We start from the raw sequence: 144,179 nt of genomic DNA on the forward strand, positions 1-144,179 counted from the left end.
ATCTTTGTGACTTTGTGTGCGTGTGTGTCTGTCTGGGTTGGGGGTTGCGAGTGTGAGAGAGAGTATATATGTGTGTGTAGTGAGTGTAGAGTGTCTTAAGTCTGTGAGGGGGTGCATGTGTAAGTGGGGGAGTGTGTGCGCGTGTCTGGGATGGGGGGGTTGTGAGAGTCTGTGAGAGAGAGTGTATATGTGTGTACATGAGTGTAGAGTGGTCTAAGTCTCTGAGAGGATGTGTGTGTGTGTGTGTGTGTGTGTGTGTGTGTAGTGCAATGGTGATCACCTGTAATGTGACATGAACCCAAGGTCCCGGTTGAGACCCTCCCTATGGGTACCGAACTTAGCTATCAGCCTCTGCTCGGCCACTTTTCACTGCTGCCTGTCCCGAAGTCCGCCCTGAACGATGGTCACCCGAAGGTCCAAGATCGAATGTCCTGGACCACTGAAGTGTTCTCCAACTGGGAGGGAACCCTCCTGTCTGTTGATTGTTGTGCGGTGCCCATTCACCCGTTGTCGTAGCCTTTGCTCGGTTTCCCCAATGTACCATCCCTCAGGGCATCCTTGTCTGCAACGTATAAGATAGACAACGTTGGCTGAGTCACATGAGTACCTGCCACGTACATGGTGGGAGGTGTCCCCACTCGTAATGGTGGTATCTATGTCCACACTCTGACACGTCTTGCAGCACCTACCATGACAGCGTTGTATACAGTTGGGCAGCTTGCTACGAACAATGACTTGTTTAAAATTTGGCAGTTTTTTTAAAGGTGAACAGTGGAGGTGTGGGGAAGGTCTTGGTGAGGTGTTCATCCTCATTGATAATGGGTTGCAGGTCACAAAGAACATGGCGTAGTTTTTCAGCTCCTGGGAAGTACTGAACAATGAAGGGTACCCTGTCGGTTGCAGCATGTCTGTCTCCTGAGGAGGTCATTACGGTTCCTTGCTGTGACACATCAGAACTGACGGTCGATGAGTCGGGCATCATACCCCATTCTTGTGAGGGCATCCCTGAGTGCTTCCAGGTGCCCGTCACGTTCCTCCTCATCTGAGCAGATCCGGTGTATGCGTAGGGCTTGTCCATAGGGGATTGCTGTTTTAATATGTTTTGAGATCACTCTACACTCATGCACACACATATACACTCTCTCTCACAGACACTCACAACCCCCCACCCCAGACACGCACACACACTCCCACACTCACACATGCACCCCCTCACAGACATAAGACACTCTACACTCACTGCGCACTCACACATACACTCTCTCTCTCACACTCACAAACCCCAACCCAGACAGACACACACATAGACAAAGACCCACATGCACTCATATATTTTGTGTGGTGAATTTGCACTTGGAGGATTACATTGTACTTTGCTCAAAAACTGTGTGAATTCATGTAAAAGTCTGACCTCAAAAACTGCATGTTATCTCACTTTTCAGATTAGAATCAATCTAAACATCATGGCATGGACAGTGAACACAGGGGGCCAACACCTTCAACATATTGTCTAGCTATCACCCATTGTTACAGCTAACCTGAGAATGCAACTTTTAAAAAAAGGATTTTGTGATTTACCCATGAAAGAAGTGAAACTATTGTGGTATTCGAACAGATGAAAGACTCAACAATAATCTAGGTATTTCTGAATGTATAATTACAGTGACATCTCACTGTAAATTTTTGATATAAATTCTGTGTCTTAGAATTGTGTCCTCCAATTGAGCTGCTGCGCTTTTCCAGCAACACATTTTCAGCTCTGATTTCCAGCATCTGCAGTCCTCACTTGCTCATCCAATAACATGATGAAGGAGCGACGCTCCGAAAGCTAGTGTGCTTTCAATTAAACCTGTTGGACTATAAATTGGTGTTGTGTGATTTTTAACTTCGTACACCCCAGTCCAACACCGGCATCTCCAAATCATCACAGAGGCCCCACTGCAGGCCTGAGCACAGATGGCCCACTCCCAGACTGAGAACCGAGGGCCCATCCCAGACTGAGAACCGAGGCCCCACTCCCAGACTGAGAACAGAGGCCCCATTCCCTGCCTGAGTACACTGGCCCCACTCCCAGACTGAGAACAGAGGCCCCACTCCCTGCCTGAGTACACTGGCCCCACTCCCAGACTGAGAACAGAGGGCCCACTCCCGGCCTGTGAACACTGGCCCCACTCCCAGACTGCGAATAGAGGGCACACTCCCGGCCTGTGCAAAGCAGGCCCACTCCCAGCATGTGTAAAGCGGCCCCACTCCCAGCCTGAGTACAGAGGTCCTACTCGCAGCCTGAGCCAGAGGCCCCACTCGCAGACTCAGTCAGAGGTCCCACTTCCAGACTGAGAACAGAAGGCACACTCCTTGCCTGAGTACACTGGCCCCAATCCCAGACTGAGAACAGAGAGCACACTCCCAGACTGATTCAGAGGCCCCACTCCTGGCCTGAGCACAGAGGCCCCACTCCCAAACTGAGAACAGAGGCCAAACTCCCAAACTGAGAACAGAGGCCTCACTCCCAAACTGAGAACAGAGAGCACACTCCCAGACTGAGAACAGAGAGCACACTCCCAGACTGAGAACAGAGAGCACACTCACGGCCTGAGTATAGAGGCCCCACTCCCGGCCTGAGTGCAGAGGCTCCACTCCTGGCCTAAGTACAGAGGTCCCACTCCAGGCCTGAGCACAGAGGCCCAAATCCCAGAGTATGGACAGAGGTCCCACTCCCGGCCTGAGAACAGAGGCCCCACTCCCGGCCTGAGAACAGAGGCCCCACTCCCAGACTGAGAACAGAGGCCCCTTTCCCAGACTGAGAACAGAGGCCCCACTCCCGCCTGAGTATAGAGACCCAACTCCCGGCCTGAGAGCAGAGTCCCCACTCCCGGCCTGAGAGCAGAGGCCCAACCCTCAGACTGAGTCAGACAGCTCACTCCCCGCCTGAGTACACAGGCCCCACTCCCGGCCTGAGCACAGAGGCCGCACTCCCGGCCTGAGCACAGTGGTCGCACTCCCAGACTGAGAACAGAGGCCCCCATTCCCAGACTGAGAACAGAGGCTCCTTTCCCAGACTGAGAACAGAGGCCCCGCTCCAGGCCTGAGTACAGAGGCCCCGTTCCCGGCCTGAGTACAGAGGGCCCGCTCCCAGACTGAGAACAGAGACCCCACTCCCCGACTGAGAACAGAGGGCCCACTCCCAGACTGAGAACAGAGACCCCACTCGCTGGCTGAGAACAGAGGCCCCACTCCCGGCCTGAGTACAGAGGCCCCGCACCCGGCCTGAGTACAGAGGGCCCGCTCCCGGCCTGAGAACAGAGGGCCCACTCCCAGACTGAGAACAGACACCCCACTCCCCGACTGAGAACAGAGGGCCCACTCCCAGACTGAGAACAGAGACCCCTCTCGCTGGCTGAGAACAGAGGCCCCGCTCCTGGCCTGAGTACAGGGGCCCCGCTCCCAGCCTGAGCACAGAGGCCGCACTCCCGGCCTGAGCACAGTTTCGCACTCCCAGACTGAGAACAGAGGCCCCCATTCCCAGACTGAGAACAGAGGCCCCCATTCCCAGACTGAGAACAGAGGCCCCTTTCCCAGACTGAGAACAGAGGCCCCACTCCCAGACTGAGAACAGAGGCCCCACTCCCTGCCTGAGTACGGAGGGCCCGCTCCAGGCCTGAGCACAGAGGGCCCGCTCAAAGAATAAGAACAGAGGTCCGACTCCCGGCCTAAGTACAGACGTCCCACTCCAGGCCTGAGCACAGAGACCCAAATCCCAGAGTCTGGACAGAGGTCCCACTCCTGGCCTGAGTACAGAGGGCCCGCTCCCAGACTGAGAACAGAGGGCCCACTCGCTGGCTGAGAACAGAGGCCCCGCTCCTGGCCTGAATACAGAGGCCCCGCTCCCGGCCTGAGTACACAGGGCCCGCTACCGGCCTGAGAACAGAGGGCCCGCTCCCAGACTGAGAACAGACACCCCACTCCCCGACTGAGAACAGAGGGCCCACTCCCAGACTGAGAACAGAGACCCCACTCGCTGGCTGAGAACAGAGGCCCCGCTCCCGGCCTGAGTACAGAGGCCCCGCACCCGGCCTGAGTACAGAGGGCCCGCTCCCGGCCTGAGAACAGAGGGCTCGCTCCCAGACTGAGAACAGACACCCCACTCCCCGACTGAGAACAGAGGGCCCACTCCCAGACTGAGAACAGAGACCCCACTCGCTGACTGAGAACAGAGGCCCCGCTCCTGGCCTGAGTACAGAGGCCCCGCTCCAGGCCTGAGTACAGGGGCCCCGCTCCTGGCCTGAGTACAGAGGGCCTGCCCACAGAATAAGAACAGAGGTCCAACTCTCGACCTGAGTACAGAGGTCCCACTTCAGGCCTGAGCACAGAGGCCCAAATCCCAGACTCTGGACAGAGGTCCCACTCCCGGCCTGAGTACAGAGGCCCCACTCACGGCCTGAGTACAGAGGCCCCACTCCCGGCCTGAGTACAGAGAGCACACTCCCGGCTGGAGTACAGAGAACCCATTCCCGGCTGGAGTACAGAGAGACCACTCCCGGCCTGAGTAAAGAGGCCTCACTCCCAGACTGAGAACAGAGAGCACACTCCCGGCCTGAGTATAGAGGCCCCACTCCAGGACTGAGTGCAGAGGCCCCACTCCCGGCCTGAGTATAGAGGACCCACTCCTGGCCTGAGTATAGAGACCCGACTCCCGGCCTGAGTACAGAGGCCCCACTCCCGGCCTGAGTACAGAGGGCCCGCTCCCGGCCTGAGAACAGAGGGCTCGCTCCCAGACTGAGAACAGACACCCCACTCCCCGACTGAGAACAGAGGCCTCACTCCCAGACTGAGAACAGAGAGCACACTCCCGGCCTGAGTATAGAGGCCCCACTCCAGGACTGAGTGCAGAGGCCCCACTCCCGGCCTGAGTATAGAGGACCCACTCCTGGCCTGAGTATAGAGACCCGACTCCCGGCCTGAGAGCAGAGGCCCCACTCCCGGCCTGAGAGCAGAGGCCCCACTCCCAGACTGAGAGCAGAGGCCCCACCTCCAGACTGAGAGCAGAGGCCCCACTCCCAGACTGAGAGCAGAGGCTCCACTCTCGACCTGAGTACAGAGGTCCCACTTCAGGCCTGAGCACAGAGGCCCAAATCCCAGACTCTGGACAGAGGTCCCACTCCCGGCCTGAGTACAGAGGCCCCACTCACGGCCTGAGTACAGAGGCCCCACTCCCGGCCTGAGTACAGAGAGCACACTCCCGGCTGGAGTACAGAGAACCCATTCCCGGCTGGAGTACAGAGAGACCACTCCCGGCCTGAGTAAAGAGGCCTCACTCCCAGACTGAGAACAGAGAGCACACTCCCGGCCTGAGTATAGAGGCCCCACTCCAGGACTGAGTGCAGAGGCCCCACTCCCGGCCTGAGTATAGAGGACCCACTCCTGGCCTGAGTATAGAGACCCGACTCCCGGCCTGAGTACAGAGGCCCCACTCCCGGCCTGAGTACAGAGGGCCCGCTCCCGGCCTGAGAACAGAGGGCTCGCTCCCAGACTGAGAACAGACACCCCACTCCCCGACTGAGAACAGAGGCCTCACTCCCAGACTGAGAACAGAGAGCACACTCCCGGCCTGAGTATAGAGGCCCCACTCCAGGACTGAGTGCAGAGGCCCCACTCCCGGCCTGAGTATAGAGGACCCACTCCTGGCCTGAGTATAGAGACCCGACTCCCGGCCTGAGAGCAGAGGCCCCACTCCCGGCCTGAGAGCAGAGGCCCCACTCCCAGACTGAGAGCAGAGGCCCCACCTCCAGACTGAGAGCAGAGGCCCCACTCCCAGACTGAGAGCAGAGGCTCCACTCCCGGCCTGAGTACAGAGGCCCCACTCACGGCCTGATTAAAGAGGCCCCACTACGGGCCTGAGTAAAGAAGCTTCACTCCCAGACTGAGTAAAGTGGCAACACTCCCAGCCCAAGTAAAGAGGCAACACTCCTGGCCCGAGTGCAGAGGCCCCACTCACAAACTGAGAACAGAGGCCCCACTCCCAGATTGAGTCAGAGGGTCGAATCCAGGCCTGAGCACAGCGGCCCTACCCACAGACTGAGTCAGACGGCTCACTCCCCGCCTGAGTACAGAGGCCCCACTCCCAGCCTGAGTACAGAGGCTGCACTCCCAGACTGAGAACAGAGGACCCTCTCCCGGCCTGAGTACAGAGGCCCCACTCCCAGCCTGAGTACAGAGAACCAACTCCCGGACTGAGTAAAGAGGCCCCACTCACAGACTGAGTAAGAGGGCCCACTTCCAGATTGAGTCAAAGGGTCCACTCCAGGCCTGAGCACAGAAGCCCTACCCCCAGACTGAGTCAGACGCTCCACTCGCAGACTAAGTACTGAGGGACCCACTCCCGGCCCAAGTAGAGAGGCCCCACTCCCGACCTGAGAACAGAGGACCCACTCCCCGACTGAGAACAGAGGGCCCACCCACAGCCAGAGTACAGAGGCCCCACTCCCTGCCTGAGCAGAGAGGCCCCACTCACGGCCTGAGTACAGAGGTCCCACTCCAGACCTGAGTACAGAGACCCTGCTTCCGGCCCGAGTAGAGTGGCCCCACTGCCGGTCCGAGAACAGAGGACCCACTCCCTGACTGAGAACAGAGGGCCCACTCCCGGCCTGAGTACAGGGGCCCCGCTCCCGGCCTGAGCACAGAGGGCCCACTCCCGGCCTGAGAACAGAGGGCCCACCCCCAGAATAAGAACAGAGGTCCAACTCCCGGCCTGAGTACAGAGGTGCCACTCCAAGCCAGAGCACAGAGGCCCAAATCCCAGAGTCTGGACAGAGGTCCCATTCCCGGCCTGCGTACAGAGGCCCCGCTCCAGGCCTGAGAACAGAGGGACCACTCCCAGACTGAGAACAGAGGGCCCACTCCCAGACTGAGTACAGAGGCCCCACTCCCGGCCTGAGCACAGAGGCCGCACGCCCGGCCTCAGCACCGTGGCCGCACTCCCAGACTGAGAACAGAGGCCCACTCCTAGACTGAGTACAGAGTCCCCACTCCTGGCCTGAGTACAGAGGCCCCACTCCCGGCCTGAGTACAGAGAGCACGCTTCCGGCTGGAGTATAGAGAGCCCACTCCCAGCCTGAGTAAAGAGGCCTCACTCCCAGACTGAGTCAAAGGGTCTACTCCAGGCCTGAGCACAGAGGCCCTACCCCCCAGACTGAGTCAGAGGCCCCAATCCCAGACTGAGAACAGAGGCCCCACTCCCGGCCTGAGCACAGAGGCCGCACGCCCGGCCTCAGCACCGTGGCCGCACTCCCAGACTGAGAACAGAGGCCCACTCCTAGACTGAGTACAGAGTCCCCACTCCTGGCCTGAGTACAGAGGCCCCACTCCCGGCCTGAGTACAGAGAGCACGCTTCCGGCTGGAGTATAGAGAGCCCACTCCCAGCCTGAGTAAAGAGGCCTCACTCCCAGACTGAGTCAAAGGGTCTACTCCAGGCCTGAGCACAGAGGCCCTACCCCCCAGACTGAGTCAGAGGCCCCAATCCCAGACTGAGAACAGAGGCCCCACTCCCAGCTTGAGTACAGAGGCCCCCCTTCCGGACTGAGTACAAAGGCCCCGCTCCTGGCCTGAGTACAGAGGCCCCTTCCAGGACTGAGAACAGAGGGCCCGCTCCCGGCCTTAGAACAGAGGACCTGCTCCCAGACTAAGTACAGAGGTCCCACTCCAGGCCTGAGCACAGAGGCCCAAATCCCAGACTCTGGACAGAGGTCCTACTCCTGGCCTGAGTACAGAGGCCCCACTCCCGGCCTGAGTACAGAGAACCCACTCCCGGCTGGAGTACAGAGAGCCCACTCATGGCCTGAGTAAAGAGGCCACACTCCCAGACTGAGTAAGAGGGCCCACTCGCAGATTGAGTCAAAGGGTCCACTCCAGGCCTGAGCACAGAGGCCCTACCCCCAGACTGAGTCAGAGGCCCCACTCGCAGACTGAGTACAGAGGGCCCCACTCCCTGCCTGAGTACAGAGGCCCCATTTCCTGCCTGAGGACAGAGGCCCCACTCCCTGCTTGAGAACAGAGGCCCTACTCCCTGCCTGAGGACAGAGGCACCACTCCCGGCTGGAGTACAGAGGCCCCGGTCCAGGCCTGAGAACAGAGAGCACACTCCCAGACTGAAAACAGACAGCACACTCATGGCCTGAGTGCAGAGGCCCCACTCATGGCCTGACAGCAGAGGCCCCACTCCCAGACTGAGAGCAGAGGCCCCACTCCCGGACTGACAGCAGAGGCCCCACTCCTGACCTGAGTACTTTGGCCCCACTCCCGGCCTGAGTACAGAGAGCACACTCCCGGCCTGAGTACAGAGGCCCCATTCCCAAACTGAGAACAGAGGCCCCACTCCCGGCCTGAGTACAGAGGCCCAACCCCCGGCCTGAGTACAGAGAGCCCACTCCCGGCCTGAGTAAAGAGGCCCTACTCCCAGGCTGAGTACAGAGTGCCCCACTCCCAGCCCATGTAGAGAGGCCCCACTCCCGGCCTGAGTAGAGGCCCCACTCCCGGCCGAGTAGAGTGGCCCCACTCCCCGACTGAGATCAGAGGGCCCACTCACAGCCAGAGTACAGAGGCCCCACTCCCTGCCTGAGCACAGAGACCCCACTCCCTGCCTGAGCACAGAGGCCCCACTCGCGGCCTGAGCACAGAGGCCACACTCCTGGCCTGAGCACAGAGACCCACTCCCGGCCTGAGCACAGAGGCTCCACTCCTGGCCTGAGTACAGAGGCCCTGCTCCCAGATTGAGTCAAAGGGTCCACTCCAGGCCTGAGCACAGAGGCCCTACCCCCAGACTGAGTCAGAGGCCCCACTCGCAGACTGAGTACAGAGGGCCCCACTCCCGGCCCGAGTAGAGAGGCCCCACTCCCCGAATGAGAATGGAGGGCCCACTCTCAGCCAGAGTACAGAGGCCCTACTCCCTGCCTGAGTACAGAGGCCCCACTCCCTGCCTGAGAACAGAAGCCCCACTTCCTGCCGGAGTACAGAGGACCCAGTCCCGGCCAGAGTACAGAGGTCCCGGTCCAGGCCTGAGAACAGAGGGCCCACTCCCAGACTGAGCACAGAGGCCCCACTCCCGGCCTGAGCACAGAGGCCCGACTCCCGGCCTGAGCACAGAGGCCCCATTCCCAGACTGAGAACAGATGCCCCACTCTCAGACTGAGTACAGAGGCCCCACTCCCAGCCTGAGTACAGAGGCCCCACTCCTGGCCTGAGTACAGAGGCCCCGCTCCCGGCCTGAGTACAGAGGCCCCGCTCCGGCCTGAGTACAGAGGCCCCGCTCACGGCCTGAGAACAGAGGGCCTGCTCCCGGCCTGAGAACAGAGGGCTCGCTTACAGTCTAAGAACAGAGGTCCAACTCCCGGCCTGAGTACAGAGGTCCCACTTCATGCCTGAGCACAGAGGCCCTACCCCCAGACTGAGTAAGAAGCCCCATTCGCAGACTGAGTACAGAGAGACCCACTCCCGGCCCAAGTAGAGAGGCCACACTCCCAGCCCGAGTAAAGAGGTCCCACTCCCGGCCTGAGAAAAGAGGACCCACACCCTGACTGAGAACAGAGGGTCCACTCACAGCCAGAGTACAGAGGCCCCGCTCCCGGCCTGAGCACCGAGGCTCCACTCCTGGCCTGAGAACAGAGGCCCAACTCCTGGCCTGAGAGCAGAGGCCCCACTCCCGGCATGAGTACAGAGGTCCCACTCCAGGCCTGAGCACAGAGGCCCAAATCCCAGAGTATGGACAGAGGTCCCACTCCTGGCCTGAGTACAGAGGCCCCGTTCCAGGCCTGAGAACAGAGGGCCCGCTCCCTGACGGAGAACAGAGACCCCACTCGCTGACTGAGAATAGAGACCCCACTCCCAGACTGAGTACAGAGGCCCCACTCCCAGATTCTGCACAAAGGGCCCGCTCCCGGCCTGAGCACAGAGGCTGTGCTCCCGGCGTGGGCACCGAGGCCCCACTACTGGCGTGGGCACTGAGGCCGCGTTCCCGGCGCGGGCACTGAGGCCGCGCTGCCGGTGTGAGCACAGAGGCCCCACTCCCAGACTAAGAACAGAGGTCCAACTCCCGGCCTGAGTACAGAGGTGCCACTCCAGCCGGAGCACAGAGGCCCAAATCCCAGACTCTGGACAGAGGTCCCACTCCGGGCCTGAGTACAGAGGCTGCGCTCCCGGCCTGAGTCCAGAGGCCGCTCTCCCGGACTGAGTCCAGAGGCCGCGCTCCCGGCCTGAGCACAGAGAGCACACTCCCGGCCTGAGCGCAGAGGCCGCACTCCCAGACTGAGAACAGAGGGCCCACTCTCAAACTGAGAACAGAGGGCCCATTCTCAGACTGAGGACAGAGGGCCCACTCCCAGACTGTGTACTGTGGGCCCATTCCCAGACTGAGAACAGAGGGACCGCTCCCAGACTGAGAACAGAGGGCCCACTCCCAGACCGAGAACAGAGGGCCCACTCCCAGACTGAGAACAGAGGGCCCACTCCCAGACCGAGAACAGAGGGCCCACTCCCAGACTGAGAACAGAGGGCCCACTCCCAGACTGAGAACAGAGGGCCCACTCCCAGATTGTATACAGAGGGCCCAGCCCTGACCAGAGTATGATGAGGTCCCTAAAGCCAGGTCCTTGGTCATTGGCTGTGGCTTTATTTCCTTGTTCCTGGCCCCTGGGCATGAGACAATCCACTGTCTCTCCTGAGTGAGGTGATCAAATATGAGGATGGAAAAGAAACTGTGATTCAGAGCCAATGAGTGAGAAATCCTCAGTCAGTGTGTGAGAGGAGATCCCGTTAATGTGTGAGTGATCTAATCTGTTTGAGGAGATCCAGTGACCTTGGGCAAATGGGGACCAGTGCTAGCGACAGAAGTTGATGCAGTCAACGGGGAGGGAGCACTAGCTTTTGGGTAAAGGAAGGTCTATCCATGTGGTGAGAGGGTGTCCAGCAACAGTGAATGGGAGGAGATCTACTCAGAGAGTGGGACGTAACCTCTGAGGTGAGCCTTGACCTAGTGGCCTGTCATTCCTTATTCATGGGGAGTGGCAGGTGAAGCAGATCTGGCTGTATAAACTGACAGTGCTGTATCTGCACAGTAGCTCAGGCAGAGTCAGTGGAAACATTGATCAACCTTCAACACATGAAAAATCATGGATCCAGACATCAGCTCTATTTCTTTCTCCACATTAGATTCATTAGATTTAGCAACTTGGAGATGGTGGGGATGTAGATGTTGGAAAGTCAGAGTCATTAAAGAGAGGAGCTGGAAAAAGCACAGCAGGACAAGCAGCATCAGAGGAGGAGGGGAACCTTTCTGTTCTGACCTGAAACATTGACTCCCCTATGGTTCTTGACCTGCTGTGCTTTTTCCAGCTCCACACTTTGTTGACTCATCAGATTTAGCAGTGCATTAGACTCTGATTTAATGAGGTTAACTAATTTAATTGGGATCAATAACATACTGAGGCTGGGTTCACTATTAAATGTTGGAGCAGCACATTCCAGAATATAAAGCAGGAGATTGTGACATTAGCTTGAATTTTAGTTGTGGTCTGGTACTATTAGTTGGCATGATTACATTCCGAGGAATTCCAGTATTCTCATGATTTCCATTACCATGACACATCTTGACCAGTCAGTGTTGCCGGGAAGTTCATGGAATCATTACAGCCCAGAAGGTGACAATTTGGCCTGTTGTTTCTGTACTGGCTTTTTCCACAGTAGGGCCTGTTTCCACACTGTAAATCTAATTTAATCTAATCTTTTTGAAATCTCTGTGAAATTTGTTCCATTCTTTGTACTTCGTTCCCCAAAAGATTTATTTTCAAGCATTTATTCAATTCTCACTGAGAAGTTACGAGGGAATTGGCTCGCCCTGCTCTTACAGCCAATGCACTTCCAATCTTAACAACTCACTATTTAACAATGTATTCTACTCATCTCCTTCCTGGATCTTGTGAGAAGGATATAATAATAGCTATGAAGTAGGTTAAGTGAGCCCACAAAAACATTGGCAGACACAGTATAATTTGGGAGAAAGTGAGGCTTTCAACTTGGGCAGGATGAATAGAAAAACATGCGATTGCTTGAATGCTGCAGAGCAGATGGATCTGGGTGTCCTCGAATATGAATCACAAAATGTCAGCCTCCAGGTAAAGCAAGTAATTCTGAAGGCACACAAATATTGGCCTTTATTGTGAAGAGACTGGAGGATAATAGTAAGGAAGTCTTGGTACAATTGTACAGGGCATTAGTGCAACCGTACCTGGAGCACTATGCACAGTTTTGGTCACCTTACTAAGAGAGATATGATATTAACATTGAAACAATCCAGAGAAGGTTCATGAGGTGATTCCTGGGATGAAAGGACAGTCCATTGAGGAAAGGCTGAGATAGTTAGGCATTTAAAAAGATGAAGAAGCGATCGTATTGAAAACGGAGCTCGACAGAGTGCATACAAAGAGGATACTTTCTGTCATGGGGGAGTTTCAAACTGAGCACAGAGTTAAAAAATTGGGCAAGTCCGATTTATAAGGAGGAAACAAAGTAGTTATAAATCTGCTAATGTTTTTTATGGGCTCACTTAACCCATTTCATAAATGTTTTGATATTCTCCTCTCATGATCCAGGGAGATGAGGAGAATACATTGTTATGTCATGAGTTGATAAGATTGGGAATGCATCAGTTGTAAGAGCAGGGTAAGCTAATTCGCTCGTAACATTTCAGTGAGAATTTAATAAATAGTTGAAAATAAATCTTTTGGGAAAAAAGGAACACAGAATGGAACAAATTTCACAAAGATTTAAAAAAAAAGCACAGAAACAACAGACTGGACAGCCTTCTTCTGGGTTAAAGTTCACTTGAGAATTTTTTTAAAAAAGTTTGCAATTTACATATGAAAGAACTGAAACTAACATGGTCATTCTAACAGATGAGAGACTTAACAAACAATCCAGGTCTTTTTCAATATATAATTTCAGTTACATCACACTGTAAACTTTTGCTATAAACTCTGTGTCATATGATCTCATTCTCCACAACTACCCGATGAAGGAGCAGCACTCTGAAAGCTAGTGCTTCCTAATGAACCTGTTGGACTATAACTCGTGATTTTTAACTTTGTACACCCCAGTCCAACACTGGCATCTCCAAATCATTCTTCTGGGTTGTAATGATTCCATGAACCTACCGGCAACACTGACTGTTAAAGATGTGTCACAGGTATTGGAATGGAAACCAGGAGGAATTTCTTCACATGTAAGCCTTTTAAGTCTTTGGATCACTCTTCCTCAGAGCAAAGTGGAGCCAGGATCATATATTCAAGGTTGAAACAAAGAGATTTTTGATTGATAATTAAAGGAAACAAGGGGCAGGAGAGGCAGGAGAGAGGAGTTGAGGTTACAATCAGAGCGGCCAGGTTCTTGCAGAATGGCAGAACAGGCTCAAGGGGCTGAATGGCCTCCTACTGCTCCTAATTGGCACCTCTTACGGTTTAGATTAGATTAGATTAGATTTACAGTGTGGAAACAGGCCCTTCGGCCCAACAAGTCCACACCGACCCGCCGAAGCGAAACCCACCCATACCCCTACATTTACCCCTTACCTAACACTACGGGCAATTTAGCATGGCCAATTTACCTGACCTGCACATCTTTGGACTGTGGGAGGAAACCGGAGCACCCGGAGGAAACCCACGCAGACACGGGGAGAACGTGCAAACTCCACACAGTCAGTCGCCTGAGTTGGGAATTGAACCCGGGTCTCCAGCGCTGTGAGGCAGCAGTGCTAACCACTGTGCCACCATGCCGCCCACGCCCATTGGTTCTTTTGCCAATCCCCAGAGATTTGTTTCCGTTCCTTCCCTGGTGTTCCAGACCTATTCATTGTGAAAAGGATCTTTGTTCTGTATCTACCCAGAGCCAATGAGGATATTAGGAGGAACTCCGGCCTTAATCTTTGTGAATTCTATTTCCCTTAACTTGGAAAGGAAGAACAGCCAATGAGGAACAATAACAGGCTACCCTCTAGTGGCACCGCACAGCCATTACATTAGAGGGTCTTGGATTCAGGTTGTGGATTAGTCTAAAGTGAACACAGGAAGAGAATCTCTCAGTGCTGGAATTGTCAGCAGATGGCCCTCCTGGGGCTCTCTAATGTACCTTTTCCAGTACAATGCCTTGGTCTATTCACAAAAGACCTGAGGTTTCACAAACCAGACCCATTCCGCTACCCTATTACACTATATTTCCCCTAACTAATGCACCTAACCTACACATCCCTGGACACTATGGCCAATTTAGAATGGCCAATCCACCTGACCTCCACATCTTTGGATTGTGGGAGGAAACTGGAGCACCTAGAGGAAACCCACGCAGACACGGGGAGAATGTGCAAACTACACACAAACAGTCACCCGAGGCTGGAATCAAATCCAGGTCCCTGGCGCTGTGAGGCAGCAGTGCTCAGTACTGAGTCACTATGCCGCCCTGAATATTCCTCCCAGTTTTTGTAATGTTGAAGTCTGCTGTTTTGGAATTGGGTAATACAGCTAAATAAAGATATGTTACCAAATAATTCCGCTGATGGGCTTAAACACAATTATAACACAAATGGATGAGATCTCTCTTGGTCTGTAAATACTTAGGGGTCGATAGGGTATCTTCCACATCACCTTGCTGTGCACAAAATGGCTGCCACTTTTCCTTGTATGATAACCATCATTAAACCTCAAATGAAGTATGGGAAGGTGTTATGGGAACGTAAGCTACCCTTTTACCTTTGCCTTCAAAGTGGTCTACATTCCATTGAATAAATTTGGTTGATATTGGGATTTGGGCTCGAGCAGTGTTGCTGACTTTCTGTCTGGTCTGTTGAATTCCATTCCAGATATGAATCTGTTGCTGGAACACTAAGTCCCTTGCTCCAGTAAGCCCTCACTGTGAGGTTCTTGGCAAGAAACAGTAAGATTCCGGGTGAAGCATTGGGAATTATAACAGCAGTCATGTTGTCAAAACATGGGTTCTTTATTCCTTTTCCAGATTTGGTCTGTCAGGATGTGGGTATGATGGCCTTGAGTGGACAAAACACACAATACAATTTTCAATGCACTGCACTCACCAAAAATAAAAATGTCTGTGAAGTGAATGCAGAAAATAGGCTAGTTTTTATTACAGATTTCATTCAGGTATTTGGCTAATATTTAACTTCCATGAGGTTTCGAGAAGAACCAAGTGTAAAAACTTGTTATACATTATAAAATTTAGTGTTATATTATTTGTTTGGTCAGTTTTTAAGTGCAACACATGGGTCCCTTCATTTTGCCTCTAATCGTTTGCAGAATCCTTTTCGTGATTTGATGGACAATAAATTTTCAAACTTGAGGTGCTGGGATATTAGCCCCGCTTAGTGGTCAGAGTGTGGTACTACAGGGTATTGCAGCTGTCTTTCAGTGTGCTGAGATGTACCCCTAGGAGATCCAGGTACCTGTGAAAAACTCCTCTGATAACTCAGCAGGTTAAAGCACTGCCCAGTCTTACACTCAGTAATTGATCTCACCACCATCAAAACTGCAGTTGTATTCTTCTTTCTGGAATTGGTCTGCAAAACAGGAACACAACAATAACCAGATAATCTGTGACTGATGGGGGATAAACCCTGGCCAGAACACCAGGGAAAACCTCACTGCACTTCTTCAAAATAGGGCTATCAAACCTTCTACATCCCACTAAGCAAATAGCCAGGGGTCTCAGTTTAACATCTGACGTGAAAGACAGTGCCTCCAAAAGAGCCGCACTTCCTCAGTATTGTGCTGCAGAGTCCATCTTGATTTTTATTCTCAAATCCAGGAGTGGGACTTGCAGCCAGAGACAGGGGTATGATGGACTGAACCACTCCAGAGTCATAGAATCACTCCAGCGTGGGAGCAGGCCATTCGGCCCATCGAGTCCACATCAATCCTCTGGAGAAAACATCCCGAGCAGACCCATCCCCCTACCCTATCTCTGTAACCCCACATTTTCCATAGCTAATCCACTTGGCCTGTACACCCCTGGACATTAAGGATGATTTAACCTGGCCAATCCACCTAAACTTCACATCTTTGGATTGTGGGAAGAAACCCACACGGACACGGGGGGAATATGTAAACGCCACAGTCAGACACTGCTTGAGGCTGAAATCCAACCCATGTCCATGTCACTGTGAGAGAACAGTGCTAACCACTGAGCCAACATCTTTTATGTGACTGCAACTGAGACTGTGGTATCTGCTTATCTGCATTCACCTCATTGCAGTCTTAGGTATGATCAATCAAATATTCTGGTAGAATCCATCCAGCAGGCCCATTAGAATCCATCTACCAGGCCCGCTGTCAAGGAAAGGCCGCCAGCATTCTCAAAGATCCATCCCACCCTGGCAATGTTTTTCTACAACCTCTACCATCGGGTAGAAGGTACAGAAGCCTGAACACATCACCAGCCAGTTTCAAAACAGTTTCTACCCTACTGTCGTTAGAGTACTGAATGGACTCACAAACTCTTAACATTTGCCTGTACCTGTGTTTTTGTTTTTGCCACTGTTTATCTATTATTTACTTATCTATGCTCCTTATTCATGTGATCTGCCTGTATTGCTCGCAAGACAAAGCTTTTCATTGGCCTTGGTACACATGACAATAAATTCAATTCAATTCAATTCTTGGTCCACTACCTTTTTGTGATTGATATCTATGATGCTGCCACTAACATAGGCCTGTATTCACTAGAGTTTGGAAGGAGAAGAAGAGAGCTGACTGAAACATATAAAATTCTATCAGGGCTGGACAGACTCGATGCAGGGCAGATATTTCCTCTGACTGGGGAGTCTGGAACCAGTGGTCAAAGTCTCAGGATGTGGGGTACACCATTCAGAACTGAGATGAGGAAACATTTCTTCACTCAAAGGGTGGTGAGTTTGTGGAATTCTCAACCGTAGAAGGTTGTGGAGGCCAAGTCACTGAATATAATCAAAGTTAAAAAATCACACAACACCAGGTTGTAGTCCAACAGGTTTAATTGGAAGCACACTAGCTTTTGGAGCGTCGCTCCTTCATCAGGTGATAGGAGCGGTGAAGGAGCGACACTCCGAAAGCTAGTGTGCTTCCAATTAAATCTGTTGGACTATAACCTGGTGTTGTGTGATTTTAACTTTGTACACCCCAGTCCAACACCGGCATCTCCAAATCATGAATATAATCAAGAAAGTGATAGATAATTACTTTAGATTTTAAAGACATCAACGGGGCCTCGGAGAATGTGGAAATATAGCATTGAGGATCAGTTGTGATCATTTGGAATGGTTGAGCAGGCTGGAAGGGCTAGATGGCCAATTCCTGCTCCTGATCTCTAATGTTTTGATGGTTCACACCTGTGTATCCCAATTTAGCCAGCACTTCTCTGGCAAAATGCTCATCAGAGCCCTAAACCTCCAGCCTCAGAACATTCTACATTCTCAGATAAATGATCAGTTAGTGTGAGGAGAGCTTGATAACTGGAAGATCTACACCCTCACCATGGGTTCTGCTGTTGCTGTTTTTAAAACAAATTTGGAAGATCCTGTAAGCTTAGAACAGCACAAACAGCAGTGAGAATGCATCTGGAACTGACTCTGAGATCAAGGCATTAAACTTCAGCTTGAGAACGCTGATGCATTATGAGAACACTTACAGAGCTGTAGAGTAAGCCAGAGAAGGATCAGCATATTTAACAAAAAATGGTCCAGGCTGACAATAGCTGATGGATTTTCCATTGCAACACCTCCACTAATCAGAGTCCACTTACTAATTGCTGTCTGCTCAAACAGTGTCAATCTTAGACTTTCTTTCAAGTGGTATTCTTGCAAATTGCCCTGATGGATATGAAATGAAAAGTTTTGACAAAATGTATTGGATAGTGAAATTAAATCTTATATAGGGAGTCCATAGAGAAAACCTGATTGTCTCCTCACTTGAGATGCTGAGGGTTATTCAAAGGGTATGCTGGGATCTCAGAGAACCAGGAAGGAGAGGAGATAATTCCAACACAGTGGCTCTGTTGGGCTGCACAGTATTGCAGTTGAGAATATCAGTGCTAACTCAAGCAACTATGTATCTACATTAATAGGTACCAAGGATTTAATATAATAAGGAAACATACTTTATTTTTCCAACCAGCAGTTATATCGTCCCCTAATCTTTTGGAGGCTTTGACGCTTGGCTGGTGATCTATTTGAAGGAACTGGAGCAATCTCTATTTCCTTGCTCCTGTGAATTTTATTCACATTAATAATTATTGCTGGGCATCACAATCAAAACTCTCTGACACAGAAATATGGAAACACACAAACATGCACAAACATGCACATATAAACACACACATAAGCGGGGAAACATACACAAAAAATATATACACAAATACATAAGAAACAGAAGGTATATTTTTGTTTTACTCAGACATGAGACGCTGGCGTTGCTGGCTGGGCCAGTGTTTATTGCCCACCACCAGAAGGTGGTGGTGAGTTGCCTTCTTGAACCGCTGCAGTCCACCTGCTGTAGATTGATCCACAATGCCTTTAGGCGAGAGCATTCCAGGACATTGACCCAGCGACTCTGAAGGAATGGCGACAAATTTCCAGGTCAGGATGGTGAGTGGTTTGGAGTGGCTTGCAGGGGGTGGTGTTTCCATGTATTCTCCTGCCCTTGTCCTTCTAAATGGAAATGGTCATAGGTTTGGAAGGTGCTGGCTGAGGATGTTTGGTGAATTTCTGCAGTGCATCCTTTAGATTGTACACACTGCTGCTATATTGCATATAAGCACATAAAATGATACATGTATAACATACACTTTCATTTTCATTATATTATAAATTTTCAGCCAATATGTTTTGAACACAAACAGACTGTTAAAATGGCAGCTTTGATGTTAGTATTTTAAGCAGCTTCAGTCTTGATACTCAAGTAAGTACCTAATTAAATCTAGATGTTCACAGCAGGTTGCAAATTCACACCATCACCTTGTCTAAGGATGGACTATCATCAAAAGTATTACAACATTCCAGCTAGCTTCTATCTCTGCTTCGTCATGGAAACATCAAGAGAAACATTAAAACTCGGTGTGTTAGAACAGTGTAAGTGGATCCTATTGACCTTTCATTGTATTACAATCATTTCTCTTATCCAAACTAGGCTGGATGGATCTCAAGGTGTCGAATGACAACACAGGATGTCTAATAAATGCACTGCCCATTTCGAGAATTTGAGCCTGCACGTCACATGATATGGATGGCATTTTTAAAATCTGCTTTGAAAATAACAGCAAGAAACCATTCAGCGGAATTCCATCTGTAGTTGTCTAAATAGCTCAGGTAATAAACAGTGGGAGGAGGATTTCTCACTGTCCCCACTCCAATACGTTTAGATTTTGAGTTTAGTTGACAACCAATCTCCTAGAAATCTGACCATAAGAAGTCACACAGTTTATTAATTATCTTCTAATTTACAGGATTTTTACTTTAACTAAAGTTTTAACTCTTCTAGGAGAAAGTGAGGACTGCAGATGCTGGAGATCAGAGCTGAAAATGTGTTGCTGGAAAGGCGCAGCAGGTCAGGCAGCATCCAAGGAGCAGGAGATGTTCTCCTGCTCCTTGGATGCTGCCTGACCTGCTGCGCTTTTCCAGCCACACATTTTCAGCTAAAGTTTTAACTCGTCTAAGAAGCTACAGACCTGCTATGAAAGAGACTGAAATAATCCTATATTGTAATTGTATTGTTTTACCTTCATCTGTATTTAATCTTTGTGTTTATGTGTGACAGACAGGTGAATGAGACATCACATTTTAAGTATCCAGGGTAACTGTGTGATAATAAATAATCTTCTTTATTTTTAAAACTCTTTTAAAAAACGTTGTTGAAGTCATTTAAATTGGAACATTCATTTCAAGGTTCAGAATTCACAGATAGCTTGCTAACAAACATATCGACCATGGCAGCAAAAAGAAGCACAGATTTTGTTTGTGATAACACAAAACACACACCCAAATACCTATGTATATCAACATATACACAAACACGCAACATTATTCACACATTGACATACACACACACACACACACGCTCAAAAATGGAAACAAACAAACAAACATACATAGACACACTAACATACAGCCATATATACAAGGATACAAACATATGCAAAAACGTACATACAAAACAGAATAAGTACATAAAATCATTTATGCAGTCACAAAAATATACACATATGTACAGAAATATATTCATACAGAATGTGCATATACAAAGATATATGCATTAACTTTCATACACATGCAGACACACATTGATACATACAGATACACATATGCAGTTACATTAAAACACATATAACGCAAGTCTCAATCTACATCAACGTGTAAATGAAATACGTATACATCCATACACAATCAAACAAGCAAACACACACAAAAGTGAATACACTATAAGACATAGGAGTGGAAGTAAGGCCATTCGGCCTGTGTGCTTGTGTTGGCAATCATAAATGCACATCCAAACGCAATCACGTGTGTAAGACTGAAACAGTCTGGATACCGAACTGGGATCAATACCTGATGAGCATATCCCTGATACTCAGTGCCATTGGCAGAACCCAGAAAGAATTAACATGGCATGAACTAAAGATGAGATACTGCCAGCAATTTCCTCACAGACCAACCTGCACAGTAATCTTCTCATCTCAGCTGCACAGCAAAAGATAATGACAACTTTTTTTGAAGTAAATTGAGTCTAAATTCTGCAAGATTAGAAATCCCTTGACAGCGAGCTCCTACCTGCTGGGTTCTAACTAATACAGATTGCTTGATCTTTGCTGAGACAAGATGTCATTTGTCATTTATCCATAAGTGCTGATCAATGTTACTTAACACCTAGGCCCTCCCACTCTCTCTCACATATAATCTTCGATTCTGCCTACTGAGGTCATTAAAAAGTATGAATATCAGAAGCCCCGGACTGACCGCATGGAAACTCAATCATCTAACCTTGTTTAATTAGCTCTCAGCATCCAAATATTTCTTTCAACCCCAATAAGATGATTCCTTGCATGTTTCAAATTCATTGGAATACTGGCACATTGCAGGGATTAACCTTGCAACACCGAAGGGCCTGTTTCCACACTGCAAATAAGTAAGTAAGGTCTTGCAAACCCTCTGTGCTCAGAAAAACAAGAAACTTTCAGTAGACAGGAGACTGTTCCTGTTGCATTTGTCTTAGAACATTTACTTAGCCTCGTCTGTTAATGTATCTGTTTCGTTTTATTGTCCTTGAGCTTTTGAGGGCATTGTTCTCTGATGATACTGTGATCATGTTATTGTTCCACATGCCCCTGGGTGTTACAGTTAGTTGGCCCCTCATGAGGTGTGGATCTGTGAGGTTAGCGAGTGATAGTTATCTAGTTAATCGACTGTGATGACCATTGGTTCCAAACTGAACCTTGGCTCTCATTCCGTATTCTCCCACTTTTACTTGCCGTTGCGAACCCTTCCTAATTATCCTGGGTGTCCAGAAATTAAAGATTAATTCAGGGATATCTGAATAGTTTTTCCACGTTTTCATCAATGTGCTTCTGCACTTTTTATAAACACCTCCATTGCTTGTATCACATTCCCTAATGAAGAGAAAGAATTATTTAATCGGGGAGGGGGGGAGGGGAGGGATCAATTAGATTTGTAAAGTCCTGTGACGAAACCTTCAGGGTGGGGCTTCTCAAACTGTAAACTGAAGCCTCCAGTGTGGTCACGAAACAAGCAATTGATCTTGTGAGCTCATGTCAGCAATGATCTATGTAAAATGGTGACTCAAGTTTGATCATCCCATTATTATTTACTTTGAGGCCCATTTAAATGTGGCAGTTTTTGTTTTGCATCTGGGGCCTAGCCTAATCCAATGAGCTCTGTGGGCTGATTGCTGGCAGAACAGAGCCAGCAAAACGTTAAGTACCTTCAGGTTTCTTTGCATCTGTATTCCTGCTCAACCTGGGTATATATGTGCACAGATCATTCTGCACAGATTGTTAAAGGTGAGAGAGCAGGTGAAGAGAGCAAGTAATAAACCATACAGTACTCTCTGCATTATTATTAGAGTACAGGAACATGGACGTGAGTACAAATGTGAGGAGGTGATGTTGAACTTGTATAAGACACTTGTTAGGCCTCAGAATAAGTATTGTCTACAATTCTAGGCACCACATTGTGGGAAAGTTATGAATGCATTGGAAAGAGAGTTCCAAAGCGATTTGCTGGAATGGTTCCAAATATGAAAAACTTCAGTGAGAGGAATGACTGAAGAAGCTGGGCTGTTCTTGGAAGAAAAACACTGAGTGGAGATCTGATTGAGATTTTCTGAATCACTCAACATATGTATATCTCTTGTAGATTCTTTATGACCTTATCATGACATTGCCACCGGCAAGTTCCCCTCCAAGCCACTCGCTTGGAAATATATCACAGTTCCTTCACTGTCACTGGGTCAAAATCCTGGAATTCCCTTCCTAACGGCATTGTGGGTCTACTTACAGCATATGGACTGCAGGAGTTCAATAAGGCAGCTCACCATAAACGTCTCAAGAACAACTAGGGACAAGCAATAAATCCTGGCCCAGCCAGTGATGCCCATGTCCACGAGTCAATTGAAGAAGAGAAAAGAAGAATTAAAAAGCATTAACAACACCAGCAGCTTTCTCCCCAGCCACCCCACACAGCAAAGGGCATGGGCACAGACTGTGTATTTTTGAGGTATGGAGGTAGATAGATTCATGACAAAAAGAATGATGAACGTGTGGGGCTAGGTATGAAAGTGGAGTTGAGGCCACATTTACAGAATGTCTTATTCCTCAGGATCTTTATCAGGATCTGAGTGACATGGCTAATGGTGAAATTTGTGATTGAATCGAATGTGAAGTTTGACAATGCTGAGCTCAACATTGGAAGCCTCCCACTCTTTCTTTTATGCTTTTGATAAATGGTGAGGTGGTTTCTCACTAGGTAACAGTGAGTTGCTAATTAAGGGCAATTATTGCTTGTTAAATGCCTTAATAACGATCCAACTTACCTCATTAATATTCAGATTTCTATCTTACCAAGCAGACCAAACAAACTAAATGTTGAGAAAATTTAGTGGCGATCAGACCTGACAGATTCAGCTTGTCACTTGGTCCAGAGGACTTCCATGTTACATAGGGACATCTCTTTCAGCAGCACAACCCACTCATCCCTTGTCCACAAACATTGACATCCAGCATTTGAGAACCCTTCATGAACAGCAGCTCTGAGATACACTGGCAAGGGTCTCTAAAAGCTTAGGAGATTCGACGTTTCGGGCATAAGCCCTTCTTCAGATTCCTGAAGAAGGGCTTATGCCCGAAACGTCGAATCTCCTGTTCCTTGGATGCTGCCTGACCTGCTGCGCTTTTCCAGCAACACATTTTCAGCTCTGATCTCCAGCGTCTGCAGACCTCACTTTCTCCTCTAAAAGCTCAGATGTACATTGCAATGTGCACAAGTAACTAGAGTCATTGAGTCATACAGCAGAAAACAAATCCTTCAGTCCAACTCATCCATGCTGACCAGATTTCTCAAACTAAACTAATCCCATTTGCCTGCATTTGGCCCATGTCCCTCCAAACTTTTCCTATTCATGTACCTGTCCAAATCTCTTTTAAATGTGGTAACTGTACCTGCATCTACCACCTCCTCTGACAGTTCATTTCACATTCGCATCATCCTCTGTGTGAAAAATCCTACCCCCCAGGTCTCTTATAATATACCTCCTCCTTAAAAGTATATACCCCCGGTTTTGAAACCACCTCCCTCCCCAACCCCTAAGCCCTCCCCCCACAACACACACTAGAGAAAAAACACCCTCATGATTTCATAAATCCCTATAAGATCACCTTTCACACGCCAGTGAAAAAGTCCCAGCCTATTCAACCTATCCCTATAACTCAAACCCTCCAGCCTCTGATAAATCTTTCTGAACCCTTCAATTTAATAATATCCTTCTGATAGCAGGGTAACCAGAACTGTAAAAGAACTGTAAAACCACTCCAAATGTGGCCTCACCACCATCCTGTACAACCTCAACCTGATGTCCCAACGCCTATACTCAATGTCTGAGCAATAAAGGCAAGCATGTTCAATGCCTTCTTATGTAACTTTTAAAGAACTATGTACCAGAACCCCTAGGTCTTTCTCAGCAGGTCTGGCAGCATCTGTAAGGAGAGAAAAGAGCTGACGTTTCGAGACTAAGTGACCCTTTGTCAAAGCAGCTTTGACAAAGGGGTCAGTTAGACTCGAAACGTCAGCTCTTTTCTCTCCTTACAGATGCTGCCAGACCTGCTGATATTTTCCAGTATTTTCTCTTTTGGTTTCAGATTCCAGCATCCGCAGTAATTTGCTTTTACCCTAGGTCTTTCTGTTCTACAACACTGCCCAGGGCCCTACCATTAACTATATAAGTCATGCCTTTGTTCATTTTACTAAAATGCAATATTGCATTTATCCAAATTAAACTCCATCTGCCACTCCTCAGCCTCAGGTTAAGATCCCTTTATAATCTTAGATGATCTTCCTTACTGTCCACTACACCACCAATGATGTCCTCCACAAAATTACTTACCATGTCTCCTAAACTCACATCCGAGGCGGTTATATAAATGACAAACAAAAATGGACCCAGCGCTGATCCCTGTGGGACACCACTGGTCACACGCCTCCAATGCGAAAATCAACCCTCCACCACCATGCTCTGTCTCCTAACATCAAGCCAATTTTTCATCCAGTTGGAAAACTCTCCCTTAATCCCATGTGATCTAACCTTTACTAACCAGTCTGCCATGCCGAACCTTGATGTGGAGGTGCTGGTGTAGGACTGGGTCGGATTGCCGAATCTTGTCAAAGCTTTTACCTAAGTCCTTGGAGAGAACATCTACTGCTCTGCCCTGTCATGGGCCAGGAGAAAGCAAGGTCTGCAGATGCTGGAGATCAGAGTTGAGAGGGTGGTGCTGGAAAAGCACAGCAGGTCAGACAGTATCAGAGGAGCAGAGAATCAACGTTTCAGACAGAAGCCCTTCATCAGGAATGAGAAGCCCTTGGGATACGACTAAGGTAGGAGTGTCGCTCAACCAGTCAATCTGGGTACTTCTCACCCAGGACTGTCTGGTTAGTTGCTCCAGGGATGACCCATGGTCAGTCATTGAGTCAGTCCAGAGAAAGTAAGGGGAAAGGGAGTTAATGGGACAAGTGGGAAGTAGACTTGATAAGTTATTCTTCAGGACCGGGGGTATGGGAGAATGACAATGATGGAATGGGGATTGGGGGGACGGTGGGGGGAGGCATCAGTATCTGCAAGGGACATATGGTCAGGAACACATTGACTTCAAAGGAGAATCAATGCATGGGCACAACTGGCATGGTCACCTCGTCTGCCAGGGGCAGGGTCAGAAATGTCAGCCAAGTCCAGGCTCATGTCGATGGAAAAGATGGGGACCTGGGGCAGGGTGAATCCTGTGGGGTTGATGAAAAGAGCTGTTGGGAAGGAGATCTGGATGTTTGGGATCTCATTGATGTCGTGGGGCAGAAGCTTGAAGCCGCCTGCTGAAGTGTGCTCACCATCACCTTCCGTCATGCCAGTGCTCAATGGAGAAGAAAATGGCTGCATTGGTTTGGGAAGGTGGGGGGTATGTAACCTGACTTGTGAGGGAGGGAGACCGCATCAAATGATGTCAGAGCTTATAAAAGGAAAGAGCATTGCACACAGACCCATGCACTGTAGAGGCCACAGGCCTGTGAGGGCACTCATCCTTGACCATCCTAATACACTGCTTCCTGACCTTGCCCCAGTCATAACGTTATCGCATTCCCTTCTAGGCAGAGGCAAGGAATGAACAGGGATGTTGTAGGATGAGGACCAGAAGAGCCAAAGGCTTGTACACCTTGTTCCTCTTGATCCAGATGAAGCTACATGTTCTCACACGGACATCTATCCACAGAACATTGTGCCTGGATATAAAGTGACATCTGATGCTGGAACATTGACATTACCAAAAGACGCAAGCAACTGGATGTAAAGTAAAAGCAGTGACAGGCAACACGGTGGATCAGTGGTTCACACTGCTGTCTCACTGCGCCAGGGAACCTGGGTTTGATTCCAGCCTTGGGTGACTGTATGGGTCTCCAATGGGTGCTCCAGTTTTCTCCCATAGTGCCAAGATGTGCAGGTTAAGTGGATTTGCCATGGGAAGCGTGGAGTTGCTGGGATGGTCTTCAGAGGGTTGATGTGGACTTGAAAGGCATGAATGGAACGCTTCCATATTGTAGAGATTCTGTGTTTTTTTATATAAATGTTTGATTTATAATAAAAAAAAGTCACTGGATCATGGAGCTGACGCTGACCCAAGCAGCAACCTCAGACCATGCTGCTAGGGTTTGGTGCCGTGTCCTCCTGCTCTGGCCCTCCTGGAAGAGGATTCCTCTCCCTCAACTCGAGTCTCCAGGTCCCTGTCAGAGAATCGCAGTGCTGTCTTCATCATCCCCAACAAGTTCCAGAAACAACCTTGACTGAGCAGGGCAGCTTTGGACCGCCAGCACTCATCTGGGTGCAAAGTGACCTTTTAAATTTGACATAGCTGCGAGGAATGCTGGTCTGTTTGCAGCTCTCTGCTGTGTGGCAAGTCGTCCTGGGAACAGTGCCTTGTGAGATGAGGTCAGTATTGGATGTTGGGGGGATGCCATGAGATGGACTGGGTAGTTAAGGAGATGAGCTATGTAAGATACAGCGAGTTTTATCTGCCATATTTCTTCATGTACTTTTTTCATTGCTCCTTCATACTTACCCCATCCTATCTTAAAACAGTGAATGTTGTTCTGTTTATGGTCAAAAGAGGAAAATGACCTCTTTCAAGCACTGACAAGGCAGCATGATGGCTCAGTGGTTAGCACTGCTGCCTCACAGTGGCAGGGACCTGGGTTCGATTCCAGCCTGGGCAACTGTCTGTGTGGAGTTTGCGCATTGTCCCTGTGTCTGTGTGGGTTTCCTCCAGGTGCTCTGGTTTCCTCCTACAATCCAAAGCTGTGCAGGTTAGGTGAATTGGCCATGCTAAATTGCCCATAGTGTTCAGGGATGTGTACGTTAGGTGCATTAGTCTGGGCTAAATACAGGATAATAGTGTAGGGGAATGGGTCTTGGTGGATTACTCTTTGGAGGGTCGGGGTGGACCTGTTGGGCTGAAGGGTTGTTTCCATACTGTGGAGATTCCAATGCTCAAATCATAGAATAGAATCTCTAGAGTTGGAAGCAGGACATTCAGCCCATCAAGTCTATACAGACCCTCTGAAGAGCATCCCACCCAGACTCACCCCCCTTATTTCTGTAACCTTGTATTTTCTATGGTCAATCCACCTAGCCTGCACATCCCTGGAACTATGGGTAATTTAGCACGGCCAATCCACCTAACCTGCACATCTTTGGACTGTAGGAGAAAATTGAGCGCTCAGAGGAAACCTACGCAGACACGGGGAGAACGTGCAACCTCCACACAGACAGTCACCCAAGTATGAAATCAAATCAAGGTCCCTGGCACTGTGAGGCAGCAGTGCTAACCACTGAGCCATCGTGCTGTTCAAAAAGATATAGCTGCATTGGAATCAATTCAGTGAATATTCACTCCACTGATTTCTGGGATGAAAGGGTTACCTTATGAGAAGAGGTTGGACCGAGTTTGCCTGTATTTTAAAGCATGTAAGATCCTGAGAGGATATACCAGTCTGGATACTGTTCCTTGCTGTGGGATAGATGAGAATGACTGATGCAGTTTAGAAAGAAGAGGTCTCCCAGTTAGCATAGAATTTACGAGAGTTTGTGTTTCTCAGCGAGCTTTCAGTCTCTGAAATTCTCTTCTTCAAAAAGGAGTGGAGGCAGGGTCTTTGAATATTTTTACATCGATTCTTGATATGGAGATACTGGTGTTGAACTGGGGTGGACAAGGTCAGACGTCACACTACACCAAGTTTGAGTCCAACAGATTTACTGGGAATCACAAGTTTTTGGCTTTCGGAGCACTGGTCCTTTGTCAGGTGGAGTGAAGAGACGCATGCAGACACATAGTTTATCGGCGGAGAGATCAAACAATCACACAAGTGGTGTGAGTGGAGTGTCAACATTCTGAATAATAAGTCTCTGCAGGTGATCAAAACTGTCAGATGCTGAATAACAATTGAGGCAGAGAAATAATTACAAAAAAAATTTAAAATAAGTTTGTGTCGGAAACAAACCAAATGACTGGACTAACATGATAGGTATAAGAGTCACATACCAAGGCTCTAACCAAAGTAACAAGTAATCCAAAGCTGAACAAACTAATGAAAAAGGATCATAACAAGTTATCAAGGTGATGGTGTCAAAACAGGACAATAAGGATAGTAGTAGCCGTGTCGATGGTCTGGCATGTCTTGCAGGGGTTGCCGTGGTAGGGTTGTGTGGTGTTGTGGTCAATGTTGACATAGTTAAAAATCACACAACACCAGGTTATAGTCCAACAGGTTTAATTGGAAGCACACTGGCTTTCGGAGCAACGCTCCTTCATCAGGTGATTGCCTGATAGATGAAGGAGCGTCGCTCCGAAAGCTAGCATGTTTCCAATTAAACCTGTTGGACTATAACCTGGTGTTGTGTGATTTTTAACTGCGTACACCCCAGTCCAACACCAGCATCTCCAAATCATGATGTTGACATAGATTAAGAAGGGAGTCAAAGGTTGTAAAGTGGTGTTGAGGTCAAAATTTGTTGAATGACAATCTTCATTCTAAACTGTATCCTTTTGTTCTCGTCTATCCCCCAGCACAGAGCAGCCTCCAGACTGTCAGATCCTCTCCTGCTTCTAAATTAGAAAGTGGTGTCGATGAATCTCAGCCTTTTCAAATGGGGGAGCAGGCGGAAGAAGCTGCTTGTGTATAATTGCCACCAGCAGGCTTTTACTGACGTGCAATATTATAGTTAATGATATTGTGGGAGCAGCTTTGCAGCACCAAGATGCATTTTCGATTTCCTCACTCCCATCTCCTGCTGAAGGCACTCATTCACAACGACTTACACTTCTATAAAAGCTGGCTGTGTCTTGTCCCAAGTACTCATTATCCCTGTGAGTGAATGTCTCCACCATGAACACATCTTCACTTCAGTCCCAAAGACACACGCTCTACCATAGTCTTTTGAAAGCCCCCAATCAAATTACTCTGTCAATTATAATGGAGTTCTCTGGCCTATCTCGCTCAAAGTTATATGGCTGCAATCTAAAGGTTAGTTGCTCTAAAAATAGCTCGCAGTGAACATTTTCTGTGAAGATAGAAGGAGCAGGAATGTTTCTCTGACTCAATCTTTGTGCTTGCATGACCACACGCTCCCTAATCCCTGCTACTCGAAACATTCCTCCATTGTGATGTAAATATAGCTTCAAGACACTTTTCCTTCCAATTTGAAGTTTCCAAACTAAGAGTTCTAAACTGGATGAAGGCTAATTTGGATGGTATTAGGCAAGAACTTTTAAAAGCTGATTGGGGGCAGATGTTCACAGGGAAAGGGATGGCTGGAAAATAGGAAGCCTTCAGAAATGCAATAACGGGAGTCTAGAGACAGTATATTCCTGTTAGGATGAATGGCAAGACTGGTAGGTGTAGGGAATGCTGGATGACTAGAGAAATTGAAGGGTTGGTTAAGTAAAAGAAAGAAGCATATGTCAGGTATAGACAGGAGAGATCGAGTGAATCCTGAGAAGAGTATAAGGGCAGAAGGAGTATACTTAAGGAGGAAATCAGGAGGGCAAAAAGGGGACATGAGATAGCTTTGGCAAATAGAGGTAAGGAGATACTAAAGGGTTTTTACAAATGCATTAAAGGCAAAAGAGTAACAAAGGAGAGAATAGGACCCCTCAAAAAGCAGCAAGACAGCCTTTGTGTGGTGCTGCAAGAGGTGGGAGAGATACTAAACAAGGATTTTGCATCAGTATTTACTGTGGAAAAGGGCATGGAAGATATGGAATGTAGGAATATAGATGGTGACATCTTGAAAAATGTCCATATTACAGAGGAGGAAGTGTTGGTGTCTTGAGACACATAAAAGTAATTAAATCCCCAGGACCTGATCAGGTGTACCCTAGAACTCTGTGGGAAGCTAGAGAAGTGATTGCTGGGCCTCTTGCTGAGATATTTGTATCATCAATAGTCACAGGTCAGATGCCGGAAGACAAGAGGTTGGCTAACGTGGTGCCACTACTTAAGAAAGGTGGTAAGGACAAGCCAGGGAACTATAGACTGGTGAGCCTGACATCGGTGGTGGGCAAGTTGTTGGAGGGAATCCTGAGAGATAGGATTTATATGTATTTGGAAAGGAAAAGACTGATTAGGGATAGTCAACATGGCTTCGTGCATGGGAAATTATGTCTCACAAACCTGATTTAATTGCTTGAAGAAGTAATAAAGAAGATTGATGAGGGTAGAGAAGTAGGTGTGATCTATATGGACTTTAGTAAGGCATTCAACAAGGTTCCCCATGGGAGACTGATTAACAAGGTTAGATCTCATGGAATACAGGGATAACTAGGCATTTGGATACAGAACTGGCTTGAAGGTAGAAGACAGAGGGTGGTGGTGGAGGGTTGTTTTTCAGACTAGAGGGCTGTGACCAATAAGGCCTGTGACAAGGATCGGTGCTGGGTCTACTGCTTCTCATCATTTATATAAATGATTTGGATACGAGCTTAAGAGGTACAGTTAGTAAGTTTGCCAATGACACCAAAATTGGAGGTGTAGTGGACAGCCAAGAAGATTACCTCAGATTACAACAGGATCTTGACCAGATGGACTGAGGAGTGGCATATGGAGTTTAATTTAGATAAAATATGAGGTACTGCATTTTGGGAAAGCAAAGCTTAACAGGACTTACACACTTATTGGTAAGGTCTTAGGGAGTGTTGCTGAACAAAGAGACCTTGGAGTGCAGGTTCATAGCTCCTTGAAAATGGAGTTGCAGGTAGATAGGATAGTGAGGAAGATGTTTGCTGTGCTTTCCTTTATTGGTTAGAGTATTGAGTACAGGAGTTGGGAGGTCATCTTGCGGCTATACAGGACATTGGTGAGGCCACTTTTGGGATATTGCATGCAATTTTGGTCTCCTTCCTATTATAAGGATGCTGTGAGACTTGAAAGGGTTCAGAAAAGATTTACAAGGATGTTGCCAGGGTTGGAGGATTTGAACTATTGGGAGAGGCTGAACAGGCTGGGGCTGTTTTCCCTGGAGCGTCGGAGACTGAGGGGGTGACCTTATAGAGGTTTATAAAACCATGAGGGGCATGGATAGGGTAAATAGACTTTGCCTATTCAGCCTCTCCCTATAGCTCAAATCCTTCAACCCTGGCAACATCCCTGTAAATCTTTTCTGTACCCTTTCAAGTTTCACAACATCCTTCCTATAGCAGAGAGACCAGAATTGCATGAGGTATTCCAATAGTCATCTCACCAATGTCCTATACAGTTGCAACATTACCTGTCAACTCCTATACTCAATACACTTATTTCACTTAATATCTCCAGAACCCTCCAAATTCGCTGATTTAAATGGAAACTGTCAGAGGCTTGCAGCTATAGTGGAACTGCCCAGAGAGAATGCAATTTCCCGGGTAATTCATTCAGAGTCCGCTACAACAGAGATTCGACAGGGTCCCCATGAGCAACTCCTATCTAGACAGGAAAAACCACTGTACGGCCATCAAAAGATCTGTCCCAATTCCTACACTCGGATACTTCTCAAGACCTGGCTGACATGGCTCATCTTATCTGGGCAGCAAAATCAGGTCTAACAGTAAAATCCCCCAATTACACTGGCAGGCTATGAGTCTGCTATCTTAATGTGAATGCTGTTGCCTAACTGCAAGTAAATGACAGTTACTATGCCACAGAACAGGGACATAACAGAGACAATGTGTTGTGGGCAGTGCCTGACATTATAAGCATTGACAGCTGCTGTGGATCCTATTCTGGAGTGATAGACCAGTAGAGGCTCCAGTTGCAACTCACAGGAGCATCACAGGACATTAAAAAGAAAACTTTGACCTTGTAACCACTCGGATCATCACAAGTTCATAAAAGAAACACGAGTTTTGAAAGTTAAGCAGGATGGGCAGAGTTAGTGGGAGCTTCTGACCTCCTAATGAGCAGGTCAGCACACTGCGAGGCACAAGTCTACTTGTCAGGCAGCTCATGAGCCACTATCGGGGTCAGAAGGTGTTTCAGCTAGATCTGCCAACCACTCACACTCACTCACCTCTGCCAGGTTAGGGCAGGCCCCTGGGGTTTAACTGCCAATCACTCTTGCCCACTTCATCCTGGTGAAGGTTGATCTCTCAGGGTGGACTAGGCTGGTATGCAGGCCTGTTAGCTTCAGGCAGGCTGAATATTTCCAAGGTGTCACTTAATACTGTGACTGGAGTGGATCAGACTGCAAGCTGCAGCATCCAAATGATACCGGGAGGTAAAGGAGCCTAACCTCTCGCGATGTAAATGTGTTTGTACACTTTAGATGCCAGGCCCCAGTACCTGAGGGTGAAATCGGCTCCTCGCCAGTGGGGTCAGGCACGCACGTGCTTATTTTTTATTTTCCATTGACTTGTAAAATATTTTGATTTGAAATGAAGGAAAAGTGAATGGTAGTGGGAAACTAGTCTTTGAAACAAGCAAAAACTTGGGCAACATCACTGTGTCCCAAGGTGCTGTACAGGCAATGACGTATTTTGAAAATGTAGTCACTGCTCTAACAAAGATGGCTGTCAATCTGGGCACAGTGAGATCCCACAAGCAGAAAGGAGGAACAGATAATGGTGCTGGCTGACACATGATCATATCCAGAATATCAATGCAATTCTTCAGTCCAAAAGAACTGTGTTTTGAATGCTGGCTGAGAAATAAAGCCATTGAGATTGCCTTGTGCAGCACAGCCTAAATCAGCTGTGGATTTTGTCTGGGTAAAAACAATGACTGCAGATGCTGGAAACCAGATTCTGGATCAGTGGTGCTGGAAGAGCACAGCAGTTCAGGCAGCATCCAACAAGCAATGAAATCAACATTTCGGGCAAAAGCCCTTCATCAGGAATAAAGGATGAAGGGCTTTTGCCCGAAACGTTGATTTCACTGCCCGTTGGATGCTGCCTGAACTGCTGTGCTCTTCCAGCACCACTGATCCAGAATCTGGATTTTATCTGTGTACTAACATGCTTGCTGACTGATCAAGCACAATAGGCCTCATCCACATGCTGTTTTTCGCTGCTGTTCACCATGGCATGTTAATGATAATCGTCAAATTACTAATCACTTATCAGGGATTGATTAACTCCATGGATTAGCTTATTTGTATAGGGTAAATAGACAAGGTCTTTTCCCTAGGGTGGGGGAGGCATCTGGATGGGTATATGAATAGGAAGGGTATAGAGGGATATGGGCCGAGTGCTGACAAATGAGACTAGGTCAGATTGGGATATCTGGTCGGCATGGACAAGTTGGACTGAAGGGTCTATTTCTCTGCTGTATATCTCTATGACTCTATCTAAAACATTAAGACACATTTTAAGTTATAGAACAGATATTAGTGTGACTAGTTCATTTCTGTATGTGCGGATCCACAGCAGCTGAATCAGCAGGAAGATTTACAACATGTAAACAGACAGTACCTGAAGGCTTTGAGGTGAAGTCTCTTAAAGGCAAGCTGCACATAAAACAGAAATAATTCTCATTTCTGAACAGAGTGTAGAATATGAAGGGAAACTGGAAAAGGAGGATTGTTTCGGGGTTATCTGCGTTATGTATGTATAGATTTAACACATCATTTCCCTTTAAAAACTTCAGCCTTGCCTTAACATCAATGTAATAGGATGCAGACTATTCCAGAGTTCAATTAAACCCTTACCTCAACCTCCATTCACTTAGTAATTGTGTTAAACTCTGTAGCAGTGCCCAAAACAGAGGGCAGTCAGGTGATCCATTTTCCAGCCTCAATCCTGAGAGTAGCCATGAAAATGTACATGACACTCACCAGAGGACGCTCAGCCCTGCTGCTAAAGTACTTCACTTCTCACCAAGCAATATGTCTAAAGAATGAAGCCAGTGGCTGTGGCGGGATAGACTGTAGGTTTAGTGCATGAGACCATTCTGTGACATAGCAGATATAGAAAATGCTGGAGGAACTCATCATGTCTGGCAACAGCTGTGGGAAGAGAAACAGAGTTAAAATTATGAATCCAATATGGCTTCTCTTCATAACGACTGGGGGCATAAAATGTGATGTTGCCATGGTTTCAGAAAAGGTATTTTCTCTTGGTTTGTTTTGAAGAGAGGTTTTAAGGCAGAGGTACAGAGATGTCTATTGAAAACTCAAAGTAACAGCTTGTGGGGTTTGTGGTATTTTTAAAAGTTGGAACAATAGGAGTAGCCTGAATGGGTGAGGTCAAGCTCCCACGGAACCAGGATTTTTAGTTCTGATTTTAGCAGTTGCTGCTGGGATCTTGAAGGAGTGGATGTTTTCTTTCCTCTCTTGGTTACATCCAAAAGCTCAGGGTTCTCTCCCTGTCTCTCATTCAATTCCAGTACAATGCGTTTCCTAAATTTGTCTTTTGCCAAGGGTGCATTTACAGGGTGCTACTATACAGCAACAGTTTATTAGTAATATTTTAGTAACAATTTTTCTGTCAAGCATTTCATTAGGGTTATAGCTAAGCCAATTATTTTCTTTATTCTTTCTTTTGTTGTGTTTTAACTATAGTGAATGAATAAAGTGTGTTTTGCTTCAAATCTGGTAGTTTGACCAATGAGATTGCACCTAGAACTCAATGCCTTACACTTACCTTGAAAATAAGAAAAGGTTAGGGCCTAGACTATCCTCTGAATATAGTTTGTGGGGGTTTGGGCTGGTCCATAACAAAAGGAATTAAGCTAAGTCCTTTGCTAAGCACAGCTCATTCAGCATCAGAAAGGGGACAGTCAGAGGATGTAGTGAATACATGGCAAGGAATGGGATTAGATAGAGGGACAGAGTCAGAGAGATGGGGAGAGGAGGGGATGGGTGTCAGTACCTTTAACACCTGAAAGAAAGAGTCAAATGAGATAAAGAATGAAATGGAACTAGAAAAGCTTTGAGATAGTGTGAGCTGGTGCTGATGGAGAGAGGTCAGGAGTGTGCATGGGGCTATGTATGGCACTGAGCATGGACATCAGGGTGGGATGGGTACAGCTCTCTGAAGTGCTGGGACATTGCAAATTGGACCTCTGGGTTCCTAACGTCTCCAGCTCACAGATGTCAAAATCTACACCAATAGTCAGTCAGGTAATTGAAGCATTAGATGTGGTGGGGCCTCAATCATATTAACATGTAAATTGGTTTTAGTTCTGGATTTGAAGAAATCAACTTGTAATATTACCATAATATACACAAGAAAGTCACACAATGCTAGCAAGGGGTCTGACAAATACCTATCACGGTAAAGCTTAATCTCCCCTCTATACTGTTAGTTGATTAATCTGGGTCCAAGGCTTGCGTAAAGATTCGTAGCTCGGATGCCAGGTGTCGTGGTTATGGGTGTGTTTGCTGAGTTGGGGGACGTTGATTTGCAGATGTTTTGTCCCCTGCCAAGGTGACATCTTCAGGGCTTTGGAGCCTCCTGTGAAACGCTGTTGTACTGTGTATTCTGGAATTTATTTGGTTTTGTTCCTGCTGGTTCCAGTTGCTGGTTCCAGTTGTTCATTGTAGTAGCCAGTATATTGGGTCTAGGTCAATGTGTATGTTGATGGAGTCAATGGCTGAGTGCCATGCTTCTAGAAATTCTAATCCTGTCTTGTGTTTAGCTTGCCCTCTGATCGTTGGGTTGTCAAATTTGTGGTCCTTGTCATCTATGTGTATAACTAATAGGGACAGCTGGTCATGGTGTTTAGTGGCCAGTTGGTGTTTATGGATGCGGACTGCTAGCTGTCTGCCTGTTTGCCCTATATATATATAATGCGTTGTGCAGTCTTTGCATGGAATCTTGTAAATTATGTTAGTTTGGTAGATGATGGGTATTGGGTCTTTTGTCCTGGTGAGTTGCCATCTGAGCCTAGCTGTCTGTTTATGGGCTGTCATGAACCCAGCGGGCGGAGAAGTCTGGCTGTCCATTCTGAGACTATTTTTATACCTCAAACCGTCCATTCCCAGCAACATCCTGGTAAATCTTTTCTGAACCCTCTCCAATTTAGTAATATCCTTCCTTTAACAGGCTATCCAGAACTGCACGCAACATTCCAGAAGAGGCCTCACCAAGATCCTGTACAGCGTCAACATGACGTCCCAACTCCTATACACAAAAGATCTGAGCAATGAAGGCAAGCATGCTAAACACCTTCTTAACCACCATTCTTCAAATTTCAAAGAATAATCTACCTGAACCCCTAGGTCTCTCTGTTCTACTACACTACCCAGGGCCCTACCATTAATTGTATAAGTCCTGTCTTTGTTTGCAATATCTCACATTTATCCAAATTAAACTCCATTTGTCCTGAATGAGGTGAGTAGGCAGCACAGAGGGCATGCAAGTTTGGTGGTGATGGGGGCGGAGGTGAATAAGATCGAGTGAGGACAGACATTGCAAGTAATATCGTAGAGCCCCAGACTCACTCAGCACAGAAATACGGTCCATGCTGACCAGGTTCCCAAACTAAACTAGTCCCACCTGTCTGTGGGACTTGATCCACATTCTTCCAAACATTTCTTATTCATGGACTTAGGCAGATGTCTTTTAAATGTTGTTAAAGTCCCTACATCCACCACGCTTCTAGAAATTCATTCCATACATGAACCACTCCCTGTGTAAAAAAAATTGCCCCTTTTTTAATGTCATTTTTAAATTTTTCCCATCTCGCTTTAAAAATATGCCTCCTAGTTTTGAACTGCCTCACACCAGTGGAAAGACAGCGGTCATTCACCTTATCTGAAGCCCTCATGATTTTATAAGCCTCTAAAAGGTCACCCCTTAACCTCCCATGCTCCTGCGAAAAAAATCCCAGCCTCTGCTTGTAACACAAATCCTCCAATCTGTATAACAGAGTGACCAGAGCTGGACACAGTGCTCCAGCAGAGGCATCATCAACATCCTATACAACCTCAACTCCTATACAGGGGAACCTCCTTTATCCGAACGTGATGGGCCCTACACCTCCCCCCAACCCCAACTCCAACCCCAACCCCACTCCCAACCCCACCCCACTGCACCAACCCCGTGCAACACCTCTCCCTGCCCCCTATACTGTCCCTGCCCCCATCCCCACCCCCGCCCCAACCCCGGACAACACCTCCCCGCACCCCCAACATCTGCCCCTGTCCACAACACCTCTCCCCGCCCCTACACCTTCCCTGCCCCCATCCCCGCCCCCGTCTCAACCTCGGGCAACACCTCCCCCGCGCCCCCAACATCTCCCCCGTCCACAACACCGCCACCCCACCCCTACACTCCCCGCTCCAACCCCGCCCCCTGCCCCCAACCCTATTCAACACCTCCCCTGCTCCCAACACCGCTCCTGCCCCAAAACCTCTCCCCGCCCCCGACCTCGCGCCCCTGCCCCACAACCCCATGCAACACCTCTCTCTGCCCCCAGCACCACCTCCCACCCACCCTCTCCACCGCCCCCCAACCCCATACACACCCGCCCCCTCTCCGGGGGGGGTGCAGCTCCCTTTGTGGGGTAAGTCTCCAATTAGCGTGCGCGCGCGCACACACACACACACACACACACACACACACACACACACACCTGTTTACTGCAACTTTTTGGCAGATTCCACCTTTACCCTTTACAGGATAACATTGGAGAGATTATCTGGGAAGGGGGCGCTTAGGGTCACCCATGTGTAGAATTCCAGGAAAAGTGTGTGGAGAGAGAGAGGGCGGGCAGTCAGTCATTTGGAGACAGTGTCTGTTTAATCACTGGAAACAAAAGATGCGATCACTGTTGGAAACACGTATTTGATGTGATGTGTCCATTGAGACCTCGAGATCTCCTTCAGATAACCCAATATTTGAATAATCAAGGTTCATCTGTACTCAAATGTCTGAGCAATGAAGGCTTCTGGTCATAATATTCCTAACTAAATCTATCAACTCCTGAAAGATTTTAGTGTCTGGTGCCACAGGAAATGTTAGGCTTCTAATAACCGAGAAAGCTGCAGGTCCACAAGCTGTCAGGAGAATTACTCTTTGCTTTTCATCTGACCAATGTCATTTGCCTGGAAAAAAATAACGCATTCTTTCCACGTACTAGGCACAGCCTTTGAAGGCTGAATTGAAGAAGTCAAGCTTCCCAAATAGTGACATGACGCCAGCAATGCCTACCCCGATTCAAAGACGACTGTTGCAAGAAAATCTCTTCAGGGGCGTGTTTTTTCTCTTTCACCACAGAAATAACTCCCCAGAGGCTGATATCCTGTCACCGAGTCACCCTTCATTTACATGTGGAAAGTCATTTACACTGACCCAGTTAGCTCAGAGCCAGCTCTCAGAGTGAACAGAACCCCTGACACTCCTGTTTATATCTATCAGCCATGGCTCCCTGATTGGACCAGCCCCAATCAGGGAACTCATAATCTATGAGATGCACCTGGCCGACCTCATTACAATCACTACAACTGTATTCAGATGCCTGTTACTAATATTCCATATTGACAGTCAGCTCCGTTCAGCTGCTGGCTACTTCTGCCAACATAAATTTGTCTGCTCAGGTGTACTTATTTTTATTGCATGCTGATGTGGAGCTAAATATTCATGCCAGAGCTATGACTGACACATGAGCCCAGCTATATCCCAGTCTCAATGTGAAGAGCTGCCACCTCCGAGTTTTATCTGCCATATTTAGAGTTATAGAGTGATAGTGATGTACAGCATGGAAACAGACCCTACGGTCCAACCCATCCATGCCAACTTTCCATTGGTCCTTCATGCTTGCCCCATCCTAACCTAAAGCAGTGAATGGTGTTCTGTTTATGGTCGAAAGTGGAAAATGATCTCCATTCTCTCAAACACTGACAGGGCAGCACATTGGCTCAGTGGTTAGCACTGCTGCCTCACAGTGCCAGGGACCTGGGTTCAATTCTAGTCTTGGATGACTGTTGGGGTGGAATTTGCACACTCCCCCCCCGTGTCTGTGTGGGTTTCTTCCGGGTGCTCCTGTTTCCTCCCATAGTCCAAAGTTGTGCACATTAGGTGATTGGGCCATGGGAAATGTGGGGTTACAGGGATGAGGGTGAGATGGGTGCGATGCATTTCAGAGGGTCAGTGTGTACTTGATGGGCCGAATGGCCTGCTTCCACACCTTAGGGATTCTATGATCAGTGCGTAAGCTTCAACAGTGATCAACATCTTCAACCAATGGAGTTTTAACAACCAAGCAATATCCTGGTATGCATGAACATCCACTTTAGTCAAGGGTTGTTGGCTGAGAGCCTGGAAATCTCCCTCACTGCTTCAAAAACATGAGGCCAATTGTACTTTCCTGATCCTCTCCCACGAAGAGAGATGGATGTTGTGACGATGATTTCAGTACCATTGCAGGCAGACCCCAACAGGAGGGCGATGCTCTCCCTTCATTAGAGAAACATAGTGTCCACTAAACCTTGGGTTGTTAGAAATTGCTGGGTGACTGGCTCATGAACCAAAGGCTGAATAAAAGACAGACCACAATAAGGGTTTGTTACAGCAGAGCAACACATTAAAAAGCGTGAGTCGGGCTTATATTCTGAAATTGTCTAACTCTATCACATTTGGAACTGGAACGAGAGGTGGAGCTCTGATAAGGGAATAATAGGTGGACAGATCAGAAAATATCCTGATGCAAAGTAAGAATGTTCAGAAGGCCGACTGCAACAGAGGCAATACATAGTTCCAAATCACAGTGCATTTACACCTTAGTGAAACCTGATTGAAAATAAATAGAGCTTGATATCATTACATTACTTTAGGTCAAGTGATTGTGAAATGAAGAAAGGCAAAAGTATGCAAGTGACTGGAAACTATGAGGTGTTTCCATGGTTGTAGTGGAAGATAACACTTTAAATGCATTGAAAGGCCAGGAAGTCACCTATTGTAGGTTTGAGTAACATTTCACATCAATGACTAACAATTTTCCCAAAATGTTGCTATTTGCTCATGAAGATGCTATGAGTCTCTCTTAAGTTCAAAACAGCTCCAGAACTACAGGAGCAGCTTTCATGGCTTAGGGCTGAACAGCCACACACCAGTAAACCCCCACTGATGTAGCAACAACTCGTCTACTCCAGATCTTTCAGTCCTTCCTTGATCAGGTTCAGTTCATAGCAGAGTGATTCATAGCGGTAGGCCATTCGTATCTGAGGTACGTTTGTCTTCTGAATGCAGTTTCCCGCTGGGCCTTCACGGCGGTAGTTGGGTCCCAAAAAGTGAGCCTTCTCCTGAAAAGTAAGATGAAATAAACATTCAAATCCGTGCTCCAATCCCAACAACTGCATGAAATCCTTTTGGCAAACAAACTGACAGAAAGGAGACAGTGAACAAAGAAGGATTGGAATACAAAAGCACCGTTGTGCTACTGAGACTTTATAAAGCTCTGGTTAGGCCCCATTTGGAGTACTGTGTCCAGTTTTGGTCCCCACACTTCAGGAAGGACATACTGGCACTGGAACGTGTCCAGCGGAGATTCACACGGATGATCCCTGGAATGGTTGGTCTAACATAGGAGGAACGGCTGAGGATCCTGGGATTGTATTCATTGGAATTTAGAAGATTAAAGGGAGACTTACTATAAACTTACAAGATAATACATGGCTTGGAAAGGGTGGACGCTAGGAAATTTTTTCCGTTAGGCGAGGAGACTAGGACCCGTGGACACAGCCTTAAAATTAGAGGGGGTCAATTCAGAACAGAAATGCGGAGACATTTCTTCAGCCAGAGAGTGGTGTGCCTGTGGAATTCATTGCCGCAGAGTGCAGTGGAGGCCGGGATGCTAAATGTCTTCAAGGCAGAGATTGATAGATTCTTGATGTCACGAGGAATTAAGGGCTATGGGGAGAATACGGGTCAGTGGAGTTGAAATGCCCATCAGCCATGATTGAATGGCGGAGTGGACTCGATGGGCCGAATGGCCTTACTTCCACTCCTATGTCTTATGGTCTTATGGTCTTAAGGCTTACAACAGAAAATGATTAGTGTACAAACTGCTCAGGCAGGAGCCTTATGAATCTCAGTATCAGCCTGAAATGTGAAATTGTTTGACAAACAATTCTGTCCAGAGTAACGAATCAGTCAGATTCGAGCTGCCTTTCAACTTGAATGAAGCAGCAGGTTGTAATGAGAATCGAGAGCAGACTTGAGAATTAAGTTGCCTCTCTCCAACTATTTCAAATTATAAATTCAGCTATGGCCTTATATCCAGGCCTACGTGATTGGGGGACTGTCTCTCATGTTGGGATGGAGAGTCTTTAAGCCTGCCAGGAACACTGACCACTAATCTGTTGCCAAAAGATCACCTCCAGGCAGCTAGACTGGCTCCCGCTGCCTTCAGGAACCTGGAGGCCTGGTGGAAAGACCCCAGGATTAAAAGGCTGAAACAGGCCTCTCATAAGATAATGTCACTTTTGCAAATGGGTAGACCCATGACAAACATCTCCCCACCACAAAGCCCCACACCTAGCTCTGAGAAAATGGCCAAGGTTTGGACAGAGCCGAGGGACTGTCAAGGGAAATGGTGAAGTTTCATGACCCGTGGCTTCCTTTTTGGCTTTGGTGTGAAATAAGACATAACATAAGATATAGGAACAAAATTAAACCATTCAGCCCTTTGAGTCTGTTCCACCATTCGATAATGGCTGATATGTTTGTCAACCCAATTCTCCTGCCTCCTCACCAAAAACCCTTGACAAGTGTGGGATACCATGACTGTACATCTTGTGGCAGGAACTATAAACGGGACAGGATGGGATTAAACCCTTCTACCACATCTCCAATCACTTCTGCTACCTCATAAGGACCTTAGGCATGTTCCTAAAGTGCAGTGTCCAAAAACAGTTTCAGTATTCCAACCTAGCACCAACTAGTGATTTACAAAAGTTTAGCATAACACTGTTTCTTTTGACCTCTACGCTTCTATTTTTCATTATTTCTTTATTTATAAATGTATATTTGATATGAGTTGAGTTCTGCTGTATGACTATATTTCATACACCGGCTGAACTTTCATCTTGAAAGGGAGAAAGGCATTTAATCAAAAAAAGGTGTGACGCGACTAGAATCGTTTTCATTCATTCACAGGATGAGGGGATCACTGGATGGACCAGCATTTATTGCCCAGAGGGCAGTTAAGAGTCTACCACATTGCTGTGGGTCTGGAGTTACATTAGGCCAAACCAGTCAAGATTAGATTCCCTACATTGTGGAAACAGGCCCTTCAGCCCAACCAGTCCACACCGACCCTCCAAAAAGTAATCCAACCAGGTCCATTTCCCTCTGACTAATGCAGCTAACACTGTGATCAATTTGTCAATTTAGCATGGCCAATTCACCTGAACTGCACATCTTTGGACTGTGGAAGGAAACCAGAACACCCGGGGGGAACCCACGCAGACACAGAGAGAATGTACAAACTCCACACGGTGCGGAGGCTGGAATCAAATACTGGGACCCTGTTGCTGGGAGGCAGCAGTGCTAACCACTGAGCCACAGTGCTGCCCCAAGCAGAACAGTTTCCCTCCTAAAAGACTTTAGTGAACATGATGGGCTTTTCCAGCAGTTGACAATGAATTTATGGTCATCATCAGACTTTAATTCCAGTATTTGAAACTATGTTCCCAGAACATTGCCTGGGTTTCTGGATGAACAGCAATAATGCCTTTAGCCCATTGCCTTCCCATGTCAACGTGTAACAGAGTTAACTTTTCAAAAGTGACTTTGGAATGCTCACAAGTACAATTTAAATATCCCCAAGTCATATGCAGTTACCTGTTCAGAGAAACCACTCTGCAGGACACTATTCCGTGCTACCTCACAGATGTCACTGGTATTAAACTTGAAGACCTGAGCAGCAATGGCATATTCCTCCATCAATGGTTCCTGCCAACAAGTTATAGAGTGTAAGGATACAGTAATAGTCTATTCGATTAACAGTAGAATACAGGAATACGGTAGCATTTTGGTTAAATTACCAACCTAACAACCTAGAGGTCTAGGCTAATGATTTGGTAAATGTTAGTTCAAATGTCACTGTCCAAGTTTCTGAATTTAAAATTCAATGAAAGACATGTGGAACAAAAAGCTAGTTAATCAACTATGCAAAATATCTGCCAAATGGGAGGTTGTCAACTTTGACAAGAAGAATAGAAAAGCAGAACATTATTTAAAAAGAGAGGGTGACGGCTGAAATCTCTAGTATGGTAGGATCTGGGTGTTCCTGATTGAGACTGTTATACTGGTCCAAATCATGGAGTATTGGCTGACATTAAAGGATACATGTCAGAGAACTGGGCCTCCGAGCTCTGAGGTAAACACTGCACTACAAGAGCCCTAACTTACCCACTCTTCTACCACAGAGCATTGAGACAATGGCCAAGAGAGTTCTGCTGTCAATAGCTGACAGATGGTAACAGATCAGCAGATTTCTATGCTGCATGATGAGATGAAGCTCAACATAACAATCTGTTCAAACCTTCATGGCTCTGGAAATGTGAGACAGTCTGTTGACTTTATCAATTAAAGTTTGCTGTCTGTTTTTCAATAAAGTCATATTGAATAGGAGATTCCCTGGCACAATTTACCATCTCCGGTGAAGTATCACACCCAGCTTATGATTTGGGCTCTGGGAAAGGCATTACTCATGACCTCAAGTCCACTAGGTAATAGGGAGAGGGTGGAGAATGAGGCAAGAAAAGTCAATCTTGTCACACCTAGTAAATCCTGCTGTGTATATTAATGAGAAGTGAAAGAAACAGTTGACCCCCCAACCTGCTCAGTTTTGAGGAACATCTGAGATACCTGAGGATGGCCAGTACTTTAAATTGTGAGCTCACACGAGCAGGTCATTCTGCATCTGAGTCTTCTCCTGAGGGCAGTGTTGGGCACAGACTGGCAAACATCAGATGCCTCCAGGACCTTCGTCCAATGGCTTTAATGTTAATGGCTTTGTAACCCTAGGGGATGTGTAGCCCTCATGGCCTGCTACCACTCACCTATGTACTCTTCCAACGCATTGATAGCTTTCTGCTTCTGAGTCAGAAGGTTACAGGTTCAAACCCCACACCAATGATTTGAGCTCAAAATTTTGGCTATTAACTCCAATGCAATGCTGACAATGTATTACTAGCGCCATATTTAAATGAAATGTAAAACTAACACTCCACCTGCCCTCAGAATGATGCAGACACTACATGAAAAACAGCAAAGATGTTATCTCTAGTCAATATTTATTGCTCAGTCAATATCGGATTTTAAAAAATGGCCATCATTTCATTGCTGCATTGGAGCAATAGAGGTTGTGAAGATGCTATGCAAATGCAAATGTCTTATCTTCCTTCTTCCAAATGGGGAATGTGAGAAAATGGAAATATTTGCTGATACTTGTGCTCCCTAAATTTCATTGATTGTGGAATTTCTGATATTGCTTGGCCTAGAGCAGCTGTCTTCAGACAGATCAGAGAACGGTTTATGTTCTATCACCTAATATGTTACCACGTGAAGCATTTACACCAGTGAGCTATCAGACTCTTTAAAAGTGTTGATTATATTGAAAAAAACAACTAGATATCTTTACAGTAACACTGGGCGAACCAAAGTCTGTTTTGGAAATGGTCTGGCTTCTGTGTCAATGTTGTGGCTTTTAAAAGGTTATTTTATCCTGGGTTTTTTTAAAAAAGAGAGATTGAATGAGAGATACCGAGCTGACTAGTTAAGACCACTTGAGAAAACAACTTGAGAGGGCTTGGCTTTTTTTAAACAGCCTGAATGGATGTGGCCAGCTCTCGCAGATCAGGATTTCTGGGATCTGCTTTGTCAGTAACATCAGAAGCTGTTGAGAACTCAATATTTGAAACTTCAGTGAATGTCTCCTGGCTGCTACTCTCCCCGAATTTCCTCTTAATGTTTTTTCCCTCTGGATTAGAGAATTGCATGTGAGAATTTGTGTCTGAATTTGCCTTTTTGCCAAAGGGTGTGTTCATGGGATGTTACTATATTTCTTTTTGCAAGGTTTGTGAAGGTTTGTAGCTCAGGTTGAGGTTTAGGGTGCTTGCTGAGCTGTAGGTTTGATATCCAGACGTTTCATTACCTGGCTGGGTAACATCATCAGTGGCGACCTCCAAGTGAAGTGAAGCTGTGTCTCCTGCTTTCTATTTATATCTTTCTCCTGGATGGGGGTTCCTGGGGTTTGTGGTGAAGTCATTTCCTGTTCATTTTCTGAGGGGTTGATAGATGGCATCTAGATCTATGTGCTTGTTTATGGCATTGTGGTTGGAGTGCCAGGCCTCTAGGAATTCTCTGGCATGTCTTTGCTTAGCCTGTCCCAGGATAGATGTGTTGTCCCAGTCGAAATGGTGGCTTTTTTTCATCTGTGTGTAGGGCTATGAGGGAGAGGGGGTCGTGTCTTTTTGTGGCTAGCTGGTGTTCGTGTATCCTGGTGGCTAACTTTCTTCCTGCTTGTCCTACGAAGTGTTTGTGGCAGTCCTTGCATGGAATTTTATAGATGGCATTGGTTTTGTCCATGGGTTGTACTGGGTCTTTTAAGTTTGTTAGTTTTTGTTTGAGAGTGTTGGTGGGTTTTCTTAGTAGTCTGGTTGTCATTTCTGAAACTTCTTTGATATATGGTAAGGTGGTTAGGGTTTCTGGCTGTGTTTAGTTTGCTTGTCATGATTTGTTCTTGAGGAATTGACGCACTGCGTTTTTTGAGTATCCGTTCTTCTTGAATACATCATATAGGTGGTTCTCCTCTGTTTTTCGAAGTTTGTCTGTGCTGCAGTGTGTGGTGGCTCATTGGAATAGTGTTCTGATACAGCTTTGTTTGTGTGTGTTGGGATGGTTGCTGGTGTAGTTGAGTATTTGGTCAGCATTTGTCAGTTTTCTGTATACGCAGGTTTGTAATTCTCCCTTGTCCTTTATTTCTACTGTAAAATAAAATTCTAATAAAATTCCATGCAAGGACTGCCACAAACACTACGTGGACAAGCAGGAAGAAAGTTAGCCACCAGGATACATGAACACCAGCTAGCCACAAAAAGACACGACCCTCTCTCCCTCGTAGCCCTACACACAGATGAAAAAAACACCATTTCGACTGGGAAAACACATCTATCCTGGGACAGGCTAAGCAAAGACATGCCAGAGAATTCCTAGAGGCCTGGCACTCCAACCACAATGCCATAAACAAGCACATAGATCTAGATGCCATCTATCAACCCCTCAGAAAATGAACAGGAAATGACATCACCACAAACCCCAGGAACCTCATCCAGGAGAAAGATATAAATAGAAAGCAGGAGACAACAGCTTCGTTTCACTTGGAGGTCGCCGCTGATGTTACCCAGCCAGGTAATGGAGCGTCTAGATATCAAACCTACAGCTCAGCGAGCAAACCTACACCCTAAATATTTCTTTTTCTTTTTTGCTTTTTTTCATCCATGTCCTCTGTGTGTGTGCGTGTGTGTGTGTGTGCAAGGGATGTTACTGTATTGGAACAGTTAATTAGTAATAGTTACTGTATCTATTATTCAGTTAAGTTTTCCAAAAGAGTTAAGTCATTCTAAATTCTATTTTGTTCACATATTAACTATAGTGTCTAAATAAATTGTTTTTGCTTAATGTCGAGTAGTTTGATCAGTGGCATTTCATTTGGAACACGGCACTTCACATCTATCTTTAAAATAAGAAAAAGTTAGGGTCTAGGCTACCTTCTTAAAATATCTTGAGGAGGTCTGGTCTGGGCTTCAGAAAAGTTGTGCTTACCTTGGTATAATGGAATTGCATGGGATCATCAGTTGAGAGTGAGACCATCAGACCCTTCCTCAGAAATTCAGGGAGTGGATTCTTAGCATACTCCAGGAACAGACTGTTGTTGCTGAGAGGAGACAAGGCGATGGGGATCTGACTCAGAAAGTACAGGTACTGCAGCACTGGACTCTGAAAGAAGAATGTGACCTCTGAATGTCAGCTTTACAACTTTCATTTCTGCATTCAATGTGTGCTTCTATATCTCTGAACGTGTCCGGTCATCCCAGAGAAAAATAAAATCAAACCCAAGCTGCAGGTCTGAGGGGAATGGGGTAATAATTGTACTAATGAGATCGAGGATTTGAATGACGATAAGCAAGGATTGAATTGTCCAGGAGGCTTTCTTAACCCAATCTTTGAATTCTAAAAGTGTGGTGCTGGAAAAGCACAGCTGGTCAGGCAGAATCTGAGGGGCATGAGAGTCAATGTTTTGAGCATAAATTCTTCATCAGTCCATACTCCAGCATCTGCAGCCCTCACTTTCTCCCAATCTTTATATTGTACACTGATTGTCACTGATAAACCAAATGTTTGTTCACCAAAGAACGTGTGGAAATCAATCCCTTAATGGTCCGACCTTCTTTCAGTAGGTGCTGTTAACAGCATTAAATATTGTAGAGATGTAATTTCCCACATTTACAATAAAAGGTTCAATTAATTGTACACATAGGCATCCTCGGGTTTTGCCGCCTTTTCATGAATGGGCATCATCAACCTTTTTTTAGGTGGGGTGTGGAGAGTATTCTAATCTGCTTCCCCATGTAGATCCCCTAGCTGCACTTGGAAAACCCACCACTGAGTCTGTCATGTGAGAACACTCCAGTTGGAAACTTTCCGAACAGAAACTCTTTTGTTGGAAATAGCTTCCCTGTGCCTCACTGTCCACCCCTATCCCAGACCCTCTGGAATCCACTGACAGGAACGACTTGTTGGAACAGCCTGTGGTCAAAGGCCTAGGAGGCTAGTCTAAGCCTTCGCGTCTACCTCAGCAGCTTAGCTGTTTCATTGCACTGCCTTCCATAAGCCCTATCGTGGTGGGGTGGTATGGTGTCTGAGTGGTTAGCACTGCTGCTTCACAGTGCCCAGTTCAACTCGATCCCTGGTCAGTGTAGAGTTTACATGTTCCTCCTGTGTCTGTGTGTGGTCTCTACTCTGCTTTCCTCCCATAGTCGAAAGATGTGCAGGTTAATGGGATTAACTGTGGGGTTACAGGGTTAGTGTGGGATGCTCTTCGGAAGGTGGGTGCAGACTCAATGGGTTGAATGACCATAAGACCATAACACATAGAAGCAGAAATTAAGCCATTCAGCCCATTGAGTCTGCTCCGCCAATCATGGTTGATAAGTTACTCAACCTCATTCTCCCACTTTCTCAAGAACCTATCTATCTCAGTGTTAAATATACTCAAGGAGCTGGCCTCCACAGCCTTCTGTAGCAATGAATTTCATAGATTTGCCACTCTCTGGCTGAAGAAGTTTCTCCTTATCTTTGTTCTAAAGGCTGTGCCCTCTGGTCCTAGTCTCTCCTACCAATGGAAACATCTTGCCAACATCCACTCTGTCCAGACCATTTCATATTCTGTTTGGTTCAATTAGATCCCCCTCGTCCTTCTAAACTTCATCAAATGTGGACCCAGAGTCCTCAAACATTCCTCATATGTTAACCTTTTCATTCCTGGGACCATTCTCGTGAACCTCCTCTGAATCCACTCCAGAACCAGAATGGCCTCTATCTGCACCGTAGGGATTCTATGAGAGTGAGTCAGCCTGCAGGAATGGATTGCTCCAGTTGGGAAATTGAGGAAAGACCATTTCTTGGGACTCCCTGCAAACCATCATGATCTCACACATTCCCCAATGGCTGCATCTCACTGCATCCCAACCTTTTTCAGATTGAGTCCGTGGGAGATGTTATCCGCTGTCATGAAGGCCGTCAGTAGATGTGTCACAGCTCCAGCTTCACCACAGTGTGGACGGAACAAGAAAGTGTTTAACCCTCTCTCCCTGAAAGAAAGAGACAACAACACAACCATTAATATTAACTTGCATCAAAACCCTTTCATTCACAGAGTTAAAATCCATTTTGATCATTTGTCTGAACCTATAAGGATATCATTTATCACTTTTGGCCAGGTAATACAGTCCCAATAATTCAGATACATTCCTGCTTCTCTTGTTCCCCATTGCTCCCCACCTCAGGATTCAGGTTAAAATAGCAGCTCGGGCCTCAGTGAAGTTTTCAAAATGGAACACCGCCACCTGGGGACTGAATGTCTTTGACATAGCAATTTAAAATTTAGTCAGCCAAACTGAAACGAGAAAGGAATTGGATAAATCCCTTAATTCATTTGAATTGGCTCACTTCCTTGCCAACCATCACTCAATTTAATTTATGTTGACACTTCGATTAAGTGGAGGTTGTGGTTTAGTGGTAATGTCACTGAGCTAATCACCCAGAATCCCAGGTTAATGTTCTGGGAATATGGGCTCAAATCACATTGTAGCACAAGGTCAAAAAAATGAATTCAATTAAAATCTTTATAACCATTGTCATCCAGCATATGTTTTTGGGTGGTAAAAACACTCCATGTAACAGCCAAGCTATAAATGGTCCTTACTCTAATGAGGGAGTTTTATTTCACAAGCATTTGTTCCAAAATGATTGTTAATGTGCATTTTTTAAAAACTCAGCAGTTTGCCTGGGACCAATGGATAGGCTGAGTTATACCAGTAAACCACGGGAACCCATTATCACTTAAAACATGAGTGACCACCTTCCAAGGATATGTCTGACATTTGGGTTAACACAAGGGTGAAAGTTCTTCCTTTTGAGCAATTTTGAAGAGAATTGTTACAGTGTACAAATCTCTTTGAGCGCTGGGATCTTTACTTATGTCTTCAGCGATTCAAGATTCTGTTTCAATTCATCATTCTACCATTTCCACACAATATGTACTCAGTGTTTAATCTGGAAATTCTAATAGAAACCAAAGTGGAATGGGGGAGATAGCGAAACACTGATGTGAAAATCAGCCAGAACAATATCCCAGGTGATGATATTCTGACACATTCCATCCTCAAATGCAAATACTGTCTCACACTGACCCACCTCAAAGAAAAATCATAAGAATTCTTCAATTATTATAATCAAATAAAGCCACATTCTAAAAGGTAGAATAATGAGGAAATCCTAAATCCATGTTCTTTTGGCAAGGTATCTATTTTTAATGTTGGGGGGAATGGAATTTAAGAATTATGTTTCTTAGGATTTGATAAGAGTAGGGATGAATGGTTTGTAAAGTGCTTAGATTAATCTGGCTACAGAGCAAAGGACATTTTGTTCCAGCAGAGTTCATGAAAATCAGTAACTGGTTAAAACCTCGTGTTCGCTAAACAATTCTTAACTAAGCTGGGTTTGTGGGATAGCTAAACAGAGAGTTCTAGATACAAAGACTCCAGGATTAAAAACATAATCAGGATTGCTCTGAGCCTGTGAAGCTATGATTAAGATGCTTGTGATTAACTGTGAGAGATTTGAAGATTAGATTCCCTACGGTGTGGAAACAGGCCCTTTGGCCCAACCAGTCTACACTGACCCTTTGAAGAGTAACCCACCCAGTCCCATTTCCCTCTGACTAATGCACCTAATGCTATGGGCAATTTAGCATGGCCAATTCACCTGGCCTGCGGGAGGAAACCCATGCAGACACAAAGAGAATGTGCAAACTTCACACAGCCAGTCGCCCGAGGCTGGAATTGAACCTGGGACCCTGATGTTGTGAGGCAGCAGTGCTAACCACTGAGCCACTGTGCCACCCAAAAGGGCAAACCTTTTTGGAAGTAAACAGAAGCCTAAGGAAATCATGTCCCTTTCATGAAGCATTGAAACAGTATTCAGGCCAAATAGTTAATTTTCCATCTATTGATGAATGTTTGACTCATGTTTTGTGGGCGTCAATGAAATAGGTGTGGAAGGAAGTTTGGTTTAGAAAATAAGTAACTATGTTTAATGTAATCAACACTTAGAGTGTAGTGGTTAATAGTAATGCTTCAATTTTTTGTGCAGTAAATTGTTTTGAGTTAAAACTTATAATTTCATTCATTTAGTAGATACCTGGGGTTATGGAATAAAAAACAAATTGCTCTGGGTCTAGTGTCACATATAGGCCAGACCAGATAAGGACAGCAAATTTCCTTCCATAAAAGGTATTGGGGAACTAATAGTCAAAGGGCTTTTGGATAGTCAGAGGTTTTTGGATAATTAGAGGCTTTGTCAACAACAAGAGAGCACAGGTTCAAGATGAGGGCAAGAAAGTGTAGGGAATGTGGGGAAAATCTTTCACGCAGAGGGCGGTGGGTGCCTGGAATGCACTGACAATGCAGGTGCTGGAAATAAACGCGTTAGCAAAGTTTAAGGTGCACTTTGATAGGCACGTGAACATGAGGCAAAACGAGGATTAGAAACCACACATGGGCATTACGTCATTGGTCTATATAAGGATTCAGAATTGTGTACGCTTGGTTGGCCAAAGGGCCTGTTCCTGTGCTGCATTGTACTGTATAACTAGATGGCATTTTACAATAATGAACATTGTCACAGTTGTTATTATTGATATTAGCTTCCAATTCCAGACTTACTCATTGAATTTAAACTTCACCAGCTTTTATGGTAGGAGTTGAACCCATATCCCCGCTCTTTTGGTCGCCTAGTAACATTATTGATGCATGACCATTGGGAATCAGTATAGATTTGGTAAGGGTAAAAGTAATGGGATATGGTGAAAGTTAAGAAAAGGACCAGCTCAAATCTACAGAGGGTGGAAAGGAGAAGGCCTAGAAAGCGCTGGAACAGTCATGTCTCGAGGTAACACATCATTACATTCCCACTTACTTCCACCTCTATCTCCTGCAAGATGGGCAATGTTACAGAGTTGGAAATAATTGGTAACGTAATGGTGTGTTGCTGTGAGCAATTAATCAATGCTCTCTGTGCACATAAATAGTCAACAAATGTAGCAGTACATTTCAGTCTCCTACTGCAGCTCATGCCTGGTGAAAGAGTTTTACCTTCGGAGGTTGTTGAGGACCATGATGTTGAGATACATATAGCAGAGATAGTAAGAATATGAAGGATTCTTTGGCATTGTCCATTCCTGGGGTTTGGGGCTCTTTAAGCAGAACATGTGGCCACTGTGTTTGGACTCATCATCAACACTGTCAAACCCGGTGATCTGGGAAAGGATGAGATGAAGTTCATTAGCCAGCATAAAATAATTATCAATCATATAGAATTCTCCACTTCAATAATAAAGACTTGCATTTACATGCTGCCTGAACCCCATCTATCCTAACCACACCAAGCCTCTTCATAACAAACCAATCACTTCGATGTAAAGAAAGCAAATCCAACATTTATATAGCAACTTCAGTGTCTTTATAGCCAAGCAAATATTTTAAAGTGTAGTCACTGTTATAATGTAGGCAATGTGGCAGGAAATTTACACACAGCAAGCTCCCACAAACAACAATGCAATAACAGTTGAATAATCTACTTTTGTTGATTGTCTACAACTCTTCTCTGTGCTTCTTTGGAATAGAAGCATGGGATCTTTTAAATCCATCAGAGAGACCGTATGATGGAAATGGTTTAATTTTGAATCCAAAACTCAATATCCTTTGTAATATTCCCTTAGGACTGCACTTTGAGTGCTGAAATTCATAGAATCCCTAGGCCATTCGACCAATCAGGTCCACACCAACCCTCCGAAGAGCATCCCACTCAGACCCACACCCCTACCTTATCCCTGTAACTCTGCATGTGCCATGGCTAATCCATCTCGCTTACACCTCCCTCGTCACTATGGACAATTTAGCATGGCCAATCCACCTAACTTGATCATCTATGGACTGTGGGAAGAAACCAGAGCACCTGGAGGAAACCCACACAGAGACGGGGACAATATGCAAACTCCACACAGAGGAGTTGTCCGAGGGTGGAATCAAATCCAGGTCCCTGGCATTGTGAGGCAGCAGTGCTAACCAATGAGCCACTGGTTGGGAAATGTGCTGACAATCAGGCGCACAGATGGTATTGCAAGCCCATCGGGTAATTAATTGCCTGGCATCAGGAGCATCGGTCCCTTTGCATTGAAGACCCTGCTTCCCACAGTGACCAGTCAGTTGGCCAACAGCATTTCAGTCTCAGCACTGCCACTGGATGTGGTGGATACTGCTGGTACTGCAACTCTCCAGATTAGTAGCAATGGAGGAAGACAGAAACAGAGCAAGGGCTTGCAAGGACCAACAAGGCAGGATCTGTCAAAGGAGCAGATTTGAGGGGTAGAGCTTGCCTCTATGGAGATAACGCAAGGGACAAAAGATGTCTGATCTGGAGGGCACACCCTCACCCACTCGCTGACCTCACATGGAGGCGACAAACTGCATTTGGCCTGTGCTGTACACTCCCTCCCCTTTTTAGCAGAAATATACATTAATCAGCTTTTTACGGGGCTCAGTTAACCTCAGGGTGGGGCAATAGTCCTTGACCATGCCTGCTCTGAGTGAATCCGAGGAAGCTGGGAAGTTGACAGGCACATTCTCCCGCCGTTTCCCCTCCTCTGATGTCGTCCTAGATCAGTTTTTGAGTTTGTGCTCGACATCCTGGTGAGGGACTTGAACTTGAATATGATCTTCTGGCTCAGAGCCACCGGTTGGGAAACGTGACTGTCTGCTCGTTGGCAGTGTATGTAGACAAATTCACAAAGTTTAATCCGCCAGACAACAATGACCTGCTAGTGTGCATGCAATTTGGTTCAGAGAGATGAACAATGCTCAGGACTTGTTTCATGTGAAACAATTTGACAGACAAACAGAGAAGCTGCCACACAACACGCTTGCTGCAATAATGGAATAACTGTCCCTGTGATGACATAGTAAAGGCTTCGAAATTGAGGAGAATCAGAAAGTTTTATAAGTAACAGTGCAGTGTATTTCAAAACTTCTGAGGTAACATTCACTTGGGTACAATATTGTTGGAGGTGGGGGTGGGGTGATAGACAAATGGGAGTTATCTTTATTTCTTTCATGAAATCAAATGAAGAGCTGCTGACTCTCCATCAGAGGCTTCTACCATCTACAATGTTACAGAGCCCTTGGAAAGGGCAACAGGTCTTACTGGTTTGGAGATCCTCACTCACATATTTCAGGAAGATGCTGAGCTTGATATTATCCTGAGGGTTCACCGTTGCTTCAAAGATTGGCATGAAGATGTTTTCAAGCATTTTTCCAAAGTGTGGGACGAAGTTTTGGGCTCTGAAAATATCACTTAAAAGTAAGAGTTAAAACAAAAATGATGAGAAACAAAGCAAGCAGATTTGGTACAAAAAAATTAAAATAGGTACAAATCAGCAGAAACTTCAGGACTTTAAGAAGCATTGGAGAAAGTTAGTAACCCCCCTCACTGTGCTGCAGACTGATTGCATTTTGCAATATCACCAATTTGGAACTGTCAAAATATTTCGAATATTGTTCCACGTTTTCCTTCACATGGGGAATCCTCTTCAGTTATTGTCCGTTTTCTGCCACCCAGACTTTCTCTCCAGTTTGAGAAGATGGTGGCAACCTTACTGAGCTAGCGTCCCAAAGGCCCAGGTTACTGCTTTAGGAACTAAGTGCGATTTAAGTTCAATTCATAAATAAATCTGGAATTGGAAACTGGTGACCGTGACAGTTATCTCAGTAATCTGACAGCTATTGTAGAATCCATCTGGTTCCCTAATGCCCCTTTAGGAATGAAAACTGCCAACTTTACCTAATTTGGCCTACATGTGACTTTAGACAGAGAGCTATGCTGCTGATCTTAACTGGGTTAGGCTCTGAATCTGAGCAAACTATCCGGTTCAAGGGCAATAAGCGATGGACGCAAAGGCTGGACTTGCCAGTAATTCCTATATCTTGTGAAAATAAAAGTACAATCAAGTGACTACCCAAGGTGTGGCAGCCTCACTATTGAGAACACTAATCCCAGCCTCCCATTGGCCTGATATTCCATGTTCAGAATTCCAAGATGATGGGACACCTTTCGTGAAAGTCTATTCTACACCACACTTCACTTCCCTCCCTCCTTTCCAAATCACACTGTTTTGGAGTTGACAAGAATGGATCAAAACAAGAAAACCAGACTTGACCTCCATTGAGTTATGCAGTTGTGGAACTCAGAGCTCAAATTGCCCAGAACTTACTGTTTAAATAAACCCTATAATTCGAACCGCAAACAAAAATTCAGGGACCATCAGAGAAACCTCAAGTTTCTAATTTACCTCGGCATCTCTCCTGCTTTGTAACCCTTCAGGGTGCCCTGTGGACACTCCATTCCCTTCAGTTTGCCATTCATCAGCAACCTGTCTCTATCAGAGTCTAGCCAACAACACAACTAAACTCTTAAGCCACTCATTTCTGGTTCAGCTTTTGACTTACTAAATTCTGGGAACCTGAATCATCCATTTCATTTTAGGAGAGAAGACCCTGTGCTTGATGAACCAAGATGCCAGCTTAGACCACTCATCTGGTGTCCGCCCATAAATGGACAAACGTGGCTCTGCGTGTTGGTACTTGGCATCTTCCAAATCTGATGCCACTTCCTGTAACAATACAGAGACAACATCAGTATGAGTGACAGCTATTGTGTTTCAGGACACTGTGAGAGTTAATGGTTTGGAGCAGAAACACACATTGATGTACCAAGAGTGGTTTCTGCCATTGAGTACCTCCAGTCGCAGTCATTTCCACAGCAGGGAGGAAAGACATTAATGACTGCGCTTTTAACCCAATCCTGCCAACAGGAAGCCATCACAAACAAGCACAACTTTTCCACCTTGTTTAGGATCATGGAATCACTGCAGTGCAGAAGAAAGCCATTCGGTCCATTGCGTCTGCACCAACCCTCTGAAGAGTATCCCATCCAGATCTACCCCTCCACCCCATCCCTGTGACTCTACATGGGGTTTTTCACCATGGCTAACCCATCTAACTTGCACATCCCTGGACACCAAAGGACAATTTTTGGCATGGCCAAACCACCCAACTTGCACATCTTTGGACATCTTCTTAATGTGAGTTTCCATCAAAGTTAGTGGGGAATGAAATTTGCATGGAATAAAATCTGGGCTTCTCACCAGGGGCGATAGGTTGAGCTTTATTCCCAGGAGGGAGTAGTTCAATTTGGGAAACCTGGTCAGCATGGACTATTTGGCCCTCAGGGTCTGGCTCCATGCTATATGACTCCATGAGCCAGTCATCCCAGCCTGGCCGCTTTCAGAAATCATCTGAATCTGTACATCAACTGGTTACCTTATCAAACAAACAGAATGAGGAACAGGGAAGATTGTCCAAATGTTGGAATTTAAGAATACACTGAAGAATTTCAAACCCAACTCAGACTCCAGGTTCACAGAGAATTGTAAGGTAATGAAATTTAAATGCAGAGAGGAGTACTAATTCCAGAGTAATTTTTGGACTCTGAGCAACATCAGTCGTCTTTTTGCAACTAAACAGAGAAAAGCTTGCCCACCAATTTTCATGAGGTAAATGCACCTCTAAAATTTAAGAATTTGGAGAAGAATTGGACGATTGGAAGATAGTTGTACTACAGATCAATATGGAGGATTATCTGTCTTTAAATTTCTATCCATTCCTCCTGATGACCAATTCACACTGGGCTGCTGATATCCAGCAGCTATCCCATACTTGCCCAAGAGATGCTCCTCCTTATATCAGCCTGACCATTGAGTGGTAATGGGCTATTTAACCCTGGGTGCCATCACAGATGACCTTCACACATTGGGGTAGAATGATAACTATCAGATTGGTCATGGAAGGTGATTGATTAATCAATGTTTAGTTGAGAGAGTCCCACTCTACATTTAAATTGAACTGGTAAACTGTTCACTCCTAAAGGGCTTTCTCAATACACTGTGCCGGATTCAGACCAGTGCAATATCGATGGCCCATTCTAGGGGGATAAGGAAGAGGAAGCTGCATGGAATTCTGGGTACCCATAAGGAGCAGAAGTATTCCTCTGGCATCCCCCAAAATAATTTACCAATTCTGTCTGTCCATTTGGTCCCTTTCAATCTCTGTGCCATTGAAACTGATCAGAGCAGCCACAATGCATCCAGTTCTGTTTCAAATTGGCAATCAGAATTATAGGTACATCATGTTACCCATCATTGCCCATAGATACCAACTTGGCCAAGTTTAAATCAGCCCCTTACAAGTAGGTTCTGGAAAGGTCCCAGGCAACTGCCAATTTACTACCTTAAACAGGAAAAGAAATTAAAAACACATACCTACGGGCCAGTTTGCTCAGTCTCAGTCCCCATCGCCAGCTCTGATGATCAGGCCTGGGAGCTGAGCTGAGAGTTGAAGGGTCTGCTGACGGTGTCGCCAGAAAGGAGGAGGGATATATAAAGAGGTCATAGTTCAAAGAGCAAAGAGTGTGGTAGCTTTCACAGACAGGAGGAGAGATGTCATATTGGCTCTGGAAGATGAGGTCATCAAAGTTTGATAATTTGGGAAACAGAGTGAGACTTAGAGTAGCAGAGGACACAGACATCGCTGTGGAAAGAAATCTATGAAATCGATACAACTTTACCTTTATGATGTGAGCAAAGTATTCTCCATCAATGGCATTCTCTGTCTTCAGGTAAAGATCACGGAGTTCACTGGCACCCACTGGATTGTACTTGGCATTAAACTTATCAAAGCGTTGGAAGGTCTGGCGGCCCTGATTAAAGGTAATATCAAACTTGTCAGTTCCTGCATTTTATATTCTACATTTATATTATTATTTGTTCTCCAGATGAGGACATCACTAACAAATTCAGCATTCATTGTCTGTCTCTAGTTGGTCTGATTGAATATGTTACTAAGCTTCTCTCTTGGGTGGTGTTGAGACTAGAGTCACATGCTGGTCAATCTAGGCAAAGATCTCTTCACTAAAGAACACGCCTGAACCAGTTGAGCCTTTATGGCAGTCTGCCAACCTTACTTCTCACTTTGTTGTAACCAGTGGACCAGACGTGAGTTGGTTATGCAATGCCAAGTCTGGGTCCCAAAATCTAATCTTCTGAACCTAAACACTAACTGTTATCAACAGCTGCTATAAACACAGCTCCCTTAGTCTCATGAGATGTAACTAAAATTCACCTTTTTAAAAAGGGATCACAATTTGTTGGATTCAATCCACTGAAATGACCCTAATCATTGCTTTTTATAGTTTTGGGCCTGTTTCCAATATTCATTAGGTATACATAACTATTAGCTTCATTCTTAAAAAGACACAGCCTGTTCATAATTGAATCATTTGCAAAGTCTGTATGTATTTAATAACCATGTACTTGACTTCCTTTCAAATGATTTGGAAGGCTCTTCCACTTTAAACATTATCCAAGTAACATTTATTTCTTCACAGTTACTGCGTGGACTGCTGAGCGCTTACACCTTCTGTGCCCATACTGGTCTGTTGTTTGCACAGAAAAAGTAACTGTTGTAGTACTCTCCTACACTGATAATTCCTGGAAGAATTAGGTGGAATTTGCAAACGTAATCACAGTGAAGCTTATAGCATTCACCATCATTGCACGGTAGTGAGCTCAGCAACATTCAGAGTTGCACTGCAGCTCGTAAGCATGCCAACTGATGTAGCTCCGGAGGCCTTGCGTTATCACTTATCAACATTCAGATTAAAATGGAAGACACAGTGATAGTAAGAAACTGGTCTGATTGCCCACCTGTGATGAATTGTTCTGACTGAAAAGTTCTCAGTCTAGTATTTCAAAGCATTAGGAGTCTCCTCCCATTTCACAAGCACTTCAGGATACTGGAACCAGAAGGAACTTTACCATCAGGCATGGGTAGGCTTTTCAACTTTCCAGGTAAAAACAATGACTGCAGATGCTGGAAACCAGATTCTGGGTCAGTGGTGCTGGAAGAGCACAGCAGTTCAGGCAGCATCCAGGGAGCAGCGAAATTGACATTTCGGGCAAAAGCCCTTCATCAGGAATAAAGGCAGTGAGCCTGAAGCATGGAGAGATAAGCTAGAGGAGGGTGGGGGTGGGGAGAAAGTAGCATAGAGTACAATAGATGAGTGGGGAAGGGGATGAAGATGACAGGTCAGGGAGGAGAGGGTGGAGTGGACTTGTCCTACCTGCCTAGCTCCTTTTCCACCTATCCACTCCACCCTCTCCTCCCTGACCTATCACCTTCATCCCCTCCCCCACTCATCTATTGTACTCTATGCTACTTTCTCCCCATCCCCACCCTCCTCTAGCTTATCTCTCCACGCTTCAGGCTCACTGCCTTTATTCCTGATGAAGGGCTTTTGCCCGAAATGTCGATTTTGCTGCTCCTCGGATGCTGCCTTTTCAACTTTCCAGCAGATCACTTCAATGGTTCCAATAAATGCAACAAGATTCATCAGATTTTTCAAATCTTCAGAATGACTTTAATAGGACATCAGGCTTTTTAAATGTTTTACTGTAAGTAACCTTTTAAACAAGATTTATGACATTTTAAATGTTTAATGCACATGGCTTTTTGAAGTAATTCATGTAACTTTTAAAAATATGCATAAATTTCAGATTTTGTACTCTGCAGTTGCCTGGGTGAGGGCAGCTCCAACAGTGTTCAAGAAGTTCAACACTAAGGAGCTGATTTGACTGGCACCCTATCCACCACCTTCAGCATTCACTCCCTTCACAATGGGGGTTAGTGGCAGCAGAGTGTACCATCTACAGGATATACTGCAGACACTCGCCTTTTATCGCACTTTCCAAACCCAGAGCTTTATCATCTAGAGCACAAGGGCAATAGATGCAGGACAATGCATCTACCTGTGAGTCCCCTCCAAACCGTACAACATCCTTATTTGGAATGTTCGTTCCTTCACTGTTGCTGGGTTAAAATCCTGGAATTCCGTCCCTAAGGGCATTATAGGTCAACCTACAGCACGTGGACTGCAGCAGTTCAAGAAAGCAGCTCTCCACCACCTTCTCAAGGGGCAACTAGGTACGGGTAACGATTACCAGCAAAATCCACATCCCCCCAAGTGAATAAAAAGAAAATCCCATTAGTTTTTGGTTTCAATTACTTTTTAAAATGACAAATGCTGGAGTCATTCGGTTTTGAAAGATATCATGCTTATTGCTTCCTGTCACAGCCCCATCGTCATCCTTTCGCTGTATGGCCACAGATTACTGCATGGATACACTGTGACCCACACCATGAGGCTATCACCCTCCTAGGTGCTGAATTCCTGAACCAGCATCACAGGAGGTAAGCTTGCAATTGAGGTCAAGATCAAATGCAAAAACCCTTTCTTCACCATTAATCATAAAATCCCAGTCAATATTTGATAAAAACAAAATGTGAATTGGTCACATCAGTGGCTCTAATAATGGGATCAGCTGTATTGTTGCATGCTGCCTGAACTGGAGGGCATGACTTACAAAGAAAGGTTGAAGAAGTTGGGCTTTTCTCATTGGAACAAAGAGGATGAGAGGTCACTTGACAGAGGTGTACAAGAAACATAAATAGAGTGGATAGCCAGAGACTATTTCCCAGAGCAGAAATGACTATCACAAGGGAGCATAATTTTAAGGTGATTGGAGGAAGGTATAGGGGAGATGTCAGAGGTAGGTTCTTTACACGGAGAGTGGTGGTGCATGGAATGCACTGCCAGCAGTGGTCATCGAGTCAGAGACATTAGGAACATTTAAGTGACTCTTTGATGGGCACATGGATGATCATAAAATGAAGGGTGTGTAACGTTAGTTCGATCTTACAGTAGGATAAAAGGTCAGCACAACATCGAGGGCCAAAAGGTCTACATTGTGCTGCACTGTTCTACGTTCTATGCTCTTTGTTTTATCAATTGTATCTCTGTGAAACATTGATTCTCATAGGAAGCAATGTCAAAACTGGATTAGGTTCCACTGGACCTTCATTAGTGGAAAAAGATTTAAACATTAGACCTGTACGCTCTAATTGCCAGCTATAAGTACCTTGAATACATTTGACACAGTCCAATTGTCACTCTTTAAGGTGTTTCAGTTTATTACAGTTTATGACAATAAGGACTTACATCATTATCTCAAAGGGATTTACAGGGAATGACGTACTCTTAAAACATGGCAGCCAATTTGTGCACACCAAACCCCTATGCACAACAATGTGATGAAGACTAGATATTCTGTTTCTGCTGATGTTAACTGACATTCCTCCAATCTGAAAAACAACTGCTTTACACGACTCTCTGTTTCCACTTACTCAGCCAATTGCATCTCCATGTTGTTACCATCCCTTTTTATTTGGTAAATAAATGGCAAACCTGGTACGTGATATGTTGTTTTGGAAGTCCATGGGCTTCCATGGTTTGGAGGTGATCAAGTCCAATGCACCTGTAGATCGCCATATGCTGAATACTGAAAATTCAGAGTAGAACCTTATAAATAATGTGAGTGATGGCAAGATTAGTGCCAGAATCGTCCAACAAATCTGGTGAGGCCTATACATCTAAGAGGTATGAGGGTGAGTTTCTTACAAGGCAGTAAGAGATTCTTATTTGTCAATGCCTTGTTAACTGGACTTCCAAAAAGGATCGATTTAGTAGCAATGACTAAAACATGGTTACAAGGAAACCAGGTCTGGGAATTGAAAATCCAAGGGTACTCAACATTTCCAAAAGATAGACTGAAAGGAAAAGGAGGTGATGTAGCTTTGCTGGTAAAGAAAGGGATCAGTATTGTCATGAGAAATGACATAAACATGGAAGGCCAAGCTGTGGAATCAGTCTGGATAGAAATAAAAAGTAGCAAAGGGAAGAAATACTTGGTTGGAGTAATCTTTAGGTCCCCAAACAATAGCTCTGCAGTGGGGCACTGCGTAAATCAGGAAATATTAGAGCTTGCAAGGAAGGTACAGCAACAATCTTGGGTGATTTTAACATGCACATGGATTGGAAGAATCAAATTTGACAGGAAAATCTTGAGGCAAATTTCATTGAATGTATTAGTGATTTTATTCTTGGAGCAGTATGTTGTGGAACCAACCAGGAAGCAGCCTTGGTATTGTGGTATTGGGTATCTGGATTTGGTATTGTGTAATGAGGAGAGACTAATTGATGATGTCATAGTTAAGGATCCTCTAGAGAGTAGTGACCATAGTATGATCAAATTCAAAATTCAGTTTGGGGGTGAGAAAGTGGAGTCCCATACTAGTGTTCTAGAATTAGACAAAGGAAATTACATCAGCATGAGGACAGATTAGGCCCAAGTAGATTGGGCTGGAAGGCTAAAAGGTAAGACAGCCGATAAGCAGTGGCAGTTGTTTAAGGAGCTGCTCAATTCCTCACTACTAAAATATATCCCAGTGAGAAAGAGAGATGGTAAGGGGAGTAAAAAAGATCTAAGTATAAAGAAAACTAAGATATACCATATTGCAAAGGCCAGTTGTAGGCTGGAAGACTGGGAAACTTTCAAAAATAAACAAAGGGATAATAAAAAAATTAATAAAAAGAGCTAAGGTAAATTACAAAAGAAAACTAGCACAAAAATATCAAGAAGGATAGTAAACGCTGCTATAGGTATATGAAAGAGATGAGAGTCGCTAATGTGAATGTTAGTCCTTTGCAAAATAAAACCAGAGAGTTATAGTAGGGAACACTGGAATGATAGTGATGCTGAATCAATACTTTTCTTCAGTTTTCATGTTTGAGGTCAATAGTACCATTCCTGCTAGAATAGACAAGTCAGGGGCAATAGAAAGGATAGAGTTTAGAACAATCAACATTGACAGGGAAAAGGTACTCAGCAAACTATTAAAATTGATGGTAGGCAAGTCCCCCCGTGCCTGATGGCCTAAATCCTAAGGTATTAAAGGAAGTGGCAGTGGAGATAGTGATTAATTTGTTACAATGTTCCAAATTTCCCTGTAGATGGGAAAGGTTCCAGTGGAGTGCAAAAATGCTAATCCTTATTTAAAAAGGCAGGGAGGCAATATATGGGAAATAATAGACCAGTTAGTTTAATATCTGTTGTTGGGAAGCATTAGAATCAATTACTAGGAAGCAATATCAGGACATTTGGAAAGTCAAAACACTAACCATCAGAGTCAGCACGGTTTTACGAAGAGCAAGTCATGTTTGACTAATTTGCTAGAGTTCTTTGAAGATGTAATAAGCAAAGCAAATAATGAGGATCTTGCAGATGTAATATATCTGGACTTACAGAAGGCATTTGATAAGGTGCCTCACGAAAGGTTAATTCATAAGGTTGTATCATAAGGGATTGGGGTAATTTATTAGCTTGGATGGTTACTGGCTGATGGACAGAAGACAGAGAGTTGGGATAAATGTTTTTTTTCTGGATGGCAAGAGTAACTAATGAGGGCCACAGGGTTTGATCCTTGGGCCCCAACTATTTACATTCTACATTAACAACCTGGATACAGGGTAGAAAGCTCTCTGGCCAAATTTGTGGAAGACACAAAAATAGGTGGGATGGTAAATTGCAATGAAGAAATAAAAACCTTACAAATGGATATAAATAGGTTAGGAGAGTGGGCTAAAATGTGGCAGATGGAGTTTAATGTGCATAAGTGTGAGGTTATGCATTTGGTTGAAAAATGGGAAAGCGGCAAATTATCAAGACGGGGAGAGACTTTGGAATGCTCTGGTGCAGAGGGATCTGGGTATCCTCGTTCATGAGTCACAGGAAGCTAACATGCAGGTACAGCAGATAATAAAGAAAAGGAGTGGTATGTTGGCTTTTATAGCTAAAGGATTGGTAAGGAAGTATTGTTGCAACTATACAAGGCATTGGTGAGACCTCATCTGGAGTATTGTGCATAGTTTTGGTCCCCTTATTTGAGTGAAGATTGGAGGCAGTTCAGAGGATGTTCACTAGATTGGTCCAAGAGATGAGGGGTTTGTCGAATGAAGAGAGATAGAGCAGTTTAGGCTGTACTCTCTGGAACTTAGAAGAATGAGGGAAGATCAAATTGAGGTATTCAAGACAATAAAAGGCGTAAATGAAATAAATATGGAGTGGATGCTTCCTCTTGTGCGAAATTCTAGGATGAGAGGTCACCGTCTTAGGGTAACAGGTAGCAAATTCAAAACAGAGTTGAAGAGAAACTATTTCTCCCAAAGGGTTGTGGATCTGTGGAATTCGCTACCCCAAAGTGCAGTGGATGCTGGGACAGTGAGTAAACTTAAGTAGGAGTTAGACAGTTTTTAATTGGTAATGGGTTGAAAGGATAGGGAGAGAAGGCAGGAAAATGGGGGTGAGAAGCATATCAGCCACGATCGAATAGTGGAGCAGACTCGATGGGCTGAATGGTCTATGTCTGTTCCTATATCTTATGAACTTATAAACCTATGAACTTATGCCTCCACATCAGTTGCATTGTTACTGTTACTTCATTACAGAAAATCAAGCAAGTTAGTAAATAGCTTCAGAAACACAAAGAGTTGTCTAGTAAAATGCCACCTCCAAAGGAAACACAAAGGTAGTGTCCATGAAGGATAGATCATGTCCAAAAGAAGCCAAGTTCCACAACAGAGCTTGGACAGCTTGCTCTCTAAGGCCCCTGCCTTAGCCATTCACTCTCAAAAGTACTCACCCAGGGTAAATTCCACATTCCAACCACTCACAAGTGATTGGTGCACAGGGGGAGTCAATCATAAGTATAGCCTTCTGTCTTGTATCCTTCCTCCTAACCCACACTCCATCAAACACACATGGGAAGACCTGAACTGTAACTGAGCCCACTTACTGCGTGCACATCCAATGAATCAACTGTCAGATCATAGGCATTCAGTTTCAGCTTATCAAAGAGCTCTTTCAAGGTTAGCTTCTTGTCCTTGGAAGTCCAGACGATGCGATCTGAATCAACCCTCGAGGACTTCTTAATGAAGCGTAGGAGATGTTTCTGATTCATGCAGGCTGCTGCGTGGATGTGTGTATCAACCTGAAAAGAGAGGAAGTAAAAATAGGCAATTGTTAGACTTTCTGTCATGTGTTAAAGTTTGAAGGTCACAGTGCACAATATCTGCAAGGCCTAAAAGGGTGAAGAAATGGATGTCAATTTAGAAATTAGCTGGTACCTTTTTCTTAGAAAACTTGACATAATGGTTTGAAGTGATGACTTGATGAAACATGAGTGGAGTAGGAGAATGACTGTGCAATATTTGCAGCAGAGCTAGTGATTTCTGCATCAGAACAAGGGGCCATCCACCCCTCAATGGTCTTTGTGTCAAGGAGGCTCATGAAGAAATGCTGTCCAGTATGCACTCTGTTCGAGGTTGGAATGGATTATTGAGGTTGTAGGCTTGCAGAATGGCAGGGGCAAAGGCTGGAGTCGGGGACAAGAATGTGGGACTTGTTATGGGGGCAGTGTACTCATGTTTAACTGGACAGAATGGCACTTTTTTAAGAATGTGGAATTCCAGACGGGCAGCCTCAAACACAGAGAACGTAAAAGGAGCAAAAGTAAACCATTTTGCCTATATTACAGCTGATTTAATTATAATTTCAAGTTCTCTTTCCTGCCTGCACCCTATAACCCTTCAGTATTTGCTTAATCAAAATCAGTTTAACTCAACCTTCAGTATGCTTGATGATCCAACCCACGCTGCTCACTGAAGAGAAGAATAATAATATAGAAAAGAGGTGTGATGAGATTGAACTTTAGGTTGCCAGTGCCCATGTGGATACCATCCCTACACACAGAACATCACCAATTGGCAACAATCTGCACATTAAAGAGAGGCACAGCCAAGCATTGAGGAGACAGAATCTCTAGAGGGGTTCTGAGCTAAAAATCGCAGGTTGGGACAAAAAAAAAACATAGATAGAGCTACTCTGGTAATGATTGGTAACGATTGGATTTGTAACTGTGTAACAATTGAGATTTACAAGTGAGGTAAGGTATTAAAGGGAACCATGAAGCCAACCAAATGTCACAAAAATGCAGAAGACGATGAGGAGGAATTATGTCACAGATATAGAGGATGCTGTTTGTGATTTTGGTTCATACTGTTGCAGTAGTCAAGTAGTAGTGGAAAGCTGATTAGGCAATTTATGATGCTTGAGGAGATGCCACTGTTTGGTTGTCAAGTGGAGCCTGATTGGTACCAATCGCTACCTCAACCTCATGCAGTATATGTGTTATTCTGTTGTGGTTCTGTTCACCGAGCTGGGAATTTGTGTTGCAGACGTTTTGTCCCCTGTCTAGGTGACATCCTCAGTGCTTGGGAGCCTCCTGTGAAGCGCTTCTGTGATCTTTCCTCCGGCATTTATAGTGGTTTGAATCTGCCGCTTCCGGTTGTCAGTTCCAGTTGTCCGTTGCAGTGATCGGTATATTGGGTCCAAGTCGATGTGCTTATTGATTGAATCTGTGGATGAGTGCCATGCCTCTAGGAATTCCCTGGCTGTTCTCTGTTTGGCTTGTCCTATAATAGTAGTGTTGTCCCAGTCGAACTCATGTTGCTTGTCATCTGCGTGTGTGGCTAGTAAGGATAACTGGTCGTGTCGTTTCGTGGCTAGTTGGTGTTCATGGATGCGGATCATTAGCTGTCTTCCTGTTTGTCCTATGTAGTGTTTTGTGCAGCACTTGCATGGGAGTTTGTACATTACACTGGTTTTGCTCATGCTGGGTATCGGGTCCTTTGTCTTGGTGAGTTGTTGTCTGAGAGTGGCTGTTGTTTTGTGTGCTGTTATGAGTCCTAGTGTCGCAGCAGTCTGGCTGTCAGTTCAGAGATGCTCCTGATGTGTGGGAGTGTGGCCAGTCCTTTGGGTTGTGGCATGTCCTCATTCCGTTGTCTTTCCCTGAGGCATCTGTTGATGAAATTGCGCAGGTATTCGTTTTTGGCGAATACATTGTATAGGTGTTCTTCTTCCTCTTTTTGCAGTTCTGGTGTGCTGCAGTGTGTTGTGGCCCTTTTGAACAGTGTCTTGATGCAACTTCTTTTGTGTGTGTTGGGGTGGTTGCTTTCGTAGTTCAGGACTTGGTCTGTGTGTGTGGCTTTCCTGGATACCTTTGTGCTGAATTCTCCGTTAGGTGTTCTCTGTACCATCACGTCTAGGAATGGGAGTTGGTTGTCCTTTTCTTCCTCTCTAGTGAATCTGATTCCTGTGAGTGTGGCGTTGACGATCCAGTGTGTTCTCTATTTCTGTGTTTTTAATGATTACAAAGGTGTCATCCACATATCTGACCCAGAGTTTGGGTTGTATTTGCGGTAAGATTGTTTGCTCTAATCTTTGCATTACTGCTTCTGCTATGAGTCCAGAGATGGGTGAGCCCATGGGTGTGCCATTGATTTGTTCATATATTTGGTTGTTGAATGTGAAGTGTGCTGTGAGGCACAGGTCCAATAGTTTGAGTATGCCGTCTTTGTTGATAGGTTCACCGTCCTGTTGTCTGTTCTGTATGTCCAGCAGGTTGGCTATTGTTTCTCTGGCTAGGGTTTTGTCGATAGAGGTGAACAGTGCCGTTACATCGAATGAGACCATGGTTTCTTCCTTGTCTACGTGTGTATTTCTGATGATGTCCAAGAATTCCTGTGTTGCTTGTATAGAGTGACTGTATCCGCTGATCAGGTGTTTCAGTTCCTGCTATAGCTCTTTAGCCAGTTTGTGTGATGGTGTCCCTGGTAGTGATACTATGGGTCTGAGAGGGATGTCTGGTTTGTGCACTTTAGGTAGTTCATAGAATTTGGGAGTGTTGTTGCTTTCAGGTTTCATTCTTTGTAGGTCAATCCTGGTTATCTGTCCGTTGTTTTGTAGGTTCCTCAGTGTGTTTTTTATCCTATTAATGAGCTGTGGGGTGGGGTCAAACTCCCTTTTTTGGTAGGTGTTGGTATCTGCAAGTAGTTGTTGCGCTTTTTGGATGTACTCTGCTTTGTCTTGGATGACCGTCATTCTGCCTTTGTCTGCTGGTAGTATGATTATGTTCTTATCATTTCTTAGTGCTTTTAGTGCTTCCCTCTCCTTGGTGCTGAGGTTATGTGTTTGTCTTTTCCTTGTTATCAGAGGTACAATACTTTGTCTCACTGTTTGTTGTGTCTCTTCTGTCAGTCCATTGTTCCTGAGTGTGCATTCTAGTGCTGCTAGGAAGTCTGCTGTCTTGGTGTCCATGTGGTTGTAATTGAGTCCCTTGGCCAGTATTGTTCTTTCCATGTCTGTGACCCCTACATCAATTACTTGTTTCAATCTTGACAGATCTGTTTAACAGAAGATTCATTTTTGGTGCCCAAGATCTGACTGCCACTTCTACTTTCCTCTAAGAGATTATCCCCCTCAACAGCTCCTGAAGTGGTATATCTCTGTTAGAGAGAGGAATAGCTACAGGGGACTCCTGCACTTACTTCCCACCTGTCCTGATAATCACCCACCTACCTGTAGTGTAACCACCTCTTTAAAGCTACTAACCATCACACTCTGTGCCTCAGTGACTAACTGCCTCTCCAAATGACCTGGTATGAGACAGATCCAAACACACCTCATGTAGTTCGGCTCCAGGGACAGTCAACGGTTCCCTAGTCTCCCATATCTGACAGGTGGGGCACGCCTTCTCCATTAGCGGCCTTAGTTGCCCCTTAAAAATTTGCTCATGTAGATTTGCCCAAAAAGAAGCACAGTTTTCTCAAATCCAGTGTTTTAGACTGACTGCTGCTGACACTCTGTGCTGGGAGAACTTAAGGTCTATATTTTATATTATAAGGCCGAAATTAAGAAACTTGAAATACAACTTATTTTTAAAGCAACTTATTTTAAGTCTCCCTTACATTTTAATTTTAACCATGCAAAAGGGGAAAAAAATTAAGACTTAAATTCTTATAAATCTAGGACTTAGCTTAAACTCCCAACAACCTGAAATAGTCTCCTCCTCAAACCCTCTATCAGTGGGCTCTCAACTTTCCAGCCCTGAGTCTCTTTCACATGGGGTAGCGTGCTGGCTGGGTGGTTAGCACTGCTGCCTCACAGCACGAGGGACTGGGGTTCAAGCCCCACCTTGGGTAACTGTCTGTGTGGAGCTTGCATATTTTCTGTATGTCTGTGGGGGTTCCTTCCCACAATCGAAAAGATGTGCAGGTCAGTGAATTGGCCATGCTAAATTGCCCATAGTGCTGGGTGCATTAGGTGAGATGAGATTCCCTACAATGTGGAAACAGGCCCATCGGCCCAACCAGTCCACCCCAATCCTCTGAAGAGAAAACCCACCCAGACCCATTTCCCTGTGACTAATGCACCTAACACTAGGGGCAATTTAGTATGGCCAATTCACCTGACCTGCACATTGTTGGACTGTGGAAGGAAACCAGTGCACCTGGAGGAAACCCACACAGACACGGGGAGAATGTACAAACTCCACACAGACAGTCACCCGAGGCTGGAATTGAACCTGGGACCCTGGTGCTGTGAGGTAGTAGTGCTAATAACTGAGCCACAGTGCCGCACATTAGTCATATGTAGTTAGGAGAATGGTTCTGGGTGGGTTACTCTTTGGACGGTCAGTGTGGACTTGTTGGGCTAAAGGGCCTGTTTCCATACTGTAGGGAATCTAATCTTATTCTTCATGTTGACAGCTGCCTAGCCTCTGTACCCATGTCTCTCTTTCACATCTGTCCACCTTTCTCTCCCTGTTTCTTTCCCTTTTTCCGCACTTCCATTTCAGTTTCACATTTGCTTTTGAGAGCCCCAATCAGAAGTTTGGGAAGAAAAGTAGTTCAGAAATAGTGTAAGGCACTCGTGTCACTTTTATAATACATGCCAAGATAACGAGAAACACTCCACCTTTCTGACATTGTAGAAATCTCTGTGAGGATTACTCTTCACTTCCTTCATCTCTTCCATTTCATTCAGCATCTCATGCAGGTTGAACTTAGAGTTCAGAAATTTCAAGCGACGGTGGGCATAGGTTTTCCTAAACCAAGGAACCCAGAGAAAAAATCCATCTCAGTCCAGTCATTTCAAAATAAAACAGAATCTGGTCTCAAACAAATTCCATTGCATGTGACCAAACAGGACTAATACAATAATGGGGAGGCGATGACTTAATGGTATTATTGTTGGATTGCTAATCCAGAGACCCTAATGTTTTAGTTTAGATTACCTAGTGTGGAAACAGGCCCTTCGGCCCAACAAGTCCACACCGACCCACTGAAGCGCAACCCACCCATACCCCTACATTTACCCCTTACCTAACACTACGGGCAATTTAGCATGGCCAATTCACCTAACCTGCACATCTTTGGACTGTGGGAGGAAACCGGAGCACCCGGAGGAAACCGACACAGACACGGGGAGAACGTGCAAACTCCACACAGTCAGTCGCCTGAGGTGGGAATTGAACCCAGGTCTCTGGCGCTGTGAGGCAGCAATGAGGCCACCATGTTCTGGAGACCCAAGTTTGAACCCTACCTTAGGAGATAATAGAAGTTGAATTTAGTAAAAATTTGGAAATAAAAGTCTAATGATCACCGTGTAATCATTGCTGATTGTCCAAAATACCCATCAGGTTCACTAATGTCCTTTAGGGAAGGAAACTGCTATCTTTACCTGGGCTGGTCTACATGTAACTCCAGACCCACAGTGATATGGTTGACTCTTAACTGCCTTCTGGGTAATTAGGGAAGGGCAATCAAGCTGTTCTAGCCTGTAATGCTCACATCCAGTGAATAAATAAAAATACAAACATTTATGCATTTAAATCAAACTCAGTTCCAGGAACTGGGTGCTTGGGGTTAATCCTGCCCAATCATATCCTGCCTAATCATATTGGGCAACCATTTTTCACCCTGTTCCATTGGATACTGCTAGTTCCCCAGTGATAGGGTCTGAAGATGGTATTGAATTATCTAGGCACAATGTGGGCAATAGCGGTGATGTGATCATGCTCTTTTGAACTTCCTTTTCAAACGTTCCCAAATCCAGACAATGGTTCATAACTCTTCTGAGATCTATGAACCAGGAATCCTGAAGAAGCTGGTCAGACTCCAGGAAAATTGGGAGTGGGGAGGGGTGATGATGTGTGAAGGCTAGGAGCCTATCAGATCAGGAGTGTATGGTATAGACTCACTATTCACATCCAGCCATTGTCACATTGTTCTGGATCCCTTTGATTGAAAACTGAACAATAATGGTTAGCCTGTGGTGAGCGAGTGTGCCAATATTAAACATGGGCTTATGGGTGTAGAGTGGTGTCTTGATTTTACAACCCATTAGGAAAACCAAATTCCCACGAATTTTAATTCACAAGGTTAGTGTTCAGTGATATTGTAACTTACACAGGCCCTTGAGCAATCAATGCGATTAGAAAGTTCATGTCATCTATAAAGGTGGCCAGGTCTGGATATGGTAAGTCTTTGGGTTCATTTCTCTTGACTGATTCATCATTTGCGTAAACGTAGATCACTCCGTCTGTCATCTTACACACGTAGCCAAGGTTTTCAGGAAAATCCTTTGGACTGAAAGGGTCTCCCCCTGTCTTTAAAGGTGGAGTAAATACTGAAACAAAATAATGAAAATATGTAGTCCATGTCCAAACAAAATTCCAGATACAAAGCATAAGATAAAGGTTGCCAGACCCCAGAAAGGTTCCCTGGCTTGTTACAGTTCCAGACAGAATATCCCAAATTGATGAGCCCCTGAGTAAGGAGAGACAAACTGACTCCCTATCTATTAATTCATCCTTTGGTTGGTTGCAACAAGACTGACTTAAGACAGACCCCCTTCATTTGTGGATATGTGCCCTTGCTATTGAGCAGGGTGTCATCAACACTCTCATTATCTTTGTGGTCACAAGCAAGCACAGTCCAGTCTATTCTGCCTTGTCTCTTCCCCTTCTATCACTTGCTCCTTCACCTTTATCCACCTATTGCTTTTCCAGTTACCTCCACCCAATCCCACCCCCCTCCCATTTATCTCTCAGCCCTCACCCAAAAGCCTCATTCCTGATGAAAGGCCTATACCCGAAACATCGATTCTCCTGCTCCTCAGATGCTGCCTGACCTGCTGTGTTTTTCCAGCACCACACTTTCGACTCTGATCTCCAGCATCTGCAGTCCTCACTTTCTCTTTGTATCTTACCCAGTTTGGCTAGCTGTTGTTTGAAGTTTGAGATTCCATGGATTTCTCTCTGTCTCTTATAATTTACATGCACATCCATTTGTCAGCATCTTTTAGAGAACATATTTTGGAACTACAAATGAAAGATGTTGACTGTGCTTCGAGACTCTGAGCCAAGACATCCACCATTTCTTCATCACTAATCTCTAACTTCCAACCTCTTTGCCTTGCCAGCTTATTAACATTGCTGTGGTGATACCACTTCTGAATCTGACACTATTGATCTCTTTTTAACAATGCAACTATATCCATACTGCCCTCCACCACCTACAAACACCCTGTGATGTTCATGTTTTGAAATAAAGACAGTACATCATTGCCAGTCATTCTACCCAAACTTCAATTCCATAAAACTAAGATCAGAGGGAATACTTTTCAGTGCTATGGGGAAAGAAAAGGGTATTGAAATTATTAGATAGGTCTTGCTGAGACATAATAGTCTCAACGGCCTCTGGCTGTGCTATTTCTTCTTATGACTCTATGATTGAGGATAATTCCTAATCCAGAGTACACAAAATAGTCCAGTGGTTATATTGAATCCATTTTTAGACCCAAATATAGGCCCAGATCTTCCTGTATGCATTGATGTTGAACGCATTGGCTCTATCCTTGAAGAAGACTACAACCATCCCTTTTTCAAGTTTACAACAGGAACTTCCAATCCTACCTGCAGCAACGATCAGTACAGCCTCTCCATGGAGGGGATCATTGGGCCCAGTAAGAGGTGGAGTGATAGAGTCATAACCACAGAAACAGATCCTTCAGTCCAATTTGTACATACTGACCAGACATCCCAATCTGACAATAGTCCCATTTGCCAGCATCTGGCCCATATCCTTCTAAACCCTTCCTATTCATGTACTATTCAGATGGCTTTTAAATATTTTAATTGTACCAGCCTCCACCATTTCCTCTGGCAGCTCATTCAATACACACACTATCCTCTACGTGAAAAAATTACCGCCCCTCGGTCCTTTTTAAATGTCTGCCCTCTCACCTGAAACCTATGTCCTCTAGTTTTCGACTCCCCTGTGCTGGAAAAAAGACCTTGGCTATTTACCCTATCCATGCCCTTCATGATTTTATAAACCTTTATAAGGTAAGCCGTCAGCCTCTGACGCTCCAGGGAAAACAGCCCCAGCTTATTCAGCCTCCCCCTATAGCTCAAACCCTTCAGTCCTGGCAACATCCTTGTAAATATTTTCTGCACCCTGTCATGAAGGGTCTGTTTCCATGCTGTACATCTCTATGATTCTATGTCAAAGAACAGAGCATGCCTCCCATTTCAAAAAGGTAGCTGCTATATCCAGGTAAGTTTTTAAAGGTCGAAGTTTTTCAGTGGGTGAGTTAGTGAATGAGTGAGCGGCTGAATGAAATGAAATGGGTGAGGAAGGTAGTGATTTATTTTGTGCTTTTAGCCAATGCTGCTGCCTCTCATTGAGAAATCCATCTGTGCTATCTCTGGGCTGTGTTGTGCTCCTATACCTGCACCTATTGCTCCTTATCTCTAACTCCAAGGTAGGCTCTTGAACTCCTTATATACTGTAACATTCCTTCTTATGCATCTGTATATAGGAGCTTCTCAAATACAGTTCTCTAGTGTAGTTCATTTGAGACTGGTGCCTTCTCTTTGACATGTGTCAGCCATGTGATCATGACTGACATGAATCTCATGTTACCTCAGATGGCTGGGTGCCTGGTCATCGAGCCAGCCGGGGTGTGGGAGAGGCGATTGGTATCTGAGGACCAAGAGGGGTAGTTGAGTTCGGGCTGTGGGGTGAAGGGCGGTTGTGTTGGCAGGAGGCCGGGGTGTTTTCCGGTGATAGTCAGCTCAGTTGGGAGAGATGATCAGGGAGAGTTGGCTGTGATGTTCCACTCAGTAATGTTGGCAATCACTGAGTCGCAGAAGCTTTTAAACAGTGTAATGTTTTCAGGGACAAGGATGTTGGTACATTCCGTGCATTGGGCCCAAGTCTCGGCTTGGAGCTCAAGGTCAAGGATATTTGCAGAAAGTCCCTGATAGCACAAACCATCTCATCCAGAGTGTAAATACTTTGAGCAATGGCAGCTCACATGTTTACGCCAAGATTGCTGTGTTGACATCCTTCTGCTAACTGATATTTCACATCCCAAGATCCAGCTACAGAAATATTTTGGCTTATATCATACTTTTCCAGAGTTTTAAAGTGTTGAAAGATAATAAACCAGCACAGCACTCTCATGAATAATTGGAATTGTCTTTCTAAAGAATGGCCACATAACGGAGCAGATCTCCCTTGGGCCAACACAGTGGCTCAGTGGTTAGCACTGCTGCCTCACAGCACCAGTGACCCAGGTTCGATTCCACCCTCAGATGACTGTCTGTATGGAGTTTGTGCATTCTCCCTGTGTCTGTGTGGGTTACCTCCTTCATTCCAAGGATGTGCAGATTGGCTGGAATCACCATGTTAAATGCCCCATAGTGTCAAGGGATGTGCAGGCTAGGTGGATTAGCCATGGGAAATGCCAGTTTGTAGGAATAAGGTGAAGGGTGCATCTAGTTGGGATGCTCTTCAGAGGGTCTGTGGATTTGATGGGCGAAATGGCCTACTTCCTTACTGTAAGGATTCTATGAGCTAAGAAGAACCCAGCCAGAGATGTCAGGCATACTAGCTTATATTGACTGCATTGCCAGCCCAGATAAATGGAGAGGATTAGTATCTGGTTATAAATCACCTTACACATAGGAAATGGTTCATATAAATGGATATGGAGAAATTGATCAACCAGCATGGACTCACATGTAACATGAGAAAAGCTGATAGAGAAAGACAGTTAGCTGAGTTGATGAAAGACCAGTGATTTGATGAGTAACATTTTAATTCACCCCCAGAGCAAGTATTTCCAAAGCAGTCAATACAGCAACAAACTTGACCACGTTCTTGTCCTTCTGATGAATTCTTTCCCAACTGATAGATTCCTAGATATGAGCTCCTGCCCCTAAGCTCCAAACCTAACATGGAACTGTCCAAAAATCTATCTTTATTCCCTCTATTACTTTCTATGTTTAATCAGTTAACCCTTGTATTGAGGGAAAGCCGCATGACATTAAATGTAGAGATGAAAGGACACTTTACATTGGAAAATCTGCTCTATCAATGCAATATGGGTATATTCTGCCTACAAACAACTTCAGCTGAAGAACTATGACATCATAGAATTAGATAGTACTACATACATTCCTGTAAGTCCCCTGTTCCTTAGGCACTGCATTCCTGATTCCATTAAATAAATCTCAAATCATTTCAGCCTCATCAAAATTGCCACATGTGAGGGGTATGTGCAATAGTGACCACCACAGTTCCAAAAAAAGGCAAAACAACGCTGTTAGATAAGGGAGAGGCGGTGGATTAGATCGCCATGTGAAGAAGGAAGATTAAAGAACATATTTACATGAACATACAAGTTGCAAGATGAAGGGCATTTGCCAACTGAACTTGCTCTGCCTTTTAATAGATTCATGGCTGATCTGATCATTGGATTTATTACATTTGGAAGAGAGTCCAAGGAAGTTTACGATCCAGGTTTGTAATTTAATGAAGGGCGTCAATATATAGAAGGAGATATAATGGACAAAATCATCATAGCAAAGCAAGAATGCATGGCTAATAACTAAAGAATCTTTGATATACAACTCCCTGCAGAATTCTACCTACCACATAATCCACTCTTTCATTAGCTTCACTGAAGTAAATCCTTATTTAATTGAACTCCACACTCCCAGTTGTTGGTTCTACTCTAGTCTGCCACTTATATTTGGTACAATTAATGACCCTCACATATGGATAGGTTACCAGGCTAGGCAGGCAAACTGCAGATTGAGTTTAATATAGAGAGCAGTGTGAGGTGACACATTTTAGCAGAAGTGTTAGAGAGAGGCTATCGACACGAAAGATTTTCTCAAGGGTTTTTAAAGCATTTCTGAAGTAAATAATCACAGACACCTGGCAGACACCAAGATATTTTAAGATGGCAGGTCATGTTGAAAATGTGTTTAGCAAAATATCCATCAATAGATACAAAGAGTGTAAATATAGGAAAGATATGCGGAATCTTTATAATGTTCTGGTTAGGCCTCAATCTGAGTATTGCACTCAGTTCTGTTCACCACACTCTAGGCAGGATGTGAAGCTCATGGAAAGGGCACAGACAAAATTTACCAGATTGGCTCCAAGGATGTGAAAATGAACCGTAATTGCTGCCCATGGTGGTGGGGGGGGTGGGGGGGGGGGGGGGGGGGGGGGGGGGGGAGGGGGGGGGGGAGGTGGTGGTGGTGGTGGTGGTGGTGGTAGAAACAGAGGTGGTGAACTATTAGCAAAGATGATTGGACAGAGAAGGAAGCATACTGGGCTATTAGGATGGGAAGGAGGGGCCAAGAATCAGACTGGCTGAATTAATCTACAGAGGGGTGGCACTTAGTATGTAAACCAAATGTCCCCCATTTGAGCAGTAAAGGCCCTACAACTGGATTAATTTAGATAAATATCACCAAATTATAATAAACATTCAATACATCATCCCTCTCTATCTGTGGAATGCTATCTAAAACAGGCCATGATTTGGAGATGCCGGTGTTGGACTGGGGTGTACAAAGTTCAAAATCACACAACACCAGGTTATAGTTCAACAGGTTTAATTGGAAGCACACTAATGTTCGGAGTGACACTCCTTCAGGACAATCACCTGATGAAGGAGCGTCGCTCCGAAAGCTAGTGTGCTTCCAATTAAACCTGTTGGACTATAACCTGGTGTTGTGTGATTTTTAACTTAAAACAGGCCAGTTCTTGTCAGATTGTCAAAAGTCTGAAACTAACCCCTCATCTTCCTCAACCATTCTCATCTTCCAATTTTGAAGCTTATGGTGACTATTTCTGGATAATCTCAGCCTCTCTCCCACTGCATTGGGTCTCGGTGTTGTCATTCAATCAGGTTTTGCAGCTTAAGAATGCAGTGAACCATTACTGATAGTATCAATGAGTGCCATGGAGGAACAGTCACTGAAGGTTGGCATGGAGGTGCAGCAGGTGGTGAGGAAAGCTAATGGCATGCTGGCCTTCATAGTGAGAGGATTTGAGTATCAGAGTAAGGATGTCTTGCTGCAGTTATACAGGACCTTGGTGAGTACTGTGTGCAGTGTTGGTCCCCTAGTCTGACTGAAGAACAATATTCTTGCTATTGAGGGAGACCACTGAAGGTTCACTGGACTGATCCCCGGGATGGCAGGACTGGCATGTAAAGACTGGATCAACTGGGCTTGTACTCACTGGAATTTAGGGAGGAATCTCATAGAAACATATAAAATCCAGATGGGACTGTGCAAGGCTAGATGTGGGAAGAATGTTCCTGATGTTGGGAAACTAGGGGTCACAGTCTAAGAGGAGAAATTGAGGACTGCAGATGTTGGAGATCAGAGCTGAAAATGTGTTGCTGGAAAAGCGCAGCAGGTCAGGCAGCATCCAAGGAACAGGAGATTCGACGTTTTGGGCATAAGCCCTTCTTCAGGATTCCTGAAGAAGGGCTTATGCCCGAAACGCCGAATCTCCTGTTCCTTGGATGCTGCCTGACCTGCTGCGCTTTTCCAGCAACACATTTTCAGGTCACAGTCTAAGAATAAAGGGTAAACCTTTCAGGACTAAGATGAGGAAGAATTTCTTCACTCAGAGAGTTGTGAACCTGTCAAATTCTCTCCCATGGGAAGCTGTTGGGGCCAGTTTGTTAGATATATTCAAGAGGGACATGGCCCTTGTGGCTAAAGGGATCAAGGGGTATGGAGAGAAAGCAGGAGTGAGATACTGAGATTGCATAATCAGCCATGATCACATTGACCAGTGGAGCAGAGTCAAAGGGCTAAATGGCTATCTGCTGCACCTATTTCCTATGTTTCTATAAAAGCATATGGATCTTTTGGCGATCTGAGAACAGTGCAAGAGTTGGCTTTGTCAGAGAGGTGCAATGAAAATGGTTGGATCAGAGTCTGAAACAGGACAAATAGTCTGAGTGAGTGAGAATCTTTCTTCAAGTGTTCTTCTCCTTACCTGGGTGCACTTCATTCTCCTCTTTCCATTGCTCGTTTTCCATGTTCCGCAGAAACTGTGCAGTGGTCCGACAGAATCGCTGAAATGATAGCCGCATGTATTTCTCCCGAATGGTCAAAGCTCGATACAGGCCCTTGCAGGCAAGTTCGAAATCTTCAATAGTTACCTGGTCATAAATGGTAAATAATCAAACTCGTGAGTTTGGAGTGGAGTGGAGTTTGCATGTTCTTCCCGCGTGTGTGTGGGTTCCCTCCAGGTGTTCCAGTTTCCTCCCACAGTCCAAGGATGTGCAAGTTAGGTGGATTGGCCATGCTAAATTGCCTGTAATGTTCAGGGATGTGTAGGTTAGGTGCATTCGTCAGGGGTAAATATAGGATAATAGGGTAGGGGAATGGGTCTGGATGGGTTACTCTTCGGAGAGTCAGTGTGGACTTGTTTGGCCAAAGGGCCTGTTTCCACACTGTAGGGATTCTATGATTCTATGATTCATGAGGAGTTTGGAGTCTCCCATGGCCCCTGAATTTCTCCAATCATCTTTCATCTTGAATCAATGTAGCCCCCTGTCAAACTAACAGTAAACAAAGGCTTTAAAAATGGACAAGACTCAAAAAGAACTGTCACCTAAACCTTTCAAAACCTTTGGAGCAGATGCAGATGCAGATACGATTTGCTAGGATGTACCAGGAACGAGGGGTACATCAGTTTTGTGGAAAGACTAAAGAGGGGATTGGTCTCTGTTGAGGACAGAAGGTTAAGGGGAGATTTGAAGATGATTTTCAAAATTATGAGAGGGGAGAAACTCTTGCCACAGCAGCTGTAGCCAAACAAAAGTTTGGTAATTGAACCAAAATGGAAGATGACAGTTTTGATCAGGAAAACACTGCCTGAGAAATTGGTGGAAGCAGATGCAAAAATGACTTTCAAAAGGAATTGAATGAATAATTGACAAAGAAGATATTTCAGGTTGGCACGGTGGCTCGGTGGATAGCACTACAGCCTCACAGCACCAGTGACCCAGGTTTGATTTCAGCCTCAGGCGACTCTCTGGTTAGAGTTTACACATTCTCCCCACGTCTGTGTGGGTTTTCTCTTGGTGCTCTGATTGCCTTCCACAGTACAAAGATGTGCAGGTTGGGTGGATTACCCATGGGAAAGTTGGGGTTATAGGGATGGGGTGGATATTCTTCAGTGGATTGGTGCAGACTTGATTGCTGAATGGCCTCTATCTGCACTGTCAGTTTCTATAATACAGGAGAGAGTAGAGGAGTGGTTCTAATTAGAGCTCTTTCATGTATTTGGAATAGATATTATATGCTGAACAACCACATATTATACTGTATATTCTTATTCTATGAGGTATCAGCCAAATGGGAGTGATATTGCATTACTATTGTGCGCAGATTCATAATATTTCTTTGTACTTATTTGGGTTGCTTCGGGTGCTATCATTATCCACTCTGGTCACTTCAATCATATCATATTTATGGCAGTAGCCAGCATATTTATAAACCTACAATATCATGCAGGGAAATTATAACTTGCATTGATTAGTAAATTGAAGAAGTTAAACTTGTTTAATTTCTTTATTCCCTTTAGACTTGACTGAAGTCAAGTTCTTTAATTTATTCACTAAGGGAAATGAACATCTCTGACTGGCAGCATTTGTTGCCCCTTCCTAGTTGCCCCTTGAGAAGGTGTTAGTGAGCTGTCTTCTTGAACTGCTACAGTCCACATGCAGTAGGGCGACCACAGTGCCCCTAGAGAGGGAATTCCAGGGTTTTGACACTGAAAGAAGAGCAATATATTTCCAAATTAGGATGATGAGTGGCCTGGAGGGGAACTTGCAGGTAATAGTGTTCCAATGTATCTGCTGCCCTTGATGGAAGCTATTGTGGGTTCGGAAGCTGCTGTCTAAGAATCGTTGCTGAACTTCTGTAGTGTAGCTTGTAGATGGTGCACACTGCTGCTACTGAGCATCTGTGATGGAAGAAGTGGATGTTTGTTGATATGATGTTGATCAAGCGGGCTGCTTTGTCCTGGATGGTGTCAAGCTTCTTGAATATTGTTGGAGCTGCACCCATCCAGGCAAGTGGAAAGTATTCCATTACGCTGCTGACTTGAGGTTTGTAGATGGTGGACAGCTTTTGGGGAGCCAGGAGGTGAGTTACTTGCCACAGTAATTCTAGCTTCTGACCTGCTCTTGTAGCTACTGTGTTTATGTGGTGAGTCCAAATGAATTTCTGGTCAATGGTAACCTCCAAGGAATTGATAATAGGGTATTCAGTGATGATAACACCATTGAGAGTCAAAAGGGGTGGTGGTTAAATCTTTTCTTATTTGAGATGGTCATTGCTTGGCACTTGTGTGGCATAAATGTTATTTGCCACTTCTTGTTGTATTTGAACATGGACTGCTTCAGTATCAATGGTGCTGAACATTGTACAAACATTAGCAAACATCCACATTTCTGACCTTACGTTGAAAGGTCATTGATGAACCAGCAGAAAATGGTTGCGCCTAGAACACCAACCTGAGGAACTCCTGCAAAGAAGTTCTGGAGCTGAGATGACTGACCTCCAATAACCATGACCATCTTCCTATGTGCTGGGTATGACTCCAACCAGTACAGAGATTTCCCATTCTTTCCCAAAGACTCCAATTTTGTTCGGGATTCTTGATGCTATATTCACACAGACCCAGCCAGCTTCAGCTGCTTCATCAATGACCTTGGCCCCATCATAAGGTTAGAAGTGGGAACGTTCGCCAATGATTGCACAATGTTCAGCACTATTCGTGATCCCTCCAGCACTGAAGCAGTCCATGTCCAAATGTAGGAAGATCTGGACAAGTATCTCAGGCTGACCAGTAGCAAGTAACATTCGCACCACACAGGTGTCAGGCAATGCCATTTCCAATAAGAGAGAATATCCCTTGATATTCACTGAAATATGAATACTATGACTGCAAAAGCAGGCCAGAGTAACTTACTATTCACCATTGATAAGCCATAAGTCAGGAATATGATAGAATAATGCTCAATTCCCTGGATGAGTGCAGCTTCAGCAACACACAAGAAACTTGACAGTACCCACAAATGTCCTCAACTTCCACCAATGATGTTCGGTAGCAGCAGTATGTATTATCTACTAGATGCCCCATAGAAATTCACCAAAGATCCTTAGATAGCACCTTCCAAACCCATGACCATCTTCATCTAGAAGGACAAGGCAGCAGATACATGGGAACACCACCAGCTGGAACTTCCCTCTGAAGCCACTCACCATCCTGAATTGGGAATATATCAAAGTTCCTTTAGTGTTGCTGGATCAAAATCCTGGAACTCCCTCTCTAGAGAGATTGTGGGTGTACCTCCAGTACATGGACTGCAGCTATTCAAGAAAGCAGCTCACTTCTCAAGAGCAACAAGGGGTGAGCAATAAAGTCTCCAGCCAGTAATGTCCATATCTCATAAATAAATAAAGGAAAGAACCTTGTAGCTAATTCTTAAGAGAAAAACTAAGGTGTGTTTGAATCTTTACTGATCAGTCAGTAGCGCCTCTTCCGCTGAGCCAGAAGTGGGTTCAGACCCCACTCGGAAACTTCCAGACCAAAAATGGAATAGTCATGATGTGGTTCAACAGGCCGATAGTCAGCTGGAGAATTCTTCCAGAGTTTCTCCAATAGTCCCCAAATGGGAACAAATGTGTGTGAGGATAGTGACAAACCTGATTGTTCTAAAACTCAAATACATAAAAAGACAATTCAATTTCTCAGTAGATTACTTTTAAAGTTTCTTAATTCAAATGATTTGATCATTCATTTACTGCACTGATTTCCCACTTCACACTATTTAAGATGATCAGTATTAGATCATTCACTATCTTTAGTCCAGGTCGCAATATTGATGGGTCAAGAACAATAAAAAAGCTAATCAAAAGAAACTCTGTAGGTAAGGCATTATCGATGGAAAGAAACATTTTCCATTTCATATTAATGACCTTTCTTCAGTGCTTATCAAACATTGAACATTCATCAGCCTGAGATATTAACTCTGTTTATCTCCATAAACGCTGCCTGACCTGAGTTTTTTTGACTTGTTTTCTTCCTATTTCAGATCATCACAGAATCCATACAGTGTGGAAACTGGGCGTTCAGTCTATCAAATCCACACCAATCCTTTTTCCGTAACCCTGCATTTCCAATGGCTGAAGCACCTACTCTGCACGTCTTTGGACTGTGGGAGGAAACTGGAGCACCCAGAGGAAACCCACGCAGATACAGGGAGAATGTGTAGTCTCCACACAGACAGTCATCCAAGGGTGGAATCAAACCAGTATCCCTGGCACTGTGAGGCAGCAGTGGTAACCACTGAGCCACCATACCATCGCACCTTTCACCACTGCAAACCCCTGCAGTATTTTGTTTTTTGCATTGAATGATTATGAATAGGCCATGAACAATTAAAGTGTGCACATAGATTACATGACTCAGCAATGCCTGCTGATGTATAGTATCTAATTATGCTTGGAAAAATTGTAATGGATCAACATCATTTGCTTTTGTTTTCTATCAACTAGTTTGCATTTTGTCAATTATTTTTATTGTTATCTATTGCAACTATATCAGCCAACTATTCACAGTTGGCTGCGAATTCAATGTCAGGTTGAGAGAGCAATATTTAGTGTCATGATCGGGAGTATATAGGCATGAAAGCATCCTCAGCTGACAGAGGCACCTCATAATGGAGAGCCAGCTGCTTCAGCTGTGGACTTAAAATAGGTGTCAGACCTTAGCAAGACTCTATTACAGTATGAACTCTGACTTGTGCTGAAATCTCCACATTGAATAGATGTGACTATCCCAAGTATCCAATATAAAAAGCTCAACTATTCTTGAAGTTATTAACTGTCCTGAAACACACTGCCCCATTCGAGAGGGACAACTGCTGGTGAGTTTGACCTGAGGGTCACCAGACCTCAGCTGAGGAGGCAGGCTACTATTCTGCCAGGACAGGAACTAAACCTATACTGCTTTGCAAACCAGTTTTCAGGCAGCTGCGTTAACACAGTGACTCACAGCTCCCTTAAAGCAGGCGATAATCCAAATCCCAAATACCAGGCATGGTTTCACACCCCTCTGAATGGAATTGATGCTTGTGAAAGATCAAGCACAAATGCCAAAACTGGTGAGAGTTTTAACATCCCCACCAAAGGAATCGATTAAGCTGCTGCTCAACAAATGCAAGAGAATAACTGATCCCTCAAATGTTTATACCCCTGAACATAAATGTTCGGGTTTACCACTGCAATATTAAAGTTATGATGTGGAAGAGCTAGACTGGGGGGGACAAAGTTAAAAGTCACACAACACCAGGTTATAGGCCAACAGGTTTAATTGGAAGCACTAGCTTTCGGAGCGACGCTCCTTCATCAGATAGTGATGAAGAAGCAGTGCTCCAAAAGCTTGTGCTTCCAATTAAACTTGTTGGACTATAACCTGGCATTGTGTGATTTTGATATTAAAGTTAGCCAGCCCTTTAAGGTCTTCAGCACATGCAATCACCTGGTTACAGGAGAGGGAAAGCTAAGCAGGTAGCAGGGTGGGAGAAAAATAGAAGGGTATGTTGATAGGATGAGATGGAATATAGTGCGAGGTCGCTCCTGAGTACAGGAAACACCATTTAGGACCAGAAATTATTTTGCTCAAATAATTTGGTTCTGTACTGTAAATTTTATATAATTCTAGGAAAACTTGAAATAACCGCTACTTTTGTCATAGTTGCTTTAACTCTGAGAAGCCTGTTTTTTTTAGCTAAATAAAAGCAGAAGGAACTGCGGGTGCTGTGAATCAGAAACAAAATCAGAAATTGCTGTGAATCTCAGCAAGACTGGCAGCACCTGTGGAGAGAAATCAGAAATAATGTTTTAGGTCATGTGATCTTTCCTCAGAGCTGGGCAACAATTCTGAGGAAGGGTCACTGAAGGCACGATGTTAATTCTGATTTCTCTCCACAGATGCTGCCAGACCTGCTGAGATTCCCAGCAATTTCTGTTGTTAATGTTTTGTTCTGATGCAAGGTCACAGATAGATAACGTTAGTGCTATTTCTCTCTCCACAGATGCTGAGTATTTCCAGCATTTCATTTTAGTTTCTCACCAAACTGTTCACAAGACCATTTTTTTTTGTCTTTCATCACATAAACCTCCAACTTCTCTTCACCTGCCACATTCTCATTCTCCGTCTTATCTGGTGATCTTCCAGACTATCTTTTCTACATTTCCTCATCACACTAGGGCTGATCACCTGGTTTGTTGACAATTAAGTGATAAGCCAAGAAATGAAGTTACAGATTATCAGGCAAGCCATTTCTGCTGGTGTTCACAGCCCACAATACCTCAAGAATACACAGTTTTGTACTTCAAAATAATAAACGGCGTCTTCCAGGGCATGGATTCCATGAGGACTCTGCACTGATTACCTCTGCCAATTCTCTCATGGAAAGATCCTTCTGTGACAACTAAATTCACGAGGATGAGGTCAAGTAATTCATTACTTTGAATTAGTTCTCTCAGCTGCTTCAATTAGACGAGGGCTGATCGTGTAGTGGTAATGTCATTAGTGCCCTAGGGATGTGGATTTAAATCCCACTGTAGTGAATCTTGAATTCAATAATAAAAAAATCTGTAATTTTTAACTGAGGCTGTTTCCTTAGTAGTAGTGTGAGACTGGAGTCACATATAGGTACAACTGGGTGCATGTAGAAGACGTTGTGTAGAGGGTAACTTCCCTACCTCGAGGACAGGATTTTGGGCTCAAGTCTTACTTACTCTAAAGATGTATAATAGCAAAACTCAACAGGTTGATTAGGAGACATATATACAATTTCACGAATGAAGCAATTGTATTTTTGCTACAGCTATGGGGGACTTTAGAACAATCTGACAGCTTCATGATGAATTTTACTGATAGCAGCTCTAGTGAATGGAAGTGCTAGTCAGACACTGCCCAATCCAGTACGGCTTGTTTGCATAACTTTATCAGTGCATAATCTGATGTTTTTCTCTCTTACATTCCTTTGGCTCTCTTCTTGCATGCAAAGATCCTTCCTCTATCATCAACTTCTTGAGGTTTCCAAAGCCAATCTTCCCCTTATTACCCAGTCCTGCCCATTTTACATCCTGGATTGCAAAGATTCCCTTCTCTGCAATGGGGAGGGGATGGTGCTAGGTTAAAGCCCCAATCAGCGAGGCAGGGATAACCTTACCCCTGACGCGTAGTCTCCAGAAATAGTGACTCTTTGGAATTCTGGCACATCTGCGTACGTGGGCAGCCCCATCTGATTAGCTGATTCTTTAGGCTGTGCCATTGCAGGGTCCTCGGGAACTGGAATTGCTGTAGCGATTGCCTTTCCTCTCATAATCATTTTCAACCTAACAGGAAGACACAATCCAAGAGATGTACCAATGTTAATTAGAATAAAGATTGAAACTTGGTTTTCACCAGAAACAGTTATGCTAAAAATCGTTTCCCAGAAATTGCTTAATTGGTATGTGCAATTGTGCTGAGTCATGCCACATGTATTCCTAAATGTTAGGTGCTGAAGCCAATGAGGATCCAGGCAGGTCATTATAATTGGATTCATTACTCCAGTCAGTGGGTCATAGATCTCTACCCAGTCACCTCTGCTGGAAAATGGGTCTCAAGCGAAGACAGAATTTAACTTAGCAGTAATATTCTTACAATAATGTGTGTCATCTTAGAAATCAAGAAGGCTATCTTGGGAAAGGTACCATAGCGTTTCTGGCTGTTTGGAACTTAAACCTCAATTTCAAACAATTTTGATCTTAGTTTGTGATGATGCTGTTACTTTAAGAGATGAGTTTTGTTCTGGTTTCTTTTAAGGAAGAGATTGAGCGAGAGGTGACAATCAGTCGGTAGTAACATAAACAGTTTGTGAGGCCTTGGGTTTTTTTTTTAAAAGGTTGGAATAGAAGCAGCCTGGATGGATGTGGCCAACTCTCACAGATTAGGATTTCTAGTTTTTCTTTAAACTTTTAGATTCAATGAAAGCTGCTGGAATTTTGAAGAAGTAGAAACTATTCCCCACCCCAACCCCCTTCTCGGTTACAGCTGGAAACTGGAATTTCTCTTCCTACTGCGGCATTGCACATGAGAAAACCTGATTTCTGAACTTGCCTTTTTGCTAATGAGTGTGTTTATGGGATGTTGCTATATTGGAAACAGTTAATTAGTAATAAGTACTGTATCTATTATTCAGCCACGTTTTTCAATAGAGTTGTTATTAAAAGTTCCTCTTTCTATTGTTGTACTACAACAATAGTGTTTGAATAAATTGTGTTTCGCTTAATGTTGAGTGGTTGACCAGTCATATTGCATCTGGTACACAGGACCTCACATTTACTTTTGAAATAAGAAAACGTTAGAGTCTAGGCAACCTTCTTAATATATTTTGAGGAGGTCTGGTCTGGTCCAGGACAACTTACTTTCAAAAAAACAATCAAAAGTGTAATGGCACAATGCATTACTGTTCCAACATTAGTAACAGATCAAATTATTCAAGGGAAATTGGGTGAAATTAATGGCAAGCGCTCACTTCTCAAGCAGTACCATTGAAATAACAGGGATCACTTATCTCATTTGCCACGTGGGTTACCTGAAATACACAAATTGCTTTCAAATTTGTCTTCAGATCAGCAGCAAGATTTTAAGATGATACTCATTGGCTCTCGAATCACTTCAGAAAACTCACGGAGGTAAAAAGGGGCCTGAATAATTGCAAGATCTTTCCCTTCACTTTCTAAATGAATTGAGCCCAATAACAGGAAGCCACCAATGACTTGTGATTTTTGTCCACCAACCCTCAAAAGAATAAGCTATAAACAAAGAAGGAGGTGAGATATAATCGATAAGGCCATGGGGAACTAGTATTCAAATCAAGGGCCATCTTACAAGGTCAACATCTGCTATCTCAGTTGCTTCAATTTTATTTTTTGAAACGAAACTAATCCCACTGTAGAGAGGAGAAGAAATAAACTACTAATTAAGAAATTTGTGGTTTGCTTGGACAAGACTTCAATATTGTTCATTAGTGAGAGCTTTTCATCTCATCTTCATCAACACAAGTGTAAGAAAGCCATGGTCATTTGAAGTTTGGTCATTTATATGCTAAGAGAGAACGATATACATTGGTCACTAGTGTGTTGTTTTTGACTGACTGAAGCATTGCTACGTAGGAGGCAATGGGACCTTGGGACTCCCTAGGCACCTGGCTAATGCAAAAAAGTCACAAAGCTCGAAGATTTTTATTTAATTTAGAGAAAGGGTCTCTTGCATATGAATGTATGCTGATTCCAGCATATGAAAATAAACCACATGACAAACTTAAATTATTACCTTTAATTGGGTATTGTTTTAACTAATATCATGCTCAGGATTATTATTCAAATGCTGCCCAATCACAGAACTGCACCTAACTCTAAATGCTTTGTTTTGGGTTTTGTAATCATTGGCTGCATTCTACTCATTGTAAACAATACAAGTAGCATGCTGTTTGATTCAATCAGCCAGTTATTGATGGACTACATATTTGGCATCATACTGACATTGAAATTCATAAATAATATTTCTCAATTGTGTGATAGACAGAACATCCTTTTTAAAAATTCAATAATGAGGTGGGGGCATCTCTGGCAAGGCCAACATTCATTGTCCATCCCTAATTGCCCCAGAGGGCAGTTAAGAGTCAACCACATTGCTGGAGTCACATGTCAGCCAGACCAGGTAAAGATTACAGTTTCCTTCTCTAAAGGGCATCAGTGAACCAGATGGGTTTTTCCAACACTTGGCAATGGTTTCATGGTCATCATTAGATCCTTAGTTCTAGATTATTTACTGAATTCAAATTCTACCATCTGTCATGGCAAGGTTTGAACCCAGGTCACCAGAACATTAGCTGAGTTTTTGGATTAATAGTCTAGTTACAATACCACTAGGCCTCCCCTATTTGATCTGATTGGACATAAAGGCAGTGAAGTGCTCTACAAAAGTAATACTAGCATAGACACTGAATAATAGTATTTGAAGCTATGTGCTTGGCCTGTTGCTCCAACTGAATACAAAGACTGAGCAGAAATTAACAAATAAATCAAAATTTACTAATAACTATAATTAAAAACCAATTGATGATAATCAGCCCAACTCATAATGTGGCTAATATATTCTTGCTCGAAGTAACATACATTCATATGCATGGACCCATTCTCTGCAAGCAAAAGGAATATGTTCAAGTCTTGAATCTTTTTTGAATTACCCGGAAACTTGGGAAACCTGTAGCTTCTCATTGGTTTCTCTATGGCAATGCCTCAGCCAATCAGATTTGCCAACCAATCAGTATCCTTTTCTCGTGTAATATAAATTGTTGTCATCATCTGTAACTTGGTATTCTTGCAGTTGTCTTGGTCATCAACGACCTGCTGCAACAACGTCTCTCCTTTCAGCCATTGGGAATTATAAATAAACAAATAAAAATATGCATGTGAACTTGATAGAATATTTAATAATGTCAAATGTGGATAATAAATTCCTATTGCATATCAGATTTTATCTCCCCTGTTGGCACATATGTTTTACTGTTTCACGCTGGAAAAGCAGCTGGGAGACTGGGTAGAGTTCCTCATGCCTTAAGCTCTGAATACGCTTCCCACCTCCACGCCAAGTGATTCCATAATCTACAAAGTAATGTCTTCACATCAGGAAAACCAAAACTTTTGTATTTTTAATCCTGGCACAAACTCTATTCTCTGCCTACCGTTTCTGTCCCACCCCCTGGTGGTTGTTTAAAGCTGAGATAAACTATCTGCAACCTTGATGTTGTGTTTGATCCTCAAATGAGCTTCCAGCCAGTGGTTCAGTTATCAAGCCTATTTTCAGCTCCACAACATTGCCAATCCCGTGCTTGACTCAGGGCACCCATTGGTGAAATCCTTAACCAAGACCTTGCTCCCGTTAGCTTGGTCATTCTAATGCTGGTCTCTACACCTATAAACATACACCCATTCAAATCTTCATCACCAGTAATTTGCACCGAACCCTGTTCCCCCATTAACCCTACACTTACAAATCTACAGTAGCTCCCGGTCTGTACAGGATATAAATACAACACAGAAACAGGCCATTCAGCCCATACAGCCTCTGCCTGTCTTGATACTCCACTTGAGCTTCTCCCAGCTTTCCTCATCTAAATCTAGCATTGGAAGCCCCATTCCCTACTCCCCCATATGGCTAACTTTCCCTCACATGCATCAATCCCATTCAATTCAATGATTTTGTATGGTAGTGACTTCTAGATTTCGTTGGGTAAAGAGGTTTCTCCCGGATTTCCTGGTGACCATCCTATATGCAAACAAACCTTTGTCCTCTTGAGTCTGTTCTGCCATTCTATAGGATTGTGCATAATCTGGTACCTCCACATTCTGTCTAACTCCAATATCCATTCTGCCCTTGCTAATGAAGATTCGATCCATCTCTGCCTTAAAACACAATCTGCTTCCAACTCCTTTTGAGGCCATCTTACATTTACAACCTACAGTTATGCTCTTCCTCACAAGAGGATGTATTGTCTCTTTATACAAACTGCCAAGAAAAAAAACTTAATTTTAAAGACCTCTAGTGGGGATCATTCCTCTTTCTTTCATTTTAGAGAAAAGATTTTCAGCCTGGCAATCCATTCCTGATTTGTATGCTTACATATTACTGGTGTATTCATATAAATCTTCTCTGCACTTTCTCAGTGCCTCTCTATTCTTTTGATGGTATGGCAACCAGAACTAGTCTATACAATTTTCCAACCTTCCAGTTCTATCCTTCTAGTAGTAAATCCTGTTCCTTGATTTGGTTCCTTCCTGGCTTTGGTAAGCCAGTCACAACACATGATACTAAATGATTCATCCTTATTTTCAAATTTCTCCATAACCTCAGCCCTCTCTATCTTTGTAACCACCTCTAAAACTCCACAAGCCTTCAAAATGCTCCACCAATTTCAGCTCCTCCAATTCCTCCATTCCCAATTTTGAGGATTCTGCCACTTGTGGATCATGCTTCTAGGTGCCTTGTCTAGATATTGGAATTCCTGGAAATCCTGGAACTTTCTCCCTAACAGCCAGATGGGTCAACGTGCATCAAATGGACTGCAGTGCTTCAAAAAGGAAATTCACTACCATCTTCTCAAGTGCAATTGTAATGAGCAATAAATGCTGACCCAACCAGCAATGGCCACAACCCATGAACAAATGACAAAATTTCCCTTCTGAACCCTCTCCCTGCTCCTTTAAGTTGCTCCCCACAAACTTTGGTCCCCCATCCTACCATCGCCTTCTGTGACTTGATCAAATTTTAACAGACATTCCTGATGAAGGGCTTATGCCCGAAACGTTGACTCTGCTGCTGCTCAGATGCTGCCTGACCTGATGTGTTTTTCCAGCACCACACTTTTTGACTCAAATTTGAATTGCTGTTGTTAAGCAGCATAGGATGATTCATTTAGTACAAAGTATAAATGTTATATTGCAATTTTTGCATGTTGGCACCTTTTCTTTGTGGATTCCCTTGCTTTCCTGTCGATTAAATGGTGCTGCATCTCAATGTGCCCAATTGGACAATTGTCAGCCATGTCAAATGGCGAAATCTCATCTCTTTCATCTTCATCTTTAGCGTCATGGGCGAAGACTTTCTCAGCCAAGGTCCGTGCTTCTTCATCAAACTCTGAAAAGGATAAGTCAGGTGGTTACTTAAAATGACCAAAGTAGTTAATTGCTGAGCATTAAACTATTAGTAGCAGGGAGTCACCATTAAAAGTTAGAGATATAGGACTATTCCTATTACGACTCAACTTGGATAGCTTTTAAACAAAAACTAAGACATTTTGTATAGAATTGTAACACTTTCAGAATTTATTTTAAGAATGAATACAACCTGTCAATCAGATGCATGTACTAGGTATCCTAAAACAATTGGGTGGTCATGATTGGTTTGTCTTTGTAAGGCAGCACTAATGTTGGAAGGCTTTATAAATGACAAAACTATTCAGAGTTAGGACAAAGAAAATACACAACCATGTTCCTGTTGGTTTGGAGATCAGATGGAAAAAGGAGAATTCAGCTTTTGTTCCTACTTTGGTATAAAGACCCCAGCACAATCCATTCTTTTTGCACTTGGCACTGAATGGACATGTCATTCGTGACATTAGTTAACAGTAAATTGCCTAACTCTAAATATCCAAATTCATCAACAAGACCAATCCTGCTTGACACTATAAATCAACCTAATCGGGCAGTCTTTAGGATTAATTGCTGCTTTCCATGTTTCAGCTGGTTTTGGTCTCTGTCAGTGTCAGTGAAGTAATGATGGTAAGCCAGCTGGCATGGGAAGCTTTCAAGGATCACACTCTCCCTTAGGAATCCTGGTTCAGTTATATCTCTCATTCTGATGGCTCCCTGGAAACCATGTGTAGTGTCCTCTTGCAGTTTCATCTCTGTAAGTCCAATATTGGAATGGCTAAGCGTAACTTTATTGAAAAGGAACAGTGACCATGGTCTCGCCTATGAATCATTCTTTATGAACATTTTCTAACGACTTTCTCTGAAAATGAAAGTGAATCTTCCTTTCTGTCCTCTTTCTTCAGTTGTTAACTCACTTATAGTAAAAATTGGTTGCTTTGACTCATCTTCCAATGCTAGTCTTCATGATTTTCTCACACCAATTCCCTCTAGGTTATCAATTTATAACCTATTTAAGTCTATGTTCTGCTTTCTGGACTCTTTCCAACTCATATGCAGTGACCTTGAATCAAGTCAAAGGCAAGACTTTGGAAAGTAAATTTACATAGGAGCTAGGAGCAGCCACTTGGGTCCATCAAGACAGTGGCATCATTCAACTAGGTCATCGCTGATCTTATACTCCAACACTATATCACACCATCCTTATATCATTTCATGTCTTTAAGATCCAATAATCTATAGATCTCTGTCCAGTCCAAAAGCCAACTAATTGTTGTTAATAGACTATAAAACCAACACTCTCACACACGAATTAATCAGTATAGTGATCAGTGCTTTTCAATGTTCTTAATAATAGAAATCAATGAATCATTACAGTGTGGAAACAGGCCCAACAAGTCCACACCAACCCTCCAAAGAGTATCCCACCCAAACCCATTACTCGACATTTCCAGTATTGGCAGTATTTTATTTTTATTAGCTCACAGAACTTGTGAATGTTTTGCACCTGGCTTTTTGACTTTCAACATCTTGATGGGTAGCTCACAGAGATTTCTCTGTCTGAGGCAGAACACAGCAGTAGATAGGATTCAGTGTTGATCTAATGAGCAATGTAACATGGCCAATTCGCCTAACCTGCACATCTTTGGACTGTGGGAGGAAACCGGAGCACCTGGAGGAAACCCACACAGACACCGGGAGAACACACAAACTCCACACAGACAGTCACCTGAGGCTGGAATCGAACCTGGGTGCCTGGCACTGTGAGGCAGCAGTGCTAACCACTGAGCCACCATGCTGCCCCAAAGCCTGGGGGAATAATTATATTTTACCACATTCAGAGTTTCTAAATTGAATGATCACCTCATAACACATTCTGTGGAAGATATAACTACTTTTCAACCCAATATATAGCTAGAAAAAAAAAGAGATCCCTTAAAGTACAAGATTAATATATTTTTGTTCTGACAGGGATCAGTTATCGAGCAGGAATGTCTGAGTAGATAGAACCCCTGCCTCTGAACAAGTAGCTCCAGACTCAAACTTGACTCCTGGGTCTCTTAGCCGTGGAAAGAATGCTCACGATGACTTGGACAAGTTGAAAATCAGCCTACTAATCTTTCCAACAGTTCCCCAAAAGAAGGGAAAGTGTATGAAGATGTCAAACGTACATTGAGAGATAACATGAAAAGTTAGTCATATTCCCTGATTCCAATTGAATCTGTCCACAGAAGCATTTTGATCAGAACACATTGGTTTTAATTTCCTACTTAACTGATCAATATATGGACCTGGACCCCACATGATTATAGCAACAGATTAGACGCCCTTCCATGTGTCTGAAAACCAGCTCACATCATTTTTAATATTATACAGTGGTGTATTAGCTCACAGATATAAAAGAGAAACTCAGCAAATCTAACAATGAGTGGAGAGAAATAAAGTTAATGCTTCGAGTCCAGTATGACTAATCTCTGCCGTCAAAGAGACTTAAACCTTAATCTCTTTCTCTCTGCACAGACACTGCCAGACCTGCCGGGTTTCTCCAGCACTTTCTGTTTTTATATCAGATTTCCAGTATCGGCAGTATTTTATTTTTATTAGCTCACAGAACTTGTGAATGTTTTGTACCTGGCTTTTTGACTTTCGACATCTTGGTGTGTAGTTCACAGAGATTTCTCTGTCTGAGGCAGAATACAGCAGTAGATGGGATTCAATGTTGATCTGACGTTCTTACACAGCGTTTGGTCTGCTTTTCGCTTGCTGCTTGAACTCGCCTGCTCCTCTCCTGTAAAAGGTTAGGAGTATTTATACATGTAACTATTTCTGGAGGAGTGTCCTTGTCTATGAATGTTATGTGATAGATACTGTTATGTAGGTACTGGGTTACTGTCCTCAGCTTCGAAAATAATTTTATTAGATTTTCTCAATCATAGACATATTATAGAAATTGATCCCAAATAAAGAATTTAGCTCCAACCATTGCAACTAGAGTTGAGTGCAAATGCAGACAGACGCTTCTGGGAGAATCTTTTAACTTGCAAAGGAGAGTTTGTGGAGGTTTATAAAATCACTAGGGGCGTGGATAGGGTGAAGAGCCAAGGTGTTTTCCCCAGAGTAAGGAATCCAAAATTATAGGACATTGGTTTAAAGCGGGGGGGGGGGAATTAAAAGGGACTTGAGGGGTAACTTTTTCATAGAGAGTAGTGTGGGTATCAAATGAACTGCCAAAGGAAGTGGGAGAGACAGATACAATTATCACATTTGGACAGGTACACAGAAAGGTAAGGTTTAGAGGGATTTGGGCTAATTACAGGCAAATGGGACTAGTATAGTTTGGGAAATCTGGTCAGCACGGATGGGTTGGACTGAAGGGCCTGCTTCTGTGCCGTATGATGCTTGATTTTATAAATGCCAAGATCCTGGCAACAAGTCTACTGACAACTGACCTGTTCACCTTTTGAGGTACTGGGTAATTCCAGTGGGACAGGAGAGGTTCAGTAATCTAAGTATACAAAAGGAGAAAGAAAATTCAACTCTGCCATTTAACCTTAACTGCTGGCAGAGGGATTTGGCTGAAACTCACTGAGGTCAATGCAATGAAAGGGCAAGAGAGGATTAATGACCTACAGGGTGCAAAGCCTTTAAATAGTGAACCTAGACATCTGCCTCCCTATTTAAGTGAGAAACATTTACCGACTGGGTGTCAGAAGATCAGCGTTCTGACTTAGCTGTGTTGTTCTAGGGAGGCTTATACCTCATATCCCACCTTGACCTATATTAAGGTATTCTTAGAGTGGAGAATTGGTCACACACAGCCAGGAGCTGGCCAGGTCAGCACGGCCCTGAATTTCTTTGTCTCTAACTCCTGCCACCAGTAGTCTGGTAGGAGCAAGGGAGGACTGCAGATGTTAGAGAGTCAGAGTTGATAAAGTGTGGCGCTAGAAAAGGCACAGTAGGTCAGGCAGCATCTGAGGAGCAAGAGAGTTGACATTTCGAGCAAAACCTTTCCTTAGAACTGAAAGGTCGATTCTCTTGTTCTTCAGATGCTGCCTGACCTGCTGTGCCCTTTTCCAGCACCACACTTTATCACCAGTAGTCTGGTGCCATTTGTAAGATTTTGCAATCTTTTCTAACCACTACATCTTCCAGGTAAAAGCAGAAAGTGTGCTGGAGAAACTTAGCAGGTCTGGCTGCATCTGTGAAGAGAGAAGGAGTCAACATTTTGATGCATATAACTCTTCTTTAGAAGAAGATTTGTATCAGACTTGAAACATTAACTCTGTTTCTCTGACCACAGATGTTTCCGGACCTGCTGAATTTCTTCAGTATTCCCTGTGTTCGTTTTCAGGTCTTCAGCATCCACTGAGTTGTGCTTTTATATCACATTTTCCGGCATCTTTGCCAAGGCCATCATCTACATCTCACTTTCTTAACTCCTGAGGCCAGTGAGAAGAAGAGGGCTGTGAGATTTTCTGCAATGGTTGGATTCCCACTGTCCAGGAAATCACAGATTATTGCACCAAAAAGCCAACCAAGAAGGCCTCAGATCACCCAGGAATTTCATTCATCAAAAACAATCCCATTATTGCTAACTAGCATGTAACCAGCAGAATATTATCATGTACATCTGTGCAAGATATTCGGGAAACTGTCGGGATCCAATGCCATTCAAATCTTCCCAATGGTTCTCTGGAAACAAAAAATATTCAAAATGGGACTGATGATCTTTTTTTTATTCATTAATGGGATGTGGGCATCACTCACTAGGCCAGCATTAAATGCCCATCCCTAATTGCCCAGAGGGCAGTTAAGAGTCAAAATGTTGTAGTGGGTCTGGAGTCACATATAGGCCAGACCAGATAAAGGCTGCAGTTTCCTTCCCTCAAGGACATTAGTGAACTATATGGACTTTTCCCCAACAATTGGTTCATGATCATCATGTAGGGGGCATGGGTCTGGGTAGGATGCTCTTCAGAAGGTGGACTTGATGGGCCGAATGACCTGCTTCCACAATGTAGGGATTCTATGATTAGATCCTTAATTCAAATTTCACCATCTGCCATGGCAAGGTATGAACCCAGGCCCCAGGCCCCAGGAAAATCACCTGAGTCTTTGGATTAACTGTCTAGTGATAATACCACTAAGCCATCGTCTCCCTGACTTCCTCCCACTGCACCAAAGGAAAAGTGAGGAGGTATCTGCATGAACACAAGACTATAGAGTGAGAGATCTTACTGAAGGAATAGTTCAGCTGCCTGCTCAGAGTTGAGGGCACCCAGCAGTATGCACTGATCTTATTCTGTCGGATGATAATGGGGTGTACCACGTGGCACAGTGGAGAGGAATGAAGCTGCAGGATGGGGGAGGTAAAAACTGCAGCACCTTCTCCAGGGGAGGATGGAAAGGAAGATCTGGACACTGTTAGGATCCCTACCAGCCTCACAGCAAAATGCCTGAAATAGCCAGGAAGACCTCACAATTTGAGGTTTGGAAGCATATAATGATGGACGCGCTGACCCACCAACGGAACACCCGTGCCCCCAACCCATAGCACTCCCACAGTTAGCAATTCCTCTACTTACTGACACCTACTGCTTGTCTTCACCTACTCTACTATTTAACTCAAAGCTGCTCCTCACTTGCAAGGCCAGAGGCAACGATGGAGATGCTTGACCAAAGGAGACTTAAGTAATATTTATGGTTCTTGAGCAGTTTTCATGATGTTGGCAGATTGTTTAAACACCCTAGTGATTCCCCAGGTGAAGATCTTTCTTGCCCTTTTACTCTGAGTTTGTTCCCATCCCAGTTTCTGCTGCCTGTCTCCTTGCTCTGACTGCTGAGGTACTCATGGAGAACATGGCCTCGGTTTAGCAACCTGTGAGGTCCAAAGACTCCAAGAACTACCCCTCACCACCTGCCCAGAGTAGGCTCAGCCATCGTTGGGAGAAGGCAGCCAGTGTGGCTCGGACTGACATCGGGAAGGTGTCAGGACTAGGGGTTCTGTTTCAATGGTAAACACCCTGTGTGTTTTCTGCTTCACACAAGTGGACATCAGTTCAAGGCTCTGATACATTCTGGCACTGAATGTGGAGACAGACTCTTCCAATCCTTCAGGGCTTGTTTGATTCTTTATTCTTCCATGGATTGGAGATGTCACTGATGAGAATATCATTTGCTGCCTGTTCCTCATTGCCTTTGAACCAAGTGGTTTTGTTACCTGAAAGGAGTACTCATCCCTCCAACTCGGCACCACCCTCTTGAACTGTCCTGCCTGTCCATTTTCCTTCCTAAATATCCACTCCACCCTCCCCTCTGACCTATCACTATCACTTTCCCAGATACCTTTCCCTCAGCCCCAAACCTCACCCCCATTTATCTTTCAGCCTCCTACTCCACCTCCACATTCCCGATGAAGGACTAATGCCTGAAACATCGATTCTCCTGCTCCTCAGATGCTGCCTGACCTGCTGTGCTTTTCCAGCACTACACGTTTCGACTCTGATCTCCAGTATCTGCAGTGCTCACTTTCTCCATACTCAACCTTTTCCCAAGTGTTCTTCCACTGTGTGATAGACAAAAAAACAGGGAGTTAATTAAACAAATGCTTTTATTTAACTTTTTAAGGACTTGGGAAGAGGAAAATGAATGGTGCTACAAGGCACATTGGTTTGAGTGTAGGCAGAAAGCTGGTGAAGTCAAACTGAAGGGTGTTGGCATCTCACTAATAATTATGATTCCTGCCCTCATGAGGGTATTGACTCTTTTTCAGCACTATATCCATGACAGATAATTTAATATTTCTGCAGCTCTTCTCACTTTAACCCATGCTTACCTTATTACAGAGGGCCTTCGCAGCCCACAGCATAATCTTCAGCAATGCTTCAGAGAACTGAGTAGCCAAGGGAACACCACAGTCTTTCACATGGAATCTCCTTCATTGGGACAAATACCTATGTATAGTTACAGTTATAGTAATGCATTCATTAGGAGCCGAGGTCCTTATAAATAGTGAGGTGGCTTGTCGATGGTGGACAGGCTTTCAGGAAAGTTGGAGGTGAGCTCTCTGGTGCAGAATACCCACACTCTGACCTGCCAGTGTGCCAGTGTGGCCCCGGTATTAACAGGGCTGTTCCAATGATGTTTCTGGTCAATAGTGACCCTCAGGATGTGAATGTTTGGGATGGAAATATTTTTGAATATTAGGCAAGGTGGTTAGATTAGACTTACAGTGTGGAAACAGGCCCTTCGGCCCAACAAGTCCACACCGACCCGCCGAAGCGCAACCCACCCATACCCCTACATTTACCCCTTACCTAACACTACGGGCAATTTAGCTTGGCCAATTCACCTGGGAGGAAACCGGAGCACCCGGAGGAAACCCACGCAGACACGGGGAGAACGTGCAAACTCCACACAGTCAGTCGCCTGAGTCGGGAATTGAACCCGGGTCTACAGGCGCTGTAGATTCTCTTTTGTTAGAAGTGATCTTTGCCTGACACTTAGGCAACTCAAATATTACTTGCCTGTCACGAGTGTGAGTTTGAATGTTGTTGGACTGTTTCAGCACAGAAGAGTTGTGAATGGTACAGAATATTATGCAATCATTATTTCTGACCTTGTTAGAGGGGAGATCATTCATGAAGCAACTGAAGATAGTTATGCCAGAACACTATGTGGGCGGCACGGTGGCACAGTGGTTAGCACTGCTGTCTCACAGCGCCTGAGACCCGGGTTCAGTTCCTGACTCAGGCGACTGACTGTGTGGAGTTTGCACGTTCTCCGGGTTTCCTCCGGGTGCTCTGGTTTCCTCCCACAGTCCAAAGATGTGCGGGTCAGGTGAATTGGCCATGCTAAATTGCCCGTAGTGTTAGGTAAGGAGTAAATGTAGGGGTATGGGTGGGTGGCGCTTCGGCGGGTCGGTGTGGACTTGTTGGGCCGAAGGGCCTGTTTCCACACTGTAAGTAATCTAATCTAACTATTTTAAGGAACTCCTGTAGTGGTGTCTTTGGATTGAGATGGTTTCCTTCCAATGACCATCTTCCTATGTATTATGTATGACTCCAACCAGTGACAGGTTTCTTCCCTGTTTCTCAGTTTTTTCAATACTCCTTGGACTTCTTGATGATATATTTAGTCACCCTCAGGCGGCTGTCTGTGTGGGGCTTGCACATTCTCCCTGTGTCTTGTGGGTTTCCTTTGGGTGCTCTGGTTTCCTCCCACAGTCCAAAGATGTGCAGGTTTGGGCAGTTTGACCAATGCTAAATTGCCCATAGTGTCCAGGGATGTGCAAATAGGCGGATCGGCCAAGGGAAATGCAGGGTTACAGGGGGATGTGTCTGGGTGGGAAACTCTTCAGTGGATCAGTATGGACTCGGTGGGCTGAATAACCTGCTTCCATACTGTAGGGATTCTATGAAAAAAACATTATTACACAGGGGACAGTGAATGTATCTGCACTGAACTGGGTTATAGAAGATTCTTCAACATACCTAACAGAATATGACTGAATCAGTGACACAATGCAACTTGAATTTATAAAGTGCCTTTTATATTGTAAAACATCTCAAAGTGTTTCACTATAACATTACCAGATCCAATTTCACGGCAAACCCAATAAGAAGACATTAGGACTTCTCAACCAATGGCATTGCGAAAGAAATAGATCTTTAACAGTGAAGTAAAGGATCAGAATGAGTCAGAGAGGTTTAAAGGGAGAATCTTTGAGTTTAGGATTTGGGCAGGTGACAGTTAATGGTGGAGCAGTGGAAATCGGGGATGGACAAGATACCAGCACAGCAATCTTTGTTAGCAAGAACCAACCATTAGAATTAACCCTGAAAGTACTGACTGTCAGTTTGTAATATTAGCAATTGGCATGAACAATTTTCTTGTATTTTCCAGTTTCTTGGCACTTAGGACAATGAATGAAAATGGACTTAGCCGTCAAGACGTAGGTTGCAAAGGTTTTACTACAGGCCCATTTCTGCCTGCTTACTTAAATTGCTGAGTCCCCAACTCCAAATTGGTCCCAACATTCAGGAGATAATTATAGAACTAGGCAGAAGACTGACAGGATCTGGTTCCCAGGCTGCTCTTTCTTTCCCAGCTGGACTCTTGGTGCTGGTTAATGCTCGGAGCGGGTGATGCATCAACTTGCTGCTCACAGCTCTAAGTGAAGTTTATAAAGTTTATCCAGATCCTTGCTTTGCATTTTGAAATGGACAAGGAAGTCGAGTGATATGGGGACAGACAGGAAGGTGGTGTTGAGATCACAAACAGATCAGTTATGATTTAATTGAATGGTGGAGAAGGTTTGAAGAACCTATTCCTGATCGGTTGAGATTTTCAAGTCTGTCACTTTTACAGTTCAAGACCAGATGTTGATAAAGGGCTCAGGTTTTCTCCAGTATTGGAGCAATATGTTCATTTATCACCTTTGATCTTTTGCTTCCACTTTGGATGGCACTTGAATGCTGCCTAGATAGGGCTCCACAAGGCATGAGTAATCTTCTGCCACCCCATATCCATTTCTCATCAGGCTGTCAGCCAGTACACACAGCCTGTGAGGCAGGTATGACAGCAAAGCTCTTCCCTGTTGTCTGCATTTGCTGACAGGGTCTGCTGGGTGGTGATATCGATTGAGAAGCAAATGTCGAGGAAAGAGGGAAAAGCTTTCTTTCAAACACAAAAAACCACTTTATATGCGAACCTACCATTGAAAAGGAACATTTCTAACATTGCAACAGTGGCACCATGTTAAACCTACTTAACTTGGGTGTAACATGCCTTGGAGATTACAAAAGGTGCTATAGGAATGTACGTCTTCCTCTATCATAAGACCATAAGACATAAGAGTGGAAGTAAGGCCATTAGGCTCATCGAGTCCACTCCACCATTCAATCATGGCTGATGGGCATTTCAACTCCACTTACCAGCATTTTTCCCATAGCCCTTAATTCCTCGTGACATCAAGAACTTATCAATCTCTGCCTTGAAGACATTTAGCGTCCCAGCCTCTACTACACTCTGCGGCAATGAATTCCACAGGCCCACCACTCTCTGGCTGAAGAAATGTCTCCGCATTTCTGTTCTGAATTGACCCCCTCTAATTCTAACGCTGTGTCCAAGGGTCCTAATCTCCTCGCCTAATGGAAACAATTTCCTAGTGTCCACCCTTTCCAAGCCATGTATTATCTTGTAAGTTTGTATTAAATCTCCCCTTAATCCTCTCAACTCCAATGAATACAATCCCAGGATCCTCAGCTGTTCCTCGTATATTGCTTTGTACTAATCTCAAAAAACTATCCAGGTGTCGATTACCCAGGGACAAAACAATATAATTATCAAATCATTTTAATCTTTACGCACAGTGCCGGATGTCCTGACAGGTTAGGACACCAGGATCTATAGGTCAGTATCAATACATCTCTTCCAGATTCTAGACTAGTTGGTCTTAATTCATTCCTGATTGCCCACAATATAAAATATTAATGCAGTAAAATGTCTGCTCCAAAATGCTGGAAAGTAAGACCAAATAAATTGGTCTCAAGGAGCAATGTTTTCTCTGGGGATTCCAGGGATCATCCGTGTGAATCTCCGCTGGACACGCTCCAGTGTCAGTATGTCCTTCCTGAGGTGTGGGGCCCAAAACTGGACCCAGTACTCCAAATGGGGCCTAACCAGAGCTTTATAAAGTCTCAGTAGCACTGATTTCTAACATGACTGAAATTGCTGCTGAGGATGTTCTTGAAGTAAGACTGACAGGTGCTTCCATGGCATGGTGATGATTAAAGCTGCTTATAGCTATCTTGGGATTTTGATTTGTTTCCCATCTTCAGTTACTTGAAGCTCATGTGATACTCTTGTCATGGTTTGTAACTTTAGCCTGGTGTCACCCCGTCCCACACTTGCGTGGTGATGGAGATAGCAGTGAGTACATTACTCTCTGTGCTTCCATTTTAGCCAACTCCCCAGAGAAAACATTGCTCCTTGAGACCAATTAATTTGGTCTTACTTTCCAGCATTTTGGAGCAGACATTTTACTGCATTAATATTTTATATTGTGGGCAATCAGGAATGAATTAAGACCAACTAGTCTAGAATCTGGAAGAGATGTATTGATACTGACCTATAGATCCTGGTGTCCTAACTTGTTAGGACATCCGGTGCTGTGCATAAAAGTTAAAATGATTTGATAATTATATTTTTTTGTCCCTGGGCAATTGACACCTGGATTTCTTTTAAGATTAGCACAAAGCAATCAAGATTAGCAGCTCATAAAAATAGCTCAGAAGTTAATGAGTATAGAAATCTGAAGGCAAAAACGAGGATTGCAGATGCTGGAAACCAGAGTCTAGATTAGAGTGGTGCTTGAAAAACCAGCAGATCAGGCAGCATCCGAGGAGCAGGAAAATCGATGTTTCGGGCACCTACTGTGTATTGATTTCAAATGCATTACCCCAGAGTTGATGTGGAGTTTTGGAACAAATATCCTAATTACTAAACTGCATTTCCTGTGGAATGCAAAAGCAGCACAATTAACTAGCCATCAAATCCAAAATTGTCTTTGCACATAACAACAACTATCAATTGTGAGCTATTCTTTTCATTGGCTTGCGATACGCTGCAGAGTTACTGGGTGATTTGCTAGGAACACTTCACACTATTTCTTTCCAGGATGTTTTCCAGGAACATGGATCTGACAGTGGAATGGACTGTACAACTGCCAGAGATAGGCTTTAATCAAAGTGTACATGAGCCTCAGCAGAACCCTGTGATGTAATTGTGACCTCAGTAGACAAGTCAAAGGACTCTGCTAGGAGGCTGGAGTTTGCACAGCTCAGAGCCTGAAGCTCTGTCGTCCTACCACCATGTGCAGTCTGTTCATACACTTTCAGTTAAAAGTCACCTAAATGTCTGGTTTGAGTATGTATAAAGAACTGATGGACCCATACTAAAAGCACAGCTTCTCAGTGAGAAACCCTGGTTTGTCGGGATATACTGGAGTATTTCAATCCTTTGTCTTTCACTATATTTCCATGCACCAGTGTTGCTGGAAAAAAAATGCTAAGTGGAATGAAATTTTCTCATTGATGCTGTACAAAGTAGTTTGAGATGATGCTGACTTTATTCAGGAAGGAGGCCCGAAGGAATGGATAGGAGGAAAATTGAAAGCCACACTTACCAAAGGTGTCAAACTTTGCAAAACCATTCACCACATGTCTACAATCAGTAAAGTATATACATTTTTTAACTCATTCATGGTATTTGAGAGTCGCTGGTTGAGCCTTTATTTATTGCCCATCCACAGTTGTCCTTGAGAAAGTGGTGGTGAACTGCCTTCTTGAACAGCTGCCATCCACGTCCTTATGGAGAAAGTAAGAACTGCACAAGCTGGAGATCAGAGGTGCTAGAAAAGCCCAGCTGGTCAGGTAGCATCCAAGGGCAGAAGAGCTTATGCTTGAAACGTTGACCCACTCTGGTCCTCAAATGTTACTTTGAGTTTTTTCTGCATGACACATTTTGACAATGTCCTTATGGAAGGAATTCCAGGATGCTGACTCAATGACAGTAAAAGAACAACCATTTATTTCCAAGTCAGGATGGTGTGTGGCATGGAAGGGAGCTTGCAGGTGGTGGTGTTCCCATGTATCCGTTGCCGTGTCCTTCTTCATGGAAGTGGTCATGGATTTGGAAGGCACTGTCTAAGGATTTTTGGTGAACTACTGCAATGCCCCTCATAGACAGTACACACTGCTGTGACTGAGAATTGATGGTGAGGGGAGTAAGTGTGATGCCAGTCAAGCAGTTTGATTTGTCCTGGATGATGTCAAGCCTCCTGAGTGTTGTTGAAGCTACACCCATCCGGGCAAGTGGGGAATATTGCTGAAAATGTGTTGCTGGTTAAAGCACAGCAGGTTAGGCAGCATCCAAGGAACAGGAAATTCGATGTTTCGGGCCAGAGCCCTTCATCAGGAATGGGGAATATTCCATCACACCCTGAGATGTGCCTTCTAGATGGTGGACAGGCTTTGGGGAGCCAGGAATTGAGTTATTCCCTGCAGATTTCTAGCCTTTGGCCTACTCTTTTAGCCACAGTACATATGTGGCTAGTCCAGATCAGCAATGGTCAATAGCTGTCCCCAGGAATTCAGTAACAGTAATGCCATTGAATGTCAAGCAGCAATGCTTATATTCTCTCTTGTTGGAAATGGTCATTATTGGCATTTGCCTGGCATGAATATTTACTTGTCAGCCCAAACCTGGATATTGTGCTCTAATTGTTGCATTTGGATATGGGACTGCTAAGTGAGACAGAGCTGCTGTTACAGCTTGCCTGACTTTGAACCATAGCCTTTACAAGAATACAGGAATCACATCTCACTGCTCGTCACCATATTTCACTCTTAAATCCACCAAATTATCTCGTTAAATGAGGAATGAGGAAATGTAGCTGGAGGCTTAGTCAAAGCGGTACATTTTAAAAGTTCCTTATTGTCATTACTGGAAATGGTCTGGCCATTATTGAACCATTGAATCATTGAAGAATAGAAATGAGAAGTAGAATTAGGCCATTTGTCCCTTTGTCATTTGAGCCCTTAGCCTGCTCTGTCATTCAATTCTTCCTAACCTCTCCGCCCCCACCCCACTCCGGCCTATCACCCTCACCTTGACCTCCTTCCACCTATCACATCTCCATCGCCCCTCCCCCAAGTCCCTCCTCCCTACCTTTTATCTTAACCTGCCTGGCACCCTCTCCTCATTCCTGATGAAGGGCTTATGCCCTAAACGTCGAATTTCCTGTTCTTTGGATGCTGCCTGACCTGCTGTGCTTTAACCAGCAACACATTTTCAGCTCTGATCTCCAGCATCTGCAGACCTCATTTTTTACCCAATGTACAAGGACACCCAGATCCTCTTGTACACCCACATTTCCCAGTATATGGCCACTCAAATAACACTCGACCTTCCTGTGTTTTTATACCAAAGGGCCTAGCTTCATATTTATCCACATCGTGCAACATCTGCCATGTGTTTGCCCATTCATTCAACCTATTTAAATCACCTCTTTGTATCCTCCTCACAACCCCGCCCAATTTTGCATCATCATCAGATGTTGTGAAACTTGAAAGGATTCAGAAGACTTACAAGGGTGTTGCCAGGGTTGGAGGATTTGAGCTACAGGGAGAGGCTGAACAGGCTGGGGCTGTTTTCCCTGGAGCGTCGAAGGTTGAGGGGTGACCTTATAGAGGTTTACAAAATGATGAAGGGCATGGATAGGACAAATAGACAAAGTCTTTTCCCTGGGGTGGTGGAGTCCAGAAGTAGAGGTTGTGGTGAGAGGGGAAAGATATAAAAGAGACCGAAGGGGCAACTTTTTCATGCAGAGGGTGGTGCATGTATGGAATGAGCTGCCAGAGGAAGTGGTGGAGGCTGGTACAATTGCAACATTTAAAATGCATCTGGATGGGTAAATGAATAGGAAGGGTTTGGAGGGATATGCGCCAGGTGCTGGCAAGTGGAATGAGATTAGGTTGGGATATCTGGTTGGCATGGATGAGTTGGACGAAGGGACTGTTTCCATGGTGTACATCTCTATGACTCTATGTAAAATATGGATTCCCTGGCAGTGTGGCACTCCCTCAGCTGGGGACTGCATTGGAAGCCTTTCTTATTGTATTCTGAAGTGGGATTTGACCCATAATCTTTTGAATCAGATGTGATAATGAATCACAACTGGCAATTCAAGGCTTGCATCTCCAGGTGGACTGAAATACAGATGAAATGGGCATCTTTAGAAAAACTTCAAAGAATGGTTAAATTGGTGGTTTCCAAAGTTGCAAATAATCTACATTCACATGAAACTTTAAGTTTGGAATGTTGTGGGAGGTATGATGTGGAGGTACTAGCGTTGGACTGGGATGGACAAACTTAAAAATCTCACAACATCAGATTATAGTCCGACAGATTTATATGAATGTACTAGTTTTCGGAGTGCTACTTCTTCATGAAGCTGGTACTCTTACTAAACATGTTGGACTATAACTTGTGCGAATATTAACTCTGTCCACCCCAGTCTAACACCAGCACCTCCACATCGAGGCACAGAGGCAGGGAGAGTGTCAAGACGTGTTGGATATATCGGTATGCACGCGGACACTGATTCCACATCTACAGTTCGTCAACTGTGTTGGCTGGGAAAACAGCGAGGCAGAAGATGGAGCTTGTGCGAATTTTGGCAGCATTGGCCTGCAATGTGGGAAAGAGAAGCCAGTAGTGGAAATGGTCTGGCTATGATTGAAACACTAAGAATGGAACCAATCAAGAACTGAACAGAAGTTGAAGGAAGGAGAGTGAGTTGACTGTTGAAGGCAGCCAAGGAGTCAAATGCACCTGACCTTTTGCACTTTGCTTTATAAAATTATAAATCTTTTCGGTTGCATTTTAGGATGCTCTTCAGATTAAAGGCAAATGTCTACTTGCCAACTGATAGATGCTGCCAGTAGCAAAGTTATCTCACTTTGCTAGGGTAACAGTGAAGTTTAACTTGATCTTTTAGTTCCTTCAGTGTTGCTGGGACAAAATGTTCCCTAACAGCATCATGGGTCTACCAACATCATATAGAGTACAGTGGTTCAAGAAAGCAGCTCACCACTACCTTCTCAAGGGCAATTAGGAATGGGTAATAAATGACCGTGAATCAGTGACACCCATATCCCATGCACGAACAACTGAAAAAATAGTGTCTCTTCATTCCTATTTGATAACTCCAGCTCCAAATTGTTGGTGTTATAATTCTTTAGCAAGTGTCTATTCTACAGCCATGGACCCACCAGCTCTCCAAATCTGACCCTCAAGGACTCAGCAGTGCAGTCCTGCTTGCTCTGAAAATCTATCTGCTGGAATATGCTATTTTAATTTTGTGATTTGGAGCTTTTTTTGTTCTGGTAAATAAATGAAGGCCCTTGTTTTAAATAGCTCCATGGCCTCAACCTGTTTATGGCACAGTGGTTAGCACTACTGTCTCACAGCACAAGGGCCCCAGGCTTGATTCCACCCTCAGGCAACCATGGAGTTTGCATTTTCTCTGTGTCTGCACGGGCTTCCTCTGGGTGCTCCGCTTTCCTCTCACAGTCCAAAGATATGCATGTTAGGTGGATCTTGTCATGTCCAGGGATGTGCAGACTAGGTGGATTAATTGTGGCAAATATAGGAATGGGGTGGATCTGGGTGGGATGCTTTTTGGAGGGTCAGTGCAGAACTGATGGGCTAAATGGCCTCCAGCTGCACTGCAGGGATTCTATGATTCATTGTATGTCCATATCACTCCCCAGCTCTTTAACTCTCAGGTTTGCTGTATTTTCCAATCCCAATGGGCGGCACGGTGGCACAGTGGTTAGCACTGCTGCCTCACAGCGCCTGAGACCCGGGTTCAATTCCCGACTCAGGCGACAGACTGTGTGGAGTTTGCACGTTCTCCCCATGTCTGCGTGGGTTTCCTCCGGATGCTCCGGTTTCCTCCCACAGTCCAAAGTTGTGCAGGTCAGGTGAATTGGCCATGCTAAATTGCCCGTAGTGTTAGGTGCATTAGTCAGAGGTAAATATAGGGTAGGGGAATGGGTTTGGGTGGGTTACTCTTCGGAGGGTCGGTGTGGACTTGTTGGGCTGAAGGGCCTGTTTCCACACTGTAGGGAATCTTAGGGAATCTAATCTAACATAATCCTCAACTTCACTTTCCTATCTTTACCCCATAACCCCTGATTTGCTTCCTAATGTCTGACATTCCAGCATTTCTGTTTCTATTTCTGACCTTCCTGGTATATTGCTTATGGAAATTATGGAAGTTTCAATGTATACTTTACTGTGGGACACTAAGCCCGTTTCTGTAGCTCAAGAACAGAAGCGTAGAACCTCATCCGCAGGCACAAGGGACCTGGTCCTGGCAACAGCTGAACATAAGCTGGTTCTACTGGCTCATTTTAATAGTGCATATAACAAGAAAATTCAGTTAAAAATCACACAACACCAGGTTATAGTCCAACAGGTTTAATTGGAAGCACTAGCTTTCGGAGCAACGTTCCTTCATCAGGTGGTCGTGGAGGACACAATTATAAGGCACAGAATTTATAGCAAAAGTTTACAGTGTGATGTAACTGAAATTATACATTGAGAAATACCTTGATTGTTTGTTGAGTCTTTCATTTGTTCAAATACCATGACAGTTTCACTTCTTTCATGTGTAAATCACAAGACTTTCGGTGCAGAGTTCAGTTACATCACACTGTAAATCTTTGCTATAAATTCTGTGCCTTAGAATTGAGCCCTCTACAACCACCTGATGAAGGAGCATCCCTCCGAAAGCTAGAGTGCTTCCAATTAAACCTGTTGGACCACAACCTGGTGTTGTGTGATTTTTAACTTTGTACAGCCCAGTGCAACACCGGCATCTCCAAATCCAAGAAAATTCAGAGGATTATTCTGTCCACAGCAACATATTGACCTTCAGTGATCACTGTGCCTAGATTGTCACCAATTCCAAGGTATATTTTTGACCCTGATATATTTCCAAGGACTAAGACATTGGAATAGGCACCAAGTCAGTTATGGCAACACACATAAATTAAGTGGGTCAGTGGGAACTTGAATCCATTCAGCTTCTGTTCTATTCACTCAATGAGATCACGCCTGATGTGTCTCCTAACGTGTTCCATCCATCCAAACTCCATTTTCCTTCCTACTCCTGGCAAGAAAACCAGTAATATTGCTCTCAGATTTAGTGTTGCACTTGCACAGAGACTTCTACATTTTTATCATTCTTATGAAAAGAAATCATTTCTACCACCTCCCCTTATTGAATCATAGGATTATTGTGGGAACAGAACAGAAGGCTATCAGATTATTGCTGGCAATTTACAAGGTGTGACTGAGCTAATCGCACTCTGCTCTGCCCAGCTTCTGTAGTCCTGACATCCTTCTGTTCTGATAATCCCCAAATCAATTCCCTTTTCAAATTTAGGACTGAATCCTGACAATACAAAGCATTGTGCTGATAACCAATTTATGATGACCAGAAATGAAGGCTTCTGTAACTGGAACGAAATACATAGATTTGTTGGCCCTTTGTGTGCATTTGAGATGTGGATGTGACGTACAGGTTTTGAATAGAGTTTTACAGAACAGCAAGAGGCCTTTCAAAGGACAGGAAGATCAAATGATAAAGAAGGCTTACGAAATAATTGCTTTTAATTGGCTGAGACAGAGAGTTTAAGAGCAGGGAGGTGATGTTGAAACTGTATAAAATCCCTTTTAGGTCACAGCTAGAGGACTGCAGGCTGTTCTGGAATCAACATTATAGGAGGGACGTGATTGTACAAGAGAGGATGCAGAGGAGGTTTACCAGGAAGTTGCCTGAGCTGGGGAGGCTTAGCTGTGAAGAGAGATTGGATAAACTGGGATTGTTTTTTTTTGGAGCAGAGGAGATTGAAGAGGGTCATCTTTGAGATGTATAAGATGGAGAGGAGCATAGGTAGGGGAAGCAGGAAAATCTTTTCCTCTAATGGAGAGATCAATGGTTAGGAGGGCATAGAGTTAAGGTAAGGAGCAGAAGGTTTGGAGGAGATGTGAGGAAATGTCTTTCACCCAGAGGGTGGTGGGAACCTGGAATTCTCTGCCTGTAAGGGTGGGAGAGGCAGAAACCTTCATAACATTTAAGAATTATTTAGATGTGCACTTGTGGTGCCAGGGCATACAAGGTTAAAGGTCAAGCGGTGGAAAATAAATTAGAATAGTTTGAAACGTGATGACCAGCATGGACATGATGGGTCTTAAAGATAGATATGAAAATGTGTTGCTGGTTAAAGCGCAGCAGGTCAGGCAGCATCCCAAGGAACAGGAAATTCGATGTTTCGGGCATAAGCCCTTCATCAGGAGCCCATCATCCTGATGAAGGACTTATGCCCGAAACGTCGAATTTCCTGTTCCTTGGGATGCTGCCTGACCTGCTGTGCTTTAACCAGCAACACATTTTCAGCTCTGATCTCCAGCATCTGCAGACCTCACTTTCTCCTTAAAGATAGATATCTCCAGCACTGGTCAAAAACAACCATCTAATTATTCTCACCCCATTTTCCAGCCCTTGGCCTGTATCCTTGTACGCTTATGGTGCTTAAAGTGCATATCTAACTACTTTGAAATGTGGGCTTCTGCCTCTGCCAGTCTTTCAGACAGAACCCACACCAGCTATGTGAAAAAACATTCTTCCTTAAACCCCTCTATACCTCTTGCCCTATACCTTAAACGCATGCCCCCCCTCCCCCTGGCTTTTGATACTTCTACTAAGTGGAAAAGTTTCTTCCTATCCACCCGAAACCCATGCCCCAAAACTCAGTGTTCAAGCTATTTAAGTCAATAGCACGTCTGCAGATGTGTTCACCCAGAGTGCCAGGAGTGCATACGCTTTCCCACACGCGGCAGGCCATGCAACAGATGTGACTGAACCGCCACACCTTTAATTAAACAAAAAAAAACTCATCCTAATTTTCAAGCCAAGTAAAACATAAAGTTTTCTTTTAAAAACCAGAACTTTTTCCGTTCCTTAATGCAACTTTAAAGTAGACAAAGACAACCTACTCACTATCCATGAATCAAATCATCGCTTTGTGCTGATGTCACTTTCACCCATTCTTTTGAATTCTGTTCCTTTTAGAATTTACCTGTCGCTCCATCCGAGCTTGATCTGGGCCCTAACCCTCAGGCTTTTATCAGGAGGCTCCACTGTCGCCATTCATCCTGCTCCAATTAGTTCCCCTCTGAGTCAAGGTAGACCATCAACTAGAAACAAAAATCCTTATTTCTCTCCCAAGTTCAATTCCGATCTGCTCTCTCAGTCCACTTTGGTGATGCTGACATACTGCACACTCCTCCCAGCCTTAATGTGACAGAAGGAGAGGGGCTGAGTGAGTATAGGGAATTTGGTCTAGCTGGGCAAGAAATACGTTAAATAAGTTCTATTGCAAGATTTAAAATATGCTAATTGGAAAACTTAGCGAAGGGTGGAGAGAACATTTTTCTTCTTTTCTTTTTCAGTCAGCTTATTGGTTGGTCAAAAATTGTTACAGACTGTCTTTAAAGTGTTGCAAATTAGACATGTACGTTACTTTTAAAGATGCAGCAATACTTAGAATGAAAAAAAGGCAAGTTGAGAGAAGATGTGACAACGTAGCTCAGTTGTTTGGAATGCACAGCATATAATATGTGGTAACCTTACTGAATATTAAAGGATACCAGATCTCAAACTATTTGGAGAGACAGGTAGCTTACTATGCTCTAAGCTGACAGTTAATGGTGGGTCCTCCTGGGGAGTACTGCCAAACAAAGAGACCTAAGGTGCAGTGCATAGTCCCTTGAAAGAGAAGTTGCAGGTAGATAGGGTGAAGGTGGTGTTTGGTAGTGAGCAGAACATTCAATGTAGGCATTGAAATTCAAGATTTTTGAATTGGCTCTCATGTTGTGGTTGTACAGGACATTGTGAAGGCCACTTTTAGAATACAACTCTGGTCATCCTTCCAGAGGAAGGATGTTGTTAAACTTGAAAGGGTTGAGAAAAGATTTGAGGATATTGCCAGAATTGGAGGGTTTGTGCTTTAGAGAAAGGCTGAATAGGCTGAGACTTAGTTCCTTCGGAGTGTCAGAGGCTGAGAGGTGACCTTATAGATATTTATGAAATCATGAGAGGCATGGATAGGGTGAATAGCCCTTTTCCTAGGGTGGGGCACTCCAAAACTAGAGGGGCACAGCTTTAAGGTGAGAGGGGAAAGTCATAAAAAGGACTTGAGGAGTAAGTTTTCCATGCAAAGGCTAGTGCATGTATGGAACAAACTGCCAGCGGAAATGGAAGAGGCACACACAGTTACAACATTTGAAAGACATCTGGATGGATATATGAGGAGAAGGGTTTCGAGGGACATGGGTCAAATGCTGCCAAGTGACACCATGTCAGATTGGGATGCCTGGTGGGCACAGACAAGTTGGATCAAAGGGGCTGTTTCCATGCTGTATGACTGACACTAATTGGTGACATTAGAGCAAGAGTAAGTAGTTAAATCTAAATCAACATTATTGTGTACCTATGTGAATGCATACAACTGGGGAGTTACAGGCACAGATTGCCATGTGAAAATATGATGCTGTGGCAATAACAGAGACTTGACTCAAAGAAGGACAGGACTGGATGGGAAATATTCCATGATATTCAGAATGAAAAAAAAAGGAAAGGATGATTGTAATTGATTAAGGACTGAACTGCAGGGGAGATCCCAGAATTTGACTACAGCTAAGGAATTAGAAGGGTACACAATGCTTGGTATAGCTTTATAAAGCACTAACTGGTAAGAAGGATGTAGAGGAACAATCTACAGGAAAATTACAGAGAGATGCCAACATCATAAACTGGTTATAACCAGAGACGTCAGATACCCAAGTATACATTGGGATACTGGTTTGCAATGAGAATTAAGGCACATGCATGCCTATGTTGAGAAGTAGTTCCTACAGCAGGAGCTGTCCAGTCCAACAAGATAGGACTTGGTTCTTAGAATAGAGATAGGCCAAGGAGATAATGTATCAGTGAAGGAACAGTTAGGAGACAGTGATAATTGTATCATACACTTGAGGATGATAATGCAGAATAACAGTGTAAGAAGAAGAAAAATCAATTGGCAGAGAGCAAACTTCAATACTGTAAAAATGGAGCTGAGGCAAATGATTGGAATGAAAGGTTGGCAGGAAACTGAGCAACTTTTAAAGAGGAGATGATTCACATGTAGTTAAGGTACATTCCCTCAAAAGAGAAAGAGAATCAAATTCAGAGCTCCCTGGATGACAGGAGACAGAAATTAAGATGAAGAAAATGTGTACTAGTAATAGATGTCAGATGGAAAATACCATTGAGAACCAAGAGGAAGAGAAAGTTCAGGAGCAGTGAAAATTCAGAACTAAAAAGGAGTTACAAGCAAGGACTCCCAGCCAAACTAAAAGGGAAATTCCAAAGCCTTCTATATGCAGAACAAGAGTGGTAGAGTTATTACAGAGTTGATTAGGAATCCAAAAAAGGGGATTTACACACAGGGGCAAGGGACATGCAATGTCAGTTGGAATTTATTTGGTTTCTTTCTCTCTGCTTCTGATTGCCGGTTGCGATTGCTCATTGCAGTGGGCAATATATGGGGCTCATAGCAGAAACAATGACGCAAAGACTAAAACAAACAGCCCTCGAAGAAATTTGACCCAAACTTTGGATCAGATACATGGATGATACTTTTGTAGTAATTGAAAGACTGATCAACTGATCACACTGGATTTTGAACACCATGCTCACAGGGATCAAATTTACAAGAGAGGAGGAAATTAAGACCAAATCTCATTTCTAGATGTGATGAGAGAAAGCACACAGAATGGGGAACGCACAAAAGTGTACAGAAAGGTGCCACACGCTGACCAGATCCTGAACTAAAACAGCAACCACCCAAACACACACAAGAAGCTGCATTAGGACCCTGTTCAAAAGGGTCACAACACACTGCAGCACTGCCAATCTGCAGAGAGGAAGAACACCTCTCAAGTCTTTGCCAAGAATGGACATCCCTGCAACCTTATCCACAGATGCCTGTCAGACAAACAAAAATGTGACAAGCTCATGCCACGACCCAAGATCCTAACCACTCTATCTTTGATTAAAAACCATCTCAGAACTGGCAACCAGACTTCTCCAACCACACGGATTCAGGACAGCACATAAACTGACAGCCATGCTCATATAACTCACCAGGACAAAAGACTCAAAACCCATCGTGTGCAGGACAAATGTGGTGTACATGATTCCATGTAGGGAGTGCATGAAACATTATATGGGACAGACAACTAGTGATCCACATTCATGATTAATTAGTCATTAAACACCACAACCAGCTGTCCATAATTGCCATACACACAGACAACAAGAATCACAAATTTGACTGGGACAATACAACAGTCATAGGACAAGCACAGCCAGAGAATTTCTAGAAGCATGGCACTCAACCACATTCTCGATCAATAAACACAGTGACCTAGATCCATTATACCTGTTATGGGGAAAATCACTAGCCTCAGAGTCGGAGTCAGGGTTCAATGACAGAGTTTATTGTACAAGGAAATACCGGAGCTCCGGGACAGAAAGACACCAATAGCACATTGCTCTCTCGACCCGCAGCACATGCCAAGCTACTTTTATATGTTTTGTGATACAATAGGTCAGTGATGAGATTATTGTCTTTGTGACTTGGTTTGTTTATGGCAATCATTGCAGAATCATTGATAGTTTTGGCACAGTCAGTGTCAGTTCCAGTGTAGACCTGACCAGTTTCAATATCTGCGCAGAAATCCATTGCTGCAGTAATGGGCGCTAATCACTCTCCCTGAGAAGGATGATTACTGTAGCCCTGGCTATTAGCATTTCGATACGAGTCTGTATCAAGCTGTTATCATTTCTGTAAGAGGTGTTGGCTGGACCCAGACACTTTGGCAGGCAGTGTACATTACTCGTTTGTATTCTCTCCTGCACCCACCTTAAACTAATCAACTCGGTTGTGGGTGCATTGTGCTGCCATTCTGGTGGCCCCAGGCAGTATCTGTGTTTGCACTGCTGTCTCTCTCCATATTGTGGTCCTGCGGCCAATTTGTGTGTCAAGTGGCCAACTGATGGCTCAGCATCCATCTTGTGTGTCCGTGTGCCTAGTGTCACCCTGCCCGGTGCCATCTCCCACTTCACTCCCCCCTCCCCACCGTTGTGGTCAAGGAGGTGACTTTGGAGATCTCCCACAGACCACCCAATTTACATGTAGAGATAGTTCATCTCGAGGAGCTCCTCCTCCCGAGGGGTGTCGTGGAGTGTCAATTTCGTTGGGAGGCTGTTCCGTGCTGACACTCGCTGCTGGTTCAGTTCTCATCAGTAGCCCCTTACAGCAGAGCTTTAAACACCCGAGGCCCACACAGAATACCAGCATGAGCGCAATGAGGAGAACTACCCCGTGTGCTAAATAGGGTCCGCAATTTAGCCAGCTGTCTGTAATTGTGACTCCCAGTCGTAAATTATCTAGCTGGTCTCGGATATCCTTGATGGTGTCTGTAATGTTATAAGAGGCATCAATACCATGGGAGATAAAATTGTCACTAACAATTGTACAAACTTCCCCTTGCTGTGCTAACTGATCATCCACCACATAATGTGTCTGCTGTGTGTGGAGTCTGAGTTCAGCTAGCTCTGTATTAGTTGCTTCCAGAGTTTTTGAGGTATTATTGCCTAAGATAGTCAGGTCACATACAAGGTAATTTTGGTTTTTAGCACTGACAACACCTGCTGCCCCACCCCCCCCCCCCTGCCCCCGCAAAGATAGAGATCCCAGGAATCCATATCCCAATGATGATGCCAAAGTGGTGGGGATCTGCCAATCAACACAGATCTCCTGGCTGATGAAGCGGGTCACTATCCTTCTCCAGATGTGTGCCCCCCGGGGCATTGTACAGTAAGGGGCGCAATTGTGTCTATTGCGAACAGATATGGGAGGTTTGGCGTCTCTGGATCAGTGGTGCTGGAAGAGCACAGCAGTTCAGGCAGCATCCAACGAGCAGCAAAATCAACGTTTCGAGCAAAAGCCCTTCATCAGGAATGTCTGTCATGTCTGTCCCTTTGCTACTCAGTAATGTACATGGTCCTGTCCTTCCGTCTGTCTGTCGACCCATCTCCCCTGACCCCCCGGGTGCCTCCCCCAGCTGGTAAGTGTCGAACGGGTATGTCCATGTGACAGAGCTGACATGGGTGCCTTTGCACTGACCACATATGAATCATCTGCCCACGGTCACATTCAAGCACGCCTGTTCACTGCAGGTGCAGGTAAATTGCCCCCTGGTGACTGTACATTGCTGATAAGTGCACTGTGTCTGGTCACATGAGTCACTTTTGGGAACCAGGGCATAAACACATCCCCATCCCTGCCCTGTGAAACAGAGTGAGTAATTACCAGGTTTTAACTGGGTCTTCCCTTCCCTAGGCTGGGGGGCCAGGCCAACTGCACACACCTACTCTAGAGTTCCTGTTCGTATTTCCCTACCTGTCCCTTACACGGTGCTCCCAAGGTGTTTACTGTATACAGGTCGTGAGGGGTCCACACCGGAGTGGTCACAAATCGGGATTCTACTGATCGTGCCAGTGGGTAGCAGACATTCGGTTCCCATGCAAGCTTAGGTGGGTTTATAGAAGAGGTTATCCTCAAATCCTGATGTGCTCCCAACAGTTGGGACACAAACACAGTGAAATACATCCAGGTATATACATTTTGCAGTTAAAATAAAGTTATTTGTCAAAGTTTTTGTGTTCTGAAAATGTGTTGCTGGGAAAGCGCAGCAGGTCAGGCAGCATCCAAGGAACAGGAGATTCGACGTTTCAGACATAAGCCCTTCTTCATTTTCCAGCAACACATTTTCAGCTCTGATCTCCAGCATCTGCAGACCTCACTTTCTCCTCAAAGTTTTTGTGTTTGTCAGGAGGTGCAGTCATGCGTCTGTGTGGTTTGTTCTGTTGTGTTTGCGGTTTTTCCCCCCGGGATGACCATCTTGTCCGCCTTTCCTGTCTGCACCTGGGGAATGGTCAACGGTTTGGTCACAGGAGTCTTTAAATAGTTTTAGTTGGGACCAGTGCTTCCATGTGCCTTTCCCTTTAATATCCAAGCAGGCACAGGTGTCCCCAATTATAACCATGTCATATGGCCCATTCCATTTTGGGACAAAGCCTGGTTTGTCGGGCAGTGCTCACACCAGGACACAGCTTCCTGCTGCTGGGACCTCAGGGAAGACTTTGAGTTCCCCTGCCTTGTCCTTTTTGTCCTCTTTATCAATTACACATTTCCTCATCCCTTTCAATTGGGTGCATAATTCTATCACATCCCGCCGAATTTTATCTTTTAGTGCACCAACATCGGTGCCACCTGTGATTATTGTCTCTGGCCCGGTCATTAATTCACATCCGCCCAGGTGTTAGCCCAGTTGCCTGATTTGTGGTGGCTCTTAATTTCATTCGTCTGGCTGGCAGCATTTCAGCCCATGTTCTGCCTGAGGTTTGGGTAGCCTCAGCTAAAGTATTTTTGAATGCTCTATTCATTCTCTCTACCATTCCTGAGCTCTGGGGATGATAGGGAATGTGAAATCTTTGTTTAATGGTGAGTAATTAGCAGACAGTCTTCATGACCTTGCCTGTAAAATGCGTCCCTTGGTCGGAGTCGATCTGGCGGGGTATCCCCCATCTCGGGATTACCTCCTCCACTAATATTCTGGTTACAGAGGTCGCAGTGCAGCTTTTGGTTGGGAATGCCTCTACCCACTGGGTGAATTGGTCTATGATGACCTGTGTCTAGATTTCCCTCAGCTGGGGTTTCTCCCGTATCCCGATTACCATGAACTGATTTGGAGGTAAAGGAACTGCTTCCCACTTTGCCCTTCTCATATTGGAGATGTCCCTCAGTTTCCCTGTGTTTAGCATCTCCAAGGTGTGTTAAGTGTGGAGGATGACATTCCCTGTCATTACTATGGGCTCGCTAACCCTAATGGCCCAAGCAGCACAGTCTAAGGCTTCAATACACCTAGGCAACCCAGTGCCTACTGGCCCTTCTGTAGTTGAGTTGTACCCTACAGGCCTTCTCCTGCTCCCATGGTCTTGGGTGACCACTGGGGAGTAAAACCCTGCCTCATTATTACAGTGGATGTGAAAATCCTAGCTGGGATCCTGGAAATCGATGTGAGTTGAGTTTTAAGCTGACTGTATGCCTCCTCCTGTTCTGGCCCCCAGGTTACAGGTTCCAAGGCAGTTTTGCCTTCTTTAATTCATCTCTGGATCGGTTCAGCCAATTTTGCTAACTCGGGTATAAAGCTCCGACTGTAGTTGAATAGCCCCGTGACCTTTCTGACCGACAGTGACAGGTCGTGGCATCGGTTGGATTGCCTTCTTGTGGTCATTGGGCATTTCTTTGAGCCTCTGGGATATGAGGTGTCCAGGGTGTAAGACTTGTGTTTTGCCAATCTGTGTCTTTGTGGGGCTGACCTTTAACCCTACGGTTGCCAATTCCTGTAATACAAGCCCTAAAGCTTCCTGGTGTCCTGACCCGGACTCTGAGGCAGTTAGGATATCTGAGGCAGTGCTACCCTCTGGTAAATCTACTCTCTTCAGAATGTCACTCATCACCCTGTGAAAAATAGTGGGGCTGTTGTGGAACCCTTGTGGTAGGCGAGTCCACGTGTACTGCCTGTTCCTTACTGTAAAAATGAATTTATTCTGGGATTCAGGGTGCTACGGGACAGACCAGAGACCACTGCCTATGTCTAAAACAGTAAAACTCTTGTGCTCAGGGGGCAAGCCATTCAATATGGTGGAGGGGTCTGCTACAATGGGGTGCAATTTAGTCCTGTATAATCAATGGTGAGCCTGTAGCTCCCATAAGGCTTTATTAGTGGCCACGCTGGTGAATTAGTTGTACTTGTGATTTCTTTCAGGACTCCCTGTCTCACTAATCCTTTCACTATCTCCACAACTGCTTTTTCTGCTTCAGGTTTTATTGGGTATTGCCAGTGGAGCTTATGTTCCGGTCGGGGAACCCTTATCAGGTCTATGTTAAATAGACCTGTAGCTAACTTTGTTTCTGCCCATGATCTGGGGATGGAGGCGCAGATGGCTCCGAATCCCCCCTTTTTGAGGTTCCAGTCCCTGCTGGTGGCTGTAGTTACTTTAATAGTTTCAAGGTGACTTCTGACCGTCCTGTCTGGGCCTAATCAATTTCCCTTTTGCACAATTGATTAGAACATTACATTCTTTCATGAGATTGTTGCCCATCATAGTGCCCTCATTATTTTGGAATACATAGAATCTCATGGGGATATATATATTGTTTATTTCTACGAGGGTAGTTTCACTTAGGTAAGCTGGTGTTTTATCCCCTCCTAGTCCAGTTAAGTGAATCATTTTATTTGTGTGGGGTAAGCGTAAGTTTATGATAGGAGAAAGTGAGGACTGCAGATGCTGGAGATCAGAGCTGAAAATGTGTTGCTGGAAAAGCGCAGCAGTTCAGGCAGCATCCAAGGAGCAGGAGAGTCGATGTTTCGGGCATGAGCCCTTCTTCAGGAATCCTTTCAGCTAAGTTTATGATAGATATAGCCTGTCCTGTGTCTACTAGCATTTCACATGTCCTCCCTCCTATTACTGCGGGTATGTAAATTCTCCCCTCTCCCTTACCCTCACGGATGGGGTCAGCCGGTTGTCAGCTCTGCTGACCTTGGGACACCCACGGTTCCGCAGTGTTCTGGGGTGTTTGGGGGTGTTTGGGGGTACCCCATGCTTTTCCCAGCACACTGCTTGTGTCTGTCCTATTCTTTTGCAGTGGCTGCAGTATTTTACATTGTCCCCTGCCGTGGGACCCTACAATCTCTGGCAAAGTGTCCCTGCCAGCCATACTTGTGGCACGATGGTTTCATTCTATTCTCGCCTCCATTCCGATAGGCTGCTCTGTTAGGTCTTGTCTTTACTGCAGGAGCTTCTGCATCCTGCACCTCGCTAGTCCACTCAACTAGGTCATCATTATCCTGGGACATTATTACCCCATTTTCAGGATGGCTTGGTGGGTGCTAGAGTGCCCATCTTTAAAAGCTTGGATGAATGCCTGATTCCCCCCTGATCTGGGTTTGCTTGCCCTGAGCATTCCCAATAGACCCTAAATAATCGTTCCCCATACTCAGAGGCTCCTTCCCCTTTAAGTTGCTTAGTGTCTGTGATCCTGCTCCAGTTTGTGGGAGCATTTCCTAGCACCCTTTGGATTCCTCCTTTAAGATCGGTGAAGGGGTGGGCTGAGCATCTATCTCAGCTGTGAGGACAATGGCACATGTCCACCGTCCTCCCCTAAAGTCTCGGGCTGCTGTGGCATCAGGTCAGCCAGCTCCCTGACCCACTTGTATGTCCCTCAGGTGTAGTTGGTGCCTGACCCATACACTATCCAGCTCTTCCCAGAACCTGGTGCTTGCACTCCGGCCGGTAATTTGCCCAGGGAAGCCATAACCTGCTGCCTCTCTCCTGGGATGAATGGTTCACAATTCGCTTTGGGTTGCGACTCTACCCCTCTTTATGCTCCAGTCCGAGAACCCTTATCAGGTCTATGTTGGCTAGACCTGTACCTAACTTTGTCCCTGCTCTTGCTCCGGGGACGTAAGTGCAAATGGCTCCAAATCCCCTGTAAGTTTCCCAATCTCAGTCTTCTGGCTGTCCTGTCTGGGCCATATCAATTGCCCTTCTGCACTATCAATTTATATTCAGGTGCTAAGTTATACTCTTGCATGGTTCATCCAACAGAGAGAGCAGTTGGCCCTTGCTGGACGGTTTCGGAGGAGAGAGGGTTAATCTCCCTCTCCTTTTTGTATTCTTTCTAATGTGAATTCTAGATCCTTTATTTTGCTCTCCAGCTCTTTAACTTGTTCCTGGTCCTTTTTCAACCTGTATGTGGAGGCACTCGCTCATTCAATTAGGCTGGCTAATTGGTATATTAACATTAGTCCTATCTTTTTAGTTTTATTCCATTTCTGCTTGTCTATGCACCTGCAGTGTTGCCTTTAAAACTTTGATCTGCCATTTAGCAGATTGTGTGCCCTCAGATAACACCAACAGTAAAGTGTTCCTAACCAGTGGGGACTTCTCTACCCCCAGCCAACAATATCATCCCAGCACCGTCCGTACGGCTGTAGCAGCCTCCTATCAAGATGTGCTCTCTACCAATCGGCCACCATGACTAGTCAGTACCTACCGGTCGGCTGGGAATGCTGGCTCAGTAGGGTGTGCTCTCTACCAGTAGGATTTCTCTACCCTCCCGGCTACTTCCACTGACCCAACACCTTCCGATAGACCCAGAAACCTACCCCTAGCCTGGTATACTCTCTACCAGTGGGACTCTTTAGCCTCCCGGCTACCGCCACTATTCAAGCTCTGTCATTCTACTAAGGGCTGACGGGGTATCACAGTTACTCTCAGTGTCCATGCTCCCCACCTCGGTAATGTGCACTCCACTGAGGTTTGGCTCTTGGTCAGAGTGATCAGCTCCTTTTCCTCACCACATTGGAAATTACAAACAGCACTCCACTTTTAACTGCACCTCTAACTGGACTCTGCGTTGTTCGCCCTTACAGAGTCCAATGTGACCTGACTTCGCCACTTGTGCTTCACAACTTCTAGTGCCCTTGGCGCTTCAAGTCCCACTTCAAATCCCAACCTTCGCATAGAGGGGCTACCCCTCTTAACAACTGGCTTAGGGCAGGGCTTTTGAACAGGCACTACCTTGTCCTCAGGCTATTTCAGCACGAGCAGCAGGCTCTTAAAACAGTTATAGAGTCATAGAGATGTACAGCATGGAAACAGACCCTTCGGTCCAACCCATCCATGCTGACCAGATATCCCAACCCAATCTAGTCCCACCTGCCAGCACCTGGCCCATATCCCTCCAAACCCTTCCTATTCATATACCCATCCAAATGCCTCTTAAATGTTGCAATTGTACCAGCCTCCACTACATCCTCTGGCAGCTCATTCCATACACGTACCACCCTCTTCATGAAAGAGTTGCCCCTTAGGTTTCTTTTATATCTTTCCCCTCTCACCCTATAACTATGTCCTCTAGTTCTGGACTCACCAACCCCAGGGAAAAGACTTTGCCTATTTATCCTATCCATGCCCTTCATAATTTTGTAAACCTCTATAAGGTCACCCATCAGCCTCCGACGCTCCAGGGAAAACAGCCCCAGCCTGTTCAGCCTCTCCCTGTAGTTCAGATTCTCCAACCCTGGCAACATCCTTGTAAATCTTTTCTGAACCCTTTCAAGTTTCAGAACATCTTTCCGATAGAAAGACCAGAATTGCATGCAATATTCCAACAGTGGCCTAACCAATTAATACAGTTAACACATATTCTCCATAGACATGCACTTTGCTGAAAGATCATTGTCTTTCTCTACTCCATCAGCATAACGGGAGATCCAGAGAAAATCTCACAATAAAGCTGGAGAAGAGCATAAGTGATGTGGTGAGATGATTAAAGATTTTTAACTCAATACTGTAGCAAATCAGACATTATAATCAGTATGCCTTCTAAACTGTGTCCTTCGACTGGTCTGACTCTTCCAATTTGCAGTACAAATGGCTCCCCCCCAAATAGTGGCCTTCAACCAGGGCACCAGTAACAAGAACCCTGCTAGCAGCACCAATTGTTGTGGGGTAAATCACCAGCCTCAGAGTCAGAGTCAGGGTTCAATAACAAGAGTTTATTGTACAAGGAAATACCAGAGCTCCGGAGACAAAAAGACACCAACAGCACATTGGTCAGCTGCGATTCTTCTCTCAACCCGGAGCACGTCACGCTACTTTTATCCATCCTGTGATACAACAGGTCAGTGATGAGAGTATTGTCTTTGTAACATGATTTGTTTATGGCAATTATTGCAGAATTATTAATTATTTCGATGCAGTCATCGTCAGTTCCAATGCGGTTGTTCGTTTCAATGCTTGCATATAAGTGCATTGCTGTAGTAATGGACGCCAATCGCTCTCCCTGAGGAGGATGATTACTGCAGCTCTGGCTATTAGCACTTTGTATTAAGTCTGTATCAAGCTGTTAGCATTTCTATCAAAGGTGTTGGCTGGACCTAGACACTTCAGCATGCAGTGTTCATTACTCGTGTGTATTCTCTCCCTCACCTGTCTTAAACTAATCAACTCTGTTGTGGGTGCATTGTACTGGCATTCTGGTGGCCCCAGGCAGTGTCAGTATTTGCTCTGCTGAGTCTCTCCATATTTTGGTCCTGCAGCCATCTTATGTGTCAAGTAGCCAACTGACGGCTCAGCAGCCATGTGCCTAGTGTCACCCTGTCCTGTGCCATCTGCCACTTCATATCAATCACTGCAACAACCAAACCAGCAGGAATGAAACCAAATAAATTCCAACTGATAGTATAGAAACACTTCATAGGAGGCTGCACAGTACTGAGAATGCCATCTCGAAAGGGAGACAAAACTTCTGAAAACCAACTTCCTAGCTCAGTGGACATACCCACAACAACTGCAACCTGCACCCGAGCTACAAAGCTTCACACAAACGTTGGATAAGTCTGCTAGTACCTGATGCTGACAAGGCATCAGGACTGGATAAGAATGCACTCAAAGACACTTTCAGATGGTCATGGATTGGCTGTGCTAAAATTGCTTTATAGTGCCCAGGAACGTGCAAGCTAGGTGGATTATCCATGGTAAATGCAGGGGATAGAGATGCATTTTGGAGGGTCAGTGCAAACTCAATTAGCCAAATGGCCTCTTAGTTCACCATAGGGATTGTCAGATTCTATGGCATTTGACACTGAACCACACAACAGGCTGAGAGTAAACATCATGGAATAAAAGGGACAATAACAGAATGGATCTTAAAACAATGGTTGAGTGGGTTGGAAGACTACTTGTAGGGCAGTTCCCCAGTTGTTAATATTGGGACTCTTGCTTTTCCTGATGTATTCATGACCTACATAGTGGTATACAGCAGACCATGCAGACAACGTGAGACTTAGAAACATGTAGACTCGAAGGTCATTGCAGAACTTCAAAAGATCACGGACAAGTTGGGGGAGGGGTAGATAGATGGCAGTTGAAGTTCAGTGCAGAAAAGGGTGAAGTGATGCATGTTGGCATGAAGGATATGGATAGACAATATAAAATAAGGGGACAATTCTAAAAAAAGGATTAAGGTGGTCCTGGATGTTTGTACACACAGATCATTGAAGATGTCAGGTGGTCATCAGGCTGTTCACAAAGCATACAATATCCTCGGCTTTATTTATAGGGGTAGAATGCAAAGGAGCAAGATGGTTATGCATAACATGTAAAACATACGTTGGACATCAGCTGAAGTATGATATACAGTTCTTAGTGTCACACCACAGGAAGAATATTAATGCACTGACAATAATGCAGAAGAGGTGTACAAGTTTTGTTGCAGGGATAAAAAAGTTCAGCAATGAAGACAGATTGGAGAGATTGGAATTGTTTTTCTTGGATAAAAGTCTAAAAAGGAGGTCTAAGAGGAAATCTAATAGCTTTCAAAGTTTAGTGGGGTGATTAAAGGAGAGAGTGATAAACTATTCCCTTACATAAAAGGATCAAGAATTTGAGGGCACAGATTTAAAGTGACTTGCAAAAGAAGTCTATGTGAGTGTGAAATAAAACTTTCACACAAGTCTTTCAGGCCTGCAAGTATGGAGGAGTCTAGTTCAACTTCAGCAGTCAAGAGAACATTAACAGATTATTTAAATAAGAACAGTGTGCAAGGGTATAGGGAAATGGAAATAAATCATGACGTTCAGAACCAATCCAGGCACAATTCACTAAATGCCCTCCTTACACTCCATTATATTCCTGTAATTCTGTGTAACACTACTCCCCATAATAATTTCAACAGACACAAATGGTGTTAATTTTGGAGGGGGAAGTTTAACTCAAGTTAACTTTGAAATCAAAATGCAATTATTTTATTTGCTTTGCAAAAGATGATTATAATACTTCCAGAAAACATGCTGTAAGGAACCCTAGAGGCATGGCATTCATCCACAAACTCCATCAACAAACACATCGACCTGGACCCAATATACCAACCACTACAGCGGACAGCTGAAACTGACACCCGGAAGCGGCAAGGACAGACCACTATAAATACCGGAAGAAACATCAAAGAAGCGCTTCGCAGGAGGCTCCAGAGCACTGATGATGTCGCCTAGCCAGGGGACGAAACGTTTGCAACAAAAACTTCCAGCTCGGCGAACAGAACCACAACATGCTGTAAGGAACTTGTATTCATTTAGCATTTTTCACAACCATAGGATATCACAAAATATTTTACAAACAATGCAGTACTTTGAAATGTAGTCTGAAGTATAGTCACTGCTGTTCATGTAGGGAACAATGCAGTTATGGGATATGACTATGACCATAATCAGATATTCCTCTAACCAAAAAAAAATCGAATAAATCGACCAGGGTACTGAGGCTAACTACTCGTCAGCTCTTTGAAACAGTGTCAGGATTTTCAATGCCCAGTTGAGAAGGAAGACAAGATCTTACTTTAAAATCTGTGAAAGACAGCATCTCCAATATTCTTTGTACTACAAAGTGCATCAGCTTTCACTTTTACCAAATCCTGGCACAATATTTGGGGCCAATAATTTCTGACTCAAAGCAAAAATACTGTCTCAAAAATTCAACTTTTGATTCACTCATCTCGCTGCACCCAAGATGGCTTTTTCAGCTCGTCAAAGACTGCAGTCCTCGAAGGAGAAACAAGCTGTTTGTAAATGGAGTTGAATAAATAGAAATGATGCAGGAGTTTGAAACAAATTGGAAGAGAAGCAGCTGTCAGGACATATGAATTTTGAAGGCCTTTTAGAATCTGGCTTTTTTAATGCTGTAACCAAAATAAATCAACATATGGTGAAAAAACCCAAAACAATAGTCATCTACAGAATAGGTTCTCTTTTATTGTCTCACTGCATTGAATACACAAAATGGCTCATGGTGAATGTTCCTGCATGCAGGAGAAACGACCGTAGAAATCAAAGGTCACCAGTGCTTTGTATATTTTCTAGTCCTTTTGTCCCAGAGCTCAAGAGAAATTCCTTTCATTTACAGAAAGTTTCCCAGTTTAAAAGACAATATTATTTACAAAAGCGTCAACATTTTCGTGGGGAAAAAGCAGTTACATCATGCAAAAATATACTTTCAGCTAGCCATTTTCACAATCATGAAAGCAAACCAGCACTTGAATTAACAAGACATACTTTGTAGTTACCAAAAAGGGGGAAAATGTAGTATATACAGTTCAGGGAACACTCAAATATTTCTTTTCATCACTTTGAACAATGCCAAATGCTTGAATCTGGGATATATGAAACAAGAAAACAAAACTGGGATATGTTCCAATTTGGCCCAGCTCATTAGAAAGTCTCAGTCACAATTACTGCCCTTTTTTTTGGCAAATTGTGTGCGCATATGCATATAAGGAAGGGCAGAGAGAAAGTGGTGAGAATGAAGACCAATTCGGTAATTTGCTGGATCTTTTACAGCATGATAGTTAAAACTAAAAACAAATAATTTTATCCAGCGTAAGTGACCATATCCTCATTGCTGTTGTAGACTGCGAATACGGGAATGACAGGAAGAGAGATAATCAGTGCAAGATTAGTTCATGGTTTTACAAACCAAAAGTTTTACAAAACTTATTAACCTGCACTCTAATATCAAAACAGGTACACAATACTTCTCTAGAATATGAAAATGACACTAACTACTGTACATATAAAAACAAAAGTGAAGAGTGTTTGCTCAAAGAAACAATACATACTTCCAAAATTACATCATACAAATCTCAATTCCTCATAGGGTTATTAATAAAAATCTATTTGTGCAATTTGAGTGTTCCCATAAGCAATGCCTTTCTGCAAAACCACAGAAATTGTTACAGTCTGTTTTTATCACTCAATTTGTTACACTACTTTTTACCTGAATCTCAATACATTGAGCATGCTCATTTAGTGCATCACAAATGCATTGCCCCAGAGCAACTTCCATGATAAACTGAATCTTCTGCACATGCCAAGAATGAAAAAGCATTCCATTCCACTATGTAGAAGCCCAAGACAGACAGCATCTTTTCTTGAGGATGTGAATTTGAGGGTAGTGAAGGGGTATGGGGAAGCAGTGGAGGAATTTAGATCAGCAGATCTCATTCTAAAAACTTAACACATTAAGAATATGTCAAAATAATGGTATCAAATTTGTCTAGTACAAACATTAACAGTTTATCAACACATTGAAATCTTAGTTTGGAGATGACTACGAAATTAACTAAGAGAATCACAACTCTGGGAGAATTGAACATTGAATACAAATACAATATCAAAACAGGGTAAAACGTACATCTTTTCAATTATACTGATTAACCATACATTATTAATACATGACATTTGTTAACTGAAGTTCCAAATACAAAGCAATAGATTTGGCAGGAAATATGATGATATTAGACAGAAAACATTATTTTCCATCTACAAACAGCATTCAGTAGTGAAAATAAAAGTCCCTACTCCTGAAAACTGAAATGCAAAAAAGATGCTGTGTCTCAGAGTCTTAATACAACTGTAATAAATGGCTATCAGTCTGAAACTGTAGCAAATGCTTTGATAAATGCAAACCAAAACCCCTGCCGTTACACGAATGCTAATACTTTAACTCCATCAGAAAATGACATCAACTTCAACAGAATGATTTGGACCACTGAACAAAACTGGAAAAGCATGTCAACATTAAACAAAATCATTCTCGCAACTGTATGTATACCAATGTGTTTACAAAGTGAAAAATTCAGATTAACTTGCAATTAAACCAATGGAGTTTAAAAAGATAATGTCTGATTTACTAGCGTTCTGGCAGAGGGGTTTATATCACGTAGCAAAAAAACAGCACGACTATTTGCAGCATTTTGTGGAACATACAGTTCTTGAATCTGACTGTAGGAGGTAGAGTCTTTTTTTTCAGAACTTCAACATATTAATTCTGTGAGAGAGCTGCATAAATCTGATAATTCATGGCTGCCATGCAATAAATAACACTAGAGAAACAAATCTACATTGGAATTTCTGACCTATTCAGCTTGCAGCTTGTTTAGTCAGCCAAATAATGATATTGACACTGACCACGCGTTTTGTGATTGCTGCATTGCTCTTGGTCTGTAATGCACAACTTAGTAGTTTGTTCTTTTCAGCTTATTGAGAATGTCAACCTATGACAACTAAGCTTTCAGAGAAGAGTAGAAAAAGAAGTGGAAAGAATGCCCCAGTCTGTTAACAGGAAGCCACAGTGATGAGCTTCATTTGGACTGCCCATGGAGTTCCTGAACATTATGAAAGAGGTGCAGGCTATAGCAGCAAGGAGACTGAAGAACAAATTGTTATCCACACATACCTTGGGGGATGCCACATCTACAAGTATGAGAGCACTGAAAATAAACAAATTCAAACTCCAAGTCAGCAATTACATAGCTTGAACTTCCAGTAAATCAAACTCTTTTGAGGCTGACTTTAAAGTTTAACATCATGGGGAGACATAAATGAGAATAAAGGAAAAATGCTTGCAAGACCTAGGTCAAGACGTGACCATCATTCAATCATATCTCAGCAAAGCAAAATTGGATTTAAGTCCTTTTCAGTTAATAGGCATTATCAATAGATGCAGAATGTCAGGTTCAATTTGCCAATACTCAAAGCCTCCAGAATATGCTACACCAATAATGATCTAATTTTCTGGCAGAACTGGTCTGAGGGCTTGATGTATTTAGGAGTGAATGAGTTCAATGCTGTAAACGTGGTACACAAATCTGCATGAGATGTAATCTTCCCAATTTCTGAAGCTTTCTACAAATGGGTCTTGATGTTCCCAAGAAACATCAGCATATTGAGATGTGCTGACATGGGTTGGTAATACTGACAATAAACTAAAACAGAACAGGCTGTAAACAAGCATGAATTACTTATTAGATTTTCCTTCTTAAAATGGAAAGCTAAGAATTTTAAATATGGGAAGTGCAATTTGGCCTTCAATGTACAGTAAAGGGTGCAGAGCCATGTATGACAGAAGAATACGCCCTAGGATATTAAAAAAGTATGTTCTTTTGGTACATCTTATGCTCATCATTGCACATTGTTTAACTCGGGGAGTTACTCATTACTATCTCACATTTTAGGACACATTATCTAACTTCATGCAGCTGCTTTGGTCTTGATGTTATTAATATTTAAATTGATTTATCTGGAAAATCTTCCTCAAGCTACTTTATACTTTAATAGCTTGTTAAAAGATACAAGCTCCAAATTCTAAATCAAGCAGTGTTACATACCAAACACTATTTTAAATCTTGATTTTGTTTTCTGGTTGTGAAGAGGAGTTCAGGAAATTTAACAGACCTGAAATATCATTCATTTGTTAGTTTTAAAAATAGCATTGTGGTTCCCTCTGGCCAAAAAATAAAACTCAAGACTCAAATTCTTTTTCTTTTGAAATGCTACTGAAATGCTTCTGCACAAAGGCTAGTGTTTCCAATAATTTTGCTTTTAAAGGTTTCCAGTTGTTGTACAGTGGACATCAAATCATATTAACAAAACAATGTTATATAGGCCTGAAATGGATAATGTGTCTACATGGATAATGCTGCCTGGCAATGTAAGGATTGGCTGCACTGTAAACAGAAAACAAACACTCCCAGATCAGGTAAGGCACACGGGAAAATAAAGCCACACAGGTCACTCCCCTTCACTCCCCATTAATACTCTTAATTGATCTCAGCCTTGTGTGCCTTTTAGTGAGAATGGGTGTTGAAAATGTACTCCAAACCTATTTGGACTAAGGGCTGATGAAAATCACTACAATTAGGAACCAGCCACAAACGTACTGAACACAGTGCTGATCAGGTTTGTTTTTTTAAAAAAAAAAGAACTTATTTTAAGAACAGCTTAAGAACCTCGCTGCACTGATTGAGGAACTGCTAAGCTTCCTATTTAGTCTGAATGAATCCCAGTCCAGTTATTGGCCCAACAGGTAAAATTTTCTTAATTGTGCACAAACAGCAGAAAAACTGAAAAACAGAAATTTGTTAGAAATATTATCAATGATTCCCAAGTCAGGATCATAGGCATCCAACTATTTGCTTTGGGTTTAACAAGGGAGATAACACACATAAGAATATGCCCTTCATACTGTTGTGGCATAACCACTTTAACTTTCTAGACAGATTGAAGTGGTTACCCAGCCATTGATCTGAAGTAAGTAACTGCATTTCAACAAGTTTGCACTTATTGGTTTCACAGTTACACAATTTCACTAATTTGGTATTGCTCCTTAATGCTTGGGGTGAATGCCCACAGGAACTGTACCCATAGATTGCCAAGCGGATCTCGAAATGTCTACAATACTGTAATATTGATACAATACTTACACATTTTAAATCTGTTTGGCAGAAGTAGGCATTTTAAGTTAGCACGAAGGTCCAAAACAACTGGAATCTTTGTTGTTGCAGTAAACAGGCACTTTACATTAAAAAAAACTCAATTTTATCAGACTATTATGTATCTCAGTCTGATTACTATACCCCACATAATTTGGTTAGTGTACTATAAAAATGAAATCCAGTAAATTTAGTGTAATGTATAGAAAGAGAATGAGCGAGTGCATCTGTACCTAGTAAACCTATTCTACATGTCACACATTTTGATAAGAGAAAAGGGGTAGGTATGGTCTGCAATTTCACATGAAAGACTGTTCGTCTTGTTCTTTTTCCCCATCTTTGCTCAGATTCTGTTTGCATATTTTTCACAGACTGCTATGTAGAGGCATCCAATATATCCTGCAGGAAATAAACAAAGATACATTTGAAATAGTGATCCTTACATTACAATAAACTGTTTTCAGCTCAACATTTCATTGTGGCTATCATGAGATAAACTGAAATAAATTCTTAATATCATGTTGTCATTTATGGTATAGGAGTTGCACAGAGTCTGATGATGCACATGTAACCCCAAATTCTTCCATTACTGCACACTTTGCTTAGAAAAGAATTGAGCCAATCTGCATTGCCTCTTTCCATCTTTTCTTCCAAATGGCATCACTGCACTTGTCCATACTAAGTTTCACGTTTTACCAACTATGCCAGCCAGTATCCTTTCGCAGGCAATCCATATTACGATCACTGTTTGACACTCTTCCGTGTTTGCTGAAAATGTGTTGCTGGTTAAAGCGCAGCAGGTCAGGCAGCATCCAAGGAACAGGAAATTCGATGTTTCGGGCATAAGCCCTTGCCCGAAACGCCGAATTTCCTGTTCCTTGGATGCTGCCTGACCTGCTGCGCTTTAACCAGCAACACATTTTCAGCTCTGATCTCCAGCATCTGCAGACCTCACTTTTTACTCTTCCGTGTTTGTTAACATTGGGAAATTTGACTCTGTATTCTAAATTTCAATCACTTGTATACAGCAAAAAAGCAAGTGGTTAGCTTTTACCATTTGGAAGTAGCACCATTTGCCTTTGTCCATTCCAAATAAAATCCATCTACCACAACTTGCTGCTTCCTTTGCTGAAATCAATATTTTATTCAATTGCACAACAACCTTCCTACTGGATCAGCCTTAATTTTTGTTAACCAACATTTTATGGAGTACTGTGTCAAACCTTTTAGAATTCATATAAGCAACATCCTTTACATTCCCTTCAACAACTTTCCCTATTACTTCATCAAAAAATGAAATGAAATGAGTCAAGCATGGTCTGTGCAGGTTCTGAGTTAATTCAAATCTCTCCTTTACATTGGCACCAGGGAAGCAACAGAACTCTCAATGATGGTTACAGAGATGCTTGTTTGTCCCCTTAACAATAGAATCGCCTGTAATTATATTTTGACTTGCTTTTTCTTCCAGTAGAATCCCCTTCCATTGTTACCAGGGTCTGACATGCATTTCATCAGAGTATCACCACCCCAGCAATCATTAACATTGAGTATCTGTTTGAGTGGCAACACTGCCCAAAGACTACTACCAGCCCTTCTCTACTCTTCCAGGTGGCCAGCCACCTATGTTGACCTCGCCACCTGTGGGTAACCAACCTGTGAAATGCATGATTCGGGAAACTCTCATGCTCTACAGTGACTCCAGTTGCCCCTTCCAAGTTTGAACTACAGCAATTGGAGACACGTCAAGACACTTCACCTATCTTGAGGAACCATGTGAGATCAAAATTCTTACATCACGTAAGTCTACTGGACATTCTATACCTTCAGGCAGGTAATCACAATTACAAAAGGAATTCTCTATTCCTGAGATGCTGCCTGGCCTGCTGTGCTTTGACCAGCAACACATTTGCAGCTGTGATCTCCAGCATCTGCAGACCTCATTTTTTACTCGAAGATTTTAACCTACTGCGAATCCTCTTACAAGGATGCCTTCCTTGAAGAAGCTCTCTTCCTCCCTCTACAAGGATTTCAGTGAGTCCCTCTCTCACTGCACCCCCCAGGTCATCTCCTCCATCGCCCCTCTCCCTAGTCCCTCCTCCCTACCTTTTATCTTAGCCTGCTTGGCTCTCTCTCTCTTATTCCTGATGAAGGGCTTATGCTCGAAACGTCGAATTCTCTATTCCTGAGATGCTGCCTGGCCTGCTGTGCTTTGACCAGCAACACATTTGCAGCTGTGATCTCCAGCATCTGCAGACCTCATTTTTTACTCACAATTACAAAAGGAGGCCACTTGCCTCATCATGTTTGCACTGGTTCTCCAAACGAGCATTATGAATTAGTGTCATTTGCCTGCCATTGCCCTGTAAACATTCAGTGTTTCTATTCATGTAATCATCTGACACGTTCTCCTTTGCCTCAATTGAACCTGCTTCTACTGCACTTCTGGTCAGTGCATTCCAGACACCAACTATTTAGCGTGTGCAACAGGTTTTCTCGCATCCCATTTGCTTCTTTTGAAAACTACTTTAAATCTGCGCGCTCTCATGTTTGATCCTTCCATTCCACCCAGGCCTTTCATGATTTTGAAAACTTGAGTGGAATATCCTCTTTTCCTATGCAAACAACTTCTATAATTTGTCTTTATAACTGAAGTTTCTCATTCCTAGAACCACTGTGCACTCTCTTCAATGCCTTACACAAGTTCAGCCTCTATCAAAAAAGCACAAGATACTGCATGTTTTATTAACTGCTCTCCACCTGTACTCACATTAACGCATCATGGACATACACATCCAGATCTCTGTGCTTCCGCGCACACTCTACAGCAGTAACCTTTATTTTATAATACCTTGCCATATTCCTTCTGCTAAATTGTATCACCTCACCTATGAGCTCTAACTCTGCACAAGACTGGTATGTGGCAGTGTACCAAATGCATTTTGGAAGTTTGCACTTCATCAACCCTCTTTGATACCTGTTCAAAAGAACTCCAACAGGTTAGTTAGACGTGATTTTCCATTAGGTAATCTATATTGCCCATATGATTACTAATTCTATCATTAATTATTTCTAGAGGTTTTCCCAAAACCAAAGTCAAATTGACTGGTTTGTAATTGCTGAGCCTATATTTACTTTCATTCATTCATGGGAAGAGGGAGACATTGCCCTTCCCTAACTGTCCACACGCCAGTTCAGAGTTAACCACATTGCTGTGGATGTGAAATCACATAGGCCAGACCAGCAAGAATGGTAGTTTCCTTCCCTAAAGGACATTGGTGAACCAGAAATGTCTTTCCAACAATTAGCAATGGATTCAAGGTCATTAGCCTTTTAATTCCAGATTGCCACTGAATTCAAATTCCACTGTCTGCCATAGAGGGATTCAAACACTGGTCCTCAGAATATTAGCCTGATCTCTGGATTAAGAATCCAACAATACTACTAGGCCGCTGCTTCCCCTCATCATATCCTTTTTTGAATTAAGAGTATAATGGTTGCAATTCTCCAGTAGCACATCAGTCTATGCAAGATTGAAAGATTATGAAGTGTCTCATCATTTTCACCATCACTTGTTTCCGTGTGCTTGCATGTATCTCATTAAATCTGTCTCAACTTCAAGTACCAAAAGCTTGTCTAATACTTCAATTTCTAACAGTCTTTCATTCTTTGTCACTATGGCCTGGGAAGCATCATCATCTTTAATAAGACTAATAAGACAAAAGATGGTACTACAAGTGGGCTACAAGCTGAAAGTCTGAGGTGGTGAGATTCAAGTAATCAATGCTACACACAACCCCACCGTGCCACCATGCTCTCTCATGTTCTCTCTCCCCTGTCCCTTGGTCTCGTTAATCTGACTCTCATTCTTCTCCTTCCCCTACTCCTCAAAGTTTGGAGAACACTGCCATAGAACCTTATAAAATAAGCACGAAATGGGATTGAACAGAAGGAGGATCAGAGTTACATTTAGAAAAACAACTAAAAGAAAACAACATATTAAAGGCACTATTAAGCAAGACAGAAGAGGGAAACATCAAAGAATCAAATTCACGATTCAAAGGTTGTTATGGGAAAATGGGTTTTGATTTATGAGGCATTGACACTAGTACTGGGACAAGAAGAAATTGATTAGGATAGCTTCACCTGGATCATGCTGGGACCAGAGGACAAGATAATAGTACATTTAATGGATACGAGTAATGATAATCAAAGTACAATAGGAAGAGACAGTGACTAGAACATGTAGGAGAAGTAAGCCATTCAAGTCTGCTCAAACATTCAATTAGATCATATTTTCTTATAATCTTTACTTTCCACTATCACCTTGCATCCACTATATCTGTTATTACTTCCTTCGATATCCTAGGATGTATCTCATCATCTCCAGGTGACTTATCAGTCTTTAACTCCATTAGTTTCCCTCATACTTTTTCTCTGGGATAATTATTGTATTTATTTCCTCTCTCACTTTTATCCCTTGATTTAGTATTTTGGGAATGCTATCAGTGTCTTCACTAGTGAAGACTGATGCAAAGTATTTATTCAAATTCATTGCTGTTTCTTGGTTGCCTATTATTTTCCTAGGTTCTTTCCGAGAGGCCTTTATTCACTTTGGTTTCTCTCTTTTTAGATAGTTCAAGCTTATGTTGTCTGCTTTGATATTACTTGCTAGTTTACCCAAAGTTTATTTTCTCTGATTTTTTTTGATTATTTTGTAGATTTTTAAAACTTTGCCAATCTTCTGCTTAATCTTTATTACATTGTATAGATCTGTTCTACATGGGCGACCAGTACACGTGAGGGAAGCATCTCAGCTTCAACTCCTGGACGCTCAGGTTTCAGAGCTGGAGTGGTGTCAGGTGACACGATGGAACATCTGGAGGCTGAGAGAATCGTGGATAGCACGTACAGAGAAATGGCCATACCACAGACTAAGACTGCACAGGCAGAAAAGGAATGGGTGACCACTAGGCAGACTAAGAGGATGAGGCAGGCAGTGTAAAAATCCCTGCAGCAATTTCCCTTAAAAATAGATATACTACTTTGGGTACTGTTGAGGGGAAATAGCCTCTTGGGGAAAAAGTGCAACAACCAAATTCATAGCACCACTACTGGCTCTGCTGCACAGGGAAAGAGCAAAAAATGTAGAAATACAATGGCTATAGGGGATTCAACTGTAAGCGGAATGGTTAGGTCTTTTTCTGGTTACAAGTAGAACTTCAAAAAGGTAGCAATCTCAGGATTAATATTAGTGCCATGTGCCAGTCAGAGTAGCAATAGCAAGACGTATTGGATGAACAGGTGGCTAAAGAAATGATGATGGGGTATGGTTTTAGAGTCCTGGGGGACTGGTACCAGCTCTGGGAGAGATAAGGTCATTACAAACTGGATGGGTTATGCCTGTGCAGAATCAGGATTAATGGTCTAGCGGGGTACTTGCTAGAATGGTTGGGGGGTGGTTGCGCATGGAGGGGGCATTTAAGCTAAACTGGTAGTTCTATGGGAAGCTATTCAAGGAGTTAGGGTAAGGGGAATGAAGGATAAGAACAAGACAGAAGAAGGAATAAGAGAAATGATAGACAGCAGAATTAAAGGCTAGAATCAACCAAGGCAAAGTAAAAGAAAATGGGAACGGGACAAGGAATGTTAACAAGATATGACTTACGGCTTTGTGCCTGAATGCATAGAGCATTCAAAATCATGCATAAAATGTAAATGGGTATAATATAGTTAGGGTTAAAGAGACATGGTTGCAGAGTGACCAAGGATGGGAAGTGAACATCCAGGGGTAATCAGTATTTACAAAGGACAGAAAAGAAAAAGTGATGGAGTTGCATCACTGCTTAAAGAGGGAATAAATATAATACTGAGGAATGATAGTAGGTCAGACAACATACAATCTGTGTGGGTAGAATTGAGAAATACAAAAAGCAAAACAACATTACCGGGGATGGTATATACGCTGCCAAACTGTAGGATGTTGGGAATGGCATTAAATAGGAAATTAGAGATGCGTGTTGTAAAGGAACATCTGAAATCATGGGTACCTTTAATCTACATATGGATTGGGCAAATCAAATTAGTCATGATACTGCAGGAATTCTGGAGTCTGTGCAGGATGGTTCTCTGGACCAATACAATGAGGGACCAACCAGAAAACAGACTACCTCAGACTTGGTATTTTGCAATGAGAAAGGATTTATTGGTAATGTGGTTTCAGGCAACTTGGGGATGACCAACCATAATGTGCTGGAATTCATCAAGGTGGAGATTGAGGTAGGTGATTCCGAGACCAGGGTCCTGAATCAACTTAAGAGAAACTACAATGGTATAAGTGGTGTGAATTGGTTATGAAGAATTTGGAAATGTCACTGACAGTAACAGTGGATTGGCAATAGCAAACAGGTGAACAACAAAAATTGTTTATTCCTGTCTAGCACAAGAGTGCAAAGAGAACAGCGGTAAACAATGGCTTATGAGGGAAGCTTGGAGTAGTCTTAGATGCAAAAAAAAGCATATAAGTTGGCAAGAAAAAACAACTATCGTGAGGTTTGGAAACAGTTTAGAGGTCAAAGGAGGACAAAGTGATTGATTAAGGAAGGGAAAATTGGGTATGAGAGTAAGCTTGCAGACAATATAAGAACTGACTGAAAGTTTATATAAGTTTGTAAAGGAAAGGTTGGTGAAAATGCATGAAGTCCCTTACTTCCTATTATAAATTCCCATTTCTGACTGTAAGTTGATACTTCACTTGTGACTTCACAAAAGGCAGCACGAATAATGTACAAGAAACGATAGGCAACATGGTTTAGGAGGAGGAACTGAAGGAAATCTGTATTAGTACAGAATTGAAGGAGAACACTTAGCTTCCTGGGTTAACCATGGTTAGTTTATCACCTTCCTAGAATCCTTGTTCCTTACTGGCATTTATCTTTTCTGAGAGTCAGCACTACTTTCTTGAATAGCTTTTTAACTTGCAGTCTTAAATGTTGACGGGTGATAGCACAAAAGACATCATAGGGTGCCTCAGAGTTGGGTCAGACAATTTGCCATTTGGTCAAGACTTCACTCCACTGGGAGTGCATGGTGGTTAGTTAGAAGAATTCACGCACAGGCAAATTCCACCTCAATTAGTCCTCCCCCACCTACCCAAATTAATTTCAAGAGTTGAACGTCAAAGCTCTTATGAACAACTTCAACAATAGACCTGAACGTTGTACTGCCTTCATAGCCCAGGATGCCTGGTACTACAACATGGACATCACTGTCCCAAGTGAGACATGACTCGCAGGAAGAGGCCAGCTTAAATAACAAGATGCAGTTATGGATTCTTCTGGAATGGCAAACCATAAGAACACCATATGTAAGAAGTCATCCATTGTATCAAGTATTGGGGTGGACACACTGACAACTCTCATGTGCTGCTTCTGGGTCAGAGTGGACTGCGGGTTCAGATGGTGCTAATGTACTTGACCCAGAGATTTGCTGTCTATTAGTTTTTACAACAATCAGGTTCAGTAACATCTGTTAGGGAAAGAAAGCTATGGTCCTTACCTGGTCTGACCTATATTAACTCCAGATCTACAGCAATATGGCTGACTTAACTGTCCTCTGGACAAGTAGGGATGGCTAATAAATGCTGGCTTAGCCAGTGACATCCATGGTCCACAAATTAACTCACTCTATTCAGTCATGCTAATAGTAACAGAATTGAATAACCAACTTGCTGCATAATGGACATCGGTCCATTGCTTCTACTCAACACATCATTTTAACCCATCATGCTTCATCATATTTAAAGCAATTAAAATAATTTGCAAATTGGAAGAAAGGTGCAAAAATTGTTGAATAACAAGGTTTTTTTTACTTTCAGTTTTTGGTCCTTTGAAGAAGCCCTGACTACAAATTCTGCACTGAGGTCCTGAATTTGAAGATATGCAGCAGTGGTAGATGAGCGAGAATAAGCAGTTTAGATGAAATCAGAGAAAAATATTTTCACTCAGAGGGTGGTTAAAAACATGGAATGTGCTGTCTGAGAGGATAGTGTAAGCAGGTGCTCTCAACGAGTACTTTAAAAGCCAGGTCACAGTAGGCCATGGACCAAGTCAGGTAAATAGGCTAAATATAGCTTGGTGTTTGTTGATCGGCATAAACATGAATGGCCTATTTCTATGCTGAATGGCTCTATGACTCTGTCCCACCAGCTTCTTTCTTATAACTAATAAGATCCCATAGAAATGGTAACAAAAGCAGAAATTGCTGGAAAAACTCAGGTCTGGCAGCAACTGTGGACAGAAAGCAGAGTTAACGTTTCACGTCCAGTTTCAAATTCTTTAGAATTTGATTCTCCTCTGCATATCAATGCCAGAATCAGGAGGTTCACAAACATGACCTTGTCATAGCAAACATTCTCTTCTGCAATGACCAGAAGGCAGGTCAACACTCCTGCTCTGAGCACTATCACCTAATAGACCATAACATTATGGCCCACAGATGACAGAGGGTGGTAGTAGATGCTAAGTATTCACCCTGGAGCTCAGTTACCAATGGTGTTCCAGGAATCTGTTCTGGGACCTCTGCTCTTTTTGGTTTATAAAAATGACTTGGATGAGGAAATGGAAGGGTGGGTTAGTAAGTTTGCCGATGACACAAAGGTTGGAGGAGTTGTGGATAGTGTGAAGGGCTGCTGTAGGTTACAACGGGACATTGACAGGATGCAGACCTGGGCTCAGACATGGCAAATTGAGTTCAACCTAGATAAGTGCAAAGTGATTCATCTTGGAAGGTCAAATTTGAATGCAGATTACAGGGTTAAAGACAGGATTCTTGACAGTGTGAAGGAACAGAGGGATGTTGAGGCCCATTTCTATAGATCCCTCAAAGTTGCCATCCAAGTTGATAGGATTAAGGAGGCGTATGGTGTGCTGGCTTCCATTAGCAGGGGGACTGAGTTTACAAGCCGCAAAATCATGCTGCAGCTCTAAAGCTCTGGCTAGACCTCGAAACGTCGAATTCTCTATTCCTGAGATGCTGCCTGGCCTGCTGTGCTTTGACCAGCAACACATTTGCAGAAAGGATGTGGAAGCTTTAGAGAGGGTGCAGAGATTTACCAGGACGCTGTCTGGACTGGAGGGCATGTCTTATGAAGAAAGGTTGAGGGAGCAAGGGCTTTTCTCATTGGAGTGGAGGACGAGAGGTGACTTGATAGTGGTATATAAGATGATGAGAGGAATAGATATAGTGAGCAATGTTTTCCCAATGGTGGAAATGGGCTATCATGAGGAGACATAAATCTACCTCCAATCACCTTAAAATTAAGGGAGATGTCAGAGGTCTGTTCTTTACACAGAGAGTGATGAGTGCGTGAAATGCACTGCCAGCGGTGGTTGTAGAGTCAGCTACAGAGGAACATCGATTACCTGAAACACACGGACGGGAGTATTTCATTTGGTAAATCGAATTCCGGATAATCGAATGCTGGATAATGTAGCTCAGCCAAGCATCAGAACTCTGCAAGCTTGCCTGATAACCCAATATTCGGATAATCAAATGCCTGATAATCAAGGTTCCTCTGTACATTAGGGACATTTAAGCAACACTAGAATAGGTACATGGATGATAGTAAAATGTAGGGTATGCAGGTTAGTTTGATCTTAGAGTAAGATAAAAGGTTGGCACAACATCAAGGACTGAAGGACCTGTACAGTGCAATATTGCTCTGTATTCTATGTTCTATGTTCTATCTTCTATATCCAAGCAAAGAAAAGCAGAGATATCTGCATCACCTATGCCATTCCCAGAGTCAACAACTGCTGGACTAACCACCGATTAATCTGCTCTAGTACTTCCATTGATATAGCCCCAACTGGCAGGGGCAGTAAAGATTCTGTTGCAGTAGAATCAACATTTCTGGACTGAATAACCCTCAAAAGCAAGGCTTATTCAGTCGGTGTCTCACAGCCAATCTGGCAATGACCAACATGCCACAGCCACAGAGTCTCTGCAGTACCTTATCCGTGTTAAAAGCCACCATGCACAATGAGACACTCAGGCTCTCAACAGGAAACATTAAAACGAGTTTGACAAGGATGTTCAGGAGATTCTCGAACTGCTAAACAGCAAATGCAAAGGGTTCCTGAATTAGCAGCTCCAAAGCTGAGGGGGAAATCAGGTCTGTGGCAGTTGCACCTCAGCCTTCAACAAATATCATGACCTAAAGATTAGATGATGTGTGGAAAGAGTGCAGCAGATTCAGCAAATCGCCAACAACCACAACAGGAGTGGTTTCTTCAGTACAATCAAAACCATCTACAGTCCAAGTATGCAGGGACCGACTCCACTGAGAGTCACTCAATGACGAAGAAGCAGTCAACACCTCTGGACACAGAACTTAGAGGACCATCTCAACAAAGATGCAGCTTTCGAAAACAAATACTCTGAAAGCAATCTCAAACACAGTACCCACTGTCATTCCAGGTGGTGCCTCCAACCTTCTGAGAGATCAGAAATGCCATCTGACAGCTGAGAACCAACAAGGCCTCTGGCACAAATGGAATCCCTGTTGAAATATTAAAATACGATAGAGAGATACTCTTGACATGAATCACGTTGTCATTGGCCTTGTCTGAAAGGAAGGGAGCATACTCAGAGATCTCAGACTTCCAAATATGCGCAGGTTAGGTGGATCAGTCATGCTAAATTTCCCTATAGTGTCAAGAGATGGGCTTATGTGGATGACACTATGTAAATGCATGGTTATGGAGGTAGAGTGAGGGGCTGAGGTTGAGATGATCTTTGGAGGATTGGTGCAGATTTGATGGGCCAAATGGTCTTTTCCCACACTGTAGGGATTCTATGATACTTTAATTGTGACCACCTTCATTAAAAGAAACAGATCCGATTGTGGAAGTGAGAGGGAGACTTCCCTACTGTCTGCCACAGGAAATGTCATCACAAGAATCTTCAACTGCTCCTCCTGGTGGCTGAACAGCTCTTTCCTGACTCTCAATGTGGGTTCAACCAATAAATGGACATGACATTCAGAACGCAACAAATCAAGGAAAGTGCAGGGGACAGCAGCAACCTCTGGAAAGGGCCTTCTTTGATCTTCCAAAAGCCTTTGACTGTCAACTGAGGGATTATGGCATATCCTACTCAAATTTGGCTGCCTGCTTCTCAATGACATGAATGCAGTGATCCTCACAAATGATCCCCCACAGATCCAATACAAATATAAACGAGAATTAAGCAGGGCTATGTCATTGCACTCACGTTCCCCATCTCCCTCGTTGCAAAGCTCAAATTCATCTCATTGTAGCTCCCTGCCAGAGTGAAGCTAATCTACAGTATCACCAGAAAACTGCTCACCCACAGACATCTTCAAACCAGAATCAAGACCATCCCACTTCTGTCAGGGTTCCAGGACATTAGTGACACTCTGTGCGGCAGCAGTGAGCTGCATGCACAATGCTGTCCCCGATCATCAAATTTTATACGAGCATCTGGACAAGGAGGATCAATTTACATATCTCAGGAGCCTTCTTTTAGTGTGAATAGATATCAACGATAAAATCCAACAACTCCAATGCACCACTGCAGCTTTTGGATGCCTGAGGAACTTGAAGTCTAAGTGTGCTTGAAGTTTAAGACCTTAAAACATAGCCTTAAAACCTTAAGCTCTTGATCTACAGAGCAGCCATGGATCCTACTCTTTGGTGCGCATTAGAAACAAGAACATACAGCAGATATCTCAAATTCCTGGAGAGTTATCACCAGCACAGGCTTCACAAAATCCTGCAAATCCAGAGACAGCAAAAGCATTCCAACATGAACACTCTCTCCCAAACTAATATTCACAATACTAAGGCACTGTGATGAACAGGCCACATTCAAGACTCACTAAACAGGTGCTTTCCTCTGAGCATTGGCAAACGATTGCTAGGTGGGCACAGGAAATGCTACAAGGGCAGCCTAAAAGCTTCCCTAAACACACATAACATCCCCAACATGTGTGAATCACTTACCCAAGAATACATAAACTGGAGAAGCATCATGAAGGTGCCAACCACTTCAAGCATTACTGAGTGGAGCACAAGCTGCAGAACAAGGGCATAGAATCCAGAGCATTTCAGCCAGCTGCCTCCTCAAAGATGCCCTATGCAAGAGTCTGCAGCTTCAGGATTAGACTGGTCAGCAACTACGAAACCCCGCAGGTTTGTGTACAGCAGCAGTTTCCAAAACTGAACATCATTGCTCTGAATAGTGTCAATGTGCTCATCAGTTTGTGCTGAACCTCCTTGTAGCTGTGCTTAGAGGAAATGTTGATCATGGTCCTGGTTTCCTACAGATTTTTTTTTAAACTTTGAAATCATTTACTAAACCAGTCTCATTACACATTAACAAATCCAAAATAGCCTGAGTCCTAATTGGATCCATAACAAAGTATTTGAGGGAACTGTCCTGAATACACACAATTAATCCTTCTTTATAGCTACCTGTGCTGATTTGATTTTCCCAAACTAAGGTAAAAGGTAAAGTCACCACAATCTCATCAGGCTTCTCTCTCATTACAATGATGGCAAGAGTTTAAGCTGACGGTCACTATGCCTACAGCAAGATTCGAAGGTGAAAAGGCAGGATCTTCATGGCGACTTCAGCCGGCACAGAAATTGAAACCATGCTGCTGGTGTCACTCTGCATTACAAACTAGTCATCCAGCCAAATGAACTAACCAACCACCTATTGATCTTGCATTCTTCTTCTGGAAACACAGTATGAGCTGAACACAATGGAATTCACATACAAACTACTACAGCTGAAACTGACACCCGGAAGCGGCAAGAACAAACCACTATAAATACCGGAAGAAACATCAAAGCAGCGCTTCACAGGAGGCTCCAATAGCACTGATGATGTTCCCTAGCCAGGGAACGAAATGTTTGCAGCAAAAACTTCCAGCTCGGCGAACAGAACCACAACAACGGACACCCGAGCTACAAATCTTCAACCAGACTTTAAATAATGGAATTCATATAAAAGTGGGGTTCTGAATCAAGCAGTCTTTGCACTTGAATTTTCTTGTCACCCAGCCTTTGTGGGGAAGTTCTTTTTATTTGGGATGGTGGGTGGCTCAGCATCTGACTACCTTATTTGCCCTCTCTCACACATTCATGCATTCTCTCCCTCTAATTTCCACATAACACTACATACCAATACTTCAGTGCACAGACCTTCACTGGAATTAGTTTGCTTTAGCACAAAATTCTTGAGAAACAAGTATTACTTACCTAATTACATAATTATGCATTTTAACCCCAAGCAGCCTTGGTTTCTATCATCTTGACTGTTGAGTTTTATCATTCTGTATTGCCGAATTTCTCGTACCAGTGTGTAAAATGCATCCTCAACTCCCTACATTACAAAGGAAAATGATTCCATTGATGAAAGACAATTTAAAGGAAAGAGTGTGAATATATTTATCAAACAAAGTTATTTGTTAATTATCAGCGATGATAGGAATATAAAAGATGGTTAGTTAGCTACGGTACACTAGTGGCATTTTAATCGGTTGGCTTTGTTGTGGCTCCATGCCTCTTGAACTATGTAGCGTGACGGGAGACAATAAAAGTTTATTCAAAAGGTTCACAGAATCATAGAGATGCACAGCATGAAAACAGACCCTTCGGTCCAACTCATCCATGCCAACCAGACATCCTAAATGAATCTAGTCCCATGTGCCAGCACTTGGCCCATATCTCTCTAAACCCTTCCATTGATATACCTATCCAGATGCTTTTTAAATGTTGTAATTGTAACAGCCTCTACCACTTTCTGGCAACTCATTTCATG

The 144,179-nt window shown here is 44.0% G+C and overlaps 2 protein-coding genes across 4 annotated transcripts in view; both read right to left on the reverse strand.

Moving 5' to 3' along the window:
* Positions 1–38,059: 38,059 nt before the first annotated feature.
* Positions 38,060–93,952, reverse strand: ampd1 (adenosine monophosphate deaminase 1 (isoform M)). 2 transcript variants are annotated; one of them, XM_060845575.1, is made up of 15 exons: positions 93,817–93,952; positions 90,997–91,171; positions 85,656–85,821; positions 78,392–78,557; positions 71,477–71,696; positions 69,984–70,113; positions 64,963–65,157; positions 57,782–57,913; positions 55,606–55,769; positions 54,327–54,453; positions 52,198–52,361; positions 49,014–49,134; positions 47,087–47,260; positions 43,100–43,210; positions 38,060–40,557 (listed from the first exon to the last, which is right to left on the reverse strand). In XM_060845575.1, the coding sequence occupies exons 1-15, from the start codon at positions 93,836–93,838 to the stop codon at positions 40,399–40,401; spliced, it is 2,226 nt and encodes a 741-aa protein (XP_060701558.1). In that variant the 5' UTR covers positions 93,839–93,952; the 3' UTR covers positions 38,060–40,398. The 2 variants fall into 2 exon arrangements, with proteins under 2 accessions (XP_060701558.1, XP_060701559.1); XM_060845576.1 differs by lacking the exons at positions 90,997–91,171; positions 93,817–93,952 and adding an exon at positions 88,722–88,781.
* A 31,842-nt stretch (positions 93,953–125,794) lies between these two features.
* The window catches only part of nras (NRAS proto-oncogene, GTPase), a 117,871-nt gene continuing 99,486 nt past the window's right edge, over positions 125,795–144,179 (reverse strand). For both annotated transcript variants that reach the window (XM_060845578.1, XM_060845577.1), the window contains exons 5-6: positions 143,618–143,741; positions 125,795–130,730 (exon numbers count right to left, since the gene is read on the reverse strand). In XM_060845578.1, the coding sequence (XP_060701561.1) occupies positions 143,622–143,741 (120 nt within the window). In that variant the 3' untranslated portion in view covers positions 125,795–130,730; positions 143,618–143,621. The remainder of the gene's footprint in view (positions 130,731–143,617; positions 143,742–144,179) is intronic.

This window comes from Hemiscyllium ocellatum, chromosome 26, assembly GCF_020745735.1.
Source record: "Hemiscyllium ocellatum isolate sHemOce1 chromosome 26, sHemOce1.pat.X.cur, whole genome shotgun sequence".
In the NCBI taxonomy this organism is placed as follows: domain Eukaryota; kingdom Metazoa; phylum Chordata; class Chondrichthyes; order Orectolobiformes; family Hemiscylliidae; genus Hemiscyllium; species Hemiscyllium ocellatum.

Bases quoted from the DNA above. Each gene is read 5' to 3' on its own strand.
- ampd1 (XM_060845575.1), bottom strand. From the start codon at position 93,838: ATGTCGAAAGTCAAAAAGCCAG. The intron at 52,362-54,326 runs GTGAGTGAGGAT...ATCCTTTCCCAG, and splicing joins TCAGCATCTTCCTGAAATAT to ATCACCGGGTTTGACAGTGT. The intron at 47,261-49,013 runs GTTGGGATGCAG...TTCTTCTTTCAG, and splicing joins ACGGACTCAATCTGAAAAAG to AGTCCAGTGCTGCAGTACCT.